The 108,621-nt window shown below is 42.7% G+C and overlaps 2 protein-coding genes across 2 annotated transcripts; both read left to right on the top strand.

Moving 5' to 3' along the window:
- Positions 1–18,541: 18,541 nt before the first annotated feature.
- On the top strand, positions 18,542–25,884 carry ccn2b (cellular communication network factor 2b). The gene is made up of 5 exons (XM_083982533.1): positions 18,542–18,654; positions 20,254–20,470; positions 21,299–21,550; positions 22,161–22,417; positions 23,978–25,884. The coding sequence occupies exons 1-5, from the start codon at positions 18,601–18,603 to the stop codon at positions 24,281–24,283; spliced, it is 1,086 nt and encodes a 361-aa protein (XP_083838659.1). The 5' UTR covers positions 18,542–18,600; the 3' UTR covers positions 24,284–25,884.
- Positions 25,885–51,411: 25,527 nt separating this feature from the next.
- Positions 51,412–98,055, top strand: epb41a (erythrocyte membrane protein band 4.1a; the record flags this gene model as incomplete). The annotated part of the gene is made up of 20 exons (XM_083982535.1): positions 51,412–51,756; positions 53,528–53,815; positions 54,939–55,043; positions 57,016–57,058; positions 57,157–57,232; positions 58,867–59,085; positions 59,328–59,415; positions 60,433–60,585; positions 60,679–60,776; positions 62,978–63,153; positions 65,373–65,620; positions 65,774–65,848; positions 66,932–66,979; positions 68,274–68,336; positions 71,592–71,762; positions 88,179–88,307; positions 89,536–89,637; positions 91,772–91,852; positions 92,092–92,213; positions 97,530–98,055. The coding sequence occupies 19 exons, from the start codon at positions 51,412–51,414 to the stop codon at positions 92,188–92,190; spliced, it is 2,607 nt and encodes an 868-aa protein (XP_083838661.1). The 3' UTR covers positions 92,191–92,213; positions 97,530–98,055.
- Between the last annotated feature and the right edge of the window lie 10,566 nt (positions 98,056–108,621).

Raw genomic sequence — 108,621 nt, 5'->3', positions numbered from 1 at the left:
GAGAAATAAATGTAATAGGTATTTATAGGTGATGCTGCATGATATGTTTACAAGCAAATAACCCAGGTTCAATGTGTGATGGTGTGTAGATGTGGTACATTACTCTATACTGCACTCTTGTGGTCAGACCACAGAATGGCAGGCCAGGAATTGAGTATCTTATAATTAGATTATTATTATTTTTTTTTTTAACTCAATCTCTATTTGATCAGGCAGTCTGATTGGGATTAAAATCTGTTTTACAAGAAATACCTGGAAACAGGATGCAATCTCCTTCTATGACTGTGTTGTGTCATACCACTGTGTCCTTATACCTGACTCAGTACAGTCTGTCACCCAGCTCTTGGTCCAGACCATGATTATCTCTCACCTCAGATACTGTTATGCTCTTCTAGCTGGTTTATTTTCACCCTTTACTGATGGTCCTGAATCCTCATATCACTTCTGGGTCTGCTACATCTACCTTCACTCAATAATTCAGTCTTTTCGTGCTTGTGCTCCTTATTGGCCACTGTATTTTCCTCCAGTGGCGTCCCTGCACACAAAGCAGTCAGTCTATGTTCTGTTCTGGTCCTGTCTTTCAAGCTGCCAAAGGAGGACATCCCTTTTTATCTTTGAGAACCATCTCTTCACCTCTTGCACTCACAACTAACTCCGACTATGAACTTTCATTTCAACTTTCATTCACCTGATCTCTTTTGACTCAATTACTGTAGGCTACATATACATCTCCTACAGTCCCTTAGTTGTAAAGTGTATCCAAGGAAATTCCCGTCTGTAGAAATTCATGATATAATTAACATAGAGGAATACATAATATTTCATTGAAAACTAGTGTAATTATTGAACGGCCTCACTAAACTTATGCATTGTGTCGTGGGTAGGCTGTACACTGTGGGAATAAAGGTCGAATTTAATTTATACAGACTGTCACAACATTACTATTTATCGTACTGACGGCAATTTGCTTGGACACACTTTAAATGTGTGGATAAAATGAAATAAAAAAGTAATAAATAAATAAGTAAATCAATAATGTGTTGCCCTTTGTCTGGACCCTGAGTCTGTATCATGACTGATTATCTGTCAGTGACAAAAATGGCACAGTGACACATGTTGTTGACTGATTTGTGCAGCGCAGCACTGTGTGAGTTGTATAGTTATGTGAGACCAAGAGCTCTACTGGTTTTTATAATCATATCACATTAGTCTGTCCTTAATAACTCTGGCCTCCATGCTGAGCAGGTAATTGGCGCCACTCTCTGCTGCCAGGTTCAATCCTCCATCTGTCCGTTAGTACCACAGAGGTGCGTGAGAAGGAGGAACGCTGCTGCACTGGAGCTTCGACAACTTGGGAGAGCGCACATGTCCCGAGTGTGAGTGGTAGCCTATACAGGGTTTCTGGTACTTTTTTTTCTTTCTCCTCACTTGCTGTCTGGTTGAGTTACTGATATTGATATTTGAATAGGAGCAGAGGGAGTGGCAGGACTCCCTACTAATATCCAGTCTTGAATTAAATCCAGCTGCTTCATCAGCGCAGTAGCAGTGGAATTTAAGAGTAAAAAAACGTAGCCTGAAATGTCAAACATTGTGCGAAAAGGAAGGAAACAAGAGATGGAGGCAACACCTGAAGAGCTGGTTTCAGGTCATAAAAACAGTAAAGATTGTTCAACCCTGTTTCCACTTATCAACAATTTGGGGAAATGGGGTTTGTGTGTGTTTTTGTGAGTTAGATTAAGATCACATGCCATTTTCTATCCAGTTGATGCAGAAAATCAGGTCATTTCAAAAGGTCGACTGACTCTGTCCTGCCTCTGTAAGTGTTGTGGGACTGTGGCGATAAAAGTGAGTCCCAGGGAAGATCTGACCTGACGATAACGACCAAAACAACACGTACAGTCTGCTCTCAGATCAGAATTCCCAGTGTGTTTTGTTTACATTCCTGTGGCTGTTGTAGTGTTTTCCACAAAGTTCAACCCCGGTCTAATTAACAAGTGCAATGGGTTGCAGATGTCAGCCATGCTTGATGATGATGGGTGTGTATGAGCGTAGACTTTGCCAGTTGAAATCAGTGCAGAGGCCAAGTTTGATCTAGTCTGAGTAACTTTCCTCGCTGGCTGCCCTCAGGTCGACTTTTTTTTCCTTCTTTTTTTCTCAACAATGCTACCGGATGACAATGGCTGAATGATACAAACGAGTATTAGGGCCAGCCAAAAAAAAAAAATAAAGCCAGCCAGCTAGCCCCCCAAAAAAATCCGGCACAAGGGAAGCAAGCAAAAAAAAAAAAAAAAAACGTCACAAGAAGAAAAAAAACTTTTAAACTTTTTTTTTTGAGAAATTTTACCACTTTTTTTTTTTCTAGAATTGTTTTTGAGTTACCCCTTTTTTTGTTTTTGAGAAATGTTACCACTTTTTAATTGTTTTTGAGAAATGTTTCCACTTCTTTCTAGAGATTTTATTTTTTTACTTTTTTTGAGAAATTATTAAATTTATTTTAGAATTTTTACCACTTTTCCTAGATTTTTTTAAAAACTTTTTTTTTTTTAATTTTTCCATTTTCTTCTACAATTGTTTTTGAGAAATTTTTCCATTTTTTTCTAGAATTGATTTTGAGTTACCCCTTTTTTTTCTAGAGTAGTTTTTTTTTTTTTTTTTTTTTTTTAATTTTACCACTTTTTTTCCCAGAAGATTCTCTACAATATTTCCAAAAATTCACACCATCGTCCCTAATTTGAACGTACATTGACTAAAAAAGTAATGTTCTTCATTCTCAATACAAATATTTGGTTATTTCTGGTGGTGTTTACTTCAAAATTTTGTCCAATGAGGGCCCGCAGTCTAATTTGTGTCAATTTAGGGGTCCTTGATGTAAAAAAGTTTGAGAACCACTGCTCTAAGCCACAGTCCAGCTCATGCAGCAGGCTGCTGTTTGAGCACCGACTGGTTCACCGTGCTAGATCAACTTAAACCTCTAACATGACACAGATGCCTGGATTCCCCTTTGGGGAAGCAGTCCTTAGATCAGCCATGAAATCTCATTCATCATGACGTAGTTTAACAAGCACCCTGGAAGAATCTGAGGGTAGTTTTTTTTTTTTTTACAACAACCGGTCCCTTTTCTGTTCTGCGGTCCTTATTCTGCACCTTCATTTCTTCCAAGCTGCTCTGATCATGAAAACACTCTCCTGTTACGCAATGTGAGTAGTGGCCTTTGACATTATGTGTCCCATTAACTTCTTGTTGATCTCTCGCTGCACTCACACTGTGAAAACGTGCTCCTTGGTCTGGGACCACTTTGTCCTCTCAGCCCGATGAATCATTTGTTTCTTGAAGGTTCTGATTCAGTGCATTTAATTGGTTGGTTGAGATGACCAAATTGTATTATTAGTGGTTGGACTATTTGGTCTCTCTTTTAAGAGTTTGGCTGCTTGGCTGTTGTGACACATTTACAAGAAGAGAAGGCCTCTGTTCTCATTTGATTAAAGAGACTTTGGGGAAACTGTGTAAATGTGTTTTCCAAGAGAAAATGAATTGATTTTTGATGAATGAGACTAAATCCACAACAAAACACAAGGAAACACTGGAGCAACATCTGACAGGCTTGTGTGGAAGTGTGTGTGTGGACTGTAAACTTGCTTCTCCTCAGGTCTCCAGCTCTCCTGACCTCATTGACACAGTACCAGTTCACCCAGAGAGTCCAGCAGCTGAAGAGGAAGAGCTGGAAGCAAAGGCAGTGAGCAGGTCGAACCGGTACTTGTGCATTTGACCTGGATGCTGCCAACCCTCTAGTCTCCAGCCAAATGATCCAAGGGTTTGCATCAGAACCAGCAGCTGTGTGGAGCAGTGCACCAAAACCAGTCAGACCATTTTGCTACACCATAGCATCAGTTATAACACACACAGATTCCTTCATTGAGAGAATCACACTGTCATTTCATGCAAGATCATAAAGCAACATTTTCAAATCAGTCCTCAGGGTATTACACAAACTGATCACCATAGTCATATATTCTTTCATTAACATACTTATGGATGGAATCATTGTGTAATTAAAGATGTCAGCTTTTGCTTGGACCTTCAGGAAACCCCTTAACCTTCCTCTTGTGTTCGATTCACCAGTGACCTGTTTTCAGGTTTTAAATGCATACAAATACCACATACATTTGTTTATAGCATTTATTAGCATTTTGACTTTGTCAGGAACCTCTATTTAAACAAAATTAAACAAAAACTTTTTTTTCCACAAATTTTTAAAATGCTCTGGTTGAAATTGTGACATTTGTGGTGTTTGGGTCAATATTGACCCGGTTATTACGATAAGAACAATAGTGACAGTTAAAACTGAAATCATAAGTGCAAAACCAAACTTTTCATAGATAAGGAAGCCTAACAATGTAACCAAGAGATCAGAAACAAATGGGATGAAAAATAATTGTTTTACAGCTGATTTAAGACTCGGGTCAAAACTGACCCGAACACCATAGATGGTAGCAGAAAGCTGACAAGAGGAAAGTTCAATTGAAGCCAAGGGGCGTACTGACAAAAAGGGCCCTGGGGTCCACACCAAAAAATATTAAATCCAAAATTTTCATGGATAAGGAAGGCTCACAATGTAACCAAGAGAAGAAAAACAAATTGGATGTTTTTAGTGTATTTTACAGCTGATTTAAAGCATGGGTCAAAACTGACCCGAACACCATAGATGGCAGCAGAAAGCTAACACAAGACGAACCCCTGTGGATCCCTGGACCCAGAACCACTGGTCTTATTTTATCCAATACAAGAAGGGCTTTTCTTATCCCTGTAAATCCTGGAGTAAAGGCTGCTACTGTCAAGTAATAATTGCGTATAAAAATAGAATTGGTGAACGCAGAACATAGGTGGGGATGGAAGTGGCTGCATTAGGAGGGAACCAGAGGAGGAGGACTGGTGTTACAGGGGGATTGTAGGGAAAGAACGTGGAGTACGAACTATGCAGTTATAGGGTGGGTCTATTGGACTCTGGGAAAATTGGTCTGACCAACTCATCCACCTTTTTTCCCTCTTTAATTATTTCCAGACGAGCCAAATGTTGGAGCTGGAAGGCCTTCAAGGGCCTCTCCTGTCTGGCTGTGTGTGAATGCAATCAGGAAACTGAGAATGGGGTTGGCAGGAGGGCAATGTGATATGCCACCCCAGACCGTAAAAAGACCCTTTGGGATAACTTTCAGAAATCCCCTCTCTTGTCCTTGAGGGCTGTCAGCTTACAGAAACACACAGCTACGTGCTGTCAGCCACCGCCTTCTCCTTGATCTGTTTTCAGCCTGCAGCGGTGCTCAACTGTTTTATCCAGACTGTCAGAGGTGAGGCATGTCTGCCCTCGCTCTGTGCCAGCGGTATTTCCTCTCAGACCTGCTCCAGCTGAAATCCAAGGGGACACGTCTACCTTTGCCAACTCCTCGCAGACAAAACAGTCCTCAGCCCCGGCCTGTGTGGATAAGGTACCTTGCTTCTGGCACCTTGATGCAACCATGTCTTCGGCACACAGCACATACCCTGATACACGTTGAAAGCAGTATGGTTTAATATCCACTCATAATTATGACTTAATAACAATTCAAAAAATATTCTTATTTCCTTGCTCTCCTAGAGTGAGATGAGAAAATATCCAGATCAATCTCATATGTGTTCAGTTTAGAGCAGGGATCAGCTTAGTGTAGACTGGAAACGGCAAGCTGTGTCCAGAGTAAAGAAGAAACGCCTATAACGACCTTTTTAGAGAAATGTAAAAATAACATTTCTGGGGAGGTGGTGTAACAGGAGTTATGTGCTGGACATATTAATTGGCAAGAACAGCAGCACAGCTCCATTACTAGAGCCAGAGTTTAGATCCTCCTTGTTAAATATGACTCCAATTAAAAACAAAAGATACAGTTTTCACTCAGAAGTAGCCTACTGGAATGCTCTTTTTTGGTTTATTGTTATTATATTATTATGCAAATAATGTTTTTTTTTTTTTTTTTTTTTTACAGTTTTCAATTACATGTTTTTTATGTTTGTGTTGTACTCAAATTCAATAGAAACTATAGTGTAAAAGGTCAGTTTTAAATTAAACATGCTGTTATGATGTCTTTGTCTTTTTTTTGCTGAGAGATGCATCACACGTCAAAAACAGGTGACAGGCCAAATCTCTACATCAGGTGATGCAACAGCAATGAAGGAGGCGCTCATACTGATATATATACTGATACTATAACCCAGCATGTGCAAGGTAATGAAAACCGGGATGTCCTGCAACAATGACACATCCAGTGTTCCTACATCATGTAGCTGTGAAGCTCTGCAGGATGAGTGCACGACTTTAGATCCACATATGCTCATCTCATGTGCTCTTGCATTATTAAAATGAGTGTAAAATAAATATTCAATAGTCAATATTTGTAGTTCTAAGAACCAAAAAACATCTCAATGTACTTCTCCAGGGCTTCTCTCTGAAGCCTTTAAATAACAGGTGAACCAATCTCTGAGCTTCTCTTCGGATTGGCTGACTATTTTCTGAGTGGTCCAATAAAAAATGTAGCAGATTTCAGGTGTACATTAAGAGAGATCAAATCCTGAAAGGTGGGTGGGGCCTGTGGTGCAGCTAAGGGCAGTGACTGCTTTTTTGTGACATTACAAAGTTACATAAGTCCTAACTGCTGGTTTTTAGGCTCATTTTCTGAATACAGGCTGTGTGCATTTCTTTGTGGACTGATGCTTTGATACTTTAACAGTATAAATATAGAACCCAGAGCTGCTTGATAAACACACTACATCTGCCTTTGTACTACATGTACCTTTAAATATAGATGATCCCAGCCAACCAGATCAATGTTAAATCCATCAATGTCTCACAGCCTGTAGTATGACGTCAGTATATAGACGCATTCAGCTCTGACTGACTTCCAGCGTGCTTGACGGACACAGACCCTCCCTTCAGGTCTCCCTCTCTTGTGGAAAACCATGACTGCTGTAGTTATTTGCATTCCTGTGGTTTGACTGGCACTTCCTGTCATGAACAAGAAGCGCAGCTGCAGTAAAGAACATTCCTTCAACTCCTGTAGAATTTTTAGGTTTCTTTCCTATACATGTACCTCTCATTTTTCCGTGTTTTCAAACCGTAGTACAGTTGTTTTGTGAGAAGAGTTAAGAGTGAGTGGTGAAGTTAGCGCTGCTGCTTTACTGTTGTGTGGTTAAAGACCTACAGTCAAACATTTGTGCCAGTGTAAAACTGCAAAAGATGCGTAGCAGTGGTGGTGCGTGTCTTAACTTTTTTTTGTGATGCTGAAGACAGACACAGGGAACATGAACATGCACACCCTCTCAGTCTTTTTTTAAAGGGATAGTTCACCCAAAATTCAAATTTCTCATTATCTACTCACCCTCATGTCGACTAAGGGCTGGGAGAAGTTTCAGAGTCCTCCGTGCCTTCTCTGAGTTACAGCGGGGGTCCGTGCAGCACTGCATGTCCATATGACGGTTGCGAATGGGCCTCACTTTTCTTCGTCCAAAAAGACACACCAAAAAAACATCCAAATACCTCCATAGTGCTCGTCTGTAATGTTCCTCTTGTATTGAAGCCTCAACATGAGAAATTGTTCCGAAAAAAATTAAATAAATCTATATTTTAAGCTTGTTTGTAGCGGAAGCTCCCAGCGTTGCTCTGCCGGAATCTCGCGCGATTTGCGGAGCCGTGAACTGGGTGTCAATGCAAATCGCGCGAGATTTGCACAGACACAGGCAAAGCAGTGAACTGAGACACTGGGAGCTTCCGCTACAAACAAGCCCTTAGTCGACGTGAGGGTGAGTAGATATTTAATGAGTGAAATTTGAATTTTGGGTGAACTATCCCTTTAAAGCCAGGTTAAACAAAAGTTGTACCAACTCCTAAACAAGTGCAACTCAATCTCCATTCAGTGGCTGCTCTGGAGATCCAAACAATCAGTAGCAGTACTATCATGGTAAAGTCAAACTGTTCTGAAAATCCTCAGACACTCATAAAACACAACCTGAAATTGTTTCACCGGGTGAATTATGCTCAACTGGGCTCTGGATCTTGTTTTCAGTTATTCGTCTTGGTTTTTATTGTTACTTCACTCATAACCTCTTCATTTCTAGCTCCTTGTGTTAGCCAAGACAGGAGCAATGCTTGAATGACATTAGCAGGTGTATGCATCCTCTTTTCCAACTCATCATTCATGAAGATATAAACATGAAAAACAAACCATCGGGGAACAATTGCATACCAAGCACAGAGATGTTATTTGTGTGCTGATTGACAGCACAGAGACTGAAGGTTCTTCTGATTGGATGAAGATGACAATGAGCTGGTGGAGATTAGAGATGGTGTGTCACACAGGTAGAATCAATTAACTTCACTATTTGTTAAATGGCTAAAGACAAGAAAACAGAAAACCGTTTGATGCCCCAGTGGCCTCCACCTCATTCCACAGTTAATCTGGAGTGAATGTGACAGGTGCACTCTCTTAAAGTGACAGCAACTGTTCACCAAAAAAAGCATTAATTAATCTATTTTATACGTGAAATGTAACAATATTGATTTCAATTTTATTCTTTTATTTGTACAATTTCAAATCCGAAAATGTATGTTATGGGAATGTTATTATAAGAGACAGAAATATCAAGTTAATCCTTGTCTCAGCTCCTAAAATAAAAAAACAAACTTTCACAAAGCAGAATTCAGACATCAAACTGCAGTAGTTTATCCTGCCATCTCAATGAACATCCCACGACTGTGTGTCATCTCTGTAAACATGATCAGACGATGCTTCGGTGCAGCATCTGGCCACAGTCGGTACAAAGTGTTCTCAGGCCACGAGGAGGTGGATGGAGTGAGGCGGAGGGGAGGAGGCAAACATGCAGGCTGGCTGAGTGCGTGAGGAATGTACCAGACTCAAACAACATCCTCAGTGAGCAGAGGAAGGCAGTGCTGTGGCTCAGTCCGAGGGGATCTGGCTATTTTTAGCCCACCGATTCACCTCATTAAAGACAAGGTGTTTTTGTAACCTCGGCAGGTGTCCTGGAAGCCAGACTACACCGGGCAGAGCAACCCCCCCTTCCCGACTCCATCTCCATATCTGTTCACTTCGTATCTTTGCAGACACAAATTATGCAATGGCATCCAGTCAGCCTTACTCACTGGAAACATTTCTTCTCTTCACATTTTTCAGTGGCTGGAACTCTTTATTTTCTTTGAGGTGTTGTGCAAACTCTGCAATGATAATAATCTGTTGAGTAAATAAATCACTTTCCATCGTGTTTCTCTAATCGTTTGGATGAAGTCTGCTGCATGGGCTCAAGTAAACCCAATATAAATTCCATCCAAACCAGGCCCCTGTTACTTCAGCCAGTCACACAATAAATATGTCTGTCATGTCTGTCATCCTCTGAAAACATCTGTCAGCAGAATACAGAGGAAAACATCTTGTTTACCATGGACCAGAGGCCTTATTTCCAGCTCACGCAAATGTGTGTCAATGTTATTCACTTGATTATGAACCAAAAAGGCTGCACAACTGGACTTAGGGGGAGAGAAAATGTGCAAAACTTATCACGCAGGGTTTTAAAGGGATAGTTCACCCAAAATTCAAATTTTACTCACCCTTATGTCGACTAAGGGCTGGGAGAAGTTTCAGAGTCCTCCGTGCCTTCTCGGAGTTACAGCGGGGCTCCGTGCAGCACTGCATGTCCATATGACGGTAGCAAACGGAGCTCACTTTTCTTTGTCCAAAAAGACACACCAAAAAAACATCCAAATACCTCCATAGTGCTCGTCTGTAAAGTCCAAGCTTGAAACATAGACTTATTTAATTTATTTTGGAACAGTTTCTCATGTTGGGGCTTCAATACAAGAGTGACATTACAGACGAGCACTATGGAGGTATTTGGATGTTTTTTGGTGTGTCTTTTTGGACGAAGAAAAGTGAGCTTCGTTCGCAACCGTCATATGGACATGCAGTGCTGCGCCGAGCCCCCCTGTAACTCAGAGAAGGCACGGAGGACTCTGAAACTTCTCCCAGCCCTTAGTCGACATGAGGGTGAGTAGATAATGAGTGAAATTTGAATTTTGGGTGAACTATCCCTTTAAGTGCTGAGGCGAGCCATCTCAAGTCATGGTTTCAGCATTTTATTATATCCTGATATTTATTATTTTACAGTCTGTAGCATGGGACAGTTGGGGCTGGTAAACCCCCCACACACGCTCCAGTCGCCTTTGGTTTTTTTGTCTTCATTTTGTATCATACATCAAAGTCTGGTTCTTGGCACATGGCTTTGCTGCTGTTTTTCTATGACCTAATGAAATAATAAAAACAGGTGTGTCCCCGGTGAGCTGATCCTCTGCTGGGAATGTTTCTGCTGATTAGTTGCTGATGTAAGCACCTGTTCCCATATCACACCGTCTGACACACCTAGAACATGTTTAGAGACAATTCAGGTTTCGACCTATGGCGGCATGAAAACAATCAGTCCTGTCTGCAGGATTTTATTCACTGGGTTTGTCTCTGAAGTCTGGAAACACATGTGACAAAGCAGAAAACACATCCAACAAGTGGGGCACAGGAACATTAACAACACAAACCATTTCACTGGGATTGGGATGATCAGTGGTAAAGTAGCTCAGAGTCAACGCACATTCAAACTTGGTGACCTGACAAAATAGCAAATCTCAAAAGATCTAATTGTTGAGGTACCAGAGATCAGTCAGGGTCCGTTAACCTTCACACAATGCAGAATGAGAAGCAGAGCAGTGGTCAGTCATCATGTGATTAATCTGTCTGAGCACTGTGTGAACATTTTATATTACATTTACATTTACTTATGTTACAGATACAGAAGCTTTACATAAAAAATATTACTATAAAACAAGGATGAACTGAAAGACAACAAAAATAGATGATAGATGGGCATATTTTATCAAGATGAAATGAAAACAGTAAGAATATGTTAAGAAATTAAATGTTTAAAAGTTTTTACTGACCATCTCAGAGTTTCCTTATGCATAAAATGTGTTTTATTTAAAAGCCTGGTGGATTAAAACATCTATAAAGACCTTAAAATCCCGATACTGCGGAGTCATTGTGTGTGAATGCCAATTAAACCCTTTTCACCTGCCAGCAAAAGCTGGGTGTTAACAGGGCTTTGCAGGTTTGTTGACTAGTGGAAACATCTCATGGATGTTTGTGAAGAAGTTCCATAAAGGTGTTACTGATAGTTTATTGAATTGATAAACACCTAGAGATGAACCATCTCATTTTCAAGGAGGACCTCTGAAAAACCTCAAAAACAATAGCTACGCCTTTGGCTCTGGCTGACATCGGTGCAGAGGCATCAAGAAAATGTAATTCATCCTCCCCTCTTCTAAACACTGGACCTGCTCACCAGTTTGCATCAGCACTATGCAAACTGCTCTGATGGGTCAGCTAGTCTCTGGTTCTGGTCTCAACAGACTCCTCATCTGAGTCTCAGTGATGTATCTAACTATCTTGATGCTCTCTGCTCTCTCACCTGGAGCAAGCATAAAATGGAGGTGGGCGGGGCTTAAGGCTTAATCCAGATTCATCAATCTGAGTGAAAGTGGATGTAATTTGACAATGTTAAACTAAATGTTATGTAAGAATATTTGACATCGTTTTAAACATGTCTGGAGCAGAGCTGACCCTCAGCAGTAAAAGTAACATCACTCAACGGCTAAAGGCGTTACCTTCCCCTGGTTTCTCCAGGTAGTCTGTTGAATTCGGGATCTGCCAGTTAAACTGCTCCTTTCTCACTCATGGTCGCCGTGTTAAAGGTAGAATATCTTGGACATGACGGCTGCCGTTTCAGCAGGAAAGTTACCCAATGTAATCATTCAGTCTAGCTCAATCACACTTCAACCCAGCACTCCACCCTCCTGGGTCACCGGCTAATCTAGCTCGAATAACATGAGTCAGCGTATTAGTAGGTGAGGTCATGGCACAGGAAATGCAAGTCAGCTGAGATAAAAGAGTGATGTAAGGTCGTGACCTGGTCTCTGCCTCACTGCTCACCAGGAGGTTCAGGAAGTGGAAGATAAGCCCGTCGGCCCTCACACATCGTCAGGGATGTGAGGCCAGGGAGGATGTGGTGATGGTGTGCGAGAGTCTCAGAGTGTGTTTGTGTTGTTGAACACTGCAGCGCTGGACACACAAATACCGTAGGTGAGCAACAAAGGCAGCTTTATTGTCTGCAACAGCAACTCTCTGTCTTCAAATACTGTAGATACTGTTGGACATGAGTTTAATGCTGGGTCCAGCTGGGAAAAGCTCAGAATGGTGTCTGCCTCGTTGTGACATCACAAAGTTACAGAAGTCCTGATGCCTCGTTTTCAGGCTCCGTGTCTGAATACAGGCTGAGAATTTCTCTGTGGACCGAGGCTTTGATGCTTTTTCAGTATAAATATAGAACATAGACCCGATTTATAATTGGTTGTCTGCCTCTTCTGTTCAGACTGTGTGAAGTCTTGAGTAATTGCTTAGTGATGAGTTATTTAGGTCACACTGCCTTGACCTTTGACGACCAGATTCATCCTTGAGCCCATAAGAACAATTTTTTTTTTTTTTTTTTTTTACCAAGACTGAATAAGTAAGTTACCTCGTGGTATGATGAGATTGCTTTCACAATGGCCAAAATTGTGTTTTGTGTGGCCAATGTGACCTCTACCATAACACTATCTGACACCTTTGAGTATGATGAAATATTTTACTGTTTACAAAGTGAAAAGTTGTACAGTGAGAAAGGACTGAGCCAAGTTTAGTTTTTGAATTTCTCTTAATCAGACTGACTCACTGTAAATACAACCATCCCTAAATGGTTTTGACTGTTTGACCATGAAGCTGCTTCTTGGCACGGTCTTGTAGTGAGAAGATACTGTGTGTAGCATCATCACTGCTTAAATTTACACATCACAGAGGAGAATTACTTCTTGCTGCCACATATTACACTCCTGTGTAATGCCATTAACCTCCAAACAGTGATGGACGTGTAGAAACTAACAATGCAACAACATGCATTAAATAAGATGCATATCTATCTGTTGCTTTAGTGAATGCTTGGAGGGTTCTTCACTCTGTTGTCTTATGAGTAGCTGCGGATCATGGTTTAAAGTGTTAATTGAAACAAAAAGCTCAGTCTGTTGTCTAAGAATGAACTCGGCTGTCTGTGGGATCATGAGCTATATTAGAAAAACAGGGCATCACTTTGAACGTACATTGTTCATAATGAACACAACATAACATTTACATAACATTTTCCAGTTTGCTGAACTCTGGATCTCTCTCAGGGGCCGTCAGCTGAAAATATATCACATATCTGAAAAAACAACACGACGGACTCAACTAAAGGCAACAATGTGTGTCTCAGAGTCTCGACTGCACTGAGTCATCCCGCTCCAGCTGCAGCCAAAAGCACCAAGCTGAGCTCTGATTCCAGTCAAACACCTTCCCTCACTTCAGCTGTTGTACCGTAACACAGGATGTAATTATCTGTGCACATCCTGCTGTGACTAACAAGCTGTGGAGTCAGGTGGCTTGTTTTCACTTCCAGTTCACATGAACACCAAAGGGGACAGTGGTCAAAGAACTGCTAATCACTGCTGCAGAGAGTTATACAACAAGGTACTCAGTTACCCCACAACTGTTTTCTGCCTGGGTGCAAGCTGGAGAGGGGTCTACTGTCTCACTGCCGAGGTCGTAGGCAGTGTGGCGGCTCGCAGTGTCGACTTGTTAAAGGGATAGTTCACCCAAAATTGAAATTTCACTCATTAAAGCAGAAGTAAGTGGAATATTTGTGTCAATATAAGTCTTAAATAGTTATATCTTCCGACGGCAATCACTTACATAGAGTGTTTGGTCTGAAACACAGGTCTGTCAGTCACTCTGCTCTGCTGTAAGCAGAGGAGAAAACTTTCCTTGTATCCTACAACCTTTATCCAATGAGGAGAGAGAACGGCATGATGGGCTGTGTGTGTAGCCAAGGGATGCGCATGAATGTGATGATGTAGGGACGAGGACCAATAGATCCATGACGAGGGCGGGGACTGCTAACTCCATCGGCTGACAAGAAGTTAGCCAAAACGACCGGATCGCTTACTTCTGCTTTAAGTCTACATATTTCAAGCTTGTTTTGTAGCAGAAGCTTCTCGTCCAAATTTGACGAACCGGGAAGAGGAGCTTCCACTACAAACAAGCTTGAAAAATAGACTTATTTAATTTTCTTCGGGACAATTTCACATTTCGGGGCTTCAATACAAGACAGACATTACATTCGAGCAGCATGGAGGTATTTGGATGTTTTTTGGTGTGTCTTTTTGTTACGAAGACAGTTGGTATCCATTTGCAACCGTTATATGGACATGCACTGCTATGCCGAGACCCCCTGTAACTCAGAGAAGCCACAGATAACTCTGAAACTTCTCCCCGCCCTTAGTCGACATGAGGGTGAGTAGATAATGAGTGAAATTTCAATTTTGGGTGAATTATCCCTTTAAACTGAAGATTGGTCAAATGTTCTGACTCCATTCAAGGTGTAGAAACATCTCAAAGACGATGAAAAGAAACGAGAGGAACATGAGCTAAAAACAGTCTCATAAAGTCTCTGAAAGTTTTTCTTTTTTTATACAAAGGCAAAATAAATATCTAAAATCCTATTTTCAATTTGCCGTTATGGTGAACTGAGCGTAAACAATGTCATCGTAAGGCTGCAAACTCACCTCCTTGTGGTTGTCTGCCTCCTCCACTCACACTAGTTCTTTGTTGGTCCTACACCCTGTTTATCCAGACCCAAATAAAATATGTATTTGTGTGAAATTTTGTCATAAAACCTCAAAACACACCTTTTTAAGTTGTCTTACTCCCTATAATACTCTGTCCCCCAACCGTTTTACCCTCCTTATCTACTTATCTAGCCACATTGTGTTTTCTTTGTATGTATTCACATGTGCTATTTCATATCTGTTTTTGTTTTTTTTGTGTTTCTTACATGTAAGGTGACCTTGGGTGTTAAGAAAGGTGCCAACAAATAAAATGTATCATTATTATTATTATTTTAAATGCTGTGTGAAGAACTGAGTTACAATTGATGTGATCTTACACTGTCATTGACCTTTGACCAGCAAAATATTGTCACTTTTTTTGAATTCCAGTGGACGTTTGTCTTTTCTTGTCAAGGTGTTTGAGATTTCAGGCTCACGAGACGCAAAATTATGTTTTGTTAGGTCACCACGACTTTGCCCCTTTGACCATTAAAACAGAATCAGGTCATCCAGGAGTCCAAGTTTGTGCCATTTGCGAAACACTCTCATCTTTGGCTGTGGCCCCTGTGGAGGAATTTAAGTGTCAATGAGGTGAGAGGGTCTGAATACTTCCTGAATGAACTGTAACTTCCTAAAAGATTGTGTACTTTTTGCACTCTGGCTAAAGGTTTCAGTGTTTTATGTGCAAAAATGTAATTTTAAAAGTTCATCCCATGAAGACCATGAATGCTGACTTAATTTTAATGGCTTTATGACCTTTGGTGCTCTGTGCTCTTTCATATAGGTGAAGCTTCGGGCCCAACAGAAAGTAAAGGTTGTAAAAAAAAAAAAAAAAAAAACTAAGGTTGTCATGCCAACATTCACAGGCTGCTGTGCACAGAGGGACAACCCTGGATTCTCCCTTTTCCTGTAATCGTGCTTTGTCTGAACAAATAAAGACTTCCTCGCTCTAGCCGTGCAGAGTCATCCTCCGACACCAGCGTGAAGAAGTGTGGTTTCACAGGTACTCAGCCCAGAGATGATGTCACTTTGAATGGCAGCTTTGTTTATTACAAACCAATGTTCGCAATCACACTGAGCTGACTGTCCCCTCTTGTGTACACAGCAGTCCTCATTGGCCAAATATGATGTTTTTATGTGTCAGCGCCTGAACCAGATGTTCGTCTGTCTGTATGTTCAAAACTGACAAACTGCTTTCAGACTAATGCTTCATATTTTATATGACTCTGGATAAACATGGGTGTAAACTGAGACTACTATGTGACGTGGTAACCCTCCACATCAAGGTGTTAGGAGGAGGTAATTCCAGTTCACTATGAAATCACCAACCACAAATAGAGGACACTGATAGGATCAATAGCTTTGGAGAAAGTACTAAAGTCATTTTGTAATACAGGCTAAGCAGGATAAGACATTGTCAGTTGTTTCAAGAGACAGAGGGAGGATAAACACTTGAATGAAAACAAATGATGTAATGAAAGGTAGTAGATAGAGGCGGAGGAGGAGTATAGATGGTGTGTTTACTACTCAGGTCAAACCTTATGTCACACGCATGTGAGCCGTGTTTTTGGAGCTCTGTGCTCATTATCCAGCGGGCATCATGTCACCTGTATGGGCTTTGCAGCTGTTTCTTTTAGTAGTGCAGTTTTTATGTGATGTTTGTGGCAAGAGAACTGAGAAAAACATACTATTTAATTATGTGGTTGCTGCAGAATAGCAGCAGTTCGCCAGTTGCACACAACAAGGACTAAGTGTTTAATACTTTTCCAAATCCAACAGTTCCGTCTTTATTTTTATAAAAACATTGACAGTGATGTAAGATCATTAAAGCACCAAAACCACATTGTAAAAATGTGAAAACATATTTAACCTTTTTAAAATTTCGCCCAGTACATCTCTTATAACACGTAGGGAGCTTCATCTCTAAATCTTGACAACCAAACACAATGGTAACAACATAAGGAAACAATGAGGCTCATGAAGGCCACAGTTTTTCTGATGGTGGGAATTCAGTATCTTATAATCAGAGGTAAACCAAAACTGTATGGATTTTTCTGGCTGCATTGATATCACCTTTCTGTATTTCCCCTGTTCCCAGGCCGACCTCACTGCTGCACAGTATGAAAGGATGCTCACACCACCTTTCTCTGCTCTGCCACCAGACTCCAGCCACCAAACAGGCCAGGACTTTCCTCAGAAGATCCTCCATTAAAAACTGATTTTAATTAAGAGATGAACTTAGTCCTAGACTCAAATAAAGTTGCCATATGTCACTCTTTATCTCTGACACCCCAGGTCAAGGCAGAAACTTTCTATGTTCTTGTAAAATGACCATCACAATAATCAAACCAATGGATACACTTAAGGATAGAAAACTGCATGAATGGGATGCCTTTTCCTAATGTTTACTTCTCATGTCAATACCACTTATTACTTAGTTTTCAAGCTCCTAAAACTGAGACTTTTGGATGTAGATGCCTACATTAAACTTCTTGAAATGGCATTAGCACTTAGGACCACTGCTTTCCTGATTCTTGCTTCAATCATGTGACGTTTTTCTGGATAAAAAACAACTATCATCAGGAACCACAATGATGCCTTTGAGTAACAGTTCCACCTTGTTGTTGGTGGTTTAAAGAAAATATCAAAAATTATCTTTGTCCCACATTAGTTTTTTGGGGATCTGGTCAACCTTCAACTAAGAAGGCAATTTGCGTCCATGGCATGCCCGATGTGCGCGCAAGGTCATGTGATACGGAGCTAAAGCTTGTCTAGATGGGGATTATATTCATTTTACTTCTTTTTCTTTTGGCGATAAAAGGGGCCCTAAATATGCTGGACTCACTTTTGTAATAATGCAGGGCCCTGGTTTCTCGAAAAAGCAGGATAAGACATTAAGCCCATAACCAGGAAACTCATGTGCATGTCAAAGCACTCATGTTACAGTCTATGTCTGAGGTTTTTGTGGATTATTCATATGAAGTCTTACATCTGTCCTAACGCCTCCAGGCTTTGTTTGAGCCCCCGCATCTCGACGTGCTGATCCTGGGAACAAGTGGTTTCTGAATGGCAGCCCTGTCATCAATGCAGCTCTGTTGAGACATTTGTTCTCAAAGAGTGTCACAGTGGTTTTTCTGGTATTTAAGAACAGCCCTGGTTTGTGTGTGTGTGTGTGTGTGTGTGTGTGTGTGTGTGTGTGTGTGTGTGTGTGTGTGTGTGTGTGTGTGTGTGTGTGTGTGTGTGTGTGTTGGACTATCCTTTCCAACGAGCTTCCACTGGTCACTGCTGTTCTGCAGTTTGTCAGCGTTTGGCAGGAACTGGCCTCATTTTCCACAATCATTACCTCTGCTACATAAAAAAATGGTTTCTCAGATTCTGTGACCAACATTGCTGAAATTCAAGCTCACACTGTCTGTTAAACTGACCGTGCCTCTTGGCTTTAGATACTCAAATACAATTTTACGGTATACCTGTCAGAGCTGCCCCGACGTTGACATTGACTTTAAGGTAACACTCCCCCCTCCGCCCCCCCTTGTCCTCTGGCAGTTTGTCCACCAACCACCCTATGAACTAATGATGTGTCACAGGAGGCTGTCTCAGAGAGGCCATTTGATTTGGAATATTTTCACCTCTCCGAGCAGAGTGGCATGGCTCTTGTTTCTCCGGCTACACCCACTGGGCTGGTATTTAAGCCACTTTCTCCTCCCAGGCTTCATCAGTCTGCTGCCGAAAGAATAACAAGAGCAAGCCTTCAGCTGCACGCACCGGTACTACTGAGTGGACAGAACAGAAACATGACTGTGGAAACTTCAGCCACACTTTCTCTCCTCCTGCTTCTTTTCTCAATGGTAAGTTTTCTTTTAATTAACAAATATCCTACCTAAAAATGAAAGTTTGCATCAGCGCTGAGCTTCTACACAAACTTCTTTTCATTTTCCAAGAGTTTAACCTTTAGGTTTAGTTCATTAGGATAGAGATGTTGGAAGCTGCTGCTGGTTCTGGTGCAAAACACTGACTAGACTATTTTTCATCCCTGTCACGGTTATGTTTTCCTCTTCTAAACCTGCTCCCTGTCGGCTGGGCTGATGCTGAACAGTGGGAAGGAAACAAAACATGGAAAGTGTTTGCTGGTCCATGCGATAGACCGTTGTCGCCCTCTTGTGGCATCCTGTGGAGTCTTTAAACTGGACTGAAACAATAACACCCACACTCTGTTGTGCTTAATTTGCATTTGTAAAATGTTTTCTAACTTTACATCTTGTACAATATGTCGTCAATATTGACATACCGGTACTCATCTTTTTTAGGGATTTAATTGTAACAAACACATGGACTCTGACACCAGCTCAGCTTGAATTATCCATCTTACCTATAATTTTAGACGTTGAAATATTTTTTCCACATCATTTAGACACCCCTAAACTGGACCATACCACTTCTAAATCTTGGCAACTGCACTGTGTTGGGTTCATTTCCCCCCTGGAGAAATAGTTGATCCCCACACCACTGCTAAGCCATAAAAGCTTACAGTTTGTTTACTTATGTTTTACTTATTGATCTCTGCTACAGACTCTGCTTCAAAGTGAGTGTGGGGCCCGAAGGCAGGTTTTGTTTGTTTTTATGTGAGTTGTGGTAGGTAACCACACCTTGAGAGGAGCCTTCAGTATTTGCCCCTTGGTTGGACTGGCTGCATGAATGACACTTTACTTTATTTGTTTATTTGAATGGGACAGTGCACATTAATGGAGCTGGTTGAAATCTTATGCATGCATTGTTTTGGATGGCACCATTGTGCAGTGGTTCTCACTATCACAGACTTCAACCCATTGGGTTTGGGACCTTTCTGAGTGGATTTTGCATGTTCTCCCTGTGCTTGTGTGGGTTCTCCAGTTTCTTCCATATTGCCCAGGTATGAGTGTGGGAGGTTGCATGTCCCTAGACTTGCCCAGTGTCAGCTGGGATTGGATGGGAGGGATAGATGTTTTGACAGTCCATCAGCTGATCAGGATTTGAGTTGGTAGTCCATAATTTACATAGAAAATAGTCATTAGTTTAAGTTAATAGTTATTGTTTACAAAACAATTAGAATATAATCTGTCAATTAAGTCTGAATTCTAGGACAAATCTCAAGGAGAGTAAATGCCTTAGCCACCATCTGAATTTACTTGAAATAGTAAAGAATACACCATGATTGTTTGATGTCCAACCCAGAGGAAATTAGCCAATCAGAAGAGGTGATACTAATGAGGTGATGTGGTCAAATATGCTACTGAACGCAAACTGTTTTGGAGGAAAGACAAATCAAAACAGAGTTCCTTACTGGGGTAGGACTTTCTCAGGTCAGAAATTTGATTTAGCCAATGAGAACCAAGTCAGAACAATAAATAAACAATAGAACAGAAAATAATCTCACAGTACACAATTCTCTCCTTGTGTGTTTATCGCAGACAATGGCTCAGGACTGCTCCCAGCCCTGCGCCTGCCCTGCAGACCCCCCCCTCTGCCCGCTGGGGACCAGCCTGGTCCTGGACGGCTGCGGCTGCTGCAAGGTGTGTGCCAGACAGCTGGGGGACCCCTGCTCCCTGCTCGAGCCCTGCGACCATCACAAGGAGCTCTACTGTGACTACGCTCTGCTGAGTGACACTGAGACTGGCATCTGCATGGGTAACAGTCTTCATGAAACACACCTCCTTATGTTTTTGTCCCCACACTGACGAGTAGCCCCTAGTGCCCATCCTCTTTGAAACACATGAGCCTTATCAGCTGGTTAACCCTTCTGCTGTCCCCCTGGGTCAAGGAAGGAAGGACGAAAGGAGGAAGGAAGGATAAAGGGATAGAAGGAAGGAAGGAAGGAAGGAAGGAAGGAAGGAAGGAAGGAAGGAAGGAAGGAAGGAAGGAAGGAAGGAAGGCAGGAAGGACGAAGGGAAAGAAGGAAGGAAGGACAAAGGGAACGATGGGAGGAAAGAAAGAAGGGAAAAAGTAAGGCAAGATAGATGGAGGGAGGGAACAGATTGGGTCAAAAAAGAACTAAGAAGTAGGATGAAGGGAAGGAAGGGAGGGAGGCAAAAGGGATTGTGGAAAGAAGGAAGGGAAAGGGAAAGGGAAGGAAAGAAAGATGGAGGGAGGGACGGAACATACCAGGTCAACTGGATCAAAAGAGGAAGGATGAAGAAGTAAGGACGAAGGGAAGGAAGGAAGGAAGGAAGGAAGGAAGGAAGGAAGGAAGGAAGGAAGGAAGGAAGGAAGGAAGGAAGGAAGGAAGGAAGGAAGGAAGGAAGGAAAGAAGCAAGGGAAAAAGGATTGTGGAAAGAAGGAAGGAAGAAAGGAAGGAAAGAAGGAAGGATGGAGGAAGTGAACAGATCAATTTCAGGTCAATTTTAACCCAGAAGGACAACAGGAGGGTTAAATAAAACAAGGAGAGTTGGGAAATTCAATATTGTGTCACTCTTTGGTTTAAGTGAGGAGTTTGAAACATGTGTTTTCTGTGTGCAGCTCAGGAGGGTCAGACCTGCGACCTGGGCGGGGTGATCTACCGCAGCGGGGAGTCCTTCCAGCCCAGCTGTAAACACCACTGTGTGTGTATGAACGGAGAGATCGGCTGCGTGCCGATGTGTGCCAGCGACGTTCGGCTGCCCACCCCCGACTGCCCGTACCCTCGCCGTATCCAGATCCCCGGCAAATGCTGTGAGGAGTGGGTGTGTGAGCAGACGCCTCAGGACCACCTCTACCAGTCAGTGGTTGCCAGTCAGTGTCACTTCTGTCTCATCTGTTGCTATGAGTTTTTGTTAGGTTTAACTAGGGCTGTTCGATTTTGCCCAAAAATAAAATCTCGATTTTCTTCTCTGAAAAATCGATTTACGATTACGATTTTTTTGTTAAATGACAAACTATTTTGTGTGCTGTTTGTGTCTTTTTAAATGGACCTAATGGACCGTGAGAGCTGTAACTGTGTAGTGGAAAAGGGCCGTTGGTCTTTTTGGCAACAAAATCCTCACTGGTCTTAGCAAAATGCCGACATGCTTGTTTACAGTGTGTAGGGAGAGCAGTGGGAGAGCGTGATGGGAGGAAGGAGGCAGCAGTCATTACGATAATTCAGCGCAGCCCATATTCATGAACGGGGGCTTACTGTACTGTAATTACCCTAGTTAGAGTAAAAAATCATTTTTTACGATTTCAAAAGATCGATTTTTACAATTCCAAATAATCGCGATTATGATTTTAAATCGATTAATCGAACAGCCCTAGGTTTAACCGATGTTTACACTTCATTCAGGCTTGACATTGTTCCCAACGGACTATTTAGTGCCAATGCCAAATCAGGATGTTTTACCTTTACTCCTCTCTTCCTCTCCAGGAGCTTCTCAGATCCACCCCTTGCCCTCCTCCAGTCCCGTCTCAGTCTTCAGACAAGTGCCGCCCTATGACCCGCCTGGAGAGAGTGCCAGAGATAACTGTATAGTCCAGACTACGGAGTGGAGCGAGTGTTCGGCCACCTGTGGCATGGCCATCTCGTCCCGTATCACCAACGACAACCAGCACTGCCAGCTGGAGAGGCAGACAAGGATCTGCATGATCCGACCCTGCGACAGCCAACAGGAAAAAGATATTAAGGTCAGTTCTTTCATATTTTCATTCATTGTCTGATTTCTTATCTTATAACTTAATGAAAGAACAAAAAACCTGCAGAGTCAATTACTTTATTTTTGAGGTTTCGCTGCTATGGTCTGCTATCATCTAATTTTTAGCATACAGGCGTTTCCAGGCTCTTTTGCAGACAGAATTTATAATCCAACTCCCCTGTCTAGTCATTTGGTTGATTGGTGTCTGTATGGTTGCTCCAATGTTAGCTTTAGCATCCGTCTATTCATCAACTTTATCAAGAGCTCCAAAGATAATTGAGATTATAAGACAAAGAGGTCATTCAGAGAAGCACCACCTCTTGGGTGTAGAATGGACAATACAGTGACTTGTATTGGAAAATGATAAAATAATCCCACCAGCCCAGAGCAAGCTGGGAGGAATACATATAAGTGGGCTGATGGGCTGTTGGGTCAGCATCAGTCCATGATAAAGATACAAACACACATAGAAAATGTGGTGCAGCAGGACTGAAGGGAAGCAGACATGGGGGAGATGTTCTATTTCCTTCACATTGAGTGGGTCACTGGTCCAATTTGTGAAGGGGCCCGCTGGGAAAAGTCCCAGTTCTCCCAGTTACCGCCAATCCAGCATTGATTGGGAGAAATAACTAGAGCTCAGTTTTGACTTGTATTTATCTTAAAGCAGATATCAGTGGAATGTTTTTGTTAATATAAGTCCTAAATAGTCCTATTTTCCGTCAGCAATCACTTACATGAAGTATTTCAGCCTAAACACGAGTCTCTCCGTCACTCTGCTCTGCTGTAACCCGAGGAGAAAATTTTCCTTGTGGGATACAAGTGTTATCCAATGAGGAGAGAGAACGGCATGAAGGGCTGTGTGTGCAGCCAAGGGATGCGCGTGAATGTGGTGACGTAGCACGAGGACCAATTGATGCCTGACAAGGGCGGGGGCTGCTAACTCATGGTGCGTTCAAAGAAACTCGTACTTTGTGTTTTTCCTTCCTGTGAAGTCATACCAGTTCGATCTGGTACGAGTTCACGGGTCGGAAGTTACGAGTGGCCGTTATAGGGAACTTTCACAGACAACAGGATGGTAAAAACACGAGCTACGGGTTACCTGGAACGCTACCAAGTCGTAGTTGTGACTTGAAGCTGTAACTTACGGTTTCAAAAGCCTGCCTTGAACGCAGCATTAGCCGAAACGGCCGTGAAGCTGATATCTGCTTTAAAGAAATGTTGAGACATCCTCTGAAGAGATATTCAAGCAAGTACTGGTTTATTTTAAGCCATTAACAGGGAAAGAAACAGATTACACCCATGATCTCCCAGTTACAAGCACTGAATCTTGAGTCACCCCACAGCTGATCTGGAGTCACTAAAACACGCCTCCGTCTTTAAAGAATGATGCAGTTATTAATATGATCAGTGAGGAGATCAAGGACAATCAGAGCACAGGTCTGGACTAAAGATGAACGGCAGTTTCTGTACCATATCACACTATAAATCATTGAACTATTGACCCTTTAATGGTGCTTGCATATAATTCGTCATTCTCATATGTGTCCCACAGAGGGGGAAGAAATGCATCCGGACACCGAAAGTCCAGCAAGCCATCCGCTTTGAGCTCTCAGGCTGCTTGAGCACCAGGCTGTACAAACCGAAGTTCTGCGGCGTCTGCACAGACAACCGCTGCTGCACGCCTCACACCACGATCACGGCCGAGGTGGAGTTCCAATGTCCAGAAGGAGACGTCTTCAGGAAGAAGATGATGTTCATCAAGACCTGCTCTTGCCACCATGACTGTCCTCAGGATAATGACATCTTCCTGGCCTCCAACACTCGAAGGATGATTGGGGACTATGACAGCAACATGTGATGGAAAGGTCGTACACACTCAACCAACCCAAACCCTCTGCCCTTACAACCACACACCTAACCTTCAGTGTAATCTAGCCTTAATGCAAAGGGTCAATATTCCTTTTACTTCTTCTCAGAGACAACAGCATTGTCTTGCTGAGCTGTTGATTTGGTGTGAGGAAGTGGAAAAAGATTATTAGGTCAATTGTGATCCATTGATATGCAAATCAAATGGAAGATGGGCCTTTAAAAATCAACCCAAACTTAAAACCAAGACTTAGGCAGGCTGGAGCCTGAGGCAAAAAACAACATAGTCCTGGAGACAGAAGGAGAAAACAAGAGTTCAGCTCTTCTTGATGAAGCCAGACAAGTTTGGAGATGAAGGAAAGGAAGAAACATTTCCTTTTCTTTTTTTCTTTAGATGCAGCTCTATTGTCCCCAGACAGGTCTGACAGAGAAAGTGCACATGCAATCTGTTGGACTGACATGCTGAAAAAGAATCGTATGAAGACATATCAATGGGTGCAGTTTTTTCTATTCCACAAAAGATAAAACCACCACATGGTGGCTGCTGCAGATGTCCCTGGCACCAAGGGCCTGTTGGCAATAAAGAGGACCAAACAGAGAAAGGAGGACAGTTAGATAAACTTTTGTAATGTAAGCTCGAAGATTCACCTCGGTCCAAAAATGGTCTTTGGCATCAGTGGACAGCTGAGGTGAGACCAAACAGGACACTCAGATCTGTCTGGAGAGAAGAGGTTACACCCAATGGACCGAGCTCCAGCCATTGAAGAGGATTATGCAAGCAACAAAGAAGAGTTTCCGGAAATGTCACTGCCAAGATGGTGGCTGTTGAGCAGCTCACTCTGAGCTTCAAAACTGAAGCAGAAACCAACAATGCCTCCAGGTTGACACTATAGGAATATCTCTTGAAATAGCTGGTTACTTTAATAAGTATCATGACTTAGTTTTAGGTTTCTGACGAAGATCGTGATTTGGGTAGGCTACTTCCTTAAGATTAGCCAATCTTTGCTGTCATGGTTACAAAAATTAACAAGATGATTTACTTTGTTGAATGGTCATGGATAATAGAAACAACATGCTAATGCTAAAACCGCTCAACTCTTATCCACCCATCGACCACAACCTCCTCCTGACATTGTCTCTCTTTTGACGACATCAACGCACTGATCCCTTTACTCCTGTCATGCTTAGTACGACCACTAGATGTCGCCTAGGAACACCATAATAACCTGCTGCACTGGCGACCTATGGGCTCGGGACAGTCTCTCAGAAACCTGGAGGTTATGTTAGTCTTTTATTTACAATAATGTCCCTATGACGGCACTCGTTGAGGCAACTAATGAATGAATGAATGAATGAAGGAAAGAATGAGGAAAGTGATTGAAAGTAAACCCTTGTGAAATGTGCAGAGCCTGACAGACCGGGGTGTTTAGCTCCCCGGCAGCCACAGCAGAGCTACTGGAGAAACTGAGATACATGTGGGAAACATGCTGACATGAAATATGACGTATTTCTGAAAATAATGACATTACGGTAGTAGTATAACATGATACGTTGTCATCAGCCATGACAAGTTGCTGTTATTTCTATTATTTACTGTTAATTTAAAAAGAAAAGAAGGACGAACCAATTTGACATTTGGCAAATAAAACTTGTGTAAATACTGTAAGACTGTGTACAGTTTTATACTATAATTTAACAGTTTAACACAGTGCTGTAGTCCTGTAACTGTAACCATGATGCTTTGTGTTTTTGTTTTTTTGTTTTTACTGTAACCTGACTAAGATACAAGTTGTCTGTTGCACTTTTGCCTTTTTTCAATAAACAAAGTATATTTTTTATACATTTACTGTGTGTTTGCCTCGTTCTAATAACTGCAGCTTTGCATTTTAAACTAAACAGAGCAGCAGCAGTCTCACATGTAAATGTATGAGCAGCTGTGAATTATGCTACTCCTTTACATGAATGGTATACAGTAGTGGGAGCATTATTTAATAGGATGTTATTGGACTATCAAAATATGCCACCCCTGAAATAAATTGCATTACACATCAGACACATGAGAGAAGAAAACACTTACTTTCATATACAGAGGTAGAAAACCATAAAGTAGCATTTTTTGATAGAGCTTGAATCGATAGATAGACCTACCGGTTTATGTGGAGGTAGCAATTTTCGACAAAGTAGCAACAATCGACAGAACACCGCGCAGCGCTCAGAGATGATAACATCCAGGTCAAAGGTTAGTAGGTCAACCTATACAGACCCCGGATGTTGATAACAGGTAACCCCGGACTCAAAGGGGCACTAGCGTATCACAACAAAAATATTGGTGAAATGAACGAGTTTCGCGGGAGATAATGTGTTATTTAGAGGCTGCGTTCCGCTGCCCCGTAGACTCGCATTATATGGATATAGGCTACGGCTCACGGAAGGACACGAAAGTTATCTGGGTGAGTAAATGATCATATTTTATGCTAGAAATAAGGTCCAGAAATGGCAATTCCCCTTTAAGCTAAAGGCTAGGAGATTGAGATATGAGTGCAATGAACTGGTATTTGCGAAGAGCAGTGAAACCTAGCCTGGAAACTATGAACAGCAAAGTTGCAATGTTTAATGGATGCTTTGTTGGACTCATGTAGGCCACTCAAAACACTTCACAATATTTGCCACAGTCAGACATTCAAACACCCAAATAGCTACCCCAAACAGCCATGTTCAGTAATTGACCCATGGACACTTCAACACACAGGCTGCAGAAGCTCGGGACCAACCTGGACCACCGACCCTTTGATCTTACACATCTGGACTGGATTTTGCAGTTGTCACTCACACAATAGCCTTCTGGAGGAGAACAGCTGTAGCCTAATGTGTCCAGATGTGGAAGTATGGCCCAAAGTTGGAGTTAAGAGTTTTATGTCTTATGCTTAATATTTTTTTCTTCTTGAAAACATATTTTTAGTGTAGATTTGTGACCTGTGCGTGTGTGCGTGTTGGTGTGCGCGCGCGCGTGTTTGTGTGTAAAAAGTGGGGTCCAAAAGTCTGACACCCCTCGCCCCTGTGTTTCGGTTGAGAGCTCGCCATCATTTCCCCGCCACCTGTACGTGAATCCATATGAATCTATAATATAGCTCCTATGTTATTCTCTGTTATATTCTTTGGCCGTGTTTGAGGCTGTGGCTATTATTCGCTGGCATGTGAAGCCTGCGCCCATGTTTCCGGTCTAACGGCGGCAGGCAGCAGCTTGACGCAGCATTTCCCGAGACGGAGGCTGCCTACAGCCTGCCACTCCTTCGCGGCTCCGCGGTGCCCGGCTGGCTGCCCGCTCGCTGTCCACAGTGATGGGCTGCAGGTGATGCCGGCGCGGCTTCAGCCGAAACCCAGTCGGCGGGAGCGGATGGAAAAGACCGACATCTGTCAGCAGAGGAGCGGTGCAGAGGCGCTGTCAACCTCTCAGGTGCTGTAACTCCGTAGCCAACTATACTGTAGAGATGTGCTGCTGCTGCTGCTGCTGCTGCTGCTGCTTCATGTTCTGCCGTGACTCACTGTAAATATGCAAGTGCTGCAGTAGTTTGAAGGCAGCCTATCTATCTGTAGTGAGGCAGGAGGAATATTCTAGATCCTGTAGGTAATATTAACGCTATACAGCTATATGGAAATTGTTTATTTTTTTGTCATAAGAGTGTGTTAATGACTAATGCATGAGAGTAAAAGCATAAACATGTAGTGGATGCATCATTCATATGCTTCAGTTGCATGGAGTAACTGATATAAGAGGACGTGGTCCTGGAAACACACAGTTTTAACATCTCAAATGTCTTTGCTGTGGTAATTTCAGCCCACACTTCTTCACAAAACAGCATGGTGTCAGTAAAGTAGAATGATGTAAGGATAAGATGAATGTAAACAGTCATTTTTGTAATGAAGCGAGAGCGTGCGGATGCGAGGTGTATGTGGAGCAGCAGGGGATAAATACTTGGACTGTCACCCACACAGCTCTGACAGGCCAGAGCTCCATCCTCTGTGTGTGTTCACGCTCCCCACAGACACACACAAACACACACAGACACACACAGGCCTGGACTTTGTGCCAGTGTTAAGTGCTGCAGATGTCAGAGCTGAAATCCTGTGGATCAGACTCAGCAGAAATATTCAGCCCGCTGCTGGCTGATTGCATTTTGAAGGCTGCTTTTTGCAGGTAGGCGACACGGCTCCTTAACGTAAACAATAGTCTGAAATGAATGGGCTGTGACCCAGTTCAGACTGAGGCCATGGGCTGGATCCTTCTCCACGGACGTATAGGATCCTCCCAGAATGAGAAGGTGCAGCCTTCCCCACAGGGTTAAAGTAATGCTGCACTTAGGTGCTCCCTGTCTTAGTCTTATGGGAAATAATAGAGTGGAAAGGAAACGTCTTCAAAGGTAAAATTGACGTGGAATTAAAGTCAAAGTTTGCCAAACCATGTATCAAATGACATCTATGGAAGGCCAAGTATTTTTATCCTGTTATCTCAAGAAAACAGAACTCCATCTCAACATAAAAGCTCAGTACCTTTGTTTACTTCCGTAGAGAAAGGGTGAGATGTGATTTAAGATGGATTTACCGCAACGTTACCACTCAGAGAGGAAGTCTGAAGAGGCACAATAGCTTTTAGAGTTAGGGATATAAGGTTAAAGCTCAGACCACTGCCTCCCTCGGGGTGACAAACTGCTGCTCTGCAAAATCTGTTGTTAGGTGCCTGTTTGGCTTCTCCATGTTGACAACACTGTGTAGCTGCAAGTGCAAACTGTTTGTGCCAATTCATTTTGAGAGAACAGCAGCCAATGAGGAAGCTCCAACACCGTGTCAGATGACAAACTGTGCAACTCCTTCACTCAGTCAGTCACAGATTATGTGCGTTCATAGGGCTGCAGCTGTGGTGAAGCCAAACATAGAGATACACTGGCTTCAGAAAGTATTATTCAGATTCAATATTTAATATTTTTAATAATCTGCAGTGACAAAATGAATGAGCTTTGGAAATTAAAAGTATTAAGTATGCCTCCCCGTTTGTTGCATTACAGTTCTGAGTTGACCATGACGCTGTCAGCTCGGCTGTGTTATGTAATGTGTTACCGCTGGATGTGGTTCACACAAATCTCAAACCCACCTCCTTTATCCACTCTGCTATTTTTGGGCTCCGGATCTATTTTTACTAGAACAGCTTGTGTCTCTCTGATGCCTGAAAAACACTTGTGATATTTTTTGACATGACAGTTGTGTTTACTCACAGACAACTGAACTGAACTGTGTGTGTGTGTGGAGGGAATACGAGATGAAAGCGAAGCAGGGAGACGGAGCGACGTCTTCTACTGCTGATCCACAGCAGTAGTGTGGTGCTATCAGCCAGCGTGAGCTAATTTCAGATAAATAGCCATTTGCATGTGTAAAAGCTGAAGAGCAACATGAAATTGAAGAAATGGAAAGAAAAGGTGATGGAGTTATTTTATCACCACCGTCACTATTGCATTGTTTGTCCCTCAGGAAGCACTGCAGCTGCAGCTCCACAAACTACTGTAACCCCTGCCTGCATGGTAAAGCACATTCTCGCTTTTAGTTTATTGTTGCTAAATTATTTACCCACACAAACCTAGATAACGCCATGGCTTTGTCAGCTAATGAACCTTTAATGTACGGCTGTAGACTCATTCTGCCTACAGGAGTTAGTGAGTTAGCTGGGTATATGGTTATTGTAATTTTCTCTTACCAGATCGACGTATACATGCACTTTGTTCTTGTGCACAGTAGAACTGGTGCTTGGTTGCTATCCTGCAAACAACAGGGTCACTAAGCAAAACCATAGTACGTTCCCATCATCTCTCTGTGTTAATTGACAAAGAGATTGAATAGGAACGTTAGGCTGTTAGTGTCGACCGATGTTGAGCTCATTTGCAGGAACCACAGCAATTTGTTGATGAAAGACTCAGCTGCTGTTAATAAATGCAGTGCTGTCCCTTCAGTTTCACAATGAAAACTTATAGGTTCAATTCTGTGGATGCCTCTGAGTAACAAATTGAATCGAACTGGACATTTCGCCTCTTATCCAAGGGGCTTCATCAGTTTGCAATGCATCGGTCCTAATGAGGACTAGCCAGGCCGACAAGTTTGAGGAGGTCAGACTAGTGAGGACTAGCCAGACCGATGCGTTGCGAACTGATGAAGCCCTTTGGATAAGAGTTCCTAGACAAAGTCCAATTGCCTTTGGTTCAATTTGTCATCCAGATATAACGATGACCTGCATGAATGAGAATATTCATAGACAATTTTATGGATGGAAAATATTCTTGGATAAAAAACTCACCTGTCATAATACAAATGACTCAACCTCACTGGCTTCCTATTGGCCACAGTCTGTTGCGGCTGTACCTGTTGTAATGTAGCTGTAGCTGTGTTGAGGTGTGAAAACGTCCACTGCCCCCACACTGAGCGACATCCAGCTGCAACACAATGCCTCAGGACTCTCTCCATAAGACCCATTAATCCTCATGACCTCTGTGCAACAATGTCTACAACTGTACAAGCAGCATTGAACATAACCTATATACAGGTTGTTGACGATGTGATTTTTTATTTCCTGTTTACAAATCCCTCTTTGTGTTGGGATGGTGCAGTAGTTTTTTATAGCAGGCAGAGTGCATGGTGCCATGAAGAAACTGCTGTAGCACTGATAGATGTTACTGCTTCCCTCCACAACAATCATTATTCACTCAAGACTGTCTTGCATCTTTTTAAATAATTAAGCATTAATTCCTTTAATGCTCCTGGCCATCACAATGTGGAATGATAGCAGCCCTTAATTGTCTCTTTGTGTGAGTTAGGAGTCCTCTCCACTGCTTTTACCTTTTCCCAGACTTAGGAGCTATACTGAGTGGCCTTGTGAATTACTCCTAGCCCCTAAAGCTCGGATTGACACACCCACTATTTTTAGGAGTTTTTCCCTAAATCTGCAAGATCAGAGCTGCTTTAAAGCCTGAAGCAGCTTTGATTTTTATTTTGGTAGATTTGCACGATTGCATTTCTGTTAAAAGCTACTCAGACTGCAGAGCTGCACAGAGCAGTAACACAACACAAAACACGTTTCATTCTATTCAAATGTGGGGCTGTTTCAAAACCATGAAGTCTGAAACAGTGAGTGAGTCCTTTTTTGATATTGCACTAATCTGTAGATTTCTTTGTTTTATATTTCCCACTGCTGGACCCGTGATCGCCGAACCTCGTCTTGTGATGCAATGGTGAGTAACAGTCAAATTACATCTGAGCTGTTAAGAGCGTGTGTGAGAGAGAGAGAGAGAAATGTGAGGCTTTTATGAAATGACACACATCACAAAACTTTCTACCACCCTACACTGACTGAGATAATTGTGTTACAGCCTGTTCTCTTTAATCTGACTCGGGGTCAGTGGAGCGGCGGCGACCGCTCCTCTGATCTGACCGCTGAGGTGTAAATTGTGAAGTGGACGTGATGCTGTTTCTGAAAAGCTCACGGTGACAGAGATATTCAGAGGCACGGTGACGCTGAATCATGTCTTCACACTTAAAAGCTCCATTTTGGACGCGTCTCTGGTGTTGCTGAAGGAGTTTCTATGGTTGCAACCAACCTGCTCAGATTGCTCCGTATAGTTTGTGGCGGTTATTGATGTGTGTTACAGTACAAAGGCATTTATTTCTGTGTTGACTTGTGTTACACTGTGTGTTGTTGTTGTTGTTGTCACCACACAGTAGGGGTTTAACAAGCTGCACTGATTTCATCTGGTTTGAGGTTTGAAGTCTCTGCTCAGCTTTGTCACATCATAAGCACATTACCCATGATGCCTTGCTGTACGGTGCACAGCAGCAGATAGATAGGGCCTCAGTCATGTTTTCTTCTAGGAGGTTCTGGTTGAATCATTGTATCATTGTACCTGCTAAACTGTACCAGATGTGTATGGTGGGAAATAACTTTACATATTTCCTCAAGAACCAAACTCAATTATTATTTTATTATGGATCAGCTGATGCCATAGCACTCAGCTAATCTTCCTGAGGTCAACCCGAACTTATACAAAAGCATGCAAACATATTAGCATTCAGTATGCATATAAAAACGTAATAGCCAAACAAAAAAAAAACCAAAACATAACCCAAACTACTAAAACAGAGCTACTATAAAAGTTCCCTTCTAATGCTGTAATTAATTTACATTTTCAAATAAAGTTTAGGTTTCTTTTTAAAGACTAATTTGTTTAAATCCAACATAGTTGTACATGTTTTCCATTGTGTGGCACTCAATTCTTTTACCCCACTACATCTCAAATATTCTACTTTGCAAATAAAGATTGTGCAAAGATGCAACAAATCAATGAAATCCTCTTTCATATACAACCTTGTGGTTTCTAAAGCGGTTCAAACTGGTTCCTTCTCCACCAGCTGCACAATTAAAATTCAGCTTACATGCATGATAATGATCCTGTCATATAATTGTGGTCCGTGTAATGATGTGACTCAGCTTTACAGCTGTCAGAGCCTTTTCTGTTCAGTCTCTCCTGCTCGCTATAGAGTGTCTATATTTAGTGTAGCGATGCGCCTCCTCTGTCCAGCAGAGGGCAGGAGAGAGCAGGGCATCAGAAATGGATGAACAGGTGGTCTCTTGAATCAGGATGGATTATCATCGTCACATGTCGGCATCCTGATCTCATGGAGAGAGCAGAGCCGAGTATTTACTCACATCCAGGCCTCAAGCAGATGTTGACTCACACATGATGGTCACTGTGTATATCAGCCCACTGACATATATTTACATAGAATATATAGATTTGTTTTATATAGAAAGTGCACATTATATACATTTAAACAAACATATATATTATGTTTCCAATTAAACTCAACATTTTTTTGACATTTCAAAGAGATGCAGATTTGGCTTCAACACCGCAGTGTCGACAATAAACCAAAACAATCTATAATCAAATGCATAAAAGCAGTTACACAAAATACACAATATATATACACTGCTGCTCATAAAGTTGGAATAATGTTGTTTTCAGACATATTCCTCTTTTTATTACTATTTAGGCACATCAGTATTCACCTTGTATGAGGTGCAATGATTACATACTGAGTCCCAGTTACCAGTTTTGAGAAGATATACACTTTATCTATCAAGAGTAAATCACATGGTCTCAATCATTTCATGACAAGAGGTAAAAAAAAAACATTTTATTCTAACTTTATTGGCAACAATTGGATATAAGCTGTAATGTCTACTGGTTAGGTTAAGAGATTCAACCTGTCTGTGGCTGCAACAGAGTCTAACAATGTTGCTTGACAACCTGACGACCACATCTTCACTATAAGCTGATACGACACCTTTGCCAACATTCACGCACTGAGCACTGGTTTGTATATTTGGGAACGTTTTATTAGGTTAAAGGGGGCGAAAGCAGGAAGCTTTTATCTAAAGAGCAGAGTTTCATAGATTCAGTGGCTTTTTGCTGATGTAATGCAGCAACAGATGGACCTGTCATTTGTTTAGCCTGGACCCTGTCTGGTGTAACAACCCTAACCAGACTTATTTAGACCAAGGACCACTTAACCATGAAAATAAAACTCATGGACAACTCCTCAAACATCCTCCAAATAGGTGATAGGGCTTCTATTGTATCAACCTTTTTATGTTGTTATTGAAATGCACCGATTGGGGAATAATACTGTTATATGTCCATCCAACCTCAAGGTGAAACATGGTATTTGCTAGTATTTTTGCACCCATGCAGCACACACCTCAGGCTGCCTGCTCCCAGATTTTGAGGAGTGTTTTAATAATTAACAACCCCTCTACCTCACATTACATTGCAATGGACATGTGTGTCCATCATGCCAAAGGTTTAATTTCATTTTCTATCACTTGATCCAGTATTAATTTCTGACATAAATCACGAAAACATAAACTGGGGTAGTAGTTGCACTTTTGCAAAATGCAAATACAAGAATCTGATACAACAAGTCGATTTAATGTTGACAATAACACATCTGCACTACTCACTGTGACGTTTCAGGCTGTTTGAGAGACACTTAATTTAACATTTCAAAACAATGTGGACCATGAGGGGTCACTTGTGGGCCACTGGTGCACTGACTCAACAGCATCCTGACCTTTGTAGTGGACATTATTATAGACATAATTCACCACACCATGTTCTTGCTCAGCTACGTGGGTATTTTACTGTGACTAATGTGCGTTCCGCACGAAAGGTTTAATGTGTTACCTTGTCCGGGTATTAGCGACGCGGTCCCTTTAAGAACGCCGACTCGGCTTGTTGATATTATGGGCAGCGCCATGTTTGTAGTTAACGTCTTCTGAGTGATGAAATAAACGACACGCCGTTGCGTTGTCAAAGTGAGAAATTGACTCTTCCCTTCTGATATCGCAATTTCCACACTGGTGACCCCGACGTTTGTCTGCTGGACGCATTCCAGAGACACACCGAACGACCATGGCGACACATGCTGTCACTTTGAAGCTCCCGGAGTTCTGGGAGTCGTCGGCTTCTGCTTGGTTCGCACAGACGGAGGCACAGTTCGCGCTGCGTGATATAACCGCGGACGCCACCAAGTACTACTATGTAGTGTCGGCCCTCGGCAGCTCAACAGCGACGAGAGTGGTTAGTATCCTGAAAAACCCCCCTGCTGCGGATAAGTACACTACGCTCAAGGCTCACCTGTTGAAGACTTTTGAACTTTCTGATGCTGAGAGAGCGAGCCGGCTATTCTCTCTGCATGGCTTGGGCGATAGCAAACCCTCTGAGCTTATGGACAGAATGTTGGAACTGCTTGGGGAGCACAGGCCTGGTTTTCTCTTCATCCAGCTCTTCTTGCGTCAACTCCCTCCTCAGGTACGGGCTGCTTTAGCCAACACTACCATCACTGGCTGCCGCGAACTGGCAGAGGAGGCTGACAAGTTTTTCCTGGCTGTTCAACACCCTGGTATGACTGCTGCTGCGTTCAACCCTGCTTATGCTGTTACGACCGACCTGTCCCATGCCTGTCATGCCGCCGCCCCCTTCCCTGGTGACTCAGTGCTCACTGCAGCAGCTACAGTTTCGCACCGGCCACGTTCTGACTCCGGCCTATGTTTTTACCATGCGAAATTCGGCTCCAGGGCCAAGCAGTGCCGACCACCTTGCAATTTCAGAGGGGCGGGAAACGCCAAGGCCGGCGCTCAGTAGTGGCCTTGAGCGTCGGCTGCACTGGCAGGCTGCTGTTCATCCAGGACACCATCTCCGGGCGCCGCTTCCTTTGTGACACGGGCGCGCAGAGGAGCATTCTGCCTGCATCGACACTGGACATCCTGGCCAAGGGTTCTGGCCCCCCCCTGGAGGCCGCTAATGGCAGCCCCATACGCACTTATGGCACGCGACACGTGGAGCTGTGTTTCGGCGGTCAGCGGTTTAACTGGGACTTTATCACGGCCAAGGTGGCTGTCCCCCTCCTGGGTGCGGACTTTCTATGCGCTTACGGGCTGCTGGTGGATGTCAAAAACCGTCGCTTAATGGACGCCACCACATTTTCTTCATATGCCTGCACTCTCAGTGATGTAGACTCCATCAGACTGTCTAGTGTGCTCTCACACGTTGACGAGTTTCATCGCCTACTCGCGGAGTTTCCAGCACTCACGCAGCCCACCTTTTCATCGTCTACTGTCAAGCATGGGGTGGAGCACCACATCGCCACCACTGGCCCGCCGGTCTACGCCCGGGCACGACGCCTAGACCCAGCCAAGCTGACCATTGCCAGGGCTGAGTTCGACAGCATGGAGCGCCTTGGCATCATCCGCCGCTCCAACAGCCCGTGGGCTTCGCCCCTCCACATGGTCCCCAAGCCCGCCGGCGGGTGGCGCCCCTGTGGTGATTACCGCAGACTTAACGACGCTACGACGCCAGATCGCTATCCAGTGCCTCACATCCAGGATTTTTCAACACACCTGGCGGGTAAGGTCATCTTTTCTAAGGTGGACCTTGTCCGCGGATACCACCAGGTTCCTGTCCATCCCCGTGATGTTCCCAAAACAGCGGTGATCACCCCTTTTGGACTGTTTGAGTTCTTGAGGACGCCTTTCGGCCTTAAAAACGCCGCCCAGTCCTTCCAGCGCCTCATGGACTCTGTACTGCGTGATCTACCTTTCCTGTTTGTTTACCTGGACGACATCCTTTTGGCCAGCACTTCCAAAACCGAGCACCTGGCCCACCTGCGGATCCTTTTTGAGCGTCTCAGCCAGCACGGACTCATCATCAACCCCGCTAAGTGCCAGTTCGGGTTGACCACCATCGACTTCCTGGGACATCGTATCACCAAGGATGGGGCCCGGCCACTCCCATCTAAGGTTGACGCGATCTCGAACTTCCCACGACCCATCACAGTGCGGTCCCTGCAGGAGTTCCTGGGAATGGTGAACTTTTACCACCGCTTCATTCCCGGCGCTGCTGCAATCATGTGCCCCCTGCATGAGGCCTTGAAGGGGAAAGCACCGAAACACCTGGTGGATTGGTCCTCGGCGAGAGAGAAAGCGTTCGCGGACGTAAAGGCTGCTTTGGCTAAAGCAACGATGCTGGCACACCCAGCGCCTGATGCACCTATTGCCATCACTACGGACGCTTCCGACTATGCGGTCGGCGGCGTGCATGAACAGTGGGTGGATGGTGCCTGGCAACCGCTCGCTTTCTTTAGCCGCCAGCTACGCCCGCCTGAACGGAAATACAGCACTTTTGACCGGGAGCTGCTGGCACTCCACCTGGCCATCCGACATTTCCGTTCACTGCTGGAGGGTCGACAGTTTACAGCTTTTGTCGACCATAAACCCCTAACTTTTGCCATGGCTAAGGTTTCTGAGCCGTGGTCTGCCCGCCAACAGCGACAACTCTCTTACATATCAGAGTTCACCACGGACATACAACATGTTGCAGGCAAAACTAACCTGGTGGCCGACTGCCTCTCCCGCGCCGTGGTGGGAGCCGTCCAGCTGGGGCTTGACTACGCCCACATGGCAGCCGATCAGGCCACTGACCTGGATGTGCAGGCACTCAGGACCGCTGCCACTGGACTGCAGTTATCGGAGATCGCTGTTGGCGATGGCGGCACCATGCTGCTTTGCGACGTCTCCACTGGACAGCCACGGCCCATCGTTCCCACGGCATGGAGACGACGTGTTTTTGAGGCGGTGCACGGCCTTTCCCACCCAGGTAGAAAGCCGTCTCAGAGGTTGGTGGCAGCCAAATTCGTCTGGCATGGTCTCAAGAAGGATGTGAGGGACTGGGCAGACTCCTGTGTGGAGTGTCAACGCTCAAAGATTCACCGCCACACCAAAGCTCCCCTGGCATACTTCCCGGTACCGGAGCGGAGATTCGACCATGTTAATGTTGATCTGGTGGGACCCCTTCCCTCCTCCCTGGGGTTCACTTACCTCCTCACCATGGTTGATAGGACCACACGTTGGCCGGAGGCTGTCCCATTGACTTCAGGGACTACTGCTGAGATGGCTCGAGCGTTCATCGGGACCTGGGTTGCCCGGTTTGGCACCCCATCTGACCTGTCTTCGGACCGGGGCTCACAGTTTACCTCCGAGCTTTGGAACGCCATTGCGAACAGCCTGGGTGTGAAACTCCACCGCACCACTGCCTATCACCCCCAGGCGAACGGGCTTTGCGAGCGTTTTCATCGGGCTATGAAGGCCTCTCTTCGCGCCAGCCTCAAGGATGGTGGCTGGGTCGACAGACTCCCGTGGGTCATGCTGGGCCTGAGGACGGCCCCTAAGGAGGACCTGCAGGCCTCATCAGCGGAGCTGGTGTATGGCCAGCCGTTGCGGGTTCCAGGGGATTTCATTCCGGACTCTACTACTCCTTGGTCCTCGGCCCAGCAGCGGACGGCGTTTCAGGATAAGGCGAGGCTTTTTGCGCCCGTACCAACTTCACGCCACAACCTCCCACACTCCTACACTCCCCCAAGTCTACCATCAGCGGACTACGTCTTCATTCGTCATGACGCACACCGGGGGCCTCTACAGCCTCCTTACGACGGGCCGTTCCGCGTTTTAGAACCTGGGGAAAAGCACTTTGTGGTGGACTTTGGCGGTAAGGCAGAACTCATTTCTGTGGACCGCCTTAAGCCGGCTCATCTGGATGTGGACAAACCTGTTGGGCTTGCTCAGCCTCCAAAACGCGGGCGTCCTCCGGTTCATCCCCAGTCCCCGAGCGTGGCACCTGGTTTATCCCCACACCGCCGTTTTTCCTCCCACCTCAATGCCTCAGAGGCGCCGCCGCACGCGGGTTCCTCAACCCACGCTCCAGTGCGGAGGAGTCGTTGTGGCCGGGTTATTCGCCCACCTCCTCGCTGACTGTTCTTTTTTTGTGTTATGGTGAATTCTGGGGGGACGTATGTAGTGGACATTATTATAGACATAATTCACCACACCATGTTCTTGCTCAGCTACGTGGGTATTTTACTGTGACTAATGTGCGTTCCGCACGAAAGGTTTAATGTGTTACCTTGTCCGGGTATTAGCGACGCGGTCCCTTTAAGAACGCCGACTCGGCTTGTTGATATTATGGGCAGCGCCATGTTTGTAGTTAACGTCTTCTGAGTGATGAAATAAACGACACGCCGTTGCGTTGTCAAAGTGAGAAATTGACTCTTCCCTTCTGATATCGCAATTTCCACACCTTTGAACTTAAGTAGACATTTGCTATTAGCAAATTTGCTAATGCTACATTGCTGCATACAGCTTACTTTAGCATAGGCTGCTGTGTAATATTCAGATATCTTTGGTATAATAAAGAGTCCAGTGGTCCCACAATGTTATTGAATACATTATTACACTCACTGACCATCAATGCTTTATGGTGAATGATAAACTTGTGGTCAATTTGATTCCCCTCCACAGAAACAACACCAGTGAGGCGCTTGTTGCCGTGGTGCTGTGGCCAGGCTGGTGGCTTTTGTTGTGCTGGCACAGAGATAATTGAGTGGAAGTGGAGGGAAGCAATTAAAGAGCACATGCTCAGCTGGAGGCCACAAAGCAGATGTCAATAGAGGAGTGGGGAGGGAGAGCAGAAGCTGACTGAACAGTGATTTATTCAGATAGAGGATGGGGAGGGTAGGTGTGTGTGTATGTGTGTGTCTGTGTGTATGAACCCACAACAACACTGGCTTTTCAGGATCGGCTGCTCTGATTTGCCGAAAGTTGAAAAAAAAAGTTGAGACACCAAACTTAGGAGGTATAGGCAAGGCAAGGCAAGGCAATTTTATTTGTATAGCCCGTTTTTACAACAGTTTGTATAGCAGCAGATTGAACAGGGAGTGTCTCGGGAAATCCTTATAGTTTTTTGCCCTGGGTTTTGCCTCTCAGGCTCTAAACAGGCTGTTACGCCTGTCTGGTAAATATTGTTGGGGCTGGAACACCTATGGACATCACTCAGGCCTGACAGAAGAAAGGAAAAGTAGTAGTAACATCAACATCTGATAAATACCATGAGAGTCACAGACAAAAGTGGCCTATGGCGGTGGAAAGGGAACGCTGTCCGACATACAAACATGAACGCACGTCTTGCTGCAGCTTAACTTGTTGAACATGGCACCATCTGCTACGTCCACTTTCCCGCACACAGCAGAAAGTACACTGCTGACGTACTGTACATGTGCAGGGGAGAAGAATCAGCTGCAAAAGGCATGCTCCCTGTCCGTGCACATTTGTTTACTCCGTGTCCCTGTAACACCAGCACTTTTTGACAGTCTCCCAGCTGCTGACACTAACACACCCGCTCCTGCCGGCGCCGACGCTTCCTCTAAGAATTTTCTGTCTTTTAGAAAATATGTCGAAAACCACAATGACCTTATGTTTTATATGAATAACGACTTGAGGACTTGATCTGATTTAGTCTGACCCCATTCATTGCAGTCAAAGCTGCAGGTTCAATAAGAAAATGACAAACTTAGATAATTTATGAGTGTATAAAAAAAATGTCCGATCACCTGGTTCTGCAATACCGACATGGCCACTAGGGCAGAAATCAAAGAGCCCAGAGCTGTTGCTGGGTCTGCAGTTCATTTGGGCCCGCGCTCCCCAAAGGGAGTTTATCTTCCCAGACTCGTTAGTTTGAAAGTGAAAGTAGGACAGGACAGGCTGATTCCTTTTTTCTGAATTCCTGATGTTTTGCTATTGATTGTTTTGTTTAAAGGCACATGTGGTACAAAGGTCAATGCCCATGTGTCTTCTTTGATTGTAACGCAGGTCCACTGTCAGTGTATCAAAGCTTCGCTCCAGAAATCCATACAGAAACTGAGCGTTAAAAGCGTGAGCGAGACTTTGTGATGTCACAACAAAGCAGTCACTGCCCTCTCTTCTGATTGGTTCACAGAGAGAAACCTGAGAGGGGAGGATGTAAAACTATACACTTGGATGGATCTCCTTTCTCAAAACCATCGATGCAGCAGTATGGCTTCTTTTGGACCAACACTTCAAATTACAAATAAAACACAGGAGAAGAATATGGACCTTTAATATTGTCCAACCACTAATTAATCACATTAAATAGAAATATATAAAACGGGTATAAAGATTTTATACCCGTTTCTCTGAGGTTGGCGGAAGAGCGTGAGTTCAGGTGTTTATCAACGTTAACTAAGATGCTGCTTCAGTTTACCGCTCTACAGCAGATACATTTATACTTTGAACGCTTGCACCAGTGTGCCACCAGTTTGTTGACTGGCGGGCGGCCAGGGGGCGGTGGTAGCGGTGGTGGTGGTGTTGTTCTCGTTCTCACTTTGCTTATCTCTGGGGAGACATCATGCCCCACGCTGTCACTTCACCTCAGCAGCAGACAGTCTGGCCTAGCACCTGCTCCTCACGCTGCTGGGGGGAAGGGGCGGACGGGAGTGAGAGTGAATGGGGGCAGGGTGCTGCAGGGGTAAAGGGTGGCCTTTTGTGTAGTGATGGGGGGAAGGAGTGACGATATGAAAGTGTGAGGAGCTCTGACTGTACAGACTGCTGAGGCAGGGAGCGTTGTGCTGAGCAGACTGCTCCCCAGACAAAAGCCCTCAAAGTGGCTTAGATATGCTGATTACCATCGTGATGCTGTGTTCACGGAGAACCACGCCACATCTCTGTGTACTCATGTCCTACTTTTTGTCGTAAAGAGAGTGGGTTTTTTTGTTGTCTTTTTTACCAAAGTGCACTTTGTGACAGAGTTTTGCTTTTATTCTGCTGATAATTCATAATTTTACCAAAGAAAAATTGAGTGAAACAACTGGAAGAGTAGTCATTTAGTCAGAAAATGAAACAATGTTTGCAAGTTTGTGGCATATTTAGTGTGTAAAAGATTTTTTTAATGATAATTTCTTACAGTCTTATATAAAACACACCTTACTGTTTAAAAAGTTACCCTACAACCACATACAGATGGTTCGTCCCAACTCTCTGATAGGCCTACAACTCGTCTTTGTTGCCATGGTTACAATAGTAAATGGCCACGGCTTGGTTTGGGAGCAGAAACTACTTGATTAGGTTCAGAAACAGCTGTGTGGTTTGGATTAAAATAAACACTTATTTAGGATTATCTGGTCTTTATTGACATAGTTGTAACAATAATAAGGACATGGTTGATTTTGACAAACATTGATAGATGATTTAGTCCCATATTGATCCATCTATCACGACCTCCTAGGCTAAATTGGACTTTGTCTATATAACTACAAGCTACACATACATCTAAAGCAAACGAGATATGAAATGCTTGGGGAATTTCAAAATAATGGCGCATCTCACAAATTATGATATATAACAGCGTCTGATCATTCTGTTTCAGTACTATTGACACATTGATCATTGAACTGATATACTGAGCAGATCAATCAATGTATTGTCGCCGTCGATGGGTCTATTCATATATCGTTGGACAGAACCCGGCTCGCTGTTAACATATCCATCCTCTACTCTCACTCTGAGCGACTGTGAATAAGTATTTTTCACACAGCATTGTAATATTCCTTTAAAAGTGTGTTGTGTGATGTGTTGTAACTGTGAATACTGTTAAACCCCCCCCCCCACCCCTTCTGTACTGTCACTGTTATTCATGTATTGAGGTCCTGCTGTGTGATGCCAGCTCTGATCACAGAACCTTATTTCACATGCACTCGTGAGAACGTGGGCCTACTATAGTCTATTATGTAACAGCGTCCAAACACATCTGGGATTGTATCTACAATCCTCTCAGCGCTCTCACTCTCCGGCTGTCATGAAATGAGGCATCATCACATCAGTCAAAAGACAAGCACCAGGGCCTGAGCTGCTGATGTCTTTATGAATCCATTCAAACGGCTAAATCTAGAGACTCTCTTCTCTGTCACTGATAACAACACACTGACTGTTTCCAATTTGCTGTTTGAAAATGGTCGCATTGATTTCTTTTTTATGGCACAGGGATCCTTGGTTACTGATGGTGGAGCTCTGCCATGAACAGCAGCTTCGAGACCTGTGATTGGAGCAGGAGGCTCCCAGCTCTGCTCCCATTGGCTGCTTCCATAAATATACTTGCCTTATTACATATAAGGCTCCACCCTGCTGTACAGCGAGGAGGGAGCCAAGGGGTGTATACGTTGGGTGATTCACCCCTATGTGGTGTCTTGCAGGCTAGATGTCTCTGTGTCTGTTCAGCCTTTAGAGATGTTGTTGTTGTTGTTTCCCTGCCTGAATACCCAAGAAAGGAAATATGTGATGATGGCGACGGACTAATCAAATTGCTCACTCCTGTGGCTCATTCGTTACTCTGCTACTGCTCTGCAGGGATTATGTTTTTTGTCCTAGGCCAACCTCTTTAGCCTGGTTTCCCCCACTAAAAAGCCAGTGGGGTTTTACCGTCATCTTTTGGACAGAAAATAAACAACAGTTTATGACACTGACAAGTTTCCTTCAGCAGGATAGTCTCCACTAATGAAGCAATTTATGACAGTCAAACAATAAATACAATCAGCAGAGATAAAAAATAAATATATAAACAAACAAAAAAACAGCCTCAACCGACTACACCACAGTCTCTTGACTTTAGTGTCACAGCCACAAAACCCTAATCCTAGATACTTTAACTCTTACACAGTTAGAAACAGTTTGTAAAGGTGGATCTCATTTAGACACCTGTTAACAACCAGCATTTTATAAACAGACATAAAAACCTGAAGAAATCAGTACAGGTGTAGCCTTTTTACCGACATATGTTTCTAAAATAAAACTTAAAGATGTCTTGAGCTTGTATTAACCACGGACCTTATGTTTCATGCAACCAGAAACCCATTTTTACAAACTACAGACTTAAAGATGAGAAAACAGTAAGTGCTAAAACTAAGTGTGAGCTCAGAGTTTAATGGGCGACCAATCAGAGCTCAGTCTGTTGCTCTGACTCACTGCCTGCAGGCTTCAGTGAAGAGAGCCATCTTTTGAAAAACAGTGAATAGGGAGACACATGAGCAACAACAAAATATAAAATATACTATATTATCGTTATTTTTTTTTCATATCTCAATTTGAAAATTCCAATAGCCTATAGCCTATTTAATTATCATCGTGTTATATAATAATTATTATTAAATAGCTAATTCAATTACTTGGATTTACAAATCAATAAAAAAAATAAAAGGAATATAAATATTGATAGTTGAACGGAAATCCTATCCTAAAGGTTCGCTTATGCAAATTGCGCCTCCTCCCACCACCTTTCAGACAGCACTGAGGGCGCACTGGCACAGCCGTGGCGTTTTCTCCTGGTACCTAAACACATTGTTAAAACGCCGCTTGATAACGTTCATGAATTACCGCTTTTTTTTTTTTACGGCCGCTGCCCGTGAGGAAGAGTGACCGGTGAGCAGCACATCACCACCTGCCTTCACAGAGCAGCCTCTCTCTCCGTCCGCTGGATGATCTGACCGGTGAGTCGCTTCTCTCCATCATCACCCAGAGCCGCTCACACACACAAATTTGTTGACATTTTTCACATTCAGCGCCATTTGCAGACAGGTACTACACCTACCGCCCCTTTTATTGTTCCCACTGTCAAACGGGCTGTTTTCATTTACAGAAAAGACAGACGGCATAAAAAAAAATCTGCAGCGTTTTTATTTTTATTGTATAAATTATAATCATTAGTCTTTACGTTAATTTCAATGGACTCGACAGCACGGTGTGTGATAATAAAGCGACGCTGCTGGAGGATCATAATAATAAGAACGAGAGCGGGTGGACTCATAGTTACTTTGAATATTTTATTGTGGCAAACGAGAACTTGCAGCTGTTTTTTTATTTTATTTTTTGATTCAATTATTGCTTTGTGAATGTGTCAATGTAAAAACATGGTCTATTCATGATCTCAGTGTTTGTAGCGCCTCGTGTTTTCCATCCCTGACACAGTGCGAGCAGAGCAGAGCAGCAGGCGATAGTGTTTTTCCATCTACAGGCTGAAGAACCATCATGGAGACTAATCATGTGCTTTTAATTGTTCTGATCGGAGGAGGAAAAGTTGCAGATGAGATGAGACATGTTGTGGTACAGTGTGTGCTGCACACTGGCATCTCTAACTAGTCCTGTCTGCTGTAGCTAGTGTGAATAGTGCATTTACAACATGATCATTTATTGTTTTTGTTCTGGAGTATAAGAGCCCATATAGTCAGTTTATTGTTATATTTTATATGGCTTATTTGCAAAATTGAATATTTAATTGAAGCTGATTAGAGTACAATCATGCAATATCTCTATATGGAAATAAAACTCATATTTTGTATCACCTTTTTTTTTGGTGATTTCAAACAATGATCTACTTGGAGATTTTAGGACCTGAAAATCTTACATCTCATCTCACTTCAGCTTCTACAGTAAATAACCATTCAATGTGCCAATCAGAAGAGAGGATGCTCTGAACCTCTTTTCTCATTGGTTTAATCTTTCCTGAAAACAGAGCAGATTTCAGGTAAACACTGAGAGAGACCAAATCCTGCAAGGAGGCTGCATGGTGGGTCCGGGTGGGCGGGGCTTGGGGCATGGCTGAGAGCATGTTTGCTTTTGTTGTGACATCATAAAGTTACAGAGGTGCTGACGGCTGGTTTTGAGGCTTAGTTGGTGAAAACAGGCTTTGTGCATTTCTCTCGAGGACTGAGGCTTTGATACTTTTTACAGTGTAAATATAGAACCAAGACTTGATTTATAATCAAACAACACATGGACGTCTAGTTTTATATTGCATGGGGGCTTTGAAATATATAGAATAAAGTCTCCTGGGAGACTGTGACTGTTGAAAGTAGATCACTCTAGCTACTATTATTATACAGACATCAAACTTCTCTCGGGTTATTTAAGGACAAGACTGATTCTGTAGCCTGTGCTGCTGTGTGTTGATTCAGCCTGATTTTAATGTTGTTTAATATCATATTTGTCACTGTATCTCTTCCACTTTTAGTCTAGTAGTCTGTGGTCTTTTTTTTTTTCTTCTGGCATGGCATTTTGTGTCCCCTGAGTGTGAGAGTGAGATAATGTGTGACAGCAAAGACCTGCTGGGCACGGATCCAAAACACTTTCAGTGGAAGCTACAACTGAGCCATGTGACTTTTAGATGTAATATCAAACTTTTACCTTGAGTGTGATCAGTGACTTTTAAGGCTTATCACTTGCTCTCCTTTTTGAACCATGTCCTCTTCTTTTCCAGCAGTGTGATTGAGCTCCAGGTGATTTGGTTTAGTTGCGATCCATGTTTCATCCACAACTTCTTGGTGGTCGTGACTGTTGAGGGCCAATCAGGAGGCAGGCGTCAAAAGTCTCAGTGTTGTAACCCGTTCCTTTTACTTCATCACCTGGACTGAACTCTGCTTCTTGACTTTGTCCACTAAATATGGACAAAATGTTATTTGAACGGGGCGCAGTCACGTGTCTGAACAGGAGGTGGAGGACAGGTCACTGGGGAAAGTATTAAGTGAATTAACCGACGTGAGAAAGATTAGGTCAGTTTTGATACTTTGGTTTGGTTAATTACCCAGCTGTACACACAGCTGTGATGCAGATGTTTACCTCAGTGGCAGCTGCAGCTTATAAGCAATTAATTTGTTACGTTTTACATAATTAAAAGATGCATTTTGAACATGTACGTGGACCTGTGTCCAGCTGTTTACGCAAATGACTGATGTACACAAAGAAAAATGCAACTGTTGTTAAAGTCGTTAGTGGATTTTATGATTTTATATCTTAGACTGTCATATGCCTTTAGTTTGGCATAATGATCTACTTGTCAGATGAATCACATATGTCGTGTCATTATAAGCTGCAATATATAGATCAGTGTTTTTCAACCTTGGGGTCGGGACCCCACATGGGGTCGCCTGGAATTCAAATGGGGTCACTTGAAATGTCTAGTAATTGATCAAAGAAATTACTGATGAAAATATTTTTTTAAACTAATTATTATTCTTTTTTAAATTATGATTAAAAACACCAAACACAATCTTAAACAACTGTATTCTATGCTTTCACTTTCTTGAATATAAATCGAGTTCAAATAAAATGCAGCATATGAAAATATCTGAGCTGGCGCATCTTGATTGACAGCCGTGATCACGTGACTGCACCTGATCGCGGGGTCGCCAGAAAATTGTGATGTCAAAATGGGGTCACGAGCCAAAAAAGGTTGGGAACCACTGATATAGATATTAAATTTCCGTTAACTCGCTACTTATCAGATCATTCAGCTGTTTGACGCTAGCAGCTAGCCCTCTAACTTTGGCTAGTTACAGCTTGTTTTATTCTGCGGCCTCTGTGAAACGTGTTCCCGTTCTCCACTGAAACAGAACAAGAACAGTTTGTCACCAGCTTCAGTTCAAGGTGGTGAAGTCGACTAGTCAAATCCACCTGCAGGACTAGAGACATACTGTACCTGCAGGTTAGCCGGAGCTAGTTTAGATAAAGCACCTCAAATAGATAATAACGCTGTCAAAATGAATAAACCACTGCTAAAATAACTGTATATTGAATAGTTTAGGATTTAGAACAATTAGGAAATTATCAGATAAATAAAGCTGTAGTCATACTTCATGATGCTGGTAAGATGGTGACAGTGGGACGGCCGACTCTACATCCATCTTTACAATACGGTTCAGATCCGTGTGCTTCAGTCACTGTCACTGAAGCTTCAAACATCGTTATCCCTGATGCCTGGTTGGCAGTGTGACCCTGATCTGCCCTCTCTCCACACACACACATACATACACACACTCACATGCACACAGATATTTCAGCTCTTTGTGTGTTTCTGGGCTTTTCCTTCAATTGTGTCTTTCATCAAATATTCCTGCCTCTGATTTCATCTGGGTCAAGCTAACTCAGAGAGAGAGAAAGAGAGAGAGAGTGCCTGAAAGCTCATGCTATCAAAGCTGCTCTCTGTGTTTGTGTGTGTGTGTATGTGTGTGTGATGGAGGGAGAAGTGTCCAGTGGTGACTGACTGATAGACATCAGGCTTCCTCTGGCCTCCACATCAGCACACAGCAGCCTTTAATCCCACACAGGGCCCGATTAAATTTAAAGCCGCTTTCAGTCTTTAAGCTCACTCTCAGCGCTCTGATACAAGCGACCACGCACTCAGAAATACAGATACGCCTAAGTATGTTTTCCCCCTTTTTTTCGCAGATGCATTTCAGTCTCCACCTTTGAAACCGAATCGTATATAGGCCTACATACTGTATGTCGCTCAACTGCAAATATTTTACCACCACCAGCCGGTTCTCTCGAGTGAGTGATATACAGTATGCACAGCTCCGTGGCTTCATCTGGTGTCAGTGCATATTGTGGTATGTCCCAGAAAGCATGCTGCACCTCTTCACACCCCAAGTGACGGGCACACAGAGAGGGCAGGTGGACAGATGTGGACTGATGTGACAGAGTCAGAGAGCAGGAGGAAGGAGGAGCTGTGAACAAATAAGATCTTATCTATCTCGCATGTAACTGTACATTGAAAATCAATATGTGGCAGAGAAATGAATGTAAGGGAGAGTTTGCTGTTCTACATGAGGTGTTAAAGTGTGATTGAAGCATCAGTGTCTTTTTTAATCTGCAGTACAGGAGCTCTGTCTCCCTCCACTGGCAGCCAGAGTAATAACACAAACACTGTCGACGACAAAGACTTTCCCTCATTTCTGAGACAGTGATTAATTACCTGAGTAGAATATGTATTAGTGCCCCTCAAGCTTTTTTTTACTAGTTTAATCCTATAATTAATTAATAATTCTTGTTCTATTTCCACTTTTGTTTTCTTATTATTTGACAGATTTATTCTTTTTTTTATGGCACTTCTATTACTCCATAGTGGGCGACCCCAGATATTTTACAAATGATATATATCCAAGAGCAGGAAGGAGACACGTCTGTCTGAGTCCCTGCTCTCCAGCTCTCACCGTGTCGAACATTTTTATTTTTCCTCTGCCTTCGTGACATAGATATATAGGCTGTAATAGCTGTCATCATCATCATCTGGTTGTCTTTTGGCTGCACATGAAAAAAACCCGTCATCACTTCATTTTCTGGGGCGTCTGAACAACCAGAAATTCCCCAAATCCATCCGTTTAAATTAGCTTTCAACATACAATTTTTGTGTGTTTTATACAGTTTTTTGTGTGTTTTATACTGTTTTATTGCTGTTTTTAATCTGAATTCCACTCTGACTTTGCTCTATTTTATGATTTTTAAAGTGTAAAGTGTCTGTAAAAGCGTTTTATTTTATTTTATAATATTATTATTATTATTTAGGTCATAATTTGCTTCAGACCCCACTGCATGTTAAATTTCAACTGTATAGTCCCCCAATCGGTGTAGAAGTAGAAGAGCGGACCATGTTATTCAAGTAGCTCTCCTTTGCTGCTTATCGGGGGCAGCCTAAAGGAAATCCCAGAGCACCTTAGTGTTATCTTGTTATTACTAATTTTGATCTACTTACATGGTTGATGAACAGCTAATGAGATCAGTGCTTGAATGATGTCATAATTAAAAGTGTCTGCTCCTTCTCCTCCTCCTTCACCGACTGGATGATTACCGTTCAGATTCACTGGCTCCGAAACCCACAGAGCGAAGTTTAACGACATGATAGCGTTTTCGAAAAACATTTACAGTACAATAAAATCATGACCTATATTACTCTCCATAATTCTGGGTAGACGCTCCTCGGTGCACCTGAGGCTGTGGAGCAGCCCACACGGCGCTCACTTCTTTCTTTCTGCAGCGTCAGCAGCATCAGTGTTGCTGTGCCAGCATCCACTCAGCCAGCAGGCTGCCAGCAGCTTCTGGAGCTTCATGTGGTGGCAAGCTGTGATCTGTGTCCACCCTCAATCTGCCCACGGCCCTCAGAGTCCATGCTGCTCCAGGAGACACAGCTTTGTTGAACAGTTCAGGCTACACAGTTATGTGCAGGATGGTCTGGACTAAGACCCTTAAAAATGTCCAGCCTGAGCATTTATTCTTCCCCTTTAAATGAAAAGGACAAATAAACTGCTCCATCCCTGATTTATGAAGGTTTGACTGTACTTCAGAAACACTTTGTACTGTCCAGCTGTATGTGAGAGGTGCTGCCTGCCTCCCACGGTCTACCTGAACTTTGTCCAGCAGCTCTTTTTGTGTGTCTTTTGTTGTCTCAGTGTGATGAATTGGACAAAATCCACGACTCTTACTGTTATGATGTCACTCCACTGAGTTTTGATGAGATTTCAGGTGAGAAAGTGACAGTTAAGTCTCCAAATCCAATCTTCTGTTTGGAAACCTGTGCAGGTGTTGTTGTGTTAAATGTGAAGACCGTCCTGTCAGCAGAGACTGGAAGTCAATTGCAAATAGAGTGGCGAAGTCCCGCCCCCATGTGACCTTTTGGAGCATAAAAATGAATGGTGTTCAATGGACAGAAAATTGTTATTTTCTGATCCCCCAGTCGTTATGCCTTGGATTACACAAATGTTGTTTAGAGGCTTAAATTATATTTTTTCATGTCAAGAGTTTAACCGTTCATTGTGCCATTGTTCAGTTAAATGCTGTTGAGAAAACACAATGAGAAAGATGACATGTTATTATGTCGCGTATGTGGTGTCACGACGTCATCGCCCTTTCCCTCCTTTCCTTCTCCATCCACAGCGATTCAACTCTCCACATGCCCCGACTAAGAACGATTTCCCCCCTCTTTCTATGCTCTCATCCTCCTGCCCTTGGAAAAAGGCGGCGAAGTGGAGCAGAGAGATCGCCATGTCTGTTGCAGAGTTCAAGTGCGGGTGGTGACATACTGTAAATCATTCGCGTCAAGAGCAGCGAAGAGCTGTAGTTCACAAAGCGGGCTCACACAAAACCTAACTTTTTACAAAATTCTTTGCGCTAAATTGTCGTCTTCTTTGTGTGAAAATGTATCTTTAAATATCACAAACAACATATGTGAAATCCATGGCACAATTCAAACGGGACCAGAAAATAATTTTTATCTACCCATTGAATCTCAGTGATAATATTTCGCTTTTGAGGACCCATGTACCGGAAACCGAAGGGCGGGACTTCACCACCCGTCCTTAGGAGTCTGGGCGTCTGTGTTTAACTTGTGAAGTAAAGGGTTTTTATGACTTGGTTTGATCTGTACTGAAAAATGGCTTTGGACTCATGGATGAACTCACTAGAGTTTGGTGGTTAAAGGCCGAGGTCAGCATGAGCTCAAAAAAACTAAAGCTATTGCTCAAGACTTTTCAGAGATGTTTTAAATCATCAGATCATTTGTCTGTACTTTTCAGAATGGGCAAGTTTCTCAAAAATCTCAACAAATGTTTTTAATGCATCAGACAACACTAAAACCATAAAAAGACATAATGTTTTTTGTCGGGAGGTCTTGTTAACGTTTGGTGCAGAATCCAGATGTTTATCTCCATGAGGTGCTGAGCAGTAAAAAGCGTTGTGAGCTCCATGAGGGACTGACAAACGAGCCCACTTACTTACACCTTAACATTTGGACGTTACTTTATCTCTCTCTGGATTAATGGGCTGTTGTTGTTTCTCCGTTCTCTACCTCCGCAGCCGTTGCCATGACGACAGACGAGGCGGAGAGTCACCAGAAGAAGCCAAGGCAGCAGGAGGAAGCCGGCCAGGACGCCAGGCCGCCCTCGCCAGAGGAGGAGCAGCTCCGGCCTCGCAACCGCAACTCTGCCGGCCGCGGCCTCTCCCGTCTCTTCTCCTCCTTCTTGAAGAGGCGCTCGCAGTGTGACAGCGAGGGAGGAGAGAAGGAGGACAAGGAGAAGGAGGAGGAGGAGGAGGAGGAAGAGGAGGAGGAGGAGGAAGCTAAAGCCCCCATCGCTGACCCAGAACCTGAACTGAGGACAGAGGGAGAGGTCGCCCTGGATCAGCACTCAGTAAGCAGCGCTGAGGCTCAGGTCAGCCAGTATGCTGTGTCTCTGGTTCTGCAGTAGGGCGCCGCGGCAACCGCACAGCAGGCCGTGATCTGATGGATCAGGGCCCCAACCGCTGATATCGATGCCCATGTGGATACCATTCATTGTTAAAAGCAGGCAATGTGTCATTTAAGGGGGAGAAATTTACCCTGATTGGTCCCGGGGAATTCATTATTAATAACTTCTAGGGCTGGGACGATATGCTTTTCTCCCGATTCGATTCTTCTACGATTTTTTGGATGGCGATTCGATGCAAATTGCGATTCTACGATATAGAGGGTATGCACATGACGTCACGGTACTCGGAAGTCGCTGTGGAACGTCCACTGAGTGGCAAAAAGACGAGTGGCAGAGCCGCCAAAGTTTAAAAACGAGCAAGTAACGAAGCGATTTTCTCCGAGCCCATACAAGTCTGACATGTCTAGCTTTGCCAGCATGTAAAGCATGCATGACCTAACAGAGCTGCTAGAAATCTTGAGGATACGTCTCACTTTGACCGAGTTACATTCAAGAACCTGTTCTCAATGACGGAAAGTAAATTCACTGGAGCGGTCATTTTTTTCGATCGATCAGCTGTGTTTACAGTTTCAGGTGTCATAGTTCTGATGTTTAGACAGATAAATTAGTCCTCTAACCCATCCTACAGTTTGACTGGTCAGAGTTTTCCAGAATAAAAGCAGCTCGTGTTTTAGTGTCGGGAGTCACTGTCAGGACGACAGTAACAGCTGTAATCTCGTCCTCTGCACAATAACAGTGAGCGTGTCTGTCACTCTGCAGGTACCGCGGTCACACTGCGTGTTACAGTCAGTGTCCGTGCAGCAGACGGTTTTGGGGAGCTGGTTGTCGATTCCTTTTGACATCAATTTGTTTTGATATAAGATATTTTATCCAGTTTATGAGTCCACCGCTATCCGCCAGCATGTTGAGGGACGCTTGTTTTGCCACTCAGTCCGATCGAACGGGGCGTTGCTGGGGCAACGTGACGTAAACGCATACCCTCTATTGCCGATTCTCTAGATCTTTAGTCTGCATTTTTAACATTTATCTGCACACAAATACTGTAGAAGCCTATAAATTAACATACTCCATTATAAAGTGAACTTAAACCCTTTTCAAAACCTGTACTCTCTGTATGTAAAAAAGGCTAACGAATGCACATTGCACAATATTTTAAAAAAAGAAAAAAAAGAATACATTTTTGAAAAAAAAAATCGATTTAAAAATCATTTAAAAGGATATCGTGATATTTATGTGAATCGATTTTTTTCTCCCACCCCTAATAACTTCTGAATATATCATAACGACATCAGAGTAATATGCCACACATGAGGCATTTATGTAGTGGATCTGAGAGAGACAGAGACCAGAAACACAGCTTTTTGGAAGAATTATGTCTATTTTGGTTAACAAAAAAAAGTAAAAAATGAATAACATACATGCTGCAGCCATATTTCTGGGCCGATAAAAGAGGTCAGAGGTCAGCATATTTACTGAGTGAGGTTGTGTTGCTTCAAGTTTGAACTATGTATCCACATTATTTGTACAGGCTCTATCTGAGAACCTGTGATAAGAGCAGATTGGATCAGAGGAAGAATCAGCTCTGTAGAGGTCGATATCCTTCACACTAGATTCACAACGACTGCTTTGACCTGATTGGTTTGATGTTCCTGTTCACGTTGGGTCAGTGGTCAAGCTGCACATCTGTCACAGTATTTAGGCTGCGTCATAATCAAGCTGTTTTTTGTTTTTTTAGGTCATCCAGGTGGAGAAGAAGGAGGTGGAGGTGGAGGTGGAGGAGGAGCAGGAGCAGGAGCAGGAGGAGGAGGGTGGAAAGGAGGACAAAGGAGACGACAAGGAGAAAGGAGAGGAAGCAGCCCTGGAGAAGCAGGAGGAGGCCGGTCCGGACGGAGGGAGTAAGGGAGAGAAGGAGGAGAAGACGGCAGAGGAGGAGGTCAAAGCTCCCAGAGCTCCACGCCGACCCAAGAACATGCAGATCAAAGTCACACTGCTGGACGACGCTCTGTTCGAGTGTGAGCTGGAGGTGAGATCTGGATTCCTTCGGTGTCGTCAGTCGTTCAAACCCAAATCGTGTATCAGTTGTAGGCTATCATTTGTTGACCACACTGTTGTTCCTAAACCATGTTGAAGGGATAGTTCAACATTTTTGGCACATTGCCATAATCTCTATAGTCTTAGCAGTAGGTTTGTTACCTTTAATTGTCGGTGCAAGCTATTTTTAGAACGGCGGAGCAGAGCTGCGAGCTGTTCAGAGCTAAGCTACGGAGGCTAATGGGATTTCTTGGTTTTCCTCATCAAAGTCATCAAATACACAATCCAACAACTCCAAAACGCTCTTATGGACAAGTTGTGACCTGCACATTCACCACGCTATGAGATAATAACGGAACGTTACGGGACAGAGTTGTTTTAGAGGTAAATACAGAGACTGCTTGCTGGAAAACTGTCCTCGACAGGAACGCGCATCAGCGGTTTTGCATGAATTTACCTCTAAAACAACTCTGTCTCGTAACGTTCCGTTATTATCTCATAGCGTGGTGAATGTGCAGGTCACAACTTGTCCACCAGAGCGTTTTGGAGTTGTTGGATTGTGTATTTGATGAGTTTGATGAGGGAAACCAAGAAATCCCGTTAGCCTCCATAGAGTAGCTCTGAGCAGCTCGCGGTTCTGCTCCAACGTTCTAAAAATAGCTTGCACCGATAATTAAAGGTAACGAACCTACTGCTATGACTATAGGGATTATGGCAATGGGCCAATTTGCCAAAATGTTGAACTATCGCTTTAAATTTTAGACATTGCCAGAGTTACAGCTGTCTTCAGAAGGAGCTAACAAGTTCTGTTAGTGTTGTTAGCAGATTGTAGGCGTTCAGTGTTTCTGCCACATGGACGGGGATGCTCATGGTTTGCTTGTATTTGTTTCACAGTAGAATTTTAAGCATCTGAAAGTGTGAAAAAGACTCCAACACAGGTCTCTTAATAAATCAATTAAAGCTCATTTATTTTAAGTAATTTTGGAAAAATGAAATTCCCCTCGGAGATGAGTAAAGTATCTTGCAGCTCATTGTTAAACACAAACATTGTCATCCTGGATGTCATGTCAACGTGTGTGACATCATCGAGTCACTCTGCGTGTCGTTCCCTGTAGAAACATGCCAGTGGCCAGGACCTGTTCATGAAGGTGTGTGACCACCTCAACCTGCTGGAGAAGGATTACTACGCCCTGGCCATCTGGGAGACGCCAACCATGAAGGTGAGCCGGAAAGTGTCAGTCAGTAATAATCGGCATCAGAAAAAAACGTTTCCAACTGGCTCAGTATGATGAAACTCAGTCCCTACAGTCGCTCAAAGGTTGAAGCTTGAACAGTTTTGACCTGGCAACAAGTTCAGAATTTAAATAGTGACCTTGGTAGTGTGTGAAGTTGTGTGAGAAGAGTTGTGCTCCCAATGCAACAACAACCAGGAGCTCTGTGTTCACCATAATGGTTGAGAGAAGTAGTGTTTCTCCTTCACTGGCTCAGTCGGTCTCTCTCTGCAGTGTCTGAGCTTGGATCTGTCATCAGCTCTCCCTCTCCACCAGCCTCCTCCTCCTCCTCCTCCTCCTCCTCCTCCTCCTCCTCCTCCTCCTCCTCCTCCTCCTCCTCCTCCTCTCTCTCTTTTCATTAACTGGTATATTGTTTTTGGCTTGTCCGTCCGTCTGACCCATTGTCACAGACATGACATGTCAGCAGTACGTTGACAACTTCTTTTTAGCTTTTGCACAAACATTCACAAGGATTCAAATTTTCATTTTCAATTTTATTTTTGGTGGTCAGTGGTTAAGGTCAGAGTGACATCACAAAATGTGTTTTTTGTGTCTTGTGAATGCAATATTTCTATAAAGCTTTAAGGCTTCTTCAAATGTAGCACAAATGTTCACCAGGACTCAAAGATGTAGCTTTAAACTAGTCTGAGTGGCGCTATATCCACACTGAACAAAAATATAAATGCAACACTTGTTTTTGCTCCCATTTTTCATGAGCTGAACTCAAAGATCTAAAACTTTTTCTATGTACACAAAAGGCCTATTTCTCTCAAATATTGTTCACAAATCTGGCTAAATCTGTGTTAGTGAGCACTTATATTCTTATACTTATAATCCATCCACCTCACAGGTATGGCATAGCAAGATGCCGATTAGACAGCATGAATATTGCACAGGTGTGCATTAGGCTGGCATCAATAAAAGACCACTCTAAAAGGTGGATGGATTATAAAGGAGAAGTGCTCACTAACACAGATCTAGACAGATTTGTGAACAATATTTAAGAAAAATAGGCCTTTTGTGTATATAGAAAACATTTTAGATCTTTGAGTTCAGCTCATGAAAAATGGGGGCAAAAACAAAAGTGTTGCGTTTAAATTTATGTTCAGTGTAGTTTTGTTTTTCAAATCAATCAGCCGCCGATTGCGTCCACAGCTGAATGGATCGTTTGGACAGGCAGAGCACAGGCAGCAGTGTTGTGCGTGTTCACATTTCTGAAGAGCTGAAACTAAAAGGTTACAAATGAACACGTTTCCCTCTGTTTTACTAAGTGAGCTGCCCTGAGCTGTTCTTGTTCCCAAGAACCTCCTCATACCCATCTACCCTCCTCCCCATCATCACTGTCGCACTACTGTAGACTGCTAAAGAGGCAAATGAGACCAATGTGAGTGAACGTTTTAAGACTCACTCTGTGTGTCGTAGTCAAAACATATCAGTTTGCAAAATGCAATTCAGCTCGATTGATAGTTATTCTTTATCACATAAAAAAGAGGTGCATTATTTGGTCAAAATTAACTACATAAATGACGCAGCAGCTCAAATAAATAAAATCGGGTAAAATCGGGTATGTTTTCTGGTGGTGACGCACAGTGATCGATACAAGAAGACTGATTAGCTACAAATGGATTTGTTGAGTTCATCAAAAAACATGAGCATGTGTAATGACCATGCTTTTGGCAGGTACTGTAGGGGCAGACCGACTGAGTACAACTGGTAACTACAATAATATCTAAGGCTGTACATGCACTGGATAAGTTATAAGTTGTTGTTGCAGTTCAGCAATGATATACAGTATTCAATGAGAACAGATATGGCGGGTCTATCTGATGGTAAGATGAACCTCAGTGCTGAAGGACTGACAGCGTGTGATGATGATGATGATGTCAAACCTCTTGCTTCATCTGTCGTGTCTCTCAATCAGACTTGGATGGACCTGACCAAGGAGATTCGCCGGCAGGTACATGGTGAGTTCAACTACACCAAAAAAAAAAAGTGTTTGCATGTTGACATCTTTACAACTCTTTCATTACGCCGACACCTGCTCTTTTTTTTCTTCCTGTAGGTGGGAACTACAGTTTCACCTTCAATGTGAAATTCTATCCACCGGACCCGGCCCAGCTGTCTGAAGACATAACAAGGTACCTCATGAGTTACACTGTTTTTTATCAACTACAGCCTGCAAACATTAATTTATCAAAAGCTCAATGTGGAAAAGCTGTATGAGGAGAAATCCCAGTATTAATTTCAATTAATCATTAAGGATTAAAATACCAGATGTTCCTCAGCACTTGAATGTTTTCAGTTAATGTCTCATTTGTTTTTAAGATTTTCTGTACTGCAGTTTATGCTTGAGAACAATCAATCACACGTAACTTCAAAACACTGAGAACAACACAAACAAAGCCCAAGACATCAATATGAAGAAATGCAACAGTTCAGTTATTTCACCAACAAACTAGTTCAGTAGTATTGTCAGAGAAATAAACTCACATCAAGTTTAACACAATAAATGTTTGCTTGCTAAACATTCTTTAGCTCCTCTATTTAAAAGTACAGTGTTCATTCATCATCACCAGCCTTGACATCAGGGCTGATATTTTAAGTCTCTGTGGTAAAATGTGGTCCTATAGTGGTGGTCTGAATACTTCCTACAACGTGATCCCAACCTCCAAGATACATGAAACATTCAGGTGTGTAGTTGAGACCAACAAGACCTCCAAAATTATCTCGTGGACAAGTTGTGACCTGCACATTCACCACGCTATGAGATAATAACAGAGAGTTACGAGTTGTTTTCAAGGTAAATTCATGAAAAACCGCTGATGCACGTTCCCGTCGGGGGCAGTTTTTCAGCAAGCAGTCTCTGCATTTACCTCGAAAACAACTCTGTCTCGTAACGTTCTGTTATTATCTCATAGCGTGGTGAATGTGCAGGTCACAATTTGTCCACGAGAGTGTTTTGGAGTTGTTGGATTGTGTATTTGATGAGTTTGATGAGGGAAACCAAGAAATCCCATTAGCCTCTGTAGCGTAGCGTAGCTCTGAGCAGCTTGCGGCTCTGCTCCGCCGTTCTAAAAATAGCTTGCACTGACAATTAAAGGTAACGAACCTACTGCTAAGACTATAGGGATTATGGCAATGGGCCAATTTGCCAAAATGTTGAACTATCCCTTTAAAGTATGAGTTAACCATAATGAAATCAAGCATCACTGAGGCCTGTGCAGACGAGAGCTCAGTCCTGAACACTGATCAGTAGTTTGACAAAGAAATCTTAACTCATGCTCAGTCATGCCCCCCTCCTATGTTCTCATTGTTGCACTGTTATATTTAATTTTAGTCACAGTTTCAGATCCACCACTATGTGTGTGTGTGTGTGTGTGTGTGTGTGTGTGTGTGTGTGTGTGTGTGTGTGTGTGTGTGTGTGTGTGTGTGTGTGTGTGTGTCCTGCTAATGTGGTTGTCTGCCCTGCCCTGATTGTTTTCATGGCTCATTGTCTTCCCCTCCCCTGTGTATTTAGTCTCTGTTCTCTCCTCCCTCTGTGCCAGCTCTGCTGCTCGTTCCCTTGTGTCCGGCCTTTAAACAGTGCCCAGTGTTAAGTGATGCTTGGTTTGTGATTGATGTTGCTCTACTCCTTGTTCACCTGCAGTTGTGCATCTTTCCTTTGGTTTCCCAGACCGTTGAAGAAACTTCGAAGCACACGTCAGTCTTTCTCTTATGCAATACAGAAAATGGATTTTCCACTCACATGTGATTTCCTGTTTGTGCATTGAAGGTACTACCTGTGTCTTCAGCTGCGGAAAGACATCCTGCAGGGCCGCCTTCCCTGCTCTTTCGTCACCTTGGCCCTGCTGGGCTCCTACGCCCTGCAGTCAGAGCTGGGCGAGTACGACCCCGAGGTGCACGGCAGTGAATACGCTAAGGAGATGAAAATGGTCCAGGGTCAGACCAAGGAGCTGGAGGACAAAATGATGGAGCTGCATCACACGTACAGGTAAACGTACAGGTTTCAGATTCAAAGTTTCACCAACAGCAGTAATTTTACATGAGTACACAAGGGCTTAGGCTTTGAAACTTTCTTGGTAGTAATGTAAAAAATAATGAATTGCCACATGGCCATCTACCTTTATACATTTTGGATCTTTAGAAGAACTATACAAGGCATAAGTAATCCGTGAAGCAGAGATGAAACTCTCCCTAAAAACTGCTTTCTGCTGTGGTGTTGTGGTGTGGCAGGGCGATGACTCCGGCCCAGGCGGACCTGAGCTTCCTGGAGAACGCCAAGAAGCTGTCAATGTACGGAGTGGACCTCCACCAGGCCAAGGTGAGATCAACTCCTCTCTGTTGTTAAATGCTGGGGGGAAAAAAACAAGTGGAAATGCCGTGTTTTCATCCGTGAAAAGCGCACATGCAGGAAGCAGGAAGACTTAGTGGATCGTCAGGTCCTACAGCAGAAATCAGGTCAATGTGCGTTTGCATCAGAGCAGGGATTTAAACCAAATATAGAAGCAGGAAGTTTTAGTGGACTGCACTGCCCTCTGGTGGAGATGGGGTGGGAACTACAAGGAGGGAACTCCATCCAAACAGCTGCTGCAGATGCAAATACAGTGGAGAACAACCCTACTGCTTGTAGCACTATAAAGAAGTGAACTTTCAGAGATGTGGTGTTTACTAGATCATATCATAGAGACAAAAGTTTCCAAAGATAATCCAGTCAAGAAAAACAATTCATTGTGTTAACTTGTGATTGAGCACTGACTTGGTTGGTGGTGGAACAAACCAACACCTCTACTCTTAAGTCCACTTAAGATCAGTTTCAACAGTTTCTCTCCAAAGATTTTGAATATATTTTAAAATCCTGGGGTGTTCGGTCGCATCCCATGTTGGCATGGTCTGAATCCATGATCGACAGTATGAATCCTGACTGAGATGAGCTTTACTGCATGTCATTCCCTCAGCCTCTCTTTACTGTCAAATAAAATCTTTTTTATCTCTTTTTTTAGAGCATAAAATATATCCAAAATACTGTATATCTAAAATCTTTTCAATGGTCTTTAAAACACTATACGGTCTTGGGCCCAGACACATATCTCAGATCTACTTGTAACAGAACTACAAGTACTGTACTAGAACTACTACAGTATATGATGATTAAGATTTTTGCTATAGTCTACCAGCTCTAGTTTAGCTCCAGCCTGTGTCCTCTGTCTCACTCCCTGTCTTTCCTGTCTGTCTCTACTTTCACTATAAAAAATACCCAGTGCAGTTTGTTTAAAACAAAACAAAAAAATCTTCACTGTCTGAAATCTGCAGCTCCTTTGTTTCTCTCTCTGTCTGTCAGGATCTGGACGGTGTGGACATCATGCTGGGCGTTTGCTCCAGTGGTCTGATGGTTTACAAAGACAAACTGAGGATCAATCGTTTCCCGTGGCCCAAAGTCCTGAAGGTCTCATATAAACGCAGCAGCTTCTTCATTAAGATCAGGCCGTCTGAGGTACACAGTGTTTTCACATCGGCACACATTCATCCACCAGTAATCTACTCTCTTTACCAGTTACTCATTCGTCAAACATTTGATTTCCAACAGGTGGAACAGTATGAGAGCGCGATTGGCTTCAAACTCCCCAATTACAAGGCGGCCAAGAAGCTATGGAAAGTGTGTGTGGAGCATCACACCTTCTTCAGGTGGGTGTTGTGTCATTCAGGCTTACATGGACAGTTTTAAAAGGTTTCAAATAGGTTTGGTTTAAATCAATCTGTTTGGAGATTTCAGCTTGAGCGTATACATGAGTTACAACTGGTTGAAAAACAAATGTTTCGAACGTGCGCGCAGCTGTGAGTGATTGCGTTACTAATACTATGATTGCAAACATATTGATTACGGAAGTGCTACAGCTGTGCCAAAAACACAACAGAAACATGGAAATACATGGTTTGTTGAGCGCAGTCTTTGCTGTTATAATATTTCTCTTTATTAAACAGCAGCGTGACATAATATGCCGACTTTTAGAAACCAGCATTAGGAGAAGGAGAGAGAGCCTTTTGGAGTCAGGAGTGCTTATGCAATATGTGGCCGGCGTAATAATATTTTGATCTTTTAGTTTGTCCAGTAGTAAATAGGTTTCTCTTGAAGTCCATCTGGGGGCGGTGGATTTCTTGCTTGACATTTTCGCTTGAGTGGCAGCCAGGTACGGCTCATGCATGCTGAAGCGTGCGTGCGTGCGTGCGTGCGTGCGTGCGTGCGTGCGTGCGTGCGTGCGTGCATGAGTACGTCAAGTCCTGAGCAGAGATGGCAAAAGTACCCTGATTCTTTACTTGAGTAGAAGTAAAAGTACCTGTGTAAAAAAACGACTTAAGTAAAAGTGAAAGTACTGATCCAAATATCTACTCAAGTAAAAGTAAAAAGTATCTATTTCCATTGCACGATTCACTGCAAAGCAAATAACCACACAAATCCATTTCATCAATGTTATTGTTTAAACAAACATTGTTCACATAGCCTAAGTTAAGGTGCGTTCACACCGGACCTTTTATTTTTGTCCCTGTTGCTCGTATCGCTCCGAAAAAAAACGCTCCGACACAAGATGTTTCCTAATGTACTTTACTATGGTCAATCGTAGGCATTTGTATTGTACACTTAAGGTTTACACATCACACTTATGAACATTAAATTTTGGACCAGGATTGGCTTCTAAACTGTGGTGTCACAAATCATGCTCGTATACCAATTAATAATCTTGTGGATTGAGACACTTTAGGGGGGTTATTATTTATGGCCCTTTTCAACTAGCGCGGCTCGGCTCGACACGTCTCTAGTGTCTAGAGAATTTGTTTTGTTTTGTTTTTTTTGGCTTTTCCACTAGTACTCAGCTTTAATTTTATTTTGCCGTAATTTTATTTTGCCACGGAAACCCTGATATATATAAAAAAAAAAAGTAACGAGCATTTATTACTGATATTTGCGTTAAAAATTTACTGAGTAAAAGTAAAAAGTTGTCAGAAAAATAAATACTTCTAAAAGTACAAAGTACCTGACAATTCTACTTAAGTACAGTAACGAAGTATTTGTACTTTGTTACTTGCCATCACTGGTCCTGAGCATGCACAGAACGAACGCAGCCAGAAATCAACTTGTTTCATGGTATTATGACAGAACACTTTAGAGAAGGTTTAAACTTCTGTAACCCCTTCAAACTGATTCTAATTTCAATCGGTTTGGTGTAATTGAGACGGTTTGAGGTGTTTATATTAAAGCAGAAGTGAGTGATCCGGTCGTTTTCGCTAATGCTGCGTTCCAGGCAGGCTTTTGAAATCGTAAATTACAGCTTCAAGTCACAACTTACGACTTTGTAGCGTTCCAGGCAACCCACTCGTGTTTTTCCGACCTGTTTTACCGGTGAAAGTCACTATAACGGCCACTCGTAACTTCCGACCGGTGAAGTCGTACCAGATCGAACTGGTACGACTTCACGGTCGGAAAAATATGAGTTTCCTTGAACGCACCATAACAGTCCTCGTCGCTACGTCACCACATTCACGGCGTTCCTTGGCTGCACACACAGCCCTGCATGCCGTTCTCTCTCCTCATTGGATAAAAACTGTAGGATACGATAAATGTTTTCTCTTCGGCTCAGAGCAGAGCAGAGGGACTGAGAGACCCGTGATTCAGTCCAAACACTCTATGTAAGTGATTGCTGTCGGAAGATATAACTATTTAAGACTTATATTAACACAAATATATCACTCACTTCTGCTTTAAGTATTTTCAATCATTATTCAAGTATTTGAAACCGTTTAAAGCTGTCCATGTAAACCCACCTACTGTTGGACGTAACTTCCTGTGTGGCCCAGATCAGAGGATGACGACCGGTGTTCTCTGTGTACAGGCTCACCTCCACCGAGATGGCCACCACTCCCAGGAAGTTCCTCGCGTTGGGCTCCAAGTTTCGCTACAGCGGTCGAACTCAGGCTCAGACCAGACAGGCGAGCTCTCTGATCGACAGACCGGCTCCTCTGTTCCAGCGCTCATCCAGCAAGAGGAACTCCCGCAGCCTGGATGGAGGTGTGTGTCTGTCTGTGTGTATTTGTTGGGCTCAATCGGGAGCTGAGTGTCCTCATGTCTCATATTACCGGTTATATTTGTGGTATGAAAACACTTAAATCAGATGAATAAGGTCATTTAACAACTTTACACTGTATAAAGTGGCACCTTTAAAACAACCACAGAAGTTGATCGTGGTTGTAGTCATAATTAATATGTAAACATTAATGCTAAATGTCTGGCATTTCTACAATGACTCTGTGAAGCGAGTGTGAAACCAGTAACGTTTTCATTTCTAGATCAGTGCCAACTCTTTCAAGCTTTTCTTAACACCACACTCACATGTCATGTAGGCTATACTAATCACTGAATGAGGTATTGTAAGTGTAACCACCAGTGTAATGTAAAACTTGGATTCAGATGATGTGTTAAAACTTTCTTATTGTCTAATACAACAGGGAAATGACACAAATGCAATGATACACACAATCCAATAAACACACAACAAACAGAAAACACTATATATAAAAACACAATGACAACTTCTAGCACTAAAAATGACAAATTTACCCGTACAGATTTCCCAGGGTTATTGACACAGAAGTTTATTATTGAAAGAAATTATGCAGGTTTAAAGAATGGAAAGAAGAGATGAGGCTGACACTGCTGTGATTTTTTTTTTTTTATCTCAAATGACCTGTTGCAGTCTAAACTCAAAGCATCCTTCAAGGATTTAAACTTGGTGCAGACATCAGGGCAGATGGCTGCAGAGGCCGCTGTCGTCAGGTTTTTATGTCTTTTTATGCCACAGACAGACAACATCTGGCGACTGTTGTTTTTTTTTTATTCTGGAGGCTGAACTCGTGCTCTTCTGCCTCAGTGGAGACTTGAATTTGCTTTAAATGTCACATCAGTATGAGTATAGACTATATTAGCTATGATACATACAGTACAGTAGGCCCCACCCTCACAGATAAGCAGTGTTGCTATTGAATGGATGGACTTGGGGCAGAGTTTTTGAAGTTGAGGAACATTTCTCACTTTGACGTGATCGCAGGTGGACAGGACTCTGTGAACATGAGATTTCCTGATTTCCTTCCAACCCCGGCTTCACAGCGGCGTGGCTGCAGCAGCCCTCTGCGTCCTGGTCTCAGACACACTCCAGAGCCTCCTGTCAGCAACGGGCTCAGTGAGACGTGTTGTTGTTCAGACGGAAGTTTAGCTCCCTCCACAATGTCTGTGCACACACACACACACACACACAGTACTGTAGAAGAGGTTTTGTTACCTTTTTTTTTGTATAGAGTAGTTAATTGTCCAGTTGATGTTTGTCCATGCGTTGGTTTTCTTAATGAAGTCCCAGTGGCTCATTGTAGAGAATTGGGAAATCGTTACCTCAGTCCATCGTCTTCTCCTCCACTCTGTTTTCTTACGGCAGGAAAAGAGAAATTGGTTGTTGCCCCTGCACCACTGGGCTCCTTCAAAGCTTAGGATTAGTGTTGTTGTTGTGACTGCCTCTCGTCTCCACTGTGTGAGGAAATGTGGCATCACACCTCACCCCATCACAGATCAATAGGAAAGGATCACAGGAGCTTTTTCAGTGCAATATCATACATATACAGACTTTGCCTTTGTTCTCTCTGCAATACAAGCATTATGTAACTAAGTGTGTACAACATCTGTACTTTTTTATGTTGTGGTGAGAACACAGACCATGCAGCCACACCGCATAGAGCGCTCCCGCTGTTAATATTTAATAACCTGCTTTTCCTGCCCTGTTCATGTACCCGCATTCATTTTCTAGTTCACAGTATCTTAACCACAGTGTTTGAGGAAAATGCTGCGTTCAAAATCATGCCTTCTACCTGTTTTGTTGCTGGCGGTGCATCTCATAGATGCGCTCCGGACTACAAAAACAAAACTAAAGCTGCGTGTCGTTGCAGTTTTAAGCACAAGAGAACTTTTTTTTCTTCTTTTTTTTCTATCCCCAGAAAAGCAGACAAAACAAAACTGTAAAACTTCTGTGTTTCCTCTGAGCGATGTTATGTGAAGCGGGGTTTTCTTATTCCAGTCAAACATGGCAATGGATTTACAGCATCTGAACTATTGAGATGATTCGATTGCATTCACAGCAACAGCCATTGTTGTATTAAATCCAAGGCTACAAGGCATCTGATTTACATAATAATATATGAATACATTAGTTTTTTATCATTATCTCCACTCTCTATCCACCACAGCAATGGCTTCCACCCCCGACAACAAATCCACTCGTCCGGTCAGCGCCCCCGTTATGTCACCGGTGTCTCCCGGCGAGGCATCCCCGTCGCCGCTGCTGCACATCCTGCCTCGCCTCGACCACCACGACGGCTTCACACCTAAAGGGCGCCGCTCGGCAGACAGGAGGGCAGAGTTAAAGAAGGAGAGTCGCCATGCCGAGCACGGCAAGAGCCACAGCCCCAGGCCGGAGTCCACCCCAGAAATCAAGGTAGCGACACCTCACTGTGTGTTTAATGTGTTTAACGGCGCTGAGCATAGTTTTACCAAAAGGTTTCCAGGGTTAGTTAGTTGTCGCTCCATGTGGAAACAGGACTGTTGTGTGGTACTGATCCTGATGTGTGAGCTTTGTCTGTGCTACCAGACAGTGGCCAGGAGAGAGCGGAGGCACTCCCCCTCTGTGACCACCGCCAACGGGGAAAGAGAGAAAAAGAGTCAGGTTTGTTTGCTTGATGCATGATCAGACCGAAGCAGCGCTGGGACCTGCTCCACCAGATAAACAGTGACACTATTATACACACATTTGTATGAAGGGTCCAAAAGTCTGAGCTTTAAAAGTAGCTACAACTTTTTCATCAAAACAATTCATTTTTCAAAAATAATACATCCACAGAACGTCTAGAGGGGTGCAGAATAAAAGTATTCATTTTACTGAAACACAATGTAGGCTATAGTATAGAAATAACTGTTTTATACATTTAGACGGGTCCAAAATATATAGATATTTACATCTGGTCATGGGCGGCGCGTAATGGAGGCAAATGTTATGCTGGAAAATTGTGAAATTACCTCTCTCTTGAAAATTATGGCAATCACAGTGTTTCCCATACGTTCATTTATTCGTGACGGCCCGCCACAAATGAATTACGTCAGCCACAAATAGATTTTTCGGCTTTTGGCTCAACCAACGCAATATCGTTCTGTTCATTGATCTCCGCATAGCGCTCTCTCTCCGTTATTGGCGTTCACACACACACACACACACAGAAGCGCGCATGCATGACAGCAGTGCGCGGTAAAAGCAAAACTCATTATGGTCCGATCAACTCCCCCCCACCGTCGGTCGGACGATCCGAATGATCTGACCACCCACCACAGTCCCCACTGTTTGCATGTTTGGTGAGGAGGAGGTTTCATACTACAGCCGGATCAGGACCCAAAACCAGACCCCAAACCTCTGGAAGAGCTCCGGAGGAACTTGTTGAACACCAGAGAAGTCCAAGGAGTCCTAACGTTCCCGGACCTGTTCTCAGATCATGCGTCAGGTTTCGTCCCTGCAGCAAGAATACAAACTTTCATTTAAGTAGAGAGGAGACAAGCACCAATAATCAAAACAATTGTGTTGCATTCAGAACAAATGCTAAATAGGAGCATCTTCACAAGGAGTCTCAGACTTTTGGATCCATATATTATACAGGTTTATTGCTATAAATTGTTAATTTATCATTATTATCATTATTACTACTACGTGTTATTATTATTATCATACTGGTAACTCTGTCTTTCCTTTGATGGGGAGCAGCACTCTCCTCAGGACAAAACAAAGGCAGAGGTTGGGCGAGTGAGGAAGGTTAGCATGTTCCTGAGCCGGCACACAACCCTCATCCATGCATCAGTTACACATCTTAAGACTTTTAATTTGCGTTTCTGTTTCTATCACTGCACAGACACTGAGCTCTCTGATGGATGGACTGTCCTGTGGTTTCTGTTTGTCTTTCTGTGAAGGCTCGTTCACGCGCCACCACTTTACTTTGCTCTCTGGACCAAGGAGAAATCTTATCGATTTGTCTGGTCGCTTGTGATCCCCTGCAACTGTTTGACAAAAAAATATGTTGCATTATATAAAAAGAAAACAGATTTCTCCTTCTCAAGAAGCAAACATCGAGTTATACTGGTTCACAAATTAACGTACTGAGAGAGGATACTCATACTCACATCTGTTCATGTCTGTTCAGGAAAAAGCCCATTACAGCCAGTCCCTCCAGGAGTTTGCCTTGTTTGCAAAATATGATGATGTTGATCTTTATTGTCTGTCAGAGTGAACAGGTGAGAGGAGTCTGATGACCGTAGATTTTAGGATAGTGAATCGAGATGAGACGCCGTTTCCACCGAGAACTGGCTTTGCACTGCGTCATTTGAATGTTTCCACCTCTTTGATGTGCAAAACACTAAACACTAAAGGTCAGGAAATTATTTATACCTAAAATATAATGATAGAATAGATGGTTGTGATATTACATGCTGATTATCAACCAACCCTACGTTTCACTTTACTTTGTCCACACACCTGCAGTAGATTTATTATGTTGCCAGACAGAGAGTCAGGGTCCAAACTAAGAGTGGGCCGCACATTTCTAAGTGAACTCATGCGGTATGTATCTATAATCTTTCAGTCAGTCATGATCAAGTCTGATTGACATCTGGTAATTTTCACAGAGAAAGAAAACAGCTGGAAGTTAATGTGTTTTTCAAATGTGCAAATTCCTGAAGCGACTCCTCCAGCAGACGCACACCGACGCTCCTCCTCCTGCACACTGCACTGCAGCAGCCTCTGCATGCACAGCATGTAACCTCCACAACCGGCAGCCACTGTGTATCTGCCTGGCTTCTCATACACACAGTTGTGCGTGTGTGTTTCCTGTGTGTGTGTTTGAGCGAGTGTGTGTGTGTGTGTGTGTTACTGAATTCTGAATTCAGTCCCCCGCTGAGCTGGGCATCCTGAGAGCTGCAACCCCATAGTGTTTTTATTTTTCTGTGTTTCTTGTCGTTGTCAAAGCTGCTCGCTGCAAATCAAATATTAAAATGTCTGAATCAGTCCTGCATTATTTCCAACCAGCTCTTCCCTTTCTCCTAATCTCCCACAGAAAAGAGCTAAGAAACTTGAGGGCGAAACTATTTATATCAGACATAGCAATTTAATGCTGGAGGTTCGTATCTTCAGTCTTCAGATGTCTGTTCTGGCCGTTTGTCTTCATGTTTTTCTTCTTGCATGGACTTTGTTGTTGATTTTTCTCTTTTTGCTTTGCTTCTTTTTACTCCTCTCTTTCTTTCTCTTCATTTCTTGCCTTGTTTTCAGCTTAACCCCAAAGGCTTGGCATGCACTATTTTCCTCTCTGATTCTCATGCAAGTAGCTTCACTTCACTCTGACATCGTCTCAGTCATTTCTATAGTTTCACTGTGTGAAATATATATGATTGGGAAAGATCTTGTTTCAGGTTAATGTTTAGAGTGATTCTGCTGATTGGTCTCTGGTGCTATGTAAAAACATACAACTAATAAACAAGTGAGATTGAGAGATATTACCTCAATGGCACTTGCAGTTAAAGTCAAAGATATGTTTACAGTATGAGCCTATTTTTAATAATGTAAAGATACGGTGAAGCATAACAGTAAAGAGACAAGTGTATTTTAAGCCCAGGTTGTAGGGGGAGGCAGAGCAAACATAGGTGTTGCCATGAGAGAAGGGAGAAGCAAAAAAAAGAGGCTGTGGATGAACCTCAGGTACAGAGAGCAGCCTGGACGAGGAGGTCAATCTCCACAGCAACCGGTTTCAGGCTTACTTCCTGTTTACTCTCCACATCTGGCTGGATGCCTCGTGTCTACTGGCTGCACAGGTGTCAGAAGTTTTACTCGCATGAGCTCACCAAATGGATTATTGTACCGAACTGCTGTGGTTCAGTGCACGCCATTAGAAATAATGAGTTTCAGAGCTACAGCATAAAAACACGGGCTTGCTCTCATTGCTCTGAGACCGTTTTATTTCTGCTGTAGCCCACTTCATAAATAATAATTTCACAGCTCACTCCCAAAAAACAGAATACGGAGTGGCTGGTGTGTAGTTTTGTGTGTGTCTGTGTGTGTTGTACACCTGGTTCATTCACACATGCCTTAAAGGTAAAAAAAACCCTGTGGTCAGCTGAATAATAGCAGCACTGCTCTGTGGTTCCTCTCCCAAGATTTAACATCACGTCCTGCTGCTTCTCTCAGCTGCAGGGATACAATTAAGTGAGTGATTTACCAGCGTTCCCGCTTTAAAGACAATTAACATGAAGGTTTTTTTATGTTGATTTAAACACCTCTAATAACCGGTTAATTCAAGTGGTTTCTTTACATTTGAAGCAGTACTTCATCATTACTGCTCGTTTGCTTCATGCGGTAAAATAAAAAAGTCTAAGACGCAGTCAGCTGGCTTTATGCTGCTTCATTTGAATGGATCTCCACCTGCTCCACTGCTATCTGCTGTGCACGCACGCACGCACACACACACACACACACACACACACACACACACACACACACACACACACACACACACACACACACACACACACACACACACACACACACACACACACACACACACACACAAAAGTCTAACACAGAGATGTGCAAAGCAAATTTCAAAAGGTCACAGTCCAGCTAGTGCCTGGGAAATGCCTTTATATTAAGAAATTCCTCACAACGTCATCAGGGGTTGTTTCCCCAGACAGATACAGTCGTCTGTACAGCTGTTCATGGCCTCATGATGAGTTCACTGACCATTGCATGTAGAGTTGTCAGGATATCGACTGTATTGTAAAGTAGCTTTACCAATCAAACCACTTTAAACTCCAGCTCCTAAATGAGTAAATGCGAGTGGAAACCCAAAACCAAAATAATCTGGACAAGGATTATGTCAAAGGAAGAGCTGTAAACCAGCCACTGAGTAGTTGTTTTGTCCTGTCGTCCAGTCATAAATGCAAAAGCAGCCTCCTAAGGACATGGCCACTGATTTTGGGACACAGCTAATGAGTAAAGCCTGGAAATAAAACGCAGCCATCATTGATGTTATTCATTTTACCTGAGGAAAAAAAGTCAAAATGGCTCCATTGAGTGAGAAGATTAAAACGTTTTTAAAAAAGGAGTTCTTTGTTCTTTCCCAGTCATGTATGTCCAAGTTATGTCACTAACTCTGCTGCTGTTCATATCGTCGGTCGGTCCTCCACTCTCTTCTCATTTGATTCATTCACCACATGTACCTGAACCGTGCGGTGCTCGTGCTGTGTTTACTGTCTGTGTGTGACTGTGTTGCTCTGATTACTGCCCTGATGACATCCTGTGCATTAAGGTTATACTTTCAGAAGAGAAGGGGCGACATGCATAACAATTTGATGCAACTCGTAGCGATGAACTTTCCCCACTAAAATCCAGTCTCTACAGCTCTTAAAAAGGCCACAACCTCAGTCTGCAAATTATGTGACATGTCACATCCAACTCCTCAAAAGATTGTCACAATCTTTTTTTTTCCCAGATCACAAACCCACATACGTGACGTGATGTGAATTCCAGCTGCATTTTTATCAATCAGCTACTTGAACTAGCCTTTAATTACGCTCTGACCCACCATCTAATGGATTAAAGAACAAAAAAGTTGACCTGAGGCCAAACTCTCCTGCCAACCCCTGAGATGTATATTCAACTTTTCTCAGTAACACAAGGGGGGAAAAAATGATTTCACACAAACAGCCTGAGGACACTTCATTTCTTCCACTTTCTTTCTTAATTTTCTGAACCTATCTTCTTATTCAGGGTGCAGACTCATTGTCACCTCATTTGAACCGAGATCGGACGTGCACGCTCCATCTCCACATGCAGGTTTTTTCAGAGTTTTGACATCTCGTCTCAAAGGCACTGATGAAAACCATAATCTGTGGGCCTTATTAGCACGAAATAATCAGGAGTAATCCTCAGCGCCTCCGCCAGCTTCTTCATTTCTGATATCACGACCCGCATGAGGGAGATTTAGAGAAGGCTGTAAACTCCAAATCTCAGTGGCTCAAATATGGATCAGGGATGACAGCAGGCAGATGCTGACTCCTCCCACGACAGTCTGGAGTCTGAAAAACATCTTCTCCCATGACCTCAGTGTGTCATTGGGACTGTACATGAAGTACACAAGGCCACACTGCATAAAAAAAACAATAATTTGTCAACAGATTAAAAAACTGCTTCTTTTCCTTTTTCCTTTTCTGGCTATTTATCTTCTTTCATCATATAAATATTAACTTTCTTCATGGTGGCATGTTCTTTTCAATCCTCCTTTCCTTCACATCTTATTCAATCATCCTATTTTGTCTCTTATCTTGTCACTTTATCCCTCCTCTTTCTCTACCTGGTCTAACTTTTACACTCTTGGTTGAAGGATGTGGATAAGACCCAGACTGAGATCATGCGTCACCACACTAGCATCAGTGAGCTGAAGAGGAGCTTCATGGAGTCGGTCCCGGAGCCTCGGCCCAGCGAGTGGGACAAGCGTCTTTCCACCAACTCGCCGTTCCGCACAGCGAGCATCAACGGGCAGCTGCAACCAGCGGTGAGTCCAGCAGAGAGTACACTACACTCATTATTGCCCTAGATATAATCCGTCCACAGTGGTTAGTCATCCTCATACACTCTTTCGGTCAAGTGGTGTGTTTCTTCATGTGATGTAATATGCTAGCAGCTCCCGCAGGTTCCCTTTTGAGATACAGTGTATGCTAAGCTAGGCTAGGCTAGGCTATGCATGTGGTGGACACACATGTCAAAAACTTCTAAAGTGTCAGACTGTTTCTTTAAACTCCAACATGTTGTGTGCTATCTTCAACTAGATATGAAACACTTAATATTTTGGTTCAATATTTTGGCAAATTCTCCTATTGCCCCATTGCCTTTAATTATTGGTGCATGTTGTTTTGAGATCAGCCGGGCAGAGACGTGAGCTGCTCAGCAAACACAATGGAGGTGAACGGTACAGGTCTCCTGCCCCTCATCAAACTCATCAAATACACAAATACACAAACCAACAACTCCAAAACACTCTTGTGGACAAGTTGTGATCTGCACATTCACCACGCTATGAAATAATCTAAAATAATGTAAAATGATGTAACATTACGACAAATGAAGCAAATACTCACAACTACAGTACTTGCTACTTGTCTGGAGTAGTTCCAGCTGCATTTGCCTCGAAAACAACTCTGTCTCATAAAGTTGTATTATTATTTCATAGCGTGGATTGTGTATTTGATGAAGGACAGGGGACCTGTACCGTTCACCTACCGTTCATTGTGTTCTCTCTCTCTGCCCCGCGGATCTCAAAAGAACATACACTGATAATTAAAGGTCATGAACCTACTGCTATGACTATAGGGATTATGGGAATAGACAAACTTGCCAAAATGTTCAACTATCCCTTTAACCACTGTATAATTTGTGTAGATCCCTCAGAGGGCCAACAAATTAAATCAAGACAGTTTTATTCTAATTCCCCGAAATATCTTTTTTCATGGCAGACAGTTTGACCTGCAGGTGTTAATAATAAAATGCATGTTGGCTGAGTTCCATTTAGCTGCATCAGCTTTACTGGACACCTGAACACAACAGAGATGTTAATGTTATTAAGTATCAATGGATCTTTTCCTACTATGATCAGAAATGTCCACAGTGAATAAGGGCTTCACCTGTACAGATGTTGACATGATGACATCTAACCAGATGTGTGTGTGTCTAAAGATGTTTAGGAAAAGATACAATATTAAAAGTATTCAATCTAGGCATTGTTGGTATTGTACTAGTGTATTCAGACAAATTCAATATCGTCTTCAGGTGCATATTCCTGCTATTTTTTATCAATGTGTACGAATCTGCATGTAATGTTTGGACAGGTTCATCTAGAGATGTTCACTACTCCTCCATCAGGTGGCGCTGTTGGCTCTCTCCATATCATTTCACTGCTTTAGCATGACAATAACTGCAGTCAGAGGGACTAGACACTTCAGTTTTTTTTTTCCATATTTGCCAACGTGGAGATGGTATGTGTGTGTGTGTGTGTGTACTGTATGTGTGTGTGCAGGGGAGGATGTCTGCAGTTGTACCTGCGCACAGAATAGTTGGTGGCGTGCCTGAGGTAAAGGTGCTCTGATCTAATGCTTTCTGGCCGTGGCTCCAGGAGGTCAACACTGCCCGGTGTTGTCCTCATGAACAGCAATAGAGAATGGCTCTGGAGGCTGCGGCCGTGGCGTGGCCCCACTGTGTTAACCAAGCAACAACAGACTGTGCTCAGCTGCAGCATAAAGGGTTCAGTATGCTTCAAACCAACCACAAGTGTTGCCCTGAGGACGTCTGAGGACAGAGGAGGTTGTAGTTGTTCTAAACGGCAACACTGTGTCTCAACCCGGATACTTCGGTCAGCACACTAATGTGTAGTACTGCTGTTGTGCACTCACCGCAAATGATGACAGCAGCATGTGACCGCGGTTATCGCCTGTCTTCCAGCTGCTTTGCTCAACTTGACTTAAAAACTCAACATTTTTTACTTTTCCCATGTGTGCTACATGTGTCCGCCTCCTTTCTCGGTCGCCATTTTCACAAATTTGAGAATACCAACACCTCGTCGTAGTCAAAATGGCGACCGCATAGGGTAGGAAAGGCACCATCCAGGTGTATGTGGAAGTATCTGAGTTGAGACACAGTATTGAAAATGTAGAGCTGGCCATCGCAGAGGGAGAGGGACTTGATGAGGTGTACAAATGGGGGACGTACCATGCACACACCTGTCCGGTCTCTATGTGAAGTCGGTCTTGGGAAAAGTTCAGGTGCTTTTAAAGAAACGCTGGCCCCCATGAAGGGAGTTGGATATGTAGAAGGGGAGGGGGCTTGTGTCAACCACTTTAGTTTGAAGCATACTTGTCCTGGATCCCACCTCCTTTAACCCAAGCCCCCTCTTCCCCCCACTCCCTCCCCCCTCCCCCATCACTGCATTTGCTCTGTGAATGGCTACCGCAAGCTTTTGCAATCCTTTGCTTGATGTGCCAACCAGTCGCATGGCCGGGGTTTAATCCCGATGATGTATATTTTGCATGAACCTCTTGTGCCTGATGTGATCGGTGCGAGACTGACGAGCAAAAAGAGCACAAGAAAATAAGTTAAAGAACAATAATAAAGTCGCCAGAGGACTGACTCCCCCTCCCCCAATCTGTCTCACCCTCCAATCCTCTTCCCCCATATCTGTCCCTTACCTTGGAAACCTTTATTTGTTTTTCTGTGTCTCTGTCTTGTACCTCTGCCACATCTGTCCTCCTCCTCCTCCTCCTCTTCCTCCTCTTCCTCCTCCTCCTTTCACTTCCTCTTCAAAGTCTGGGCCTGTTCGAACCCCGGTGAAACCCCCATCGGCTCCATCTTCTCCCCCACAGCCTCGCCCATCCTTTCTCGTGCGTTCAGACAATGACATTAAAGGCCAGAGAGACTCTCAGTCCTCTAACCTGCCCGTGTCTCCCCCTGACTTTCGGCTGACCCCCACTCACAACTTGAAGACACAGTTTCTATCACAGCCGTAGGATCCTGCACAATAATGATGATGATATTTCCTTTTTTTTAATACTCCAGAAGAATCCAGGCATAATGGCACTTTTTTTTTTCTTTTTTCTGCTGAAACCTCGAGGCAGAATCTCGATAATTTCATATTGTTGCTGAATGCTTGGAATTATGATGACACATGAGATGAAAAAATAGAAATAGTCTCCATTGCATCACCATCCCTGAGCTGTTAGATTCCTGCAGGCTAGACACAGACCTGGCCCTGTGCACAACCCTACATCCTCATCAGCCCCACTGAGCACAGTGCAGAAATACCTTCAAGTGTTTCGTGGCGAGGCGAGCTCCTGCAGAGTTCCTGTCGTCTCAGATGCCGAGATTATTGACGGACTGATGGTGCATTTTAGAGAAATGCAGACCACATTATGGATTTGCCCATACCAGCTAGTTTTCTGATGTTTCCCACTTCCCTGTTGGCATTTAGACACCTTTGCTCTGCCAAAACAGATCCTAGACTCTCCTCTTCCCCTCCTCCCTCCCTTCCCCTCTTCCTCTCTTCCTTTCCTTCCCTCCCTGCTGCTCCGTCAAGTGTGCAGCCATGGTCGGACCGTCTCTCAGTCCCTTACCGTCCTTTTTTACAAACCGCAGGATCTTTCAGTGGCTGTTTTTCTGTCGCAGTAACTCAGCTCACGCTCGTTTAAAGATGTTTAAATGAACATTTAATATCCTGTGACTGTCAGGGATAAATCAGCCGACTGTCGTCTTCCTCTTTTGGCTGAGCCGTTGTTTCTTACTACAGTGGAGACGAATCACGATCAAATTAATTCAATAGCGTCACTATTCAGCTCCGTTCAGCAGTTAACAGTATATCTGTTAAAACCAAGGGGCCTTTTACAACCTTAAGGTTTTGTACAAAATAAATTAAGTGTTGTCAGGATTTCAATAGGAGCTGCAGAAATGGTAAGGCTAGTGGTGTAAAGCAAGACAAGACCAGACCATCTCATCATGGTTTGGCCTTTGGTCCTCTGAGCGTAGCGCCCTGGATTGCTACATAGATAATCACAACAGAAGTAGATTAGTTGGCTTCAAAATCTGTGGTAGTTCCTGTAGAAAATTGTCTCTAGATTTGACATGTAAGTAGACCGAAGTAGGCGTTTCATCTTTCATGTGCGACCCGTAGATGTTTCCAGCTGAACTGTGGCTGCCAGATTTGATCAGCTCCAGCTCACTGATTAACTCTTGTGAGTAAAAACCTCCATCTGCAGGAGAATCTTTTCAAATCTTTTCTTGGCTGGATGGAAGAATGTCAAATGAAAATCAAGGGTCTCAAATGTGTATTTGATGGCTGCATATACGATGTCCTGCTGACTACTATATGTCCCAGTCAATATCATTTACCAGTTGGGAATCTAGGCCGAGGTCATGGAGGAGAAGGAACTCCATTCACCAACATATAAACAATCAATATCCTTGACTTTTCACTTACTTTAAATTCTGATATCGTACAGTAGCAACCAGGACAGGCTCCCTCCACCTTTCTAACATCACCTTAATTAATTAATGATATGCAAACTCATTGCTGTGGAAGAAATGCTTCATTAATACCGTAGGTGGTAAACTAATAATCAGTGTATCCTGATGTAACTGGCTTCTCTAAGGGCAGATTGTTACACGTTCCCCTCTTGTCCCATGCCGCCCACCTCAATCGTGTTGCAAAATCCAAACCGCAGCTGCTTTGTCTGCACTTTGACTGGACAATCGCTCTTTGGGGAAGGATCATCTCTAAGCACATGGTTAATTGCATCATTGTACCTGTACAGCTGGTCGACCCACAGAGTGATTGCTGTGATCGAACACAGTCAGTCTCCATTCAGCAGTTTGTTGCATCTTTTGCTTTAACCTGCCTGTACAGTGCAGCACCTTGCAGCTTCTGTCAAATTTTGTTCCCAAGGTGACGTCCACATTGATTTGTTTGCATCCAGGTGTTTTAGCTCCACATATTAGATATAATCTGTCCACACTTTCACTTAATACAACAAGACACATTTCTGTACTGTTTCAGACAGGAAGTAGATTATCTACTCTGAAGATCAGAGATTACTTTGCTTGGACTGATGATGGGGTGGTGCATGAGTTAGATCGGGCGGCTTTGCAAACCATATCAGGGAAAGATATTGTAACTGATGAGAAACCAATCAGGAAGTAAAGCATGCAACCATCATTATTTCAGGGGCTGGAAAACCAGCAAGCAAACTAAGACATATCAATGTGGATGTAGCATACGTGTTTCCAGCTAACTATCTCATCTGCCCAATACTAAACCACTGCTCATATCCTGTATAACAACCAATGCTGGCTACTTAGCTGGCCAATACACAATTGTTCTTTTAAAAAAATAGGTTTATTAACCTAATTACAAGGCTACTCATATTTTAATGTGGTGCCATCAACCTTGCATTGGATACGTTAATAAGCAAGACTTTGGAATTAGGGAAAAATCAACAAAGACGAAGCGTTCAGATGACCAGACAAGCTCAATTAACCAGTGGGTTGGTCAGACTTGTATTGTCTTCTCAATTTTGACCCACCAGACTTTTACCTACTCATGGTTTAATATGCATTAACCCCTAATTCTAGCTTCCATTTGATTATGTTACAGCTGACCAGTCCAGACTCAGCCAAAACATAATTTCTTAAATAGTTTAGATGTTAACAACTGCTTACTTTGTCCTCACGCCTTGGTGGATATACTTAAAGAAGCACAACTTTATAATGAACAATTACAAAAGCATGAGCCCTGTGTGACTTACGGAGCTCTTAAAAGCCATATGTCACTTCTGAATAGTTTATCTTTAATTGTTGTAGTGATACCGTAACTATGAGGACAAAGGGAACACATAGGAGTCCAGCATCCTCACCCCGTGATCACTGGTGTGTGCGCTTAGCCGATCGATCGCCGTGATGTTTACATGTGGCTCCACAATGCAAACAACTGCAATAACTGTGTGAGCTGTAACAGTACACTTCAGTCAGGCAATACCACAAACAGCTTTATTAAAAGTTGGGGTTGGGGTTGTTAGAGAGATACCCTACCCTCCAGAGTTTCCCTTCTTTGTATCTTCCCTCCAGAATCACCTTCCTCCATTTCCTCATCCCTCTCTCCCCCCCTTCGTCCTGCTTCTCCTGTCAGTTGACCATATTCCACTTCTCTGTTCATTGTTATCTGTCTCTCTTGGTCTGCTGCTGCTGCTGAGCACAGCGAGGGAGGCAGTCTCTGTTCGGATACAAGGTAAGAGCATGTAGTGTGTCCCCGGTGCCGGGGGGGGCGCCGCCGCGGCACAGACATGACTGTTTGCTAGAAGAAGAAGATGAGGAGGAGGAGGACAGTGAGGTTGAATGGGTTGATGAGGATGTTGACGAGGAGGAAGAGGATGAGGAGGATGAGGAGGAGGAGGAACAAGCTCACGGTCACACTCTGAGGGTGGCTATCAATGTGCAAGAGGAGGAGAGGAGCCTGGTTAACCCGTGCGAGCTAAACCCAGCCAAGGTCACGGCCTCCCGGATGTCGTTCTTCCTGTCGGGGCTGCTGGTGATGGCGCTCACCATGCTGTGGCTGGCCTTCATTTAAAAAAAAAAGACAAATAAACGTGCAGGAGGGTTACCTGAACATTTAATCCTCCACGGGCGCGACCCTGCCATCCAGAGACTTGCTTCAGTCCAGCATTGTTAATTTCTACATGTTCGATGCCTGCAGTTACTCCTCTTACTTTCGTCCATGCATCTCATTTCAGCCAAACACGGCCGAACCTAAAAAAGAAATGTTACTCTTTAAAGCGAGCCTGTGTAACTTTTGCTGAACCGCGGCCACGATTAGCAAGTCTCTCTCCCTTTGCTGAGCTCCTCCCCTGCTTATTTACTATTGGCTGTCAACCTCTCTACAGTGATGGAAATGGCAGCAGTGTATCATCTCAGCTGGAGGTAATGCTAATTCTTCTTTAACCTAAACCATCAAAACCATTAAACCAACAGTTACTGGCAGATTATATCATATTAGCTACATATAACTAACTATACAGCAAGTGATTCAAATACATTTCCTGCTTTTGACCAATAATGCATTGAGGCCCATGATCATATATCTACATACAACACGCTAACGAGACCAGATCCGAACTGTAAGTTCAAGATCAAGTCAAGAATTCTTTATTGTCATTATGCATACACATAACAAGAGATGAAAAGCCGAGAGCACCGAGCCGCTGCTTGCATATGGCGGTATATGACACGTCTATGAACCTATTTGGAACATCTATGGTCAGTGATTGTGAGTTGTGATTTCAGCTGGATTCACTGTAACATGACCACTCAGATGTGCAGAAAGTTAGAAAAGACAAACCATCTTACACAGCTCAGTAGTTTAGTCTTTATAAAGTTTAACAGATTTTTGCTAGAAACAGGTTGTCATCTCTATTATTCTATGTTTCTTTGATAGAGTTGGTCGTAATCGTCAGTATAAAGCCTCATTGCTGATTACTTCCCTCTCTCCAGCTCTCTCTGCTGGGTATGTGTTGTTTTTAGTTCTTTATCTGGCTCCTTTAGGTAATGAAAGTTGTTGAGTTGCTGTAATAGTGGCGAGGCTCAGTGTATTGGAGGTGCTCCTCCTGTTCCCTGCTGTTCCCATGCAGGAAACCAGAGCAGCTTAGTAGATTGTAACAGGAGTTGTAGTCCTAAACCCCTTGTTGGTATACGTATGTAGTTATTTAAATAGGCTTAAACCCACTCTGTTGGTTGGCAACAATGCAGCTATGAAGGTTAGGATGACACTGCAGATCCCACTTTTTACCCTCAGTTAAGTGGTTGCATCATAATTAAAATGCACTTCAGTAAGCACAACGGGAAGTGAATGCATACTTATTCACACCATTCTCACTCTTACAATTGTTTTTGTTATTTCTTTAATTATTTCAGCTCAGATTCACCATTTGTTTTCTTCAGTTCAGTGATCTGTTCCTGGTTGCAGCTGCCGTGATAAGACACAAAATACTGCGCGTAAGGTTAAAAGCTCAGCAGCCTGTTGTTGTGGAGAGAGTAATGATTATGATTGTTCCGCCTGTGGCTTTCACAGTGTTTTAATAAACTTTAAACAAAGAGCGAATGTCCTCGGAGCCAGAGCCAAGCCATCAGCAGACCTCTCCATCAGCAGTGAGGAGATCTACTATTAAAAGCCACTGATTCACTTCTTCGCATGAAATGGATCCCTCTTAAGGCATAGGGAGGAAGGACTAACCTCGGAGTTTGGCAAACATAACACCTACATAAATACATAAATACCTTTGCTGGGTTACAAGAGTGTAAACCTCCTAAATCCAATAACCAGCAGGAGAGAGAACAGAGGCATGGATTTTCCTCTGGGTCTTACAGTCCTAAAATAATGTAGTTGACAAAATGGGCGTGGAATTGACAGCAGACAAACTGTTAAAACCACTCCTTACACTTGTGCTTCTGTATTTCCGATTGGTCCTCACACGCCCTGCTTCATCATGTTGAGACGTCCAAAGGTTGACCAACCTCCCATCCCTGGCTATAGTTGCTAAGCTGTGAGCTTGAGGGGAGAGTCTGAGCAAAAGGTCAAAGAACATTGTGTCGCAAAAACCGGAAAATTCCCCAGTAGCAGAAATCGGTGTCAGCTAATATCAGCCACCATAATCCACCACCTGTCAGTCAAAAGCAGCAAAAGAGTTACATCCTCTCGCTTAAAGAATCAGTGCAGTGTCATTTCTTTTTTCAAGACAAACCTTTTTCTGTGTCCTCATGAATGAAATGTGATACAACAAGTGAAGTTATACTATATTTCCTCTTATTATGGCCGGGGCCTTTATTTACCTCGACTGCCGAAGGTAACAGGCCTTTATTTCTAACAATAACTGGTCATGTTTTAGTATTTGCCCTTTTAAAGTTACAGCTATATGACACAAACACCATTTTAAAATAAGCAGCTATCTGCTGTTTTAGTAGCAGGGACACTTTAACAGGGCTTATATTGTGAATGATTTTCAGGTTGGGAAACTGCGTTGGTTTAATTTAGTACAATCACAGTGAATGTGAAGTCCAATTTTACTCTGAACTTCAGTTACTGGGACTAGAGACGTGTTCATGAGGCTCAGACAGGCTCTAAAACAGAATAACTTATAATGATGACAATGGACAAAGCTCAGTGGAGTTGGGTTTTTTTATGCTACTTTAAACTACATCTATCGGATTATAATGTATTTTCACCTCACTCTGAAGTTGATCAGTTTGGAAAATGCTTTCTATGCATGGTCGAAAGGGATGAATGAGGAGACACAGTCTGTGTTTATAGATACAAACGTATGTGCAGGAAATGGCATCCACATGTGCATCATTTACACATCTGGCCCTGTGTTGGCCTTTATCTGTTTGTGGTGTCCAAGCCAGTAATGGAGACCCGGCTTTTAATTGACAGAAGGATATATGGCAACTGTAATATAGCACTTGCATTATATATATAGTATACATATACACACTATACTCCCATTTGTTGTTAGCTCCTTTTGTTTCTACACTACAGGAATGTAGTAAGTTGCATGATGAATTTCAAAATATACCGAGACCACACTCAGCTTTGTAGAAGCAGAACAGTTGAGCCGACGCTCACAGACAACGTTAAGAGTGCGTGTGAAGCTCAGCCGAGTGCTGCTGTTAGTGACAGTCATTAGCCCCATGTTAATCTTGGACCAAGTAACAAGCAGACAATCAGGTCAAGTGTAATTCAAGAGCCCGTCAGTGGAGAGGAGGGAGGGGAATCAACTCAGGAATGCATTGCAGCAAAATTTTTATACTTTTTCCAGTAACTTCATCGACAAACGCAAGCTGTAATCGATTGATTGGACCAACCACGTGGACACAGCCATGATGTTAGGATGACAATACAACCACGACCAAAACTGTAGATCAATGCAGAGTTGATATTTTTTGTAGTTGTCCGGAGGTGGAGGATAGTGGACCAGAGCAACACTCAGTTTAGTGGCTGCAGTTCACTGAGCTTTCTCAATATTTAATCATATTACAGCTGATAAAATAATCAACTACACACAAACGTTTGTAATTTGGAGAGTTGAGTGACTTTTTCAAAGGGTAATTTGAGCCTAACAAGAGAATTTCCTGAACCTATAAAGAATAATTTAAGTTAAACTGTAGTCTTATGTTATCTGTTGTTGTTTTCGCTCTGTATGTTAACTTATTGAAATAAATATCTGGAGATGTGTGGTCGTCCTTGAACAACAAGTTCCAGCTTCCACTGCAGATAAAGTAAAATGATCTAAGCATGTGACATGTTCAGAAGTGTTGGGCTCAGTGTTGTCCTGCTGTGCTCATGTACTGTACCCTCCAATGCCTTAAACTGTAGCTGTTGCACTTGTTAAGGCGTGGTGTTTACATGACATCATCTCCTGTCTGTAAGCTGCATCCGTTGGAGTTGTTCTTTGTATGTGTACTGTACTGCAGCTATGATATGCAACTTTTCTCTGTGATTTTCTTTGTGACTCATCCTGATGGTGAAGTCTGTTCGCAGTAGACATTAAACAGCAACACTCTTGCATTGTTCACTTCTGCCACTGTGCAGTGAATTAGCAGGTTCACTGCACAGCGGAAAAACATCTATAAAAAATCCTTCATCCCTCTGCAGTAACCACCCTGAACAATCAAAAATGAACCCTTTGCTGCTTTTAACAGCCCCCTCCTCCTTTTTTTAGCATGATTGCACTTAAATGTTGTTTTTTAACGTTTTTGTTTTTAGTGTTTTTATACAAGCCTGTCAAAGAAGAATTTCTGTCACTCGTGACTTAGCTTATCGATCTATCTATCTGTATCTATCTTTTATCAGACAGAGGAAGTCAGTGTGGAGCTCAGCTCTGCTGGTTTGTCCTCCTCCTCTTCTTTGATGTTTGTAAGGATGTTGCTGTACTGCCACCCTCTCACACTCTCTTTGAATCTGTGAGACAGCCACGCCCGCTCATTCGACGATACAATAGAAAGGAAAAAGGGAGGTAACAGAAATCTTTTAAAATTAAGAAGTGATTAAGTGATTTAAAAGGGTTTATATCAATAACATATGCATCTGCTGAGAAGGCCAACGTCTTTTCCTCTCCATAGATTTTTAAAAAAGCAAAAATTGCATCATATTCAGACCTTAATAATCTAAATACGGTCCAACATAACCTGAGAAATCTCCCAAAATGCAGTTTACCTCTGTGGACTAAAGGCACCTACTCTGGGAGTTACTGTAGATCTTGGTCTGAAGTCTGAACACAATCACTGACATGAATGTCTGACATGTACCGAGGTGGAAGTGCAGCATTGGATCTTTAAGCTGAAACCAGTACCCACGCTGTTTTAGTGATTCTGTCCAGCTGTGTGCAATAATAGAAAGATGTTGGATCCGAAGTAAAAACAGCTGAGGTGCCACTGTGGACCACAGGAGATGAATCTTAATCCAAGAACTTGAAGACTTTTCTCCTCCTCATCCAAGAGGCTTCTGTGTTTTTGACTGATTAATGAGGAGATCCAGGTAGTAAACCTCTGTGGGGTCATTATCAAGGTCATTAATGTCAGTTGATTCATTAGTGCTGCTGGTTGTTGTAACAACAGTCATTAGATGGTCATGAGGCCGAGTGTGAAAGGTTGTTAAATCTCCTGAGAAGGACTCAGCTTCAGGGTGGAGGACAGGTGGTGTCTCTGGCTACAAAGACACAAAAACTAAAACAAAATGATCTCTGTTTAGACAACCACTTTCACTCTGTATCTCTGTAAACAGTCTCTGTCCATATACTACCACATCCGAAAACACATAGATACATGAGCAGTCGTGTACACTGTGCATACACGATGTAAACAGGAAGCAGATTATCTTCTCTAAAATGATTAAGGTGAGGATCATGGTCCATGATGCAGACTCTGTCATCAGCAATACAGTCAGACAGTCCATCACCTCAACCTCCACACCCTTAGGTTTATTACACAACTTCCTACAGACCTGAAATGTAGCACAAAAACTACTGGCATCAGATATTTGGTCAGGTTCAAGTTGAGGTCTTTCCTTTTTATTCCAGAGAAGCTTTAATTCAACAGTCAGAGTTTTCTCTACATTTCACATCTGAGAGAATTGGCTTCTAAAAATATTTTAGAAACACATTTTTTTTGTTTGGTAAAAAATTATCAATGCAGCCATTGGATAGTTTGACAAGCAGCAGTTCTGGTGTTGCATAATAGACGCTGTGGGTTACTGTGATTTCTCTTTCTTCTGGTAGTATATATATACACTCATTGAGCTCTTTATTAGGAACACCACACTAACACTGGGTTGTTTATTGGTTCCCCCTTTTTCATGACATGGATCCATGATGTTGAAGGTGTCCTCTGAGACTCTGCTTCACGTTGATATCAACCTCCTCACTGCAGATATTTGAGCTGCACATTCAAGCTGCTTCTCTGGGAGGCGCTGGTACTGACGCTGGTCCATGGTTCTTGCAGACAGGAAGTAGAATCTGCTGTTGTGGTCCATCCACCTTAAGCTTGGACGTGTTGTGCACTCAAGTTTTTGGGCTCAGCTCATTTGTAGAAAGTGGTTGACTGGGTGACCATAGTCAGCTAAAACCAGTGTGTCTCTTTTCCCCTGGCTTAGCTTCAACACAGAGCTGCTGATGAAAGGCTTTTGTTGTTAATCCATTCTGAGTAAAATCTATAGAGACTGGCGTGAGTGAAAATCCAGGAGATCAGAGGTGTGAAAATCTGTCAGAGCAGAGTCTGACACCAACAATCATGTTTCTGTCAAAGCCAGTGAGATCATCATTAGCTGAAGCTCCTCATCTGGATTTTGTTTGGTGTTCCTAACAAAACACTCAGTGAGTCTACATTTTAAATTGTTATTCTGTGTGAAAAGTTGCATATTTAGCTTTAAATCTGACATTAAAACCTCTGTTTCAAGGTTAGAAAATAATTGCTATAGTTTTGTTGTGATTCACATGTCAATGCTCAAAGTGCAGTTTGTTGTTGTCCACAGTCGGGTCCACTAAGATGTGTCATCTTATGTGAGTGGGCTCCCTTTTACTTATCATGTTCCTGATGTGTGATTTCCACAACATCTTTTAGTTTTCTGAGAACTTTCCAGGTTTTGCTTTAAAAGAGTTTTTTTTTTTAAACTTTTCACTAAAATATCCTTGCCATGTATATCATGGTTTCTTCAGCATAGTTTTCAAAAATTCAAAATGTTGTATCCATAGCATAAATGATGCTCCAAAGCCTTTAAAGTGTAAAACAAATGACTGGGTCTAACCAAACTCTGGGAAAGTATAATGTTTACCCTTTGAAATGTTGGTTGGAGAGACGTAATACGAGCTGTAACATGTCTCAACTACTTTTACAACACTGCTTATTAAATAAATACAAACAAGGGTGTGCATGCTCAATAAATGTCCTCAGCCTGTTAGTGAGTGTGTGCACATTTGTATCACTCGCTAATGATTCGGTGTTGTTAGATTTGTTTTGATAATTCTGAATCTGTAATCCTGTACTTTTCACTATGACACTATAGGACATGACACATTTTTTTATTGTTTCCTGATGGACGTCTCCTCATTCAGCCACTGGACTTATCTGTCTTGGTATATTGTGACTTTTCTAGTATGACTTTAAAACTACACTAAGGCTTGTCATAGGAACTATAATTAATAAATGCATCAAAAGAAATGTGTGTACCTTTTGGATATGTGTGAGAGAGTTGTGATACTTTTGGTATGAATGGCACTGTTTTCTTGTCATGCATGCTTTTGATTTGTTTATGATGGTCCCTCTGGAGTCTGCAGGATATGCACATGACATCACTTTGTGTGGTAGTAACCACTCCCTGAACATCTGTGACGCTACAGGTTGCTCTGTCAGGTCTCATCATATGTAGGCAGATAGAGGAGATTGTAGCTGAAAGATACTGGAAATTCAACACTCAGTACATTTACATGCACAGCTTAAGCGAGCTCTGCTCATAGCTCGATTTGAACGTCCTGTTGGACTTCTGTCCTTGTCCCAGTTTACGTGCAACAGAGAAAATCGAATAACTGACGGTGTCCACCTCCTCAGGCGGCGATATGCGTCATTTCAGCAGTGTACCGGCCCCCTGTCCTGTTGACTTTTCTGTCCCTGAGTAAAAAACTGAATATAAACAACTTAATAAGTTTAAAAAATTCTCAACTACAGTTCGGGCTGAGAATAGGATACAAATGACGGTCCACGGGCTTCCTTTTTTCTCTCTCTCTCTTTTTTTTTGTATAAAACACATCCTCTCGCTGGTCACCAGGGGTGGAAAGAGTACCAAAAAAATCTACTCAAGTAAAAGTACAGTTACCTTGATGAAATTTTACTCAAGTAAAAGTAAAAGTACTGGTGTAAAAATCTACTCAAGTAAAAGTAAAAAGTAGTTCATTTAAAATTTACTCAGAGTACAAGTTACTTAGTTACTTTTTCTTTTTTTTTTGGGGGGGGGGGTATAATGGCCAGAGATTGGCCTCACATTCTCCGTGCATGTCTCTGTGTTTCAAATTTGCCCCTTCTCCATCGATACACTGGTCTCCATCATCTTTTAGCTCCTGTGGCACCAACTTGATTCTGACCTTCTGACACTACAGCTGTCCAGAGCCAATCAGATGGACAGTTACAGTTACTGGCACTAAGGTTGTCACGATCATGATCATGATACTAACATTTTCAACTCAATATCGGAAAATATTCGATACTCAATACCATTTTCAATACGGATAAAAAAAGAAAAGAAAAATCTCTCTCTCCCTCTTTCACTCACACACACCTGTTTTTTTTACTGTCTTTCCTGTCTGCTCTCAAGGAGGAGGAGGAGGAGGGGGGGGTTTACTGTAGGTTCTCTCTCTCTTGCCTCTTTACTGTAACTGCTCTGAAGCAGTGGGCTGCTTGTCTGTTCCTTTGAGCATGGCCATGGATCTGACTGGGCTCCTACATTTAACTCAACGGACTGCCGGTCCGGCCTTCAGCCCCGGTGTGTCTGGCACGGTCACCATAAACGTAGCCGAATAGATGGACATGCCTGATAACGTTGTCTTTAATCATTAAAGTCAGCTTTTAACCGCTAGCTGTGGCTAATGGCTAATATTAAGACGACAACATAGCGACGAGCCCTGTTATGCACAAACTCCCGTAGCGGTGAGGGGGAAAGAGGTGTGTACCTGCTGCTGCTGTGTGCGTCTGTGCAGAGAGAGAGAGAGAGAGAGAGAGAGAGAGAGAGAGAGAGAGAGAGAGAGAGAGAGAGAGAGAGAGAGAGAGAGAGAGAGAGAGAGAGAGAGAGAGAGAGAGAGAGAGAGAGAGAGAGAGAGAGAGAGAGAGAGAGAGAGAGAGAGAGAGAGAGGCGTAGCAGCGTAGCTACTTTTGACAACCCACACAGAGTTATATATTTTTTACTTTGTAACTTAAGCTATTTAAAATGTAACTAAGTAAATTTCTTCCAACAATATGTACTCAAGTAAAAGTAAAAGTACTGATTTTAAAAATTACTCAAAAAAGTACAAGTACACAAAAAAGCTACTTAATTACAGTAACTTGAGTAAATGTAACTCGTTACTTTCCACCCCTGCTGGTCACACTGTGTGAAATGCACTGAATCTGCGCTGACGCTGTTTACTTGGCCAGGTTCGGGCGGCTTCTCTGCTCCACTTTGTGCCGTCTCTACTGTTGTGGAGCATTCGCACATGCATTGTCCAGTTTCAGTCCAATTAAGGCGTATACATGCTGAAGAAAATCCATTTCCAATCGCACTATCTGGGTGTCTTAATCAGAGTTGGAAAACTCAGATATTAGTCGGACTAACGCGTTTACATGCACTTCAGTTGTCCAGTTATAGTCGGACTAAGGCAAAAGTCGTTTTTTCCAAGTGTCATGTAAACGTACTGATTGTGAACTTGTAGTCACTGATCCTGTATGTGTGTGTGTGTGTGTGTGGTGGGGGGGCTGGGGTGGATGTAGTGAGGTATGAAGAGGTGATTTTGATATCAGTACCGTGATGAAAAGAGTGGTTGCCCGCGGTGACTAAAAGTCAGTCTAAGAAAGGTCAAGTGGATGCTGGTTTGCCGTCATCAGACTGATAGGTATACATGGGTGTCGTCAGCATAGTGGCGATATATGTCAGCAGATGGTGTATATTGCAAAGAGGAGGGGTCCTAACACTGATCCTTGGGGGCTGTGACATTACCTACAGGACCTCAGTTGTGACAGGCTGCAGTTTGTGTGTGTGTGTGTCTGTGTGTGTGGATTTCTTGCCGTATCTATCGTACACTCCCACGTGAGTTTGTAATGATTGAACCCTCACGGAGGATGTTGCTGACTGTTCATCTCGTCCCTCCAGTCTCCTGTGCTAAAGACCCAGACAATCACCATCTCGGACGTCACCAACTCCCTGAGAGGAACTGTGGCCTACAAGGACATGCCCTTACTTCACACTGAGACCAAGACCATCACATACGAGTCGGCACAGGTGAGGGGAATTCTGGGAACTGCAAACGAAAGAACAACAGAACAGAGAGCATAAACAAGGACTGATTAAATAAGTCTAGCAAGTTGTCTCGTCTTGTACGCAGTGCAGATTTATTCTCAAAAGCCAAGTGTTCACTGGGCCAGTCTGACAGTATGACCCTTGTCTGACCTGTCAAAACATCGTCATATTATTCCAGTGTTAGTCAGGATCAAGAGGGAACAAATGTCAACAAACTGCCACCAAGTGACAGCTGATGTAAGTAAGAGTGCAGCTTTGCAGAGAGCCTGTGTGGTATAGTTGTACTATATGGAAATTTCAATACACAATACACATACCTACAACCAGTGTAGCAACATAGGATGCATTGCAAATACATGATACACAATACTTAACTTCACACCACTGCCTTTAGTGGTTCACTAAATATAATTTGCTATAATAATCCTAAGGTTTGGTTGATGTGATGACTTTTCAGGTTTGTTTTGCCTAACCACCTGTTTTAAGGCCATGTTGCTTCAGGGTAATCTGATTATTTCTCAGTCTTGTCGTTTCAGCTGGAATGCCAGGCTGCTGCCCATTTTTGCCTTTTTTGCTATAAATCCAGCATTTTTCATCCATCCTTTTTTTTCTCCAATAGCCAATAGTTTTTCCAGTTATCTTTTTAAAGAGGAACTATGCAAGTTTTTTTTTTTTTTTTTTACCTTAATCAAAGAGCTTCGCAGTAATTGTGAGGGTTGAACGTCTTCCTTCCACCTAGGGTCTTTTGGCCGAAAACCAACCTTGCAAGATCTGCGCCTCCGACCCGGCATAGTTCCCCTTTAATTCTAATACATAGCTCTATGTCTGTACTAATACCCAAGCCACCTAAACCACTCTCCTAAAACCTTATCTTGAGAAATTAAATGTTTGTTTTCATGGACTACAGAGCCACAGTAAAGTAGTAAAAAAAAAAGCCATCAGTCATGCAAGAACTAAATCTAAAAAAAAATCTAATTATAATTTGAGAAATGCAGTCAGGTTAGAAATGAACAAAGAAAGTTTGACTCAATATGCAGAGGCATGAGGAGTGAATTTGTCCCACGTCCGAGTCAAATGAAAATGTCTGTGTCTCATAATTAAACCCATTAGAAATCAAACAGACAAATAAATGAGAGATAGATGACTGGTTCTCTTTAAATGGATTAATTTGAGATTCTTGTCTAACACTTCAAAGGTGTCTCTCCCACAGCCGGTGGACAGCCTGGCAGAGAGGGACTCAGGAGTGCTGCTGAGTGCCCAAACCATCACCTCTGAGACCATTAGCACCACCACCACCACCCAGATCACCAAGGTGTGCTCACTTCACCAACAGTCCCACTGTCTGTCCATACATGTCAGTACAGTGCTGTCCCACTATACTGTGATGGACCCTCCCCCCCACCCCCCCCTTTCAGTCACTTGTGCCAGTGGTTGTGACCCTTCACGCTATTAAATTTAATGTGGAGCACTGTTGTTTTTTGTTTTTTGTTTTGTTTTGTCGTGTTTTATGATATCGGGCGTTTTATGGTTTGAGTACAACCTGATGTCTGATGCTCTGGAAAAATCCAGTTTGAGGGACTGAGTGATTCTCACAGTCCTGATCCCCTGGATTTTCACTCACAACAATCTTTACAGGTGTTTTACTCAGACTGAGGCAACAACAAAAGCCTCCAGACTGGTTGGAACTGACAAAAAGTAATTTAGATAAGCATTTTTACAACTGTGCTGAGCAGAAAAAAGCTTGAACAACGTGTCCAACCTTTAGGAGCAGAGATCAGGTTAGACTTTCTGTCTCAAAGAACAGAAACCTCAAGGTGTAGTTGACAGAGACTCACCAACACTGGATGGTTGAAAACCGGATCTGAGTCCATGGACCAAGCTGCTTTGTGTCAAGAGTCCACACTGGTGGTGGTGTGGTGATGGTGTGCAGAAAGTCTTCTTGACACATGTCGGGCCTTAATATTGATCGGATGTCCAGCAGCCAGACCCAATTTTCTTCTTTATCAAGGGTCCTGGCCTACATTTCTTGTCTGTCAAGCGCTCCAAAGTCTGCCCCAGGTTCCCAACCATGTGTTCATGATCTCTCACTGACAAGCTGGCTGAAGACCAGTCAGCATTTTGGACCACCACCTTGGTTGTCCAAACTCTCCTTGCAGACGCCCAACCAGATGTCCAACTGACCACCTTCAGGGCTCCAGTAGTCTAGACCTCTAGTTTCCTCAGACCTCTGTCTCTCTCTTTACCTACACCACTGGTCTCTCTGGTCATCTTCCAGCTTCTGCCTCCCACTGTGTCCCTGACCTCCAGACTGCCCTTCCACGACTCGCTCTGCCTTCAGACTGCAACTCTGTCTTGTTGTGATAACAACTATGCACAAAGCTCTGAAGGAAAGCCAGAAAATCCTATAATCAACGTGCTACATTTGTCTGTTGAATCTTTACATATTTATCTATTTAAAATGAACCATGTACAGCAAATCTCACTATTCGATGTGCCTCAGAGCTATCCAAAAGAAAGCACACACAATAATAATTATATCACCGAGTATAAGCAGTTAAAGCAGAAGTAAGCGATCCGGTCGTTTTGGCTAATGCTGCGTTCCAGGCAGGCTTTTGAAACCGTAAATTACAGCTTCAAGTCACAACTTACGACTTTGTAGCGTTCCAGGCAACCCACTCGTGTTTTTCCGACCTGTTTTACCTGTGAAAGTCACTATAACGGCCACTCGTAACTTCCGACCCGTGAAATCGTACCAGTACGTCTTTTTTTAGAGATCGAACTGGTACGACTTCACAGGTCTGAAAAATACGAGTTGCCTTGAACGCACCATAACAGTCCTCGTCCCTACGTCACCACATTCACGCGCATCCCTTGGCTGCACACACAGCCCTGCATGCCGTTCTCTCTCCTCATTGGATAAAAACTGTAGGATACGAGAAAAGTTTTCTCCTCGGCTCAGAGCAGAGCAGAGGGACTGAGAGACCCGTGTTTCGGTCCAAACACTCTATGTAAGTGATTGCTGTCGGAAGATATAACTATTTAAGACTTATATTAACACAAATATATCACTTACTTCTGCTTTAATGAAGAGTATAGGATATTAGTGAGTGACTGCAGAGCTGAGCAGCTTTTCACTGGCTCCTTAAGTTGGTTTGAAAAGTGCTGATAGAGCTCCGGCTCCTCACATCATCAAGCTCATCCACTGATTTGTGGCTGATTGCCCAAATGCAGTGAGTCCAAATGGTACAGTACAATCTCCTATAGAGCATATCCTGGAGGGTCTAATAGGATTTACACAAAGTCTGGCACAAGCAGCAAAGATACTCAGCAGCAAGTATGTATCAGCTGGACATACTGGCTGTCTGGATCTTTGCCCCAAACTGTTCTTACACGGTGGTCAGTTCTTCCTCGCTTGTATTTCACCTTGTGTCACATCTCTTTTGCAGACGGTGAAAGGAGGGATCTCTGAAACTCGCATTGAGAAGAGAATCGTCATCACCGGAGACACTGAAATCGATCACGACAAGGTGAGGACGGAACATGATGGAAGAGAAGATTCCTGCTTTTTCTGATTTTATGCATATTCACTCAATAGAAAGACAGCTGAATTGTTTGGGAGTTTAATTCGCCTCAGAGAGCAATTGTGTTCATGTATGAGGTCAATCTGCTCCATGTGCCATTCTCCATGTCGTTTTTAATTAAACTCATAAATCACGTTCTCTGTGTAACAAACACCTGTAATTTTTGTCCTTTGTTCACTCCTCAGGCTCTGGCTCAGGCCATTAAAGAGGCGAAGGAACAGCACCCAGATATGTCTGTTACCAAAGTGGTTGTGCACCAGGAAACAGAGATCACCCCGGAATAAGACAGGACGTCACCTTTTGGAAGGTAAGTGCACAGCCTCCGCACATCCTTGTGTCCTATCAGGAGAAAATAGCTTAATTCATACAAATGGAAAGAAAGAGTTAAAGGGATAGTTCAACATTTTGGCAAACTGGCCCATTTCCATAATCCATATACTGTAGTTTTAGGAGTAGGTTTGTTACCTTTAATTGTCGGTGCAAGCTATTTTTTGAACGGCGGCGCAGAGCCGCGAGATGCTCAGAGCTACGCTACGGAGGCTAATGGGATTTCTTGGTTTCCCTCATCAAACTCATCAAAGACACAATCCAACAACTCCAAAATGCTCTGGTGGACAAGTTGTGACCTGCACATTCTCCATGCTATGAGATAATAGCGGAACATTATGAGACTGAGTTGTTTTCGAGGCAAATGCAGAGACTGCTTGCCAAAAAACTGGCCCCGACCGGAACGCGCATCAGCGGTTTTGCATTAATTTACCTCGAAAACAACTCTGTCTCGTAAGGTTTCATTATTATCTCATAGCGTGGTGAATGTCCAGGTCACAACTTGTCCACCAGAGCGTTTTGAAGTTGTTGGATTGTGTATTTGATGAGTTTGATGAGGGAAACCAAGAAATCCCATTAGCCTCCGTAGCGTAGCTCTGAGCAGCTCGCGGCTCTGCTCCGCCGTTCTAAAAGTAGCTTGCACCGACAATTAAAGGTAACGAACCTTCTCCTAAAACTATAGGGACTATGCCAATGGGCCAACTTGCCAAAATGTTGGACTATCCCTTTAAGCTAGCATGGTCTCATAAAAACCTCCCAGCTCCACCCACCAGCTATAGTGGGCCAGACAATATTGCACATGAGTGAATACAAAATAGTAATATGAAACATATCACAGTATGAAAACAAAAAGTTTTTGTGAAGTGAGACTCCTCTGACAGGGTCGAGCATTACAAACTGTATAGTTGGCTGATGATTACTAACATCTGTTGCAGGAGTGACTTGTGTTGCCATAGATTTTTTATGAGTCGTGGAGATGGAGTACATAGATCTGAGTGAGGAGTGATCAGTTACTGAGGTGAATCTGTGTTTATGAGTCAGCTGCTGAGGCAGGCAAAAAGATCTGTCTGCAGGCTGCCTCTTCACATGACATCATTCTGCTAAACCTCCTCGGGGGGGAAGGGCTTTAAAGGGATACTTCAACCAATTTTCTACTCACTGTCATGCCAAGGAAGGGTTCGGAGAACTTTCTGAGTCATCAAATCGCTTTTGGAGTTCCAGGGGGGGTCCGGCTGGCAACGGATTTTCATATAATGGCGGCGGATAGAGTTCACTTTTGAATCGTCCAAAACACACACTATGAAACATCCAGATACCTCCATACTGCTCGTCCGTACTGACCCAAGTGTCCTGAAGCCGCGACATGAAAAAGTTGTTCGGAAAAAATGAATTTGATCTCTGATTTTAGCCTAGCCCTTTAAGCATGGCAGTTTATCACTGTAAATTCATATGTGGAGACGAGTGGAAATGATGGTTTGTGAATTTGTTGAGAAACACTAGTCACTTCTGTTCCATTGTTCAGCTGCCATTGTTGTCATCACACATCTCACTTTGACTTGTTGTGTGGTTCTGTGTGAACCTTCAGATGTTGGATGAAAAATCAGAAAAGGCCACATTGTCGTAAACATGTATAACGGTTCTGACGCCCGCTATTGTATTACTACACCATGTTCAGAGGTCAGGCTGGGTCTGATGAAGGCACAAACAATGGCTTGTTAACCACCAGTCCTTTGGTACTAAAGGTTATGGAGTTGTGATTAATGGCCAGTGAGGATAACAGCCTCATAATAAAAAATGCCTTCAATTTGACTTCAGAGCAATTTGATTAATGTTACATGTGCAGTGAACTTAATATAAGTGGGTGGTCTGCAGGAAGCTGGAGGGCTGGTTTTCTAATATGCAGCTGATTCTGGCTCCATAGAGAAGGATGGTAAAGATAGATGAAGGTTGACAATTGCATTCATATAGCCTATACATATATGGCTGTTTCCTTATACTAATTAGTAATAAAGTTGCCCAGTGTCTGCATCTGCGGCTGGATGTATCTTTGAGGTGCCTTCCCACCGATTCTGGCCCCCGAACACACCAGCTGCATTTATCTCAGAGACGCAGCAAGATGGAGTCTATTCTCTTGTTATTTTAATGAGTATTCGCAAGGTGCACCACTCCTCTCCGTGCATACACATCCCACAAATAGCAAGGATTAGCAATAGCAGGATGAAGTCAATTTAAATGTCTGTTTTGCTGCATTATTTACTGCAGTGAATAATGGCATGATATCTCAGTAACACCTTGAAGGGAACTTCTTCACATTTGTAAAAATAAAAATGAGGGGGGAAAAAAACAACCATTCACTTGGACTCAAGGATGAACTGATTTAAGAAGAGCTGCTGTCACCATGAGTCAGAAGCTGAATATGCACAGTTTGTCATTGCAAACTAATTGAAAACTGCAGCACACACATTTTTGCACAATGCCACACCTCCGTCACAGTCAGGGCCAGTCTGCCCCCATGCTTGGTAACACCTTGAAGAAATCTTTCTCAAATTTGGCACAGACGTCCACTTCGACTCCATGGTCAAACTTCAAGGACATGATGACCTCTAAACAAGATCTATCAGACTCCTGGTGGCACTAGACATGGGTCTACAAAATCCTGACAATCTTTTTTGAATCACACTTTTTACTGAGATAACAAGTACTCATTTGGACAGCTATTTCCTTCATTTATGAGATGCCATATGCAAGACTGTAAGTCCACGGTCTTAGGGCAGGTACAGTAGTGATTGTGGTTCATGTTAAGCTGCATCAAACTCACCAAGGCTGCAGAGCAGAACAAGGACTGCTGTTTCAAACTTGGTCCAGTTGGCAGAGACTGAGTTTTTAAAACTGATTATGAGGTTTGTAAACTTTCCATGAGATGTGTACATGTAGATCCTATGCCAAAATCAGCTCATCCACCCCTGTCTGATGCAAACATTCACTGGGACTCAAGGATGAAACTGATTAGAAAGATCGAAGGTCACCATGACCTCAAAAAATACAGTTTTGGCCATAACTCACAAATTCATCAACAGTTATGACACAATTTAACTCCTCTAATATCTTCAAGGGTAAGATTAAGTGCCAATGGTTTTTCATAACATGGTTTGTTGTTGCTGTCAGTCAACTGATATTAAGTCACTGCTAAATCTCGCAAAATGCAACATAAAACAGGCATGAATGTGCGGGTGTGTATGGTCCCAGTTAAGTCTGTTTCTGTTTCAAAATGAAACAAGACGCCTCAGCAGCAGGAGGTATGTTGAGTATTGGTGCCCATGAGGTTTTAATTGTGGTCTTGTTTATGTGATCTTAAAGCGTTCAGGCTGGGAATCTGGTGCTGTTTAGCCGAATAACAGTCTGGTATGTAAACACAGTGGCCTTACCTCCCAGTCAGTCAGGGGGGTTGTGGGTAGGTGGGACACTGCGGGGCTTTTAAACCCTCGGTGCCGTCTGACAGGCCATTGAGACATCTGAGAGCACAACCACCAACAAAACTGCCGAAGTAAAAGTAGCTCAGAGTGTACAAGTGTTTTGTTTTGTTTTGTTTTTTTAATCCAATGTGTAACTTGTAAGTAATTTCTCCCAGCATGCATTTTGCATAAACAGAGATGCAGCAATGATGACAGAAGGCAAAAACAAATATAGACATTATTAAAAGGTTTGAATAATTTTCAGATAAACCATGAGCCGTGGGTTCAATGTTCCCGTTTCAAAGTCTCAGGAACAAGAGTTTAAACTGTGCACACGCTGCTGAGAGAGGCCTCCTGTGAGCTTCTGAGCAGCTTTATTGGTTAGCAGTTGGGTTTAGCAGGCCAGAGCTGGCTCAGCTGAGGCTGGTGTAATGAGCTCCTCCCAGAACATAACTGTCCACTTCTATTCAATCAGGGAAACTTCTGTGTCTGTGTTGAGAAACTTGGAAGTCTAAAACCTCTAAAACAAGTTGCTGCTTCTCGACTTTATTCTTCTGAGGAAACAGCAGAGTAAGGATCCAATTAGACTGTGAGACATCACCGAGGGATTGAGCGCTCCCATGTGTCTCTGTTCTACTGGCATATTCAGTCAAGTTCAATTTGTTTACATCAGAGTGAAGCCTCGTACAGCCTCATCTCTCAACTCTGTGACCGCGGCGAATTTCCTCGGAGTTAAATCCTCTGGATCTGCTGCTCTGCACAGACGCGTTCACTACACTGTTTACATGAAGAGAAGATGTGCAACTCTCTGAAACACATCCTGCTTTTACATGAAACACAATGTCGACACACATTGCATTGCATATGTGTTGTTACTATTGCCACTATCTTTGCAATGTTTTAGTATTATTGTTTTTTGGCTTTGGTTGTATTGGTATTATGTTTTGTTTTGGTAGTATTACTGTATTAGTTGTTCATGACCACTGAGTGACTGAGTTGTGTCTCAAATATAGTTCGACCTAGGATTTGACAAAAACATTGATGGTTTCTCTTTACATGGATAGTAATATACACTGCCCGTCCAAAAAAAGAGTCACCACTTTGATTTAACTAAGCTAATAGGTAAGAGCCTCCCATTGGATAATTACTACATGGATGATTATGTTTCAGCTGGCAACAACTTATTTAACCCTGCAGTCTCATTTCTTAAACAACCATATGAAGACACATGGTCGTAAAAAAGATGTTAATCTGTTTCAGAAGGGTCAAATTATTGGCATCAAGCAAATAAAACATCTAAGCAGATTGCTACAACTACTAAAATTGGGTTAAAAATTGTCCAACGTATTATTAAAAACCGGAAGGAGAGTGGGGAACCATCATCTTCAAGGAAGAAATGTGGTCCAATGTGACCACAGAGTCCAGACCTTTAACCCCATTGAGAATCTTTGAAGAATTAATGCAACTTCGGGCGGAAATAAATGATGTGACATTGCAGATTAGAAACGTATCAAAACGATGCCACAGCAAATGCGTGCCGTAATCAAAGCTAAAGGCGGTCCAACGAAATATTAGAGTGTGTGACTTTTTTTTTGGACGGGCACTGTACTAATCAACACTAAAAATTTGTTTTGGATTAAATAATCATTTGCAACAGTATTAAATTACCAAGTAAAGGCTGAAGGATAGGCTGTGTGTTTATAAAAGTGGGGAGTACCAAATGTTTAATAGAGGAGACTCTTCTTTACCTGAGGTTTACTGATGTGTTTATTTGCTGTGACCTAAAATAACTCTTCTTTTCCTCTCTCTGTCCACCTGTCCATCTCTTTCTTTCTTTCATTCAGATCCCCACCCTCACTTCCCTCCCTCCTCACTTGTGTCTCCATCACCATTTTTACCTCAGCATCCCCAGCCATCACACCCACCCGAATGCACTGCCTTTTTCAACCGTTGAACCCACCAGACCACATCAGAGGGAACGAGCATCGACACTGAACTAAGAACTTTGACCTCCGTGAGCATGGAGTTTGGCATGAAGGAGACAGAGTCGCCAGAGAATTTCCCAAGATCCCTCCCAGTATTCCCCACAATTCCTCTCTTGTGCCACAAACTGCCAAAAGATCGACCGCCGGACTGATGACACACAAAAAAAAACTTTAAAAAAATATTTTTTAAAGCTAAAAAAAAGAGAAGAAGAAGAAAATAAAGTACAGCATTTGTGGAGTACTCCTCTCCAATTTGTCTGGAGATTTTAGGAAAATTTTCAAGGGCATTTGGTCTTTTAATCTTGAGATTACTGGTACTTTATTTTTCTACAGTTTTTCTTACCACATCAGAATTGGTTATCAATAATTTGGAGGTCAAGTGTTTTGTAACAACGTATTCCAAAAAGCATTAACAAAAGGGATTGTGGGTGATTTTTCTTGGGATTGTACACACTGGGAGTCGAGGATCCATCTTGGTGTCATTTCTTGTACAGTAAATATTTTATTTTCCCTCTCAATGTGAAAAAATATTTTTTCAATTTATGTATAAAAAAAAAAGATTAATTTTACCAAACTCGGGGGACAAATACTCCTTTCACCTTATTTAAAATTTCTGACTTAATCATTTTTGTTAAGTGATTTCTGCATCTTTTGATTGTTTTAGTTGTTGTTGTTATTGTTGTTGTAGTGCTCGTGTCACTAGAACGGGGCTTTATCAGGACCAGGGAGACAGCAGTGTAATGAAATGATCTTCTCTTTATTTATCCCTTCTGTCTTCTTTTTGTGTGTTTAGATATCCTCAGCACAGTTGTATGTAAAACTCATGGTTTTGTAATGAGAGCATTCTAGTCACCAGATACAGTCTCGTTCATTTCAGCATCTACACCCACCACTCTATTTCTACTTTTCTACCTGATGGGCAGTGTGCACTCGCCTGGAGAGAGGTCTTTGTTAGCAGGCAGTGAATTCAAACCTGACAAACATCAACTTTGTCCAATTAACAAGTTGCTTGTTTTGTACTAAAATAGATGAAAAATGAAGAGATTAAGGTAAAACTCAAATTATAGCATGTCAACATATTCACTTGAACATTGGTTGCACATTATTTATTCCACCATTCAATCACTGTCACTAATGATTACTGTACATGTAACTCACCAGGAACTGATCCCACATTATTGAAGATGACATCAGCATGACAAAGTCCTAACAATAGGACTATTAACAACATGAGTAACTCTTCTGTTGAACAGTCATGGATTATAGAAACAGTGTAACACTGCAACTTTCACATGGGAATATAATCATTCACTGTCTCTTTTCACCTCGCTCGTGTCATGATTGGTCTACAACCACACAACTTGTCGCATCTATAGCAACAAAACATAACTATGGGTCACTATAATCTGATGCACAGACGACCTGTTCACTTGATCTTTACAGGACAGTGTCCAAAGTCTGATGGGTCAAGAAACACAAGCAGGAACAGAAATAAGATGAAAGTTTATCAGGATTATCTAATCCAGGCTTTCCAAAACCAGACTCAGGACTACTGTGTATTTAATTTAATTATTTAAATGTCCTAAAACTTGGTTTCAAAAAAATCGGCATGGATCAAAAGAAGGTCCAGCTTTTCAATATACAGTATTTACAATTTGCAATACTTCCAGTACTGTAACGGTCACCAGTGCACCTGGGTCCATGGGAAACACTGACCTAAGGAGTAAATGAATGTAGAGCTCATCAGCATTAAGATTTGTGTCATCAGTTAATCACATTATGTGAATGACCTTTGAAGTCCAACTTCTGAGTCTGAAGAGAAAAGAAGCGCCGAGCGAATCAATGCACTCCTCACAGCTCTGCAGAAATTGAATGACACAACAGCAGAAATCCTTTAAATTACACGAATAAGTCTTCAGTTTTTTATGAATCACTGATGGAATCACTCACAAGACAGAAATACTCCTAAACCACACTTCGTTTTAAGACCAACATGACCCTGTGTGCACAGAGAGGCATGGGTGTATTGGTTGTAATAGTTGTATCTTCAAACATCATCACTTTAACCCAGTCTAAAATAAAATATAATACTGCATGCAACCAAAAGGCCAGAGTGAAACTCCTGCTCAGTCCACACTGCCCATTCAAATCACACATAAATTTAGTCATTTAAACATGATGCTTTTTTTTTAGGGCACAATACTCTGTACAGTCTTCTCAGTATGTTCTTTTACAGTGCTGTCATCTTCATCATGGTAGGCTACTCCCTTTTCTCACTGGAAACAAACAAGCTGACATTTCTGAGTTCTTTCTTCAATGTGAACCCTCACTTTACCATTACAGGAAGACATGTAATAAAAGAGCACCGCGCACACAATACAAACAGATGGAGATACTGTATTTTGTTATTTTGTTGTGCCTATACTGTAGTGTCCTGTGATAGCAACTGCACCATTTGTCTTGAAGTAGAAAGGAAGGGTTGATTATGTAAACACAATAGCTTCATTAAGAGGATAGTCACTTGTAAACTAATCAAGGAAGAGATTTCATTGCTGAAATTTGCGCTTTTTCAACAACTAGATCATTGAAAGAATTAGGTCATGGAGAAGATAACAAATATGGACATACTTTGAATATCTAATCCAGGTGTATTTCATTTGCAATTTACTGTATATATTAACATTTCATCTCACCCTGCCCTCACACAGTGTCAGTTGCAGTCGGCTCCAAGCCCAAATGGTAATCTACTGAGTCTGTGACATCTCCTATTGGTTTGTGAACTAGTATTTTGAAGACAGGTATCTACAGTTTGGCTGTCGCTATCTTGGTTTTTGGAAAGCAGAAGAAACCAGATTTGGTTGAGGTGGCAAAGCTATAGTAAACAATGTTTTTTAATGATCTACCCATGGTCTGAATCTCTGAGGACACCTACAACCTCTCATAAAGGACGACCTGCACCACCTCCACCTGCAGTGTCCACACATGAGGCTCATCTTCTCTGGCCTCACCCAAGAGATGAGTGGAGAGTGTAATGGCCTCATATGAGCATTGTCAAAATGGCAGCCTTGGATAGGCTATAGTGATGGGATTCTGTACAAAAATTTATATTTTTTAAGTTTTGCAGAATTGAGATTGTCCCTTGAGAACGGTTCCTCCAAATGCAATCTTATTTTTACACTAAGCATCCAAAGGGTGGAGCCTTCGTGGCCCAACTTAACTCAACATTCATTGTATAATGAAAATGATACGGCAGCAAACGACGCAACGACACAGAGCCAGAGGATTATACATGTTTCAGTGTGAGTGCTGGGTTTCTGCTCAGTTCAGCAGAAAAAGATACTGTACAGCTCTTAAAAACCAAGGGACTTAAAAAACTTAAAACCTCAAGTTTTTGTGAAAGGAAGTAATGTGTCATCAAGGTTGCCAGGCAACAGGAGCTGTGCTTATACATGCCACAGTAATGGCAGGCACAGCTGAAAAAAAGCAGAAATCCTCCGTAGGCCAGACCATCTCATTTCAGTTCACCTATACAAAGTTTTTGCAGACCCAGAAGTCCACTGAAGTCCAGAGTTGTTCAGTTGGTGCGTTCAACAGCCCCGATGGCATCATCAAATATTTAAAATGAACCCAGTGAGGTGTTGCATAACAATATATCTTCCATTCATCCTCTCTTACGTGAACCAGGTGTTTTGCATTCAGCAGATTCAGCTTTGTGCTGGTGCTAGGAAGACGTTCAGAGGCAAAGTTGATTGAGGGCAGGAGATACTTCTAATCTCTCTTAGACACAAAAGAAGACACCTGCACCTCAAGGAGAGGAAGATGGACAGATTGTACCCACTGCCAGAGCATCTTTGTATAACTGCTCATCCTGAGAGAGAGGCAGTGAAGATGTTTATCAAAAGACGGGAAAGCAAAAGAGCACCAACACTTTGTATTTGGTGAATTGGACAGAAAATGACAGGTTTGGCCTCAACAGCAGCAGCAGCATTCAGTGTTTCTGTAAAAAAAAAAAATGCTCCTCAGGCCAAAAGCTGAGTTTGGCCCAGTTTGAGCTCCCTCCAGGTGGGGAAACTCAATCTTTCAGGGGAAACTTGGAGATGATTGGGTTCTCACTCTCATGAGATTTTTTGTTTGGCGGGAGATCATCCCGTTGTTTCCAGGTGATTTGGTGAACCTGAGGCAGGGACAGAGTTCAGGTCATAGAGTCTCTACTACATTGGAGACTGAATGATCTGAGCCTGGATGAAAGAGTTGGGGTCATATACTGCAGTTGCCTTTTAAGTTGAGGTGTTTACCAGTAGTTTATCCTCTCATTAAAGGATTATTGATAGTCATTGGGGTTCGACACTGAGTAAGGAATCAATAACCCATCAGTGAGGCGAGAAGTGTGTATCAGACAGTTGCTGCCTGTGAACAATACTGAGGCTTCAACTGAGAAACGAATGCGTCAGGAGGAGTCGCTGAAGAAGTCAAAAGAATTGCTTATGAGAAGAAAACAACCAGAGTGCAGTGCAGAATGTTTAATAACCACAAATCCCCAGTGGTTTGCTGTTCAGATATCATCTATATATTATTGGATACTGTGCTGTTTTTCTATCTGTAAAGTTGTTTTTAAGTCAATAATATGTGAATGCAGTTATATCTGCTATTGAGGGTCTGACCTTGGTATTATTCCTACACTCTTTGCACAGCTAAAATTGAAGATTAGGGGATGACTTAAGTTCTGGTTTACTCTCTTTAGAGTAAACTTGTATCATCCTAAGATTTAATGCACATCCAGTGACGTTTCTCTACGCACTTGTTCTCAAGAAACATTCACTGAAACCGGCAGAGTAAGAGGAACAAAACCTGAAAACATCCCATAGTGCTCCCACGTCTCCTGATGTTAAAATGAAGCCCTGGATAGATAGATTAAGTATGCATGGCTGCTTATGGAGATCAACTTTTCGTCTTACATTAGAGTCTGATAAGTCGTCAGGAGACAGTAGAGGAAGCGACAGTAAGCCTCCCTCCCCTCATGCCGTACGTACAGCGTGTCCTCAGATAAACCTTTTTTTTTGCTGTATGAACATCAGCATAAATATTTATGTTTCATGTTAAATTAAACCTGCCTTTGTTTCTGCATAGAAAATATACAACCCAATTTCCCCCAAACCTTGGATGCTATGTAAAAAACAACAGGACAGCATGTAACATGTTGCCAGCAATCAAAATTGGCATATCATGGACAAAAAACTGTGAATTTCTGAGTTTTGTGTGTGTCTTTGTGATATTTTCAATCAGGTACAGGGTTTAGTGCAAGTCACAATATTCTTTATTTGTTAGGGATGTCAATGAATTTGAATTGAAAGGCTAAATATTATTGTTATTATTTTTAAAATAAAGGAAAGCCCGGGGTCTGTTTTAACATGTAGCCTTTTCCAAACTGCTACTACAGCTTTGTAGATGCAACACACGTTTTCTAAAATTGGAAAGTCACTGGAATTAATATGAAAAATGTCTTGCAATCTTTTCATTTGTCAACATATGTAATTATAATGTTTTATTATTATTATTATCATTATTTATTAATTTATTTTTCCTACATGAGGGAGGTGAACAAAAGTAGCAAAGTGACAAGTCATTGCTGCTGTTCACCTGCTGAAGTTCAGGTTTGTTTATTTCCCAAAGACAATGACAAAATTCATTGTTTGTTATGGAAATCTGTGACGCCTGCTGACAAGAATATATGCAACTGAATATAAATTATACAAATGGCCAATTTTGAGTCTTTGCCAAGAGCATAACAATAAGTCTTGGTTAATAATAAGGCACAGCAGAGCCCCAGTGAGAAACCCCCATATTGCTAAGTAGCTTGATTGAGTGCTTAAGGTAGTGAATCACTCCCACTAAATCAGACCTGTTGACTCTGTGTGGCAGCCAATCAGTTTTAGCCAGGGGAATGATTATGATTATTAACATTCACACATTCAAGCTCTCCACTCAGTCTCTTTCTCTCCGGCTGAGCAGCAGTTCAGGCAGCTCTCATTAAGAAAGCGAGAAACCAGGAGTTTTGCTTTACTTCTTTACCTGAGCTGTTAAAAGGTGCAACCAAGTGACTGTGCCTAACTCTTAACAAGTCAGTAGGAGACGAGCAGAGCAGCAGAGACGTCTGTCTGTGCAAGGCTTCAAGTTCGTATTCAGTGAAGGAAGTGATTATTATTTATCGAATGCAGCTGGTGCACCATATGTGACTCCATCCAGCCATGAAATCACAAGCTCAGGATGACGGTTTCAACATTACTTCTCTCTGGCTTCCTCTATTCAAAACTATTATTCGACACTCTGCCATGATTTCGGTCTGTTGACTGATGCCGTTTTTCAGCCACTGACAGTGCCGGTCACATGTCTCTTTTTAATGACCCTCCAATGAAAATCAAGCCTTTTTCTTAACATTTATATGATGCTTTTATACAATACAGGACAAGTGATGAATTAAACAATCAGTCAAGATGACAACACTGTCAAGGTCTCAGAGCTTCACTCTACTTATCTGTTATGATCATGTGGTTTAACATCATTTGATCTGCAAGATGAAACTTTGTGACCATTAAGATGCTCCTGCTGGTTAATTATGGTTAACTTAAAGGGATAGTTCAACATTTTGGCAAATTGGCCCATTGCCATAATCCCTATAGTTTTAGGAGTAGGTTTGTTACCTTTAATTGTCGGTGCAAGCTGTTTTTAGAACGGCAGAGCAGAGCTGCTCAGAGCTACGCTACGGAGGCTCATGGGATTTCTTGGTTTCCCTCATCAAACTCATCAAATACACAATCCAACAACTCCAAAACGCTTTTGGAACGTTACAAGACGGAGTTGTTTTCAAGGCAAATACAGAGACTGCTTGCTGAAAAACTGCCCCGACGGGAACGCGCATCAGCAGTTTTGCATGAATTTACCTCTAAAACAACTCTGTCTCATAACGTATTTGATGAGTTTGATGAGGGAAACCAAGAAATCCCATGAGTCTCCGTAGCGTAGCTCTGAGCAGCTCGCGGCTCTGCTCCACCGTTCTAAAAACAGCTTGCACCGACAATTAAAGGTAATGAACCTATACTCCAATTTTAACTATCCCTTTAATTAATATGTGATGAAGCAGTAGGTTCAAAAGCTGGGGTGATGGAGAAAACAAAGCTCAGTATGAGATCAGTCCAGACATGTGGGCTCACTATTTTGTAAGTAACAGGTCACTGTTGCCCTTTTTGTGATGTGTTATAACAACTTATAGATGATGTATACTGTAATGTGTTACCAACCTAGTCCAATGAGTTACAAACTGTTTGTGAATCTTTTATAGGGGTGGGGTAGTTGTAAAGTATAGCTTTAGTAACAAATAGCTTTGTTTAGGGAGACACAGGAAAACGTACATATAACGATTGTGGATTCTATGGTGTTGTGGTTTTTACTCTCTGCACCATTTACACATTGTGCTTCTTGTTTTCAGCTGCTAAAAGGAAACAGGAGAAGGCAGGGGACACAGGTGAAACTGATCATGAAATATTGATGTGCAAGAACTGGTTTGCCCCACAGCAATCCCATGTCTAGACTGAATTTCATTTCCTCATTTGGGAATGGGATACTCTGGTTTTTCCCTGACTAACTAATTACACTACAAAAACACGTTTTATTAGCCAAAGTGGAGCTCTGGCAGACGTATCAAATGCATCTTTGACTGGGATATTGGGTGTATGAGTGGCCTCCCCTCTTTTGTACTTACCTTCATTTTTGTGAGTTTATATCCAATCAGTGTTGAAAAGATGAGGTACAGTAGAGCATCCTTGGTGGAATATAATGGCAAAGAGAGGGAAAACAGATGGAAAAAAAAAACAAGTGGTTCATAATAAGGATAAAAAATGTAGGTACACGATGCAGTTGAATGCACCAAACTGATGGTGGGAATGTCTCTGTGACCACTGGTGAGGCTGATGAGGCAGGACAGGGACATGACAGGTGCATCAGTTATGCATTTATTACAAACCGAGGAGGCAGGTGTCAGCAAGACATCCTTGAAGGTCTTCAGTGTAATATGACTCTCTTTATACCACCAACAATATTAGTGTTCAAATTACTGCCAAAAAATGTTCTCCTTGCGCCTGAAGGGCAGCGGCGTAAAGGGCATCTGAGCTGAGCTACAGTCGCAGCACGTCCCTCGTGTCAACTTTGTTTCAATCATGAATAACAGCAACCGGACGGTAAAAACAAGCTAGTAAGAAACAGGAACTAATGGGATAAACAAAGCAATATACTGTGTAACAAATTCAGAAATTAATGAGAGACAACATCCCATCTGTTGCATATAGTCAAGATGTTTGTAGTGACAAAAGGAAATTACCTATAATATCAAGCTGTTCGTTATATCACATGGATTACCTGAAGCCTTGAAATGCTGTAAATCACATCTTAAGTGCAAGATGATGATGTTAATGGAAATAAAGTGTCATTCTGAAATTGCAGCAGCCTTGGTTTGAAAGCCATTGGGTCAGGCAGAAGGTTAGGCTTCATATCCATCTATATTCCTCTTATATCCGGTCAGGCAGTGGAGGCAGCAGGTCAAGCAAAGTAAACTAGACATCTCTCTCCCTTAATGTTTTTCAGCGGCTCTTAGGGCGAACTTGAGGTGTTCCCAAGTGTCATGAGGTATATAATCTCTCCAGAACAGTGAGACATGTCAGGAAGACCTTCAATCTTTATCCATATAGGATACCTAAACCTATGCCTGTCATATAGGATACCAAAACCACCTCTACTGGTTCCTTTATGACATAAAGGAGCATTGACTCTGAACTCTGAGTTCCCTCTGGATATTAGAGCTCCTCAGCCTCTACGGATGGTCTTGATGACCAAAATATTCAAAATAATGCACCTTTTTTCATCAATGTACAGCACAAGTTCAGTCAAGGATGAAAAGCTGCAAGACACTAAGTTCAACAAAGGGGAAGTCAAAGTCTTTCAATACAGTCATTAGATTTCCCATTGGGTGCCCAAGGGACACCTCAAACTGGCTCACATGTCCATAGCAAAGACCCATCTACCATCTGAGCCACAGCCCGTCCAATCAACGGGTGTAGCAAGGTCAAAGCTGTTGGTGTTCCTCAACATGTTGCATCTTGTTATCAGGCAGTTTTGTGGAAAGAGTGTTCAAACCTCGGCACCACACATACAGGACAGGGCTGAAGACATGCTGCAGTGCACACTGTGGCTCTTAGAAGTGTCGCCTTTCCAAACACATTGCCCCCCAACATGCTGCAGAGACAGCGACTTTTTGTTCAGTTGTTGCTGTGATTTCTCTGTCTACACATTTTCTGGGGAGACAATTTAGTTTGTTCTTACCTCATGTCTGAGTTTTAGATACAGAGCAAGAGTCAGGATGTGTTTTTTTTTCAAGCCTAGGGCAAAAAAGGATGGGATGTGGAAAAATACACCAACCAACACAGAGATGTATGAAACTGGCTCCCCATAAAATCACAGCTATATATCATGCTATGTTTTGTTGGAATAAAACAGAGCACAGCAGATGTAGTGAAAATAAAGTGTGCACTATCACGTGACATTGAGTGCAAAACCTCATCTGTTCATGTCAGAATAATCCCCAGGCAACATGTGCTGTAATTCGTCTGAATGTTTTTCGGGCTTTAGGCACTGAGACCAAGTCCCTCTTGGGTTCATTGAGGTGGAAAACAACACCAAGCAGCACCTCTATAAACCTGCCCTGTCCGACAGCCGTAACGTGTGGTACGTACAGGTTTTATGGAGTCGGTGCTGCTAAAACCATACAGTAGTAACACACATTAAACACACTGTGACATGCACTTTTTTATGGAAACCAGAATGAAAATGTAGCTATAGTGTTTTCCATTTAAACATGAAGTTACAAGGTGATTTGCAATGACTGCTCTGAATTTCAATTGAATTTTTTTTAAATCAAGGGTGTACTACTTGTGCAACTTTGTCATGTATCGGCTACAAATACTTCAGGTCTTGATTTTGTGCGAACACTGTGACTATTCCTTTAAAGGGCGTGGCCAACAACAGGAAGTGCATTTAATTTTATGCATTTGTCTCTTTTTGTGAAACTTGGTGATGCGATTCTATGTCCCCGATGATGTTAACAATGTGAAAATTGTGTCATTTCAGAAAAAGGGTGTGGCTTCATGAGGTCTCCTGACAGTGCCACCTATTGAAGATAAAACAGGAAGTGGCTTTATTTTCTTCATATATGTAATTTACTCTCACATGTTTAATGACACTCTGAGTGAACTCACAAGAGTAACCCTTTACCGACAATTATTTAATTTCTGTGACTTTTTCCTTCTGTGGTCTGACGGATGTCGGCTTGTTGCGTGATCACTGGCTCCCCCTAGTGGACACAGAGGAGAATACATATAAAATGCGGTATAGGCTACTACACGTTCGCTGGCACATTGTGATGCACAGTTGCTTCCAGTGGCGAGGTGCTCATTCAGTGCTGCTTGTAGCTTTAATTAAACTTTGAATAAGGGGCCATAAGCATTCAAACATGCTGCATAGATTCACCAGTAATACAGTGAACAAAGAATCCGCATACACATTGTTGTTTTCAGATTCATGAGGCCATAAACCTGGTTCTGTATCATAAACCTATCACTGTGGAACTGGATGCATTCTCCCTATTTCCACTCCCACAGGTAGTCATGAATGGATGCACAGACGCCCCTAATCCTCCATTTGCATATCAATACCTTTGCCTGCTTCACCACTAGAGACCCATCTCTGGAAAAAAAAAAAAAAGCAAGGGCAAACAGGAAGCACAGTTTCACCGACTCCATCATCTCCAAAAGAGCCGGAGCAGATGCTGTGACCATTTTTGCACAGCTCCAGCTATTTTCAGTACCTACATCACTAATTCATCTCATGTACCTGCAAACCATCATTT

This window comes from Trachurus trachurus, assembly GCF_905171665.1.
Source record: "Trachurus trachurus genome assembly, chromosome: 11".
NCBI classification, from domain to species: Eukaryota; Metazoa; Chordata; class Actinopteri; order Carangiformes; family Carangidae; genus Trachurus; species Trachurus trachurus.
The sequence above is the reverse complement of the archived record's forward strand: the minus strand, read 5'-3'. Positions and strand labels throughout refer to the sequence as shown.

Coding starts and splice junctions, on each gene's coding strand:
- ccn2b (XM_083982533.1), top strand. CDS start 18,601: ATGACTGTGGAAACTTCAGCCACACTTTCTCTCCTCCTGCTTCTTTTC. Junction 21,551..22,160: donor CTACCAGTCAGTGGTTGCCA/GTCAGTGTCACT, acceptor CTTCCTCTCCAG/GAGCTTCTCAGATCCACCCC. Junction 22,418..23,977: donor AACAGGAAAAAGATATTAAG/GTCAGTTCTTTC, acceptor TGTGTCCCACAG/AGGGGGAAGAAATGCATCCG.